The 144,179-nt window shown below is 39.2% G+C and overlaps 2 protein-coding genes across 3 annotated transcripts; both read left to right on the top strand.

Annotated features, from left to right (window-relative positions):
* Positions 1 to 9,172: 9,172 nt before the first annotated feature.
* On the top strand, positions 9,173 to 36,926 carry LOC113012993 (uncharacterized). Its single transcript, XM_026153483.1, has 18 exons — positions 9,173 to 9,251; positions 9,849 to 9,953; positions 11,940 to 12,044; positions 12,642 to 12,746; positions 14,740 to 14,844; positions 15,442 to 15,546; positions 16,144 to 16,248; positions 23,534 to 23,617; positions 24,307 to 24,323; positions 26,186 to 26,785; positions 26,917 to 27,639; positions 28,002 to 28,595; positions 28,712 to 29,443; positions 29,666 to 31,889; positions 33,198 to 33,374; positions 35,543 to 35,719; positions 35,986 to 36,032; positions 36,247 to 36,926. The coding sequence occupies exons 1-18, from the start codon at positions 9,196 to 9,198 to the stop codon at positions 36,768 to 36,770; spliced, it is 6,585 nt and encodes a 2,194-aa protein (XP_026009268.1). The 5' UTR covers positions 9,173 to 9,195; the 3' UTR covers positions 36,771 to 36,926.
* Positions 36,927 to 78,851: 41,925 nt separating this feature from the next.
* Positions 78,852 to 141,246, top strand: sema3bl (sema domain, immunoglobulin domain (Ig), short basic domain, secreted, (semaphorin) 3bl). 2 transcript variants are annotated; one of them, XM_026153636.1, is made up of 16 exons: positions 78,852 to 79,220; positions 99,688 to 99,848; positions 105,326 to 105,388; positions 112,047 to 112,166; positions 120,905 to 120,995; positions 122,985 to 123,101; positions 123,289 to 123,431; positions 125,089 to 125,203; positions 125,333 to 125,402; positions 125,525 to 125,669; positions 131,704 to 131,935; positions 132,070 to 132,161; positions 135,800 to 135,841; positions 135,954 to 136,179; positions 138,393 to 138,520; positions 139,880 to 141,246. In XM_026153636.1, the coding sequence occupies exons 1-16, from the start codon at positions 79,112 to 79,114 to the stop codon at positions 140,390 to 140,392; spliced, it is 2,367 nt and encodes a 788-aa protein (XP_026009421.1). In that variant the 5' UTR covers positions 78,852 to 79,111; the 3' UTR covers positions 140,393 to 141,246. The 2 variants fall into 2 exon arrangements, with proteins under 2 accessions (XP_026009421.1, XP_026009420.1); XM_026153635.1 differs by having other exon boundaries at positions 138,390 to 138,520.
* Positions 141,247 to 144,179: the final 2,933 nt, after the last annotated feature.

Genomic DNA, 144,179 nt, shown 5'->3' with positions numbered 1-144,179 from the left:
TCCCTCCAACTCTTCCATAGACTCTAATGTTAAAATGGCTCAGAAGGTTTGTTTGAAAATCAGAAGAGCATGGTGTCTTTCCACTGTCACCACGTCCATATAATAAACTCCACAGGCATGAAAACTGAGAATTAGGTAGACTAGACATTGCTGTCGCTCACGGTGAAAGAATTTTGTCAATACGACTTTTACTTTTCATTTGGGAACGATTTGTTTCGGCCTGACTTTTCTGTTCATTTTAAGCAGCAAAAGTGAGGCGCATGTCTGTGTACGTGTGTATGGAGCCATTGGGTGCGGTCACTATAGCAACCAGGCTCACACCTGCCTGCTTAACGAGCTCTGCCTGCCACTCTGCCAAGATTCATCTTAAACACTTCTCTTTCAACTGCTGCTGTGTCCACAGTGTTACAGCCATCATTTTACCCTCAAACGTCGCCATCGTTGTTCTCTTTCCAACATCTTGTCTTTCAAAGCTCAGAGCATTTAAACTTTTTAAACTGTGTGGATCCAAGTGGAGGGATCACATTTTAGTCATTCAGTGATTCAAAGAATATGACCTTTTAATATTCTTTCAGATGTTTTCTGACTCTAAATGTTCTTTTCTCATTTCTTAGGGTTTTCTAATTTACATTTAAAACATTTTCAGCTTTTTTCCAACTTCTTCTTCTGTGTAACCTTCAGCTTTTAGCAGTTCAGCACTTTTGTTTTCAGGTTAAATTCGGTTTTTTTTTTTTTTTATCTCATTCAATATTTTTAACTCAAAATTCAGCAATTAATTCATTTCAGTGCATACATTCAGATTCAAGCATTCACACTGCAGTTTCTTCAGAAAATGCACTTTCTAGTTATATTTTATTTTTCCGTACGTTTTTTGAAAGCCTACTCCTTCAAAACCGTTCAACTTAGAAAAACCATTCAAACACCGTTAGATTCCTATTCTTTTGGACAACATTGCTTCTATTTTTCTCATTTTTAACATTTATATTTTTAATTTTATTCAACTTTTTTCAACAAAAATTTATAATGTATTTCAATGGGGAGACCCTTCAAATTCTCATTCAACTTACTCATTTTTAAACTCTTACTACTTCCACATACGTTGACATAGAGCCACCATTCAAACTTTAAAACGAAGACAAGACATTCAACTATTCAACTTGTATTTATCTTTTCAATATCTATTATACTTTTTCTTCAGTTCCAGTTTAAGTTTCATGATGTTTTTTCACCCGTTTCAGAGTTTATAATGGGTGTGTATGGGACGGAATGTTGGGGCTAGAGTGAGGCAGCTCAACTGCTAGAGTGAGAGGAGCAAAAAAATTAATCTTAAAATCTTTTTTAAAACTGCTGCTGTGTCCGCAGCGTTTGCTCTACAGGTATGATTTTACCCTCAAAACGTAGCCATCGCTGTCCTCTTTCATCCAATGTGTTTACTATTGTCCTAGGTGTTATGGTTCTTTCATAAATGTCACCAATGCACAGCCTCCTCCCTCCAACTCTTCCATAGACTCTAATGTTAAAATGGCTCAGAAGGTTCGTTTGAAAATCAGAAGAGCATGGTGTCTTTCCACTGTCACCACGTCCATATAATAAGCTCCACAGACATGAAAACTGAGAATTAGGTAGACTAGACATTGCTGTCGCTCACGGTGAAAGAATTTTGTCAATACGACTTTTACTTTTCATTTGGGAACGATTTGTTTCGGCCTGACTTTTCTGTTCATTTTAAGCAGCAAAAGTGAGGCGCATGTCTGTGTACGTGTGTATGGAGCCATTGGGTGCGGTCACTATAGCAACCAGGCTCACACCTGCCTGCTTAACGAGCTCTCTCTGCCACTCTGCCAAGATTCATCTTAAACACTTCTCTTTCAACTGCTGCTGTGTCCACAGTGTTAAAGCCATCATTTTACCCTCAAAACGTCGCCATCATTGTTCTCTTCCCAACACTGTTTTTGAAAGCTCAGACTTTTACATTTTTTAAACTGTGTGGATCCAAGCAGAGGGATCACATTTTAGTCATTCAGTGATTCAAAGAATATGACCTTTTAATATTCATTCAGATGTTTTCTGACTCTAAATGTTCTTTTCTCATTTCTTAGGGTTTTCTCATTTACAATTAAAACATTTTCAGCTTTTTTCCAACTTCTTCTTCTGTGTAACCTTCAGCTTTTAGCAGTTCAGCACCTTTGTTTTCAGGTTAAATTTGGTTTTTTTTGTTTGTTTTTTTAAAATTTCATTTAATATTTTTAACTCAAAATTCAGCAATTAATTCATTTCAGTGCATACATTCAGATTCAAGCATTCACACTGCAGTTTCTTCAGAAAATGCACTTTCTAGTTAGTGTGAATGCTTGAAAAGCATTCACAGTATTGTTATTCTAATCTTTATTATTAGTGTGAATGCTTGAAAAGCATTCACAGTATTGTTCTTCTAATCTTTATTATTATATTTTATTATTATTATCTATTCCGTACGTTTTTTGAAAGCCAACTCCTTCAAAACCGTTCAACTTAGAAAAACCATTCAAACACCGTTAGATTCCTATTCTTTTGGACAACATTGCTTCTATTTTTCTCATTTTTAACATTTATATTTTTAATTTTATTCAACTTTTTTCAACAAAAATTTCCCATGTATTTCAATGGGGAGACCCTTCAAATTCTCATTCAACTTCATCCTCTTTAAACTGTATCTACTTCCACATACATTGACATAGAGCCACCATTCAAACTTTAAAACGAAGACAAGACATTCAACTATTCAACTTGTATTTATCTTTTCAATATCTATTATACTTTTTCTTCAGTTCCAGTTTAAGTTTCATGATGTTTTTTCACCCGTTTCAGAGTTTATAATGGGTGTGTATGGGACGGAATGTTGGGGCTAGAGTGAGGCAGCTCAACTGCTAGAGTGAGAGGAGCAAAAAAATTAATCTTAAAATCTTTTTTAAAACTGCTGCTGTGTCCGCAGCGTTTGCTCTACAGGTATGATTTTACCCTCAAAACGTAGCCATGGCTGTCCTCTTTCATCCAATGTGTTTACTATTGTACTAGGTGTTATGGTTCTTTCATAAATGTCACCAATGCACAGCCTCCTCCCTCCAACTCTTCCATAGACTCTAATGTTAAAATGGCTCAGAAGGTTCGTTTGAAAATCAGAAGAGCATGGTGTCTTTCCACTGTCACCACGTCCATATAATAAACTCCACAGGCATGAAAACTGAGAATTCAGTAGACTAGACATTGCTGTCGCTCACGGTGAAAGAATTTTGTCAATACGACTTTTACTTTTCATTTGGGAACGATTTGTTTCGGCCTGACTTTTCTGTTCATTTTAAGCAGCAAAAGTGAGGCGCATGTCTGTGTACGTGTGTATGGAGCCATTGGGTGCGGTCACTATAGCAACCAGGCTCACACCTGCCTGCTTAACGAGCTCTGCCTGCCACTGTACCAAGATTCATCTTAAGCACTTCTCTTTCAACTGCTGCTGTGTCCACAGTGTTACAGCCATCATTTTACCCTCAAATTGTCGCCATTATTGTTCTCTTTCCAACACCGTGTCTTTCAAAGCTCAGGCATTTAAACTTTTTAAACCGTGTGGATCAAAGTGGAGGGATCACATTTGAGTCATTCAGTGATTCAGAGAATATGACCTTTTAATATTCATTCAGATGTTTTCTGACTCTAAATGTTCTTTTCTCATTTCTTAGGGTTTTCTAATTTACATTTAAAGCATTTTCAGCTTTTTTCCAACTTCTTCTTCTGTGTAACCTTCAGCTTTTAGCAGTTCAGCACCTTTGTTTTCAGGTTAAATTTGATTTTTTGATTTTTTTTTTAATTTCATTCAATATTTTTAACTCAAAATTCAGCAATTAATTCATTTCAGTGCATACATTCAGATTCAAGCATTCACACTGCAGTTTCTTCAGAAAATGCACTTTCTAGTTATTATTATTATATTTTATCTATTCCGTACGTTTTTTGTAATCCTACTCCTTCAAAACCGTTCAACTTAGAAAAACCATTCAAACACCGTTAGATTCCTATTCTTTTGGACAACACTGCTTCTATTTTTCATATTTTTAACATTTATATTTTTAATTTTATTCAACTTTATTCAACAAAAATTTATAATGTATTTCAATGGGGAGACCCTTCAAATCCTCATTCAACTTACTCATTTTTAAACTCTTACTACTTCCACATACATTGACATAGAGCCACCATTCAAACTTTAAAACGAAGACAAGACATTCAACTATTCAACTTGTATTTATCTTTTCAATATCTATTATACTTTTTCTTCAGTTCCAGTTTAAGTTTCATGATGTTTTTTCACCCGTTTCAGAGTTTATAATGGGTGTGTATGGGACGGAATGTTGGGGCTAGAGTGAGGCAGCTCAACTGCTAGAGTGAGAGGAGCAAAAAAATTAATCTTAAAATCTTTTTTAAAACTGCTGCTGTGTCCGCAGCGTTTGCTCTACAGGTATGATTTTACCCTCAAAACGTAGCCATGGCTGTCCTCTTTCATCCAATGTGTTTACTATTGTCCTAGGTGTTATGGTTCTTTCATAAATGTCACCAATGCACAGCCTCCTCCCTCCAACTCTTCCATAGACTCTAATGTTAAAATGGCTCAGAAGGTTCGTTTGAAAATCAGAAGAGCATGGTGTCTTTCCACTGTCACCACGTCCATATAATAAGCTCCACAGGCATGAAAACTGAGAATTAGGTAGACTAGACATTGCTGTCGCTCACGGTGAAAGAATTTTGTCAATACGACTTTTACTTTTCATTTGGGAGCGATTTGTTTCGGCCTGACTTTTCTGTTCATTTTAAGCAGCAAAAGTGAGGCGCATGTCTGTGTACGTGTGTATGGAGCCATTGGGTGCGGTCACTATAGCAACCAGGCTCACACCTGCCTGCTTAACGAGCTCTGCCTGCCACTCGACCAAGATTCATCTTAAGCACTTCTCTTTCAACTGCTGCTGTGTCCACAGTGTTACAGCCATCATTTTACCCTCAAATTGTCGCCATTATTGTTCTCTTTCCAACACCGTATCTTTGAAAGCTCAGGCATTTAAACTTTTTAAACTGTGTGGATCAAAGTGGAGGGATCACATTTTAGTCATTCAGTGATTCAAAGAATATGACCTTTTAATATTCATTCAGATGTTTTCTGACTCTAAATGTTCTTTTCTCATTTCTTAGGGTTTTCTAATTTACATTTAAAACATTTTCAGTTTTTTTCCAACTTCTTCTTCTGTGTAACCTTCAGCTTTTAGCAGTTCAGCACCTTTGTTTTCAGGTTAAATTCGGGGTTTTTTTTTGTTTTGTTTTTTATCTCATTCAAAATTTTTAACTCAAAATTCAGCAATTAATTCATTTCAGTCCATACATTCAGATTCAAGCATTCACACTGCAGTTTCTTCAGAAAATGCACTTTCTAGTTATTATTATTATCTATTCCGTACGTTTTTTGAAAGCCTACTCCTTCAAAACCGTTCAACTTAGAAAAACCATTCAAACACCATTAGATTCCTATTCTTTTGGACAACATTGCTTCTATTTTTTCTCATTTTTAACATTTATATTTTTAATTTTATTCAACTTTTTTCAACAAAAATTTATAATGTATTTCAATGGGGAGACCCTTCAAATTCTCATTCAACTTCCTCCTCTTTAAACTGTATCTACTTCCACATACATTGACATAGAGCCACCATTCAAACTTTAAAACGAAGACAAGACATTCAACTATTCAACTTGTATTTATCTTTTCAATATCTATTATACTTTTTCTTCAGTTCCAGTTTAAGTTTCATGATGTTTTTTCACCCGTTTCAGAGTTTATAATGGGTGTGTATGGGACGGAATGTTGGGGCTAGAGTGAGGCAGCTCAACTGCTAGAGTGAGAGGAGCAAAAAAATTAATCTTAAAATCTTTTTTAAAACTGCTGCTGTGTCCACAGCGTTTGCTCTACAGGTATGATTTTACCCTCAAAACGTAGCCATGGCTGTCCTCTTTCATCCAATGTGTTTACTATTGTCCTAGGTGTTATGGTTCTTTCATAAATGTCACCAATGCACAGCCTCCTCCCTCCAACTCTTCCATAGACTCTAATGTTAAAACGGCTCAGAAGGTTGGTTTGAAAATCAGAAGAGCATGGTGTTTTTACACTGTCACCACGTCCATATAATAAACTCCACAGGCATGAAAACTGAGAATTAGGTAGACTAGACATTGCTGCCGCTCACGGTGAAAGAATTTCGTCAATACGACCTATACTTTTCATTTGGGAGCGATTTGTTTCGGCCTGACTTTTCTGTTCATTTTAAGCAGCAAAAGTGAGGCGCATGTCTGTGTACGTGTGTATGGAACCATTGGGTGCAGTCACTATAGCAACCAGGCTCACACCTGCCTGCTTAACGAGCTCTGCCTGCCACTGTACCAAGATTCATCTTAAGCACTTCTCTTTCAACTGCTGCTGTGTCCACAGTGTCACAGCCATCATTTTACCCTCAAATTGTCGCCATTATTGTTCTCTTTCCAACACCGTATCTTTCAAAGCTCAGGCATTTAAACTTTTTAAACTGTGTGGATCAAAGTGGAGGGATCACATTTGAGTCATTCAGTGATTCAAAGAATATGACCTTTTAATATTCTTTCAGATGTTTTCTGACTCTAAATGTTCTTTTCTCATTTCTTAGGTTTTTCTAATTTACAATTAAAACATTTTCAGCTTTTTTCCAACTTCTTCTTCTGTGTAACCTTCAGCTTTTAGCAGTTCAGCACTTTTGTTTTCAGGTTAAATTCGGGTTTTTTTTTTTTTTTATCTCATTCAAAATTTTTAACTTAAATTCAGTAATTATTTCATTTCAATGCATACATTCAGATTCAAGCATTCACACTGCAGTTTCTTCAGAAAATGCACTTTCTAGTTGTTATTATTATGAGTTCACAGAAGGGTAAGGTTGTTTTTCCACAGGATTCTATATAACCACATTTTTTTCTTTTTGCAACTAGAGGTGTTACCATAATTTTTAGTTTTCATATTGGTTTTTAGTAGAACCAATATCCACATTTTATATATGGTGGATTCCTGTGGTGGATTCCTATGGCAGGCCCTTTTACAATATAAAATATTTGTTACTTAAATCTGGTGAACCAGGACCACAATTTCCCATGGAAACCTGAGCCTTTGTAGATTATTCATGTAGGTTTGATTATTTCTCATAGTTGTGTCTGATAGTAGTGCAAACTGAAGGCTGGCTGGATACAGTAACGTTTTACTATTTTCTCTTGAAATACACAATGATATTACAGCCACATGGGTAGCTGGTTAGCATTCGAACTTGGTTAGATATCTCAGATATTTCAGGTAAAAAAAAAACCTCACATATTGCACCTTAAAGTTTTGTTCTAATGAAAGTTTGTGATGTGTTAAAGCGCACCTGAGAACCAAAGACCAGATTCCTCTGCAAAAAATAATGTTTCCATGAAAAGTGACACGTCCAAGGAGGAACCTCCAAGCTTTGACAATGGAGTACAGAGGTAAGGCATGAAATGCTCTTTCTCAACAGCCTGTCACTGTCAGTTCATATGGAGTATTTAGGATTGTAGCTTTTTGGGAGATAATGTAAAACTGAATAATGATGTCCAGAAACGGTGTTGCTCAGGTTAAATGTTGAGCATTGTGGTCATTGCCTAAGCATTTTAAAATCAGAAGGAGCAAGTAAGATCTGGATCTTACTAGGAAGACAAGGAACCATCCACATTCATGTAGCAGTGACTTCTGTCACAAGTAGGGATGGGAATTGATAAGATCTTCACGATTCCAATTCCATTTTCGATTCTGTTTAACAACTCGATTCCTTATTGATTCCCCAATCGATTCTTATTTTTAAGAAAGGAGAACAGACAGGTGTTAGCTTAGAACTTTGTTTTATATCTTCTCTTTGAACAAGATAGAAATTTGGGAGTAAGGTGGCCTTACAAACCCAACAGTGAGATTTTAAGAGTTCCATAGCTTACGGCTCTTCGATGGGGTGTCACAGGGTCCCCAGAGAAAAAAAATTGTAAATGTAAAATATTAATAAAATAAATATTCTTCTGTAGCAATAACAAAGTATAACATAAATTATTCTGTAGCAATTACACAAGAATATCCAGTAATGTCCCTGCCTACAATTAAACACATTCACTTACCGAAAATCGGGGGCATCTGCTGTGGCAAATAGATGCAAGCCTTTTACCACAAACTTAGTCACTGCTCGGTGACATTCGTCTATCGTGGCCTTTTCTTGTTTGTTTGTTTGTTTGTTTTGTTTTTGCTTTGTTTTATTATTTGCTTCGAGCCCTGTGTACAGGAGCTGCATGCAAAAAGATCTTTTGTTAAAAGGGTTGGCGTAATAAGCAAATGCTTCAGCCAATACCTTTTGATTAGCCTTGTCTCATGCTTTCTTGCTTTGTGGTAGATCTTTGTTCTGTCTTCACTGAGATATTTGAATGCTAATCAATAAAATCAAATCAAATCAATCAAAGGAGATGCTACCAGTAGACTGGAACGAGAACTGCCAGACTCTTTCTCTCTCATCATGGTCACCTAAATGCAGCGCACAGTAATGGCAGATTTGTTATAAGGCAGATCGCGCTAAGATAATATGCACTGTTAGTTGATTATTTACCTGCCGTATTAACAGGAGAGGACAGATGGTTTGAAAGAGGCATGAATTAAAAGGAAAAAAAAAACCCATTCCCAACAGCACATTGCTGTTAAAGTATGTATATTGATATTTTAGATTTTAGCTTTCTGGATAAGCATAATACTGTTGTCAGCACAAATTAAGTGTAGCTGAATAGAAACATCTGTAAATGTGTTGCTAACCTGTGATTCTATGACAACAGTGAGCATTCTCAAAGCTGCACTCTGTAGTCTTGAGGAGTTGTTTCTGAAGAAGAACATGGAGGACAGGATAGGTGTATAAAGTGTGTATGTGTGTGTATGTGTGAGGTTTTAATGCCATATAATTATCAACCTAGAAATTTAATAAGGAAATGTTGCTCCAAAGAATAAAAACAAAAAATCTCACACATTGCACTTTTAAACACTGTCTAATGAAGACATTTTCTAAATTGTGTTAAAGATCACATAAGGGCCGAAGACCAGTGTCTCCTGCAGAGAGTTATGTTTCCATGAAAAGTGACATGTCCAAAGGGGAGCCACTAAACTTCAGTGATGAAGTGCTGAGGTAAGATATTTGGGAAATAATTTTAATGACTTTTTTTCACCAGTACATCATGTAATATTATTATCAGCACAAAGCAAGTGTAGTTTAAATGTTATGTGTGGATCTTTGTAGCTAAGCTGTGAGTCTGTGGAAGCACAGATACAGCAGTCTCTCTGTGTAGTCAGCAGGAGTTACCCAATTTACTGTGTAGTGAAAGAAAGGAGAGAACGTGAATCATGTTCATAAGCGGCTATTACATCAAATTGTATCAGTTATCCAGAAGATTGTCATTCAGTGTTGATTGTTTTTCTGCAATAAGGGTATCTGGACATGTAATATGTTGAAGGTAGAGTGGACACTACATCAGTTATAAGTCAGGTTTTGAACTGAACAGTGATCTTAATGGGACAGAGGTAGCTGGTTAGCATGGTGAGTTCAGTATTGTGTTCAGCAAAGCACAGTAAGTATAATTCTGTGACATAACATTAAAATTGTTACTGCTGGTCGTCAGATTCTGTTGAGAATTGAAATGACTTTTTGAATCAGTTAAACAGAAAATCTCACACATTGCACTTTTAAGCGTTATCTAATGAAGACATTTTCTAAATTGTGTTAAAGACCACGTGAGGGCCGAAGACCAGTGTCTCCTGCAGAGAGTTATGTTTCCATGAAAAGTGACATGTCCAAAGGGGAGCCACTAAACTTCAGTGATGAAGTGCCGAGGTAAGATATTGTGGGTGTTGGGGGAGCAGCTAGTTCTCTCCCATCATGCCTTGGGACATGTGCTGCTGTTAGATGTTCTTGTTTTTTGTTTATGGTTACGTTACTTTTAACTGTTATCTTGAATGTTGTGTTTATACTGTGATTCAAAGTCACTGACAGTTATCGTTTTATAGAAAGAATGCAGTACCATAAGTGAGTTTGTTATGCTGTTATTGACCCTTGAAACACATGACAGCACAAGCAAGTAGTTAATAAAAAGCTCCCCCTACCAGCTTGGGGTTAAGCAGCAAGTTTCAACTTTTTATAGAGCTTCTCTGCCAAAATTTCTTTGCATGTCACAATATTTTGGTACACCAGTACATTATGTAATATTATTATCAGCACAAAGAAAGTGTAGTTTAAATGTGGTCTGTGGATCTTTGTAGCTTAGCTGTGAGTCTGTGGAAGCACAGATACAGCAGACTAGTGATGTGTCGGTTGCGAACAAAACGGCTCTTAGAGCCGGGTCTTTTTGACGTGAAGGATGCTCCTTATCACGAACCGTGGGATTTTCTTTTTCTTTCTCTCACCCTCTCTCTCGCACTTCCCCCCCCCCCCCCCCCTTCACTCCGCACATGATCCTTGTGCTTGGCTGGGAAGAGGGGGGAGGGGCGGTAGTTACACTCGCAGTAGCACAGGAACAGAGTGGGAGAGAGAGAGAGAGAAAGAGAGCCAGGGACAACAACGTCACATTAGAAAGGTATAGTAATCATCCACAACTATTTTCAGTTGCAGATGATAAAGGATTCAGAAAGTTTAATCATGCAGGCCCATATGACAGAGAATGTGCACCTTCTTTTTGTTTTCATATTTTAATTTATATTTAATTGTGTTGTGGTTTGCAGTGTTTTGTGTTGTTTCACTTTAAATTTGTTTAAAAGGAAAAAGTTGAAAATTTAAATAGTTAAAAGTTGAAATGTGAATAGTTGTTTTTTATATTATATGATTTATTTATTACATTTTATGTGGAGTGAATAAATAAAAGTATATTTACGGTGGCCCCTAGAGACAAAGCACATACAAACTTCAAAACACGTAAAAACTCCAAAACATGTACAAAACACAACAGAAGTGCTCCAGGATGCTAGGTGCAGTGTTGAGTTTTTGTTACCTAGTGGCTACACAAGCCAGCAAGTATCAACGACCAGATTTGGTGTGTGGTAGTAACAGGTAAATGAAGATTTTTTTTAAATTATTTGAATATATATGAGTGCTTGTGTATAAATACACAAACAATACACATATGCTTTCAATTGTGTAATTTAAGTGATCTAGGTAGCTCTGTTTTGGAAGTTCAGTTAACACTAGAAATGTGTTTTGGAGTTTGTACGTGCTTTGTCTCTAGTGGCCACTGCATATATTTATATATAAACATATATAAATAAAATCACTTTTTTTTTTAAATTAGTGATTCCTTTTGTGCATAATTTTATATTGTTGTTAATAATAAATTAATTAAAGCAACAAAACAACCTGAAGAGACGGCTCTTTTTAGTGAGCCAAACCGAAAGAGCCGGTTCTCTAAAAAGAGCCGGAAATCCCATCACTAATGCTGAGGCCTGATCATAAGATCAAATTGTGTCAGTTGTCATGAGGACTGTCATTCAGTGTTAATTATTTTTCTGCTATAGGAGTATCTGGACATGGAAGATGTTGAGGGTAGTGTGAACACTACATCAGTTATCATTCAGGTCTTGAAATGAATAGTGATATTAATGGGGCTGGGGCAACTGGTTAGCATGCTCAGCATGCTAACCAGTTGCATGCTGAGTTAACCAGCATCATGTTCAGCAAAAAACAGTAAATATAATTCTGTGACCTAACATTAAAATTGTTGCAGCTGGTTGTAATGAATCAGTTAAATCGTCGAATCAGTTAAACAGAAAATCTCACACATTGCACTTTTAAACACTGTCTAATGAAGACATTTTCTAAATTGTGTTAAAGATCACATAAGGGCCGAAGACCAGTGTCTCCTGCAGAGAGTTATGTTTCCATGAAAAGTGACATGTCCAAAGGGGAGCCGCTAAACTTCAGTGATGAAGTGCTGAGGTAAGATATTTGGGAAATAATTTTAATGACTTTTTTTCACCAGTACATCATGTAATATTATTATCAGCACAAAGCAAGTGTAGTTTAAATGTTATGTGTGGATCTTTGTAGCTAAGCTGTGAGTCTGTGGAAGCACAGATACAGCAGTCTCTCTGTGTAGTCAGCAGGAGTTACCCAATTTACTGTGTAGTGAAAGAAAGGAGAGAACGTGAATCATGTTCATAAGCGGCTATTACATCAAATTGCATCAGTTATCCAGAAGATTGTCATTCAGTGTTGATTGTTTTTCTGCAATAAGGGTATCTGGACATGTAATATGTTGAAGGTAGAGTGGACACTACATCAGTTATAAGTCAGGTTTTGAACTGAACAGTGATCTTAATGGGACAGAGGTAGCTGGTTAGCATGGTGAGTTCAGTATTGCGTTCAGCAAAGCATAGTAAGTATAATTCTGTGACATAACATTAAAATTGTTACTGCTGGTCGTCAGATTCTGTTGAGAATTGAAATGACTTTTTGAATCAGTTAAACAGAAAATCTCACACATTGCACTTTTAAGCGTTATCTAATGAAGACATTTTCTAAACTGTGTTAAAGACCACATGAGGGCCGAAGACCAGTGTCTCCTGCAGAGAGTTATGTTTCCATGAAAAGTGACATGTCCAAAGGGGAGCCACTAAACTTCAGTGATGAAGTGCCGAGGTAAGATATTGTGGGTGTTGGGGGAGCAGCTAGTTCTCTCCCATCATGCCTTGGGACATGTGCTGCTGTTAGATGTTCTTGTTTTTTGTTTATGGTTACATTACTTTTAACTGTTATCTTGAATGTTGTGTTTATACTGTGATTCAAAGTCACTGACAGTTATCGTTTTATAGAAAGAATGCAGTACCATAAGTGAGTTTGTTATGCTGTTATTGACCCTTGAAACACATGATAGCACAAGCAAGTAGTTAATAAAAAGCTCCCCCTACCAGCTTGGGGTTAAGCAGCAAGTTTCAACTTTTTATAGAGCTTCTCTGCCAAGATTTCTTTGCATGTCACAATATTTTGGTACACCAGTACATTATGTAATATTATTATCAGCACAAAGAAAGTGTAGTTTAAATGTGGTCTGTGGATCTTTGTAGCTTAGCTGTGAGTCTGTGGAAGCACAGATACAGCAGACTAGTGATGTGTCGGTTGCGAACAAAACGGCTCTTAGAGCCGGGTCTTTTTGACGTGAAGGATGCTCCTTATCACGAACCGTGGGGTTTTCTTTTTCTTTCTCTCACCCTCTCTCTCGCACTTCCCCCCCCCCCCCCCCCCCCCCCTTCACTCCGCACATGATCCTTGTGCTTGCGCTGGGAAGAGGGGGGAGGGGCGGTAGTTACACTCGCAGTAGCACAGGAACAGAGCGGGAGGGAGAGAGAGAGAAAGAGAGCCAGGGACAACAACGTCACATTAGAAAGGTATAGTAATCATCCACAACTATTTTCAGTTGCAGATGATAAAGGATTCAGAAAGTTTAATCATGCAGGCCCATATGACAGAGAATGTGCACCTTCTTTTTGTTTTCATATTTTAATTTATATTTAATTGTGTTGTGGTTTGCAGTGTTTTGTGTTGTTTCACTTTAAATTTGTTTAAAAGGAAAAAGTTGAAAATTTAAATAGTTAAAAGTTGAAATGTGAATAGTTGGTTTTTGTATTATCTGATTTATTTATTACATTTTATGTGGAGTGAATAAATAAAAGTATATTTACGGTGGCCCCTAGAGACAAAGCACATACAAACTTCAAAACACGTAAAAACTCCAAAACATGTACAAAACACAACAGAAGTGCTCCAGGATGCTAGGTGCAGTGTTGAGTTTTTGTTACCTAGTGGCTACACAAGCCAGCAAGTATCAACGACCAGATTTGGTGTGTGGTAGTAACAGGTAAATGAAGAATTTTTTTTAATTATTTGAATATATATGAGTGCTTGTGTATAAATACACAAACAATACACATATGCTTTCAATTGTGTAATTTAAGTGATCTAGGTAGCTCTGTTTTGGAAGTTCAGTTAACGCTAGAAATGTGTTTTGGAGTTTGTACGTGCTTTGTCTCTAGTGGCCACTGCATATATTTATATATAAACATATATAAATAAAATCACTTTTTTTTTTTAATTAGTGATTCCTTTTGTGCATAATTTTATATTGTTGTTAATAATAAATTAATTAAAGCAACAAAACAACCTGAAGAGACGGCTCTTTTTAGTGAGCCAAACCGAAAGAGCCGGTTCTCTAAAAAGAGCCGGAAATCCCATCACTAATGCTGAGGCCTGATCATAAGATCAAATTGTGTCAGTTGTCATGAGGACTGTCATTCAGTGTTAATTATTTTTCTGCTATAGGAGTATCTGGACATGGAAGATGTTGAGGGTAGTGTGAACACTACATCAGTTATCATTCAGGTCTTGAAATGAATAGTGATATTAATGGGGCTGGGGCAACTGCTTAGCATGCTCAGCATGCTAACCAGTTGCATGCTGAGTTAACCAGCATCATGTTCAGCAAAAAACAGTAAATATAATTCTGTGACCTAACATTAAAATTGTTGCAGCTGGTTGTAATGAATCAGTTAAATCGTCGAATCAGTTAAGCAGAAAATCTCACACATTGCACTTTTAAACACTGTCTAATGAAGACATTTTCTAAATTGTGTTAAAGATCACATAAGGGCCGAAGACCAGTGTCTCCTGCAGAGAGTTATGTTTCCATGAAAAGTGACATGTCCAAAGGGGAGCCACTAAACTTCAGTGATGAAGTGCTGAGGTAAGATATTTGGGAAATAATTTTAATGACTTTTTTTCACCAGTACATCATGTAATATTATTATCAGCACAAAGCAAGTGTAGTTTAAATGTTATGTGTGGATCTTTGTAGCTAAGCTGTGAGTCTGTGGAAGCACAGATACAGCAGTCTCTCTGTGTAGTCAGCAGGAGTTACCCAATTTACTGTGTAGTGAAAGAAAGGAGAGAACGTGAATCATGTTCATAAGCGGCTATTACATCAAATTGCATCAGTTATCCAGAAGATTGTCATTCAGTGTTGATTGTTTTTCTGCAATAAGGGTATCTGGACATGTAATGTGTTGAAGGTAGAGTGGACACTACATCAGTTATAAGTCAGGTTTTGAACTGAACAGTGATCTTAATGGGACAGAGGTAGCTGGTTAGCATGGTGAGTTCAGTATTGAGTTCAGCAAAGCATAGTAAGTATAATTCTGTGGCATAACATTAAAATTGTTACTGCTGGTCGTCAGATTCTGTTGAGAATTGAAATGACTTTTTGAATCAGTTAAACAGAAAATCTCACACATTGCACTTTTAAGCGTTATCTAATGAAGACATTTTCTAAACTGTGTTAAAGACCACGTGAGGGCCGAAGACCAGTGTCTCCTGCAGAGAGTTATGTTTCCATGAAAAGTGACATGTCCAAAGGGGAGCCACTAAACTTCAGTGATGAAGTGTCGAGGTAAGATATTTGGGAAATAATTTTAATGACTTTTTTTCACCAGTACATCATGTAATATTATTATCAGCACAAAGCAAGTGTAGTTTAAATGTTATGTGTGGATCTTTGTAGCTAAGCTGTGAGTCTGTGGAAGCACAGATACAGCAGTCTCTCTGTGTAGTCAGCAGGAGTTACCCAATTTACTGTGTAGTGAAAGAAAGGAGAGAACGTGAATCATGTTCATAAGCGGCTATTACATCAAATTGCATCAGTTATCCAGAAGATTGTCATTCAGTGTTGATTGTTTTTCTGCAATAAGGGTATCTGGACATGTAATGTGTTGAAGGTAGAGTGGACACTACATCAGTTATAAGTCAGGTTTTGAACTGAACAGTGATCTTAATGGGACAGAGGTAGCTGATTAGCATGGTGAGTTCAGTATTGCGTTCAGCAAAGCACAGTAAGTATAATTCTGTGACATAACATTAAAATTGTTACTGCTGGTCGTCAGATTCTGTTGAGAATTGAAATGACTTTTTGAATCAGTTAAACAGAAAATCTCACACATTGCACTTTTAAGCGTTATCTAATGAAGACATTTTCTAAACTGTGTTAAAGACCACGTGAGGGCCGAAGACCAGTGTCTCCTGCAGAGAGTTATGTTTCCATGAAAAGTGACATGTCCAAAGGGGAGCCACTAAACTTCAGTGATGAAGTGTCGAGGTAAGATATTTTGGAAGTAATTTTAATGACATTTTTTCGTTAGTAAATCATGTAATATTATTATCAGCACATTGCTGTTAATTGATATATCTTTACATATTTTGGATTGTAGCTCATGGAATAGGCATCAAAGCAGGCTGCCAGCATAAAATAAGTGTAGCTGAATAGGATGGGAATGTGGACAAATGACAAATGTGTTGCTTACCTGTTTCTATGACAACAGTGATCAGTGATATAGCATTCTCAAAGCTGCACTGTGTCTGCAGGATTAGTTCCTGAAGAAGAACATAGAGAATAGGATCGATGTTTGAAAGCTTATTAGTGTGTATGTGTGTGTGTGTGTGTGTGTGTGGAAATTGAGCCTTTGTAGAATATTTAACAAATGATCATGCAGGTCTGATGATTTTTATGCTCTAGCTGTGTCTGGTAATAAGGGATGGGAATTGAATTTAACAATTCCGATTCTATTATCGATATCACTTATCGATTCGAGAACTTGTTGATTCCTTTATCGATTCTCATTAGGTCCACTTTGAGAGTAACTACCCTGTCTAAGCAGCATATCAAAGACATTACATTCATGCAGTAATGTGCTTAACACATTTACTAAACCAGCAAATAAGTGGAAGGTGTATGCTACAACTACCCTAATCTTACATTACTAGAAAATGTCGTTTGGAAGAATTAAAACAAAAAATCTTACATATTTCACTTTTAAGCTGTGTCTAATTAAATTATTGCTTGGTCTGTCTTGAAGTTCACTTGAGCTGCAAAGACCAGAGCCTCCTGCAAAGAGTTATGTTTCCATGAAACGTGACATGTCCAAAGGGGAACCTCCTATTTCCTGCTCTTGCTCTTGATGAAGGCGGTCGCACTTTTCTCCTCTCCTCCTCTCCCTTAGCTTCCCTGCTTAGCCTCTTATGTCCTTGTCTAGTCTTGTGTTTTTTGTATTACTTTCCCCTGGAACATTCTCTCACAGTCCGTTCTCTAAAATTATGGATTGGATCAACTGGTCCCTAAATGCAATTGACACCCCTTTCTCAACGAGAAGTTTGGGCTTGGGTGAGCCTGAGTGCTGAAGATATCTACCTATTCGGAACCATGATAACTGGGTTCTTGCTGATCGGAGCTGGCTTGGCCCTGACTTATCGAAGAATTAAGAAAGCGGAACCGGCTGTTCAAACCCCCACAAGGCTGCCCGCTGGGACTGAAATGATGGGAGAGGCGTGAGTTTCTCAAAATGGGCTCATTGAGTGCAGCACAGATAAGATCTTGGAGAAGCTACGGCTGCTGTGAATACTCAGAATAAGATCTCTGACTGCAGACTGGATACATCTCGGAAGGGCTAGCTCGGAATAACATCTCTGGGCGCAAATTGGATGACATCTCGGGGAGGCACACTGCCGGGAGTTCTCAGAAATCGGCTCCTTGAGCACAAGAAATGACAACATCACAGAACGCAAGTATGGCGAAGCTCGCGGCTCTCCAACGGGAGATCGAGAGACCAGTGTTTGACTGTAGAACTGCTTTGAAATTCATATGAGCTGTTCGCACTAAAGCAAAAACCACCATCACTTCATGCGGATACCCCTTTGGCGCCAGCTGCGGTCTCAAGGCTGGAGCTGAACAACAACGCCCTGATAACGACTGTGTTTAGTCTGTTCCTTCCCATTCCATGCAGGGCCACCTGGGTTGGCTGGAAGACTGTTTACTTAGCCTAGCAGGGTGAAGGACACTGTCTCAGCTGAACTCTGGACACGCACACACCTGTTAATATGGCAGGTGACTAATACATATACATATACATATACATATACATATACATATGTATATGTATATATAAATTCCCCGCTCGCCCCTGTAGGCGGTTTATCCTTCAAGCTGGGGTCCTCTACCAGAGGCCTGGGAGCTTGAGGGTCCTGCGCAGTATCCTAGCTGTTCCTAGGACTGCGCTCTTCTGGACAGAGATCTCCGATGTTGTTCCCGGAATCTGCTGGAGCCACTCGCCTAGCTTGGGAGTCACTGCACCTAGTGCTCCGATTACCACTGGGACCACCGTCACCTTCACCCTCCACATCTTCTCGAGCTCTTCTCTGAGCCCTTGGTATTTCTCGAGCTTCTCGTGTTCCTTCTTCCTGATGTTTCTGTCATTTGGAACCGCTACATCGATCACTACGGCTGTCTTCTTCTGTTTGTCTACCACCACTATGTCCAGTTGGTTAGCCACCACCATTTTGTCCGTCTGTATCTGGAAGTCCCACAGGATCTTAGCTCGGTCATTCTCCATCACTCCCATTTTGACCTCGGGACTTCGTCACAGATGTTTCTGTATACTATGCCGGCCACTTGGTTATGGCGTTCCATGTATGCCCTGCCTGCTAGCATCTTGCACCCTGCTGTTATGTGCTGGATTGTCTCTGGGGCATCTTTACACAGCCTGCACCTGGGGTCTTGCCTGGTGTGATAGACCCCAGCCTCTATGGATCTTGTACTCAGAGCTTGTTCTTGTGCTGCCATAATTAGTGCCTCTGTGCTGTCTTTCAGTCCAGCTTTGTCCAGCCACTGGTAGGATTTCACTGAGCACGCTCTCAGTTGGGGCCATCTTCGTGATGTATTCGTGGATGTTTGTTGTCTCATCCTGGACTGTGGTGCTGACACTCACCAGTCCCCGGCCTGCTTCCTTCCGCTTAGCGTACAACCTCAGGATGCTGGACTTGGGGTGAAACCCTACATGCATGGGAAGGAGCTTTCTTGTCTTTATGTCAGTGGCTTCTATCTCCTCCTTTGGCCAACTTATTATACCAGCTGGGTACCTGATCACGGGCAGGGCGTAGGTGTTGATGGCCCGGATCTTGTTCTTATCGTTCAGCTGACTCCTCAGGACTTTCCTGACCCTCTGCAGGTACTTGGTGGTTGCAGCTTTCCTAGTGGCCTCTTCATGTTTCCCATTCGCCTGCGGGATCCCCAGGTACTTGTAACTGTCCTCTATGTCTGCAATGTTGCCTTCTGGTAGTTCAATCCCCTCAGTTCTGACTACCTTCCCTCTCTTTTGTTATCATCCGATTACACTTCTCTACTCCGAATGACATCCCGATGTCATTGCTGTATATCCTGGCAGTGTGCATCAGTGAATTGATGTCTCATTGATTGATGTCTCCTGCTAATCTGACTGCCTGAGAGACTCCTGCTGACGCATATGACAAAACAGGGAAACTGAGTTTTCCGCGCTAACCTGTTATTTCCCAGACATCAGCCAACTAACTGGGAGATATGCTCATTTGGGGAGCTTGTTCTAAGAAGGCAACACCAGAACATACCTCTGCTGTAGTAGGTGAGACAAAAGGAGGACAGACTTAGACCATTGCATATCACTCTGAAATTTGGCTATTAATTTAAAAAGCCATAGTTCCTTATTAAAGATGATAGCGGCTACTGCTTAAATGGTGAAAGAGGTACAAATCATACTTTTGTACTTAGATTATCAATACTTAATCCAGAAATACCTGGAAGAGATGAACAAATAAACTATCCTCATTAGTGATTTGACCCATAATACATTTAATAAAATGTATCTTGGTATGTATTGGTATATCTGCTTGGTGTATAGTATACATAATTTCCCTAGGGATGAATAAAGTATGCTGATTCAGATTATTATAAATGTAGTTTATAAAATTAATAGTTTCTTACACAAGTAACTTAGACACTAAACTTCAACACCTCTATTGATCATATATGGAGATGATGTCCACAGCATCCAGATGACCAGGTTTCATGTGCCACAGGAGAACCCTTCTTAAATAAGCTGCTTTTAGTTTTATAGTAAAGATGTTGAGGTGCTGCCTGACTTAGTGATTAGACTTAGGACCATCTTAGTATTAGCCTTGACTGATAATGCGGAGGTGAAAAAGGAATAATGTCCCTCTATCCAGTAAGAAACTGCTTGTTATTAGGTTGGTGCTGGCACTGTGGGTAGTAGAGGTAATAATCTGTGACCCAAGGTGTGTGTGTTTTTGTGTGTCTGTGTGTGTTGCAATGTGGTTTAGATTAGTTCGACTTCCTTTATTTTCTATAAATATCTGATATATATAGATGGATTGGAATTCCATTATCAATATCACTTCGATTCTCACTGAGTTAGGAAAGAAAATATAGCACAAATGGGTTTTTACAATCAACAGGACCTGGAGGAGTTTTATGTTACTTGGGACATTTAAGACAGAAGACACTGTCCTGTAAGCTCCTCCTCCTCCTCCTTGTAGTTCACTAAATTGAACTACATAAAAACTGTTTTTGTACTGTGATGGGCTCTGAAACTCTTTAAAAAAACGATTCATCTGCAGGTGATCAGTTAGCATTTTTTTCAAGAACTTTTGAGATAAACGGTTGGAGATTTTAAGTAACATTTGTAATGTTGGACCCAAGAAACACTAGCCGGAGCGACTTTGACAATAGCAGAACTTTTATTAAACACTGTGGGTTTGTACAGGGACACAGACACTCCCGCTCTCTCTCTCTCTGCTGTCACGTCCGCTCTCCTCCTCCGACTGTCACTGCCAACATATAAAGAGACACAATCACTGTCAGATCCCAGCACACCTGTTCACCCCGCCCCTGCGCCGCCCCGGGAGCTCACTGCAGCTCCTCTGCAGCTGGCCAGAGACCACACCCACGCCACACATTTTAACTACTGCCAGCTTGAAGGCCTATGGTATGTAGCAGATTAATATGTTAATCATATTTAAGATTGAAGCATTAATTAATGGTTGTAATTCTTTGAGCAATCTGGTAGGGATTGCTTCTGAAAGGCATGTTGATGGTTTGGAGAAGGTAATTATTAAAGTTAATTCAGAAAGCTCAATTGGAGAAAAAGTCTACATAAACAGCAATGGTATTGAAAGTAACAGTACATATTGTTATGTCTTTGAGATGGTTACAAGTATTTTTTTCTCTAACACTGTGCTTGACAGTTGGTATGATGTGTTCAGGTTGATGTGTTGTTTGGTTTTCTTCAAATGTGGTGTTACCCATCTACATTTGTCAGTTCAAAGGACATGGTCCTAGAAGTCTCGGTGTTCTGTTTGCAAAGAAGAGTTTTTCTCTTTCAGCCCTTCATAACAAACCATATCATTCACTCAAAATGTACTTTCGTGAACTTTAAGATTTAAAATGCTAATTGAGGCCTATAGAGTCTGAGTTTATTGCAGTTTTTCTGACCACTGCAGATCATGGCTGATACCTTTCCATCTTGGCATTGTATTAACAAACACCTGAATACTCCAGACCAGCAAACTGCAAAATTCTTTGCTTTTATAGAGGTGGTCACACTTCCTGATGATAGGATAATCAGGTGTAGTTGTGTAGCAGCACCTGGCTGTTATTTACTCTCTTGCTTGTCATGAAAGCAGTAAAGATTGTACTTAGTTTACAACTCTGTATTATCTATTTAATTGTAATATTTTCAGCACTTTCTTCAACACAATTTCTTTTCTTAAACAATTATGCACTGTCATTTATTCATCATCATCATCATGTCATTTATAACAGAGTTCAAGCATTGAGCTTGTCAGGCTCAATCTGAAAATTTAAAAAAATGTAACTATAGGTAGATAATAGGTAAGGTAGTATAGTGACATTTACCTTTATTTGTAGTTTATTCTTCAAGAGATTTGGGTAATAATTTCTTTGGTGCCTATATCAAAAGTTATTTTTATGGCATTATAGGGTAGAAAGCAAATTGGAGGATGTGCGTTAATACTTGAATTTCATAGTTCAACAATTTTTTTGAGAAATTGTTTTCTACTTTAATTATTAAATCCCAGTTCTTTGTATTCTTGAACGGCCAAGAAAGACACAGGGCTCAAAGTGGTCAAACTCAAAAAATTATCTTTAATTTTACATATCCCGGGATATGGAGACTAAGTGTCGCGTTTTGAGTTTTAGTTTATTTTGATGTTTATTGTTTATTTTTTAGTTCATTAGGTTATCTAAGCTCATTTGTTTATTTAGATTACCCTTGTGTCTTCTACCCCTGTGTTTTAGTCTCCTTTTGCCCTTTATGTGTTTCATGCTGTGTGTCTTATGTTGTCAAGGTTATATTGTCTTGTCTGTGTCTCATGTTTCCTGTTTTATTTTGAAGGTCTATGTCCTATGTCAGTGTAGTCAGCTTTGCTTCCTTTGTCTCGTTATGTCAGACCAGTGCCAGCTGTTTCCCCATGTGTTTCCACTTTCCCTAATCACCCTTGTGTGTATTTAGTCTGTGTGTTTCTGTTCATTCCTTGTCAGGTCGTCTGTTGTTCCACGTCATGTTTCCAGGATTTTCCATGTTTAGGTTTTTTGCAATGTTTAAGGTTTTGTTCCTTACCTTTTTGTGTTTAACATTTAGTTTTCCCAGTTTAGTTCTAGTTAGGTTCTTTCTTGTGTGCATCTGCCTTTTTTTTTTTTTTTTACCTTTTCATCAGCCATATTAAACGGCTCGCTTTTTGTTGATACACAAGTTTTGGTCCAAGTTCCTACGTGTCTGCATTTTGGGTCCGCTCTTCACAATACATACAGTCTGCCTGTGCCAGACTGTGACACTAAGCACACACAGAAACGCCTGCTCAAATCAGCTAGTCTCAAGCAGTAACAGGAAGCCAGGTTATTTATCTACTTGCTCTCTACGTCACACCACACTTTAAGTTTCAATTAGACACCCTACTTAGTTTCATTTTCTGGTTCTATGCTCTGCAAAAGCATGCAGTTTCCTGTCAGCCTGCGACCTAGTTTTACACTGAAGTCTGGGCCTCTCATAAAACAATCTAATCAGCATTAAGATTATATATTTATTCCTTAACAATACTTATCTTAATACACTGACACTAAAAGTTTGTTAGTAATTTAACTTGAAATTGTGCTAAATTCATAGACTCACCCAGTTAAGATATTTACCAAAATGTTACATTCAAAGTCCTCCTTAATGAACAACGATGTTCTAATATTTGTATAATTAGTTGTAAGTATTGATTTTAAAATGTGTTTGTATTTTATTCAACAGATTGTCATGCTGGTTTGATCATTTCTATTATGTAGCTGTGTCCGCTAGTGGTACAAACTGAAGGCTGGCTTGAATGCCATAGTGATTCACTTTTGCCTCTTGAAATACAGATTGACATTAGGGAAACATGGGCACCTGGTTAGCATGCTAACTTGAGTAGATATACGTTTCATGTTCTGAACAAAAGAATCTCACACATTGCACCATATTGTTTAGTCTGATGGAAGTATTTTGTGATCTGTGTTAAAGCAAACAAAAACCAGACTCTTCTGCCACAAAAAGCACAGAAAGAAACAGCGGTAACCCTCCAGACTCCAAGAATACAGCACCAAGGTAAGATTTTTATGAAATAATTTTACAGTTTCTGTTCTATCACCAATAACACCCAATTTAAAATCCCACTGATGTTAGTAAATATATTAAAAAAATCACAATTACACCCTTGGAATAGTGTTTTCTGACAGTTCAATGTCTGGTTATAAAAGTACAATATTTATGGTTTTAGCTTTTTGGAAGTGTTTAGGGAAGGAGGTTCTCACCCAAGATTTGACGTTATGGGGCCCATCTGTTTGATGTGGTGCAGTTGTCCTATTCCCTAAGAAAAATTTAATGTTCAAATTAACATACTATTGAATTTATAGACTGATCATTTCTTTACTTTTAGGCAAACTTACAAAATCAGTGAGGGTTCAAACAAAGTGTTCCCTTACTTTAGAATAGAGGATACTGGACAGTAATCTACATAAAACTTCAGAGGTAAATAAAAGATGAGATATTTACAAATGTTTAGCATTTAACTTAACCTTAAATCTGAACAGCAATATTATAAGTTTGATTTAATTGTAAAAGAATAAAAGGAAATGGAGATAATATGAGAAAATGCCAAAGTGAAGCGTCAGTGATACACTTAACCAGAATGAAGATAATGATATCACAGTTTATTTATCCTGCTGTGCTGACAAATAAAATATTAATTAAAAATGTCTTCTCTCTTGATGCTCAACCACATGATGTGACCACAGCAGTGCTACCAAAACAGGTGGGTAGTAACTAATTACATTTACCCCTTTACATTCACTTGAGTAACTTTTTGGAAAAGAATACTCTTAGGAGTAAAAAAAAAGGGGGAAAAAGTTTACTAGTTTTACTACACTGTACTTTGAGTAATATTATTATGGAGTATTGTTACTCTTACTTGAGAAAATGTCTGGCTGCTTTACTCAGTGTGTATATATACATATGTATATATGTAAATGTATATGTATATGTATATATAAATTCCCCGCTCGCCCCTGTAGGCGGTTTATCCTTCAAGCTGGGGTCCTCTACAAGAGGCCTGGGAGCTTGAGGGTCCTGCGCAGTATCCTAGCTGTTCCCAGGACTGCGCTCTTCTGGACAGAGATCTCCGATGTTGTTCCCGGGATCTGCTGGAGCCACTCGCCTAGCTTGGGAGTCACTGCACCAAGTGCTCCGATTACCACTGGGACCACCGTCACCTTCACCCTCCGTATCTTCTCGAGCTCTTCTCTGAGCCCTTGGTATTTCTCGAGCTTCTCGTGTTCCTTCTTCCTGATGTTTCTGTCATTCGGAACCGCTACATCGATCACTACAGCTGTCTTCTCATGTTTGTCTACCACCACTATGTCCGGTTGGTAGGCCACCACCATTTTGTCCGTCTGTATCTGGAAGTCCCACAGGATCTTAGCTCGGTCATTCTCCACCACCCTTGGGGGCATCTCCCATTTTGACCTCGGAACTTCCAGGTTATACTCGGCACAGATGTTCCTGTACACTATGCCGGCCACTTGGTTATGGCGTTCCATGTATGCCTTTGCTGCTAGCATCTTGCACCCTGCTGTTATGTGCTGGATTGTCTCTGGGGCATCTTTACACAGCCTGCACCTGGGGTCTTGCCTGTCTTTCAGTCCAGCTTTGTCCAGCCACTGGTAGGATTTCTAGATATCAGCCACCTTCACTATTTGCCGGTGGTACATACCGTGCAGGGGCCTGTCCTTCCATGATGGTTCCTCGTCTTCCTCCTCTTTCTTGGGTTTCTGCTGCCTGAGGTATTCACTGAGCACGCTGTCAGTTGGGGCCATCTTCGTGATGTATTCGTGGATGTTTGTTGTCTCATCCTGGACTGTGGTGCTGACACTCACCAGTCCCCGGCCCCCTTCCTTCCGCTTAGCGTACAACCTCAGGATGCTGGACTTGGGGTGAAACCCTCCATGCATGGTAAGGAGCTTTCTTGTCTTTATGTCAGTGGCTTCTATCTCCTCCTTTGGCCAGCCTATTACCCCAGCAGGGTACCTGATCACGGGCAGGGCGTAGGTGTTGATGGCCCGGATCTTGTTCTTATCGTTCAGCTGACTCCTCAGGACTTTCCTGACCCTCTGCAGGTACTTGGTGGTTGCAGCTTTCCTAGTGGCCTCTTCATGTTTCCCATTCGCCTGCGGGATCCCCAGGTACTTGTAACTGTCCTCTATGTCTGCAATGTTGCCTTCTGGTAGTTCGATCCCCTCAGTTCTGACTACCTTCCCTCCCTTTGTTACCATCCGACTAAACTTCTCCAGTAGCTGGATAGCGTAGTGGTTAGACTACATGCCTTTGGAGCAGAGAATCGCAAGTTCGATTCCTGCTAGGGGGGTCTGTATCCACTAAGGGTTTTAAGGCCACACCCCCTATGCTAAGCGAGGCGAGAAGTGGGCTACTGGAACAAGAAGGTATCTCGGGCTACAAGTTTCTTTCTTCCAAGAAGGTGTTACATCAAAGAATGACATGCAGTTGTATTGTTTTTTTTTGTTTTTTACAGCAGTCATATTGCTACTATTAGTAAATTGCTGTAATTGGTGAATACTATGTTGTTTATATGATTTTTTTTGCTCTATCTTTTTGCTTTAGAGAAAGATGCTGTAAAAATGAAGCAAATTTTGAAGAAGTCATTAAATGAAAAGTATAAAGAACAGATTAAGGAAGAAATCGACACAGAACTCTGTGTACAAAAGGAAGAAAAAAAAGTGCCACCCGACTACAAAGATATGTTTAACGTGCGAACAGTGCTAACAACAGGAATAGCTGGTGTTGGTAAAACATTTCAATCAAGGATGTTCATGCTTAACTGGGCAAAAGAGAAGACCAACAGAAACATAGACTTTATAGTTTCATTCCAGTTCAGTGAGCTGAATGAAAGAGACCAAGTTCAGAGTATGGAAGAACTGCTGAATGATTACTTCAGTGATATTAAACAACAAGGAGATCTCTCCTACGACAAGTTTAAAATACTTTTTATTCTGGATGGCATGGAAGAATGTACATTTCCTCTGAATTTCAAAAACAACAAGATACTGACTGACATGAAGGCACAGGCCACAATGGATGAACTGCTAACAAACCTAATCAAAGGGACTCTGCTTCCTTCTGCTCATCTCTGGATCATCTCTCGACCCTCAGGAGTTGATAAGATTCCATCTGATTATATCCAGAAAGTTACAAAATGTCAAGGTACTGAACAAAATTAAGCTTTAATAACAGCACACTGGTTTGTTTACTTAAACAGACTTAAAAAAAGATACTTTTAATAACGATTAACATCATTCATGGTACATATCTTTTATTTTGTTCTGTCTTTTCAGAGACCTCAAAGAGATGGACAAAACTGGTGACACATCTGCGCGTCAGACTTCCTAAAGAAAACCCTCTGACTGAAAACAAAAATCATCCTAACCAGAACACCACAGAACACATCATGAGAGAAGACAGTACTGCAGAGGGCACTGATGAACAGAAAAAGAAACAGACTGTGGTGAAAGTGAAGACAACATCTGATATCTTTAAAGACACGAATGGGAAAAAAATCAGAACTGTGCTGACTGTTGGAGAGGCTGATATTGGAAAATCCTTCCACGTACAGAAATATATAAAAGAGTGGGCAGAAAATACAAACCCTTCAGGTTTTACTGGGTTTTTAACATCTATGTTTGGTAAAGGAAAAGAAAAACAACTAGGAATATTTCCACTCAAAGTCTCTGAACTTAATGAGATGAAAGCTAACAAAATTAGCTTAGTGGGTCTTCTCAACCATTGCTTGAAGGAAACCAAAGACTTTGTCATCACTGAGTTTTCAAACTTCCCAGTTTGTTTCGTCTTGGATGGACTTGACAAATTTCAGCTTCCACTTGACTTTGACACAAACACCTTGTCTGATATCAGTGAGCCAGCCTCAGTGGACGTGCTGTTGACCAACCTCATCAAAGGGAACCTGCTTCCTTCAGCTCTGTTGTGGATAACGTCCCGACCTTCAGCTTTTAATCAGCTAAATGTTGAAAAACGTGTTGACAGGGTGACAGAAATACGAGGTAAGATAATTATTACAGAGACTATACCTTAAAATTAAATGCAACCAAGGGTCTTTATAGTATAATATCATCCAAAAGTCTTGAGTTACCACCCATTTCTAATTCTTTATACATTTCTAGGAAAATGGGAAATAGATGCAGTGATTAATTGAAACATGTACAAACTACATATTTTTTCTTAATCCAACATATTACTACAAGATTCCCGCCTCAGTGAAGGAGTCACACTAAAGAAGAATGAGATGTTATTGTATTTATTTACAACAGCCATATAACTGCTATTATGACTTTTGATTAAATTGTTGCAATTGCTGAATACTGCATTGTTCATACGAATTTTTGGCTCTATCTTTTTGCTTTAGTGAAAAATGCAGGAGAAATTCTGAAGTCTGCAATTTGCAAAAAGTATAAAAGCCAGAGAGAGGAAGAGATCGACACAGAACTCCGTGTACAAAAGGAAGAAAAAGAAGTGCCACCCGACTACAAAGATATGTTTAATGTGCGAACAGTGCTAACAAAAGGAATGGCTGGTGTTGGTAAAACATTTCAAACAAAGATGTTCATGATTAAGTGGGCAAAAGAGAAGACCCACAAAAACATAGACATTATAGTTTCATTCCAGTTCAGTGAGCTGAATGAAAGACAACACAAAGTTCAGAGTATGGAAGAACTGCTGAATGATTACTTCAGCGATATTAAACAACAAGGAGATCTCTCCTACGACAAGTTTAAAATACTTTTTATTCTGGATGGCCTGGAAGAATGCACATTTCCCCTTAATTTTATAACTAACAAGGACCTGAGTGTCATGAATATAAGGGCCACAATGGATGAGCTGCTAACAAACTTAATCAAAGGGACTTTGCTTCCTTCTGCTCATCTCTGGATTATCTCTCGACCCTCAGGAGTTGTTAAGATTCCATCTGATTATATCCAGAAAGTTACAAAATGTCAAGGTACTGAACAAAATTAAGCTTTAAAAGACAACACACTGCTTTCCACATTTAAACACAATTAAAAATAATTTTAATAATTGATGTTGTTCATGGTATGTTTATCTTTTTTTTTTCAGAGACGTCAAAGCGATGGACGAAGGTGGTGACACACATGCGTGAAAGACTTTGTACAGAAATCACTCTGATTGAAGACACCAATCATCCTAACCAGAAAACCACAGAACACATCATGAGAGAAGACAGCACTGCAGAGGTCACCGATGAACAGAAAAAGAAACAGACTGTGGTAAAGGTGGAGGCAACATCTGATATCTTTAAAGATAAGAATGGGGAAAAAATCAGAACTGTGCTGACTCTTGGAGAGGCTGATGTTGGAAAATCTTTCCACGTACAGAAATTCATAAAACAGTGGGCGGAAAAGAAAAACCCTTCATTTTTCACTTGGGTTGCAGACAGAACAAAAGCTTTTTTTGGTATAGGTGAAGAAAATGAACTAGGAATATTTCCACTCGAAGTCTCTGAACTTAATAAGATGAAAGATAAAAATAGCTTAGTGGGTCTTCTCAACCATTGCTTGAAGGAAACCAAAGACTTTGTAATCACTGAGTTTTCAAACTTCCCAGTTTGTTTTGTCTTGGATGGACTTGACAAATTTCAGCTTCCACTTGACTTTGACACAAACACCACCTTGTCTGATATCAGTGAGCCAGCCTCAGTGGATGTGCTGTTGACCAACCTCATTAAAGGGAACCTGCTTCCTTCGGCTCTAGTGTGGATAACGTCCCGACCTTCAGCTTTTAAACAGCTGAATGTTGAAAAATGTGTTGATAGGGTGACAGAAATACGAGGTAAGATTATCATGCAATTAGATATCATTGTGCATCTTTGTAGAACATATGTCAGACAAAAAAAAGAGTCAAAATACTAAAAAAAAAAAAAACTTTCAGAAAAGACAAATGTAGTAAATATTATAACTAATATGACTAATAACAAATTTTTTATTGCTGAAAACAAGACAAATGTGCACAATGTATACTTGTGTAATTTCTGTTTCTAATGTTTTCTTACAGAGAAGCCTGATATCACAAGCCAACGCAAACTCAAGTCTCAACTGAAGGAGCAGTTTACTCGTGTGTCTGAGGGCATCGACAGGCAAAAAACCTCTGCTGTCCTGAATGAGATCTACACAGAGCTCTACATCATAGAGGGACAGAGTGGAGAAGTCAATGAGCAGCAGGAGACCAGACAGGTTCAAAATGCAAAGTTCAAACCAGTTAAACAAGAAACAGCAATTAAATATAATGAGATCTTCACATCTGGTGAAAATAAACATATTAAAACTGTGATGACAATTGGAGTGGCAGGCATAGGAAAAACTATCGCATCAATGAAGTACATGCTGGACTGGGCTGAGGGTAACGCAGTTCAAAACATTTATTTCATGTTTCCACTTCCTTTCCGAGAGCTTAATTTGAGAAGAGAGGAACAACTCAGTTTTGAAAACCTTCTTCATCAGTTCTTTCCAGCTATGAAGACCTCAGAAATAACTGACTATGACAAGTATGAAATTCTGGTTGTTCTGGATGGCTTTGATGAATGTCGCCTTGATCTTAACTTCAGTGAAAGTAATAAATGCACCGATGTGAGAGAGCCAACATCAGTCAATATTCTGCTGACCAACCTCATCCAAGGAAATCTGCTTCCTAAAGCTCAAATCTGGATCACCTCCCGTCCTGCAGCGTCGAACCGTATTCCTGCTGATAAAGTTGACCGGGTCACAGAGGTGCGAGGATTCAATGATGAGCAAAAAGAAGAGTACTTCAGGAAGAGGTTTAAGGACAAGGATAAGGATAAGGATAAGGACAAGGACAAGGACAAGGATGAGGACAAGGATGAGGAAAAAGATGAGGACGAGGACAAGGACAAGGATAAGGACAAGGAAAAGGATGAGGACAAGGACGAGGACAAGGACGAGGACAAGGACAAGGATGAGGACAAGGATGAGGAAAAAGATGAGGACAAGGATGAGGACAAGGATAAGGAAGAGGACAAGGATGAGGACAAGGACGAGGACAAGGACGAGGACAAGGACGAGGACAAGGACGAGGACAAGGACAAGGATGAGGACAAGGATGAGGAAAAAGATGAGGACAAGGACGAGGACAAGGATAAGGAAGAGGACAAGGATGAGGACAAGGACGAGGACAAGGACGAGGACAAGGACGAGGACAAGGACAAGGATAAGGACAAGGACAAGGACAAGGATAAGGCTTTGGCTGAAAAAATCCTCACCCATGTGAAGAAATCAAGGAGCATTTATATCATGTGTCACATACCAGTTTTCTGTTGGATCACTGCAAAGGTCCTGGAGGAATATGTGACCAAGAACCAAGATGATGAAATGCCCAAGACTCTAACTGACATGTACACATACTTTCTTTTGATTGAGTGCAGACAGGCTAACAGAAAGTATAATGAAGATAAGACAAGTGAAAGTTGTGAGATAGATAAATTCTGGAATGAAAGAAACAAGGAAACCATTATATCTTTAGGCAAACTAGCTTTTGAGGAGCTTGTTAAAGGAAACTTTCTCTTTGATGAAGAAAACCTGAAAGAGTGTGGTACTGACATCACAAAAGCTGCTGTTTTTTCTGGGATATTGACTCAGATCGAGAGAGAAGGTCCTTCAATGTACCCACAGAAACTGTTTTGCTTTGTTCATTTGAGCATTCAGGAGTTCCTGGCAGCTTTCTATGTGTTTTACGTCTTCAGTAACAAAAGTGAAAATCTGCTTACCCCACCTCCTTCAGTGGTTTCAGATTTGCCTGCATCCAACTTCTACAAGAAGGCAGTGGACAAAGCTTTAGATAGTAAACATGGAGACTGGGATCTGTTTCTCCGCTTCCTGCTCGGCCTCTCACTGGAGACCAATCAGAAACATCTGAAAGAGCTGCTGATAGACGACAAAAAAAATAACAATGTGACCAACAAGGAGACAGCTGAGCACATCAAAAAGAAGATCAACGAAGACATCAGTGATGCAGATAAAAACCTCAACCTTTTTTACTGTTTGAATGAGCTTAATGATCACTCTCTTGTTAAAGACATCAAAGAGCAACTGCGATCAGGAAAACAGAATTTTGAAGATTACTCTGCTGGTCAGTGGTCTGCTCTGACGTTTGTGCTGTTGACGTCAGACGAGAAACTCGATGTGTTTGATCTGAAAAAGTATCGGAAATCAGAGAAAGTTCTTCTGGGAATGTTGCCAGTGGTCAAAGTCTCAAAAACTACCTTGTAAGTACTTTTGAATAATTACTTTTGTAATTCAGTGTACACAAAGTTTAACTATCTAAACAGCTTTCACAGAGAAGGAGAACTCCAGTGAGTTTAGTGGGAGATTCAGTCAATTCAGTGTCATTTATCAAGTTTGAATTTCAAACTTTCTGCTTTAACCTTCTAGGACCTGGCGTCCACATATGTGGACATCACATTTTGGGTAGTCTAGACCAAAATACCTAAATTTACTCTACAAGGGCCTGATATCCACTTACAATGACATTATACTGCTACTGTTCTATCAAAATCTAAAACGAATGTCCTCATATGTTGATCTCATTTTTCTCAGAAACAAAAATTAGGTAAAAATAAAAATCTGGTAATTCTTTGTTTTTACATTCATCAGGTCCCACTCAGCCCAAATAGCAAAGAAAAATTAAAAATGCATGCCATGAAAGAGTTCGGGTCTTAGGAGGTTAATTCAGAGGGTTTAAGAACAACTTGACATTCACTATTCAGTAGTTACAGATAACTTTGTGGAAAGTCACCTATTTTCAGTAATTGGATAATTGACTGACAAGCAGTTTCATGGTCAGGTGAGTCATGTTCCCTTGTTACTTCATAACAGTGGAAATGTGCCACTGGCATTTATTGATGATGTGGGCAGGGATAGCTCAGTAGGTAGAGTGGTCGCCAAAGGTCGGGGGTTCGAATCCACTGAAGGGCTACCCTGAGGTAGCCTACCTCTGAGCAAGGTACCATCCCTACACACTGCTCCCTGGTGCGCCTGCTTACTGGGTGCCCACTGCTTCACTGAGTGAATGGGTCAAATGCAGAGAGAGCAATTTCCCCACGGGGATCAATAAAGTATACATTATTATTATTATTATTATTATTATTATGTGATTGCTGATGTAAGTCACAGGATGAATTCGGAAGTTTGCAGCCAAACACTGGAAAACTGATCAGACGGTGTTTCCGACGGTGAGTCCTGACATGCTAGATTTTTTTTAAGGCAAATAAATGGGATATTTGTGATATTAATTCAAAGCCTCTGAAAATGGCGAACTATGTTTAAAAGTGTCTGTAATTTCTAAAGTAAATGAAAAATTTTTGTAGATCTCCTTGAATCTAAGTGGAAACCCTCATCGTCTTAATTGTTCTATTTAAATTCCAATGTGGTGGTGCACAGAGGTAGAGCTATAAAAATTATGTTCTGTCCAACAACTAATTTATATAACTGTATACACTGGTCTTTTAGTTACTTGAACATACTAGTGCAAAGTAACAGTTCATAGCACTTTGCTGTATGTCTCATTTTCACAGGCTGACTTGGTGTGAGCTCTCTGAAAAAGCCTGCAGTGGTCTGACATCCTCAGTCCTAAGCTCTGCATTCTCAAACCTTTTGGAGCTGAACTTTAGCCATAATGATTTGCTTGATGTGGGTGTGCAGCATCTTGCAGAAGGCCTGAAGAGTTCACACTGCAAACTGGAGATTCTGAAGTAAGTGTGCATAAATCAGACTGCCAAAGAGGGTTTTGTTGTCTTTTCTTGTTAGAAAGTTAAAAGGTTTCCATATGGTACAAAGTATAACAGACTGTTAGGTTGCTGAGACGCTAGACTGTTTTTAGCCACATATGAATTTTATTAGAGACAAATATTTTTTTACACTTTAGTCAAAGTGTGCAGAAAAGCTGTACCTCAACAACATGATTGCTTTCCAGTACCATTATATCCTAAGCCCAGACTAAAGGGGGATGAAGGGGGGTTTCTGAATATAGAAACCAATTAAATGGTCTACCTGGCCTCATACTTTATGTAAATAGGACATGACATTTCTGTGAAAATTTTGTCAAGTTTACCTAAGCAGGGTAATCACAGCATTCAAATGTTTTATGTAAATACAGTGGGGCAAAAAAGTATTTAGTCAGCCACCGATTGTGCAAGTTCCCCCACTTAAAATGATGACAGAGGTCAGTAATTTGCACCAGAGGTACACTTCAACTGTGAGAGACAGAATGTGGAAAAAAAATCCATGAATCCACATGGTAGGATTTGTAAAGAATTTATTCGTAAATTAGGGTGGAAAATAAGTATTTGGTCACCTCAAACAAGGAAAATCTCTGGCTCTCACAGACCTGTAACGTCTTCTGTAAGAAGCTTTTCTGTCCCCCACTCGTTACCTGTATGAATGGCACCTGTTTGAACTCATCATCTGTATAAAAGACACCTGTCCACAGCCTCAAACAGTCAGACTCCAAACTCCGCCATGGCCAAGACCAAAGAGCTTTCGAAGGACACCAGGAAAAGTATTGTAGACCTGCACCAGACTGGGAAGAGTGAATCTACAATAGGCAAGCAGCTTGGTGTGAAAAAATCAACTGTGGGAGCAATCATCAGAAAATGGAAGACATACAAGACCACTGATAATCTCCCTCGATCTGGGGCTCCACGCAAGATCTCATCCCGTGGGGTCAAAATGATCATGAGAACGGTGAGCAAAGATCCCAGAACCACACGGGGGGACCTGGTGAATGACCTGCAGAGAGCTGGGACCAAAGTAACAAAGGTCACCATCAGTAACACACTACAACGGCAGGGAATCAAATCCCGCAGTGCCAGACGTGTTCCGCTGCTGAAGCCAGTGCATGTCCAGGCCCGTCTGAAGTTTGCCAGAGAGCACATGGATGATACAGCAGAGGATTGGGAGAATGTCATGTGGTCAGATGAAACCAAAGTAGAACTTTTTGGTATAAACTCAACTCGTCGTGTTTGGAGGAAGAAGAATACTGAGTTGCATCCCAAGAACACCATACCTACTGTGAAGCATGGGGGTGGAAACATCATGCTATGGGGCTGTTTTTCTGCCAAGGGGACAGGACGACTGATCCGTGTTAAGGACAGAATGAATGGGGCCATGTATCGTGAGATTTTGAGCCAAAACCTCCTTCCATCAGTGAGAACTTTGAAGATGAAACGAGGCTGGGTCTTCCAACATGACAATGATCCAAAACACACCGCCCGGGCAACAAAGGAGTGGCTCCGTAAGAAGCATTTGAAAGTCCTGGAGTGGCCTAGCCAGTCTCCAGGCCTCAACCCCATAGAAAATCTGTGGCGGGAGTTGAAAGTCCGTGTTGCTCGGCGACAGCCCCAAAACATCACTGCTCTCGAGAAGATCTGCATGGAGGAATGGGCCAAAATACCAGCTACTGTGTGTGCAAACCTGGTAAAGACCTATAGTAAACGTTTGACCTCTGTAATTGCCAACAAAGGTTATGTTACAAAGTATTGAGTTGTATTTTTGTTATTGACCAAATACTTATTTTCCACCCTGATTTACGAATAAATTCTTTACAAATCCTACCATGTGGATTCATGGATTTTTTTTTCACATTCTGTCTCTCACAGTTGAAGTGTACCTCTGGTGCAAATTACTGACCTCTGTCATCATTTTAGGTGGGGGAACTTGCACAATCGGTGGCTGACTAAATACTTTTTTGCCCCACTGTACATTCACTGCAGCAACTTGATGTTAAAGAGAAGGTGATATGATCATCTTATTAAAGACATTAATGTGTCATGTGTTTATTGAATCGTTTTTTGAGTGTTTCAAACCTTTATCAAAAAGTCAGAAAGACCATCAAAATAATTTATCTCTGTGTGTTCTGCAGATTGTCTGGTTGTCAGGTAACAGAGACAGGCTGCTCTTTCTTGGCCTCATCTCTCAGATCGAATGCAGCCTCCCTCCTGAAACATCTGGATCTGAGTTATAATCACCCAGGAGACCTTGGGACCAGAGAACTCACTGATATAAAGGGAGATCCAGATATGAAGCTGAAGACACTGCTGTAAGTTATAAATATAATTGTTAATATAGTATATAGAAATAAAAGGCATTTATTTCTAATAATATAGAAGGATCTTTTTCTGAGCCTACGTCAACTTTAAAGCAAAATTATAACAGAACCTGAAATAAAAAGTCAATGTTTCATTTATAACATAAATTAAATTTGAAGTCATATTTTTTCCACTCTGTTTGAAAATTATTGCTGCACTACTTCCTCACCCTACCTTACTATACCTAATACTATATATAAAATAAAATCTTGTACAGTTTGGACCATGGTGGAGAGCATCGGTTAAAGCCGGGGATAAAGAAGTGTAAGTTGGTCTCTGATCTTCAGTGTTTTGTCAAGTAGTCACCAAGTTAAAGCTCCAGTTGCTCATTTTTGAAATCAAAATCACTAATTATAATTTGCTATACCTGCTAATGTTGTTTTGATTTGTTGTTTTGCTTGTATTTTTTTTTATGTATTTATATTTTGTGGTCTCTCCAGTACACAAAGATATCAAATTCTTGCGTTGTCTTTCTCAGATGGTGTAGAACTGAAGTTTGATGAAACTACGGCAAGCAAAAGGCTTGTCCTAGAAGGAGACAGAAAAGTAAAAACTGTAAAGAAGGTAGAGGAGAAACCTGCACGACCTGAAAATGAAGACAGGTTCAAGAGGTCTCAGGTGTTTTGCGTCGAGGGACTGAAAGGTCTCTGCTACTGGGAAGTGGAATGGAGTGGGACGGTCTGCATTGCTGCAGCATACAAAAGAGTGGGTAGAAATTGGGATAGTAGTGGTGGCCTTGGATGCAATGAGATGTCCTGGGCTCTGTCCTGCTCTAGGACTAAATGCACTGCCTTGCATGGGAAGACATCAACACAGCTGGAATTACCTTCCAGTAAAAAAATAGCAGTGTTCTTGGATTGGGAAGGTGGAATTCTGAGTTATTACAGTGTTTCATCAGAAAAGCTGAGCCTCATACACACCTTCCATGCAAAATTCACAAAGCCGCTCTTCCCAGCGTTCTGGTTTAAAACAGGCTCTGTGACCTTATGTGACATTAATTAAATCACTGTGGTTGAAACAGGTTTGATAAACTGATCACCACAGATGTTCTTCGTATTTCATTCAATTAACATTTCAGTTCCTTAACATGTAAAATTACTTTGCTGTTTTTCTCTTTTAGATGTGACTTGTTTATAAATAGTAAACAATAAAGAAAAAAGAACAATGTAAAAAGAAAACTAAGCTTTTGTAATATCATAAAGTTACATTTGCCCAACATCCAGAGGTCCTTAAAACGCACTAACCCATGGCAGTTGTAGATCTGCTATGATACAGGCAGCTCTGTATGTCAAGATAAGGGACAGTCGCTGATTTCACTCATTTCTTTCTAAAACTTGTTTGTTTCCTTGTTTAATCACTTATATTTTTCTAAGTGTAAGATATCCTGATAACGATGATGAATATTACGAGTTTCAATTATGTTTTTTTTTTACTTCAGTTCTGCCTTGTTCTTGTTTTCATTACTTTAATTTTATATTTTGTAAATGACAATAAAGCAGAACATGTACAAGAAAGAATACATAACTGTATCCCTGTCAAATAATACTTACATGTCCTCTTGAACATTAACATTTTTCTTTCAGACATTATTGTCAGTATCATCAGCAGTGAAGACTGATGGTCATATATAACTGTACATACAGAAACCTGATTTTTTGATATACATAGATATAAAAAAAAATAAATCCGCTGATTAAAGTCAGACTGTGCTTGAGAAATTGATAAAAAAAATAATTTAGTTTTACCAACTTTGAAAGCGTGCGCGCGAGAGAGAAAAAGGCTTCACTAGTAAAAATTTATGGAGAGTTGAACCCAAAGTCAAATAAATGTATGCCAAAAAATATCAAAATGTCACACCTCACAGACTTTGATTTGTTAAGGACAAATTACTCACATTTGACTTTGGCTCACATCACAGGATTAGGTTTTTATCAGGTGTGTTTCTTAACTGATACATCTGGAAACTTGAACACAAAAACACTTCTGAATGTCACCCGATGAGTATTGTGGTTGGACTGTATCTACTGCCTTAGTCTTTATCTTCCTAATTATGTGTCAGTTGATCGCTTGTCCAGGTGGTAATTCCTACATCCACGTCTGTCTTTGTCTCTGTCCAAATTTCTTTTTTCATTCACTCTTTCTAACATAATTTCAGTCAAACGGCTGTCAGACACAATTTATTTCCCTTCCCTTCCATCTGGATCCTGATCAAACTTTACTGTGTTACACTGTGAAGAAGCCTGGTTGACTATAGGAATAATTAGGGGAGTAATGGCAGCTGCAGTTTTCAGTCTTGGTATCCAGGTCTCAAACACATGCACAATCATAGACATTTACAGTACAATAATGTGATGTTAAAACAGCCCATTTCCCCTGACACATACAGTTATATTCATGGCAGTTGAGTCTGTTGGGAGTGATTATTTCCATCGGTGTCCACCAGACTGTAAGAAGAGAAGAGAAAAACTGAAATAAAGACCTTTTGCATTTACAGTAAGGTAAGCTTAGCAGCTTCCATGTCCAAAATTGTCTAAACCTTCTTAATGTTAAATTTGACTACTTTATTTCATTCTTTCCTCCTTAATCTTTGCTTAAAGTCACAGAGCATAACCAATGATTTATATCCTTTTTAGTTTGTGACCAGTTTGAGCCTTTCTGGTTAATCAAAGAGTAAAGAAACAATATTTCAAATATTCTAAAAATCACTGTTAAAGCTAAACATCCTTACAGTGGGGACAGTTTGCATACTACTCAAGACACAGCTTGTTTACTTAAAATTGGCACAGGCCATTGTGCATTTTAACATTATATTATTGTATGCATCCATCTTTTTTTGTTTGTTTTTTTGTTTTGTTTTGTTTTTTTTGTTTTACCAAAATTCGCATCGAAGCTGACATGTTTGGGCATTTTAATGTAGGAGGCAATGAATTACACACATAATATAGGAGTGGATGGTGGCTAGAATGAAAGCAGTTACAAAGGAAGGGATGGAAGTAGAAGAGAAAGGAAGCATCTGGGACAATGTGGCAACGAGCGAACCGAAGGCCCTTTTGCACCACAATCCAATTCATTGTTTCCATAAACCTATTTTTTGACTGAGTCTGTGAAGAGCCTTAAAGAAAATCACAATAAAAAATTTAGTTCCAGTTCTCACGTCACGGGCCTTATAAAAGCAACAGACCTGTTTGATTTGCTTAGGATCTCTCCTGTTTCTGCTTCTTTCACTCCATACTATTGATCTGCTGCAGCTAATTGACAACACATTTAGGGCCCCTCACGCTCTTTCTGTCTCACTCTGCATCAGTCTCTTAAGATTTGTTTTGATTAGAGAGCTGCCTGAGCACGCTTTGAGTTGAATGAATGAATGGTTTGTGTGGGTTTACAACAGACTTTGTGAGAAATGTGTGGACGTCTCTGCTTTTGAACTGGAAAATGTACATTCCTTTTGCAATGATCAAAAAACCTTTTAAAACCCCACAGGCCCTGTTAAATGATTATGTTGACCTTTTTAATAGTGTATGCGCATCTACTGACTAATACAACATTTAATTAATTTTGGCTGATTTCCAGAAGTAAAGGTTTTTAAACTCATAAGGCAATGGATAATCTAGTCATGGCAGCAATAATGAGTTGTGTTGTTGAGGATACATGGAACTTTTGCTTTGGTAAAACTGTTGTTTTTGCTGCTTCTAACCTTTGTTAGCTGCTGTTAGCTGGATGTTGGTAGCTGCTGTTATTGAAACATTCTTTGAAGTGTTTGGACTGTGATGATTAGTGAATAAACTCTCATATGGTGTGAGACTGTAATTAAACTATATCAGAGAGAAAAAGAGATTTGTAGGATACTCAAGCCTAACATTAGCTAACATGTTAGCTTAAAACAGCTGTTGTTGTTTAGCTGTCAGCTGTCTGGAGACAGGAGGGTTGCATTTCTAATCCAATGCATTCCAACCACTGTGCTGCGGCACATATAGGTGTGCCGTGAGAAATGATCAGTTGTCCCGTGGAAGATTATCTGGTTCCACCTGGTACTCTAAGCAATCAGCGTGAGTAACAGGCAGAAAATTACATTCTCTTTCACTAGAGGGCAGTACTACCTGCTCTAATTAAATTGGTTGCAAACTGCCAGTAAAACAGAAGAAATTACATAATAGTCATGCTGTGAGTGAGACAATGCAGCACGTAATAACAATAGATAAATATTTGAAAGGAAAAAGTAGTCAATCTGACCTGGGTCCTGACCTTTTTATCATGAGGCTGATGGTGCAGATACAAACTGAAATACCCCCCAAGAAGCCTTCTCTGCCTAGCCACATGCATAAAACACAATTAGTCAGAAAAGGGATATCTTTCCCAGGACACTGTATTTAAATATGATGGGGAATATAGTGGCTTCCAAAAACTGAACCTATGTATTTTTAGTGGATTAATTTGTTAATTCAAAATTTGTTTGAAGATCTGAAACTTCTATGTGACAAAAATGTAAGAAAAGAAGTCAGGAAGAGGAAAAGGACTTTTTCACAGTACTCTCTGTGTTTCTGCAGACTGCAGCAGCCCACCTCTGCCCTCCACAGATGAGCCACAACCACACCCTGGTCTATGGAGTTTATGAGAGGCATCTGCCACTTCCAGTTCCTCATTTATCAATGAGCAGGTTTACTGTTGTGAAGGGAAACTTTTTAACCCAGACCACTATATTATCCTAAATTTAACCAATTAGACTGTGATAACTAAAATGAATCAAGAAATATCCACTGCATAAAAATACCAGGAAGTGAAAGTAAAAAGCAAGTTAATAAAAGCAAACTAGAAGTGAAAAGGACCAAAGTGCAGAACACAATCCTTGTCTTACTTTGTTGGGATCCTACAGCAATTTTGTGGAAGAGAAAGAACTGAGAAGAAGACAGATTTGGAAAGTGAAGCAGGTTGTGAGTGAAAAAGTGGTGTCGTGGCCAAAAAGCTCCTGCTTTGTTAATGCACTGTGTGCAGGCGTGTTGGCACTCACAGCATTTTAGGTCATTTCTGACTGAAAGTTCTCACAGATTACATCTCCACTGACAGTCTGACCCTGGAGAACAACTCATGATGTGAATGTTAAAACAAGGAACACATCCTGGTTCCACTCCTGACCTGATGTGCCGGGAAACTCTGAAGAAGTTTGTGAGAACTTGCTAACAAACTAATTTTAGCACATTAGCTAGGAAAGCCTTGATGTTGACAACCTCAGTTTAATAAAACAGGCAAGTTGAACAGGGTGTTCCTCAACCACTTCCAATGTGAAGAATTAATTTTTCATTAATACTTCTACTCCTCCTGTCGATATTGACCACATTACCATGGTGTACATTGCTCAATTAAAGAGCTAAATGTAAAATTTTATGCTGCTTTTATTAAAAGAATCTTACTAAAAAATACTCATATTTTTACAACTAGTGCGTTTATGTGTAAGTTGAATCTTGCTGATTTAGTTGATTTAAAGAACGCAAAGCTGAATTGTTTTGCACATCTTTGGGTTACTTATTAATTATTTCACATTTATATACTTACCTATTACTTACATGTATTTTGTTGTCTGTGAAGGTTCTCAGTCATCCAGGTCATCGTAGTCTAAGGAGCTTGGAAAGAAAAGCGTCTGGACTTCTTTGAGTTGCTTGAAGACGTTTCACCTCTCATCCGAGAAGCTTCTTCAGTTCTAAGGGTCAAATGGTGGAGAGTCCCAGATTTAAACCCAGTGGGAGTTTCCCCCCAAAGAGGGACAAAGGACCCCCTGATGATCCTCTACCTAATCACATGAGCCAAGATGTGTAAGCGGGTGTGGGTCACAATCAGCCAGGGTTTCGGGTAAGCTCATTGTGAAACCTGGCCCCACCCCATCATGTGATTTCCTGAGGTCAGATGGCCCAGGATGTGAGTGGGCGTTAAGGCGTCTGGGAAGGGATCTCAAAACTGGATTATAGATGGCAGACAGTTGGTGTCGTAAACCACCGCCTCTGTTCAAAGATGGTCGCTCACAGTGGACGTAAACTGTGAGCAACCATCTGTCCTTAGACTACCTATTTTGTTATTAAACATGCAAGCTATATGTGTTTGAAACATATAAGGAAACAAACCATACAGGAAAATATTCAAATGACTTTTTATACCCACTACAGTAGGAACTTTTTTTCCCCTAAAATACTTAAATTGCTGGTTGAACCTCAAATCCTTATCTTAACCACTTCTGCTATTAAGGGTCTTTAAATCAAAACAATGCCATAATTTCAAGACCTCTTGAAACAACATAGAACCTCTAAAGCTGCCGTCTTAACAACGATTACAGATGAAAACCTGTCTGTGGTAAGTCAGACAGAAAGTTTTAGTTTAATTCATGTTACATTTATATTTGAATGATTGAATGATTCTGATTAAACTGCCACAAGTAATGCTAGCTCATACATGGCAATCGTTAACGTGCGATTAGATGAGTTGACCTATATGGCTTCATCAAAGCAAAAACAGCAACAATACTGCTACTAATATTAATAATAATAATAATATGTCTTTCTGAGGATGTCATTGAGTGTAAACTTTCCCAGTAATAATGTTTCAATGTTTCCTATTATACCTTCAAAATGAACATTATTTGTTCTTAACCATAAAACCATCTCCATACCATGCTAAATGTTACTTAAAATATCCTCATTTTTCCAGATTTTCTGCATTTCATTCACTGCTCTCTGATATAGGCTCATAAATCTGTGTGGGGAGCTGTGATTTACTATCTTTCACAGTCTATTCATGATTTCACTCTTCTTCAGCCAGCGCCAAATATTTCAACTTGAACATCTCTCTCAACATTAACCTGGTCATTCATTCAGAACAATGATTTGTGAGTCTAGTCAGTGTGGTCTCTGTCTGTAAGTGTCTCTCTTTAACAAGCTTGTTGGTTCATTGCTATAAAACCTGTTCACGGGGTCAGCTATGTCAGGCGTGCTGGATTTAAAACCAGAGCCACGTTAGAACTAAAAAGGAGCCGTGAAGGCTGGTGAGTTAGTATGCTGCACTTAAGTGAGCAGAATTCAAGTATTTCAACTCTGACATAATGTGAATGAATGGAAATAAGCCCTTTCACCACTCTTCCCTACCGACACATCATGCCTCTGCCCTGTAGCTTGTAAGGACAAAGTAAATTAGACTCTGATTGGTGCAGATTTGTAGGTATCACATGTTTGTGTATTAGTGTGTTTCTGTGTGAATAAATTACCTTTAGGCTCCAAAGTTTTTATGTTAATTAATACTTTGCTAAACACAATGTGTTGAACGTTTGTACATGTATTTGTGTATGCGTGTGTGAGTGTGTGGAAGCACATGTGTGTGTGTGTTTCTTCCAGCTGCCATTTAATCCATCCATCAGGTCAGGTTGCGCATCCACTGTGCTTCCCGCATTCCTCCACCTTCCCAGGGCCCTGTGGACCCAGGGTGCAGGGCTGCAGGGTGTTTCCATGGTGCTGGGGTGATAGGGTCACCCCCTTTGCTACATCAATGATTGAATGAGAACTGAAGGGCTGAGATAGAGAGTTGTCCAGAGGCAGAGAAGACGAACGTCGATGTCTTAAAGTTGCAATCATCATGGCTAACCCAGGTCTTAAATTTGTTCTACTAAAACTAGTGTCTTTCCAGCAAGGACTGACAAAAAATGTTTACTTCCAAAACTCAAATGGATTACAATACATAATAACATGAATCTGAAGAAATCTCTGTTTGTTCAAGCCTAAAATTAACATTGGATTGCTGTGATCTGTGAGCCCTCAGTCAGTATGAACCATAAAATGTACAAAGCATTTAAAAAACAAAAAGGTCACATTGGCATACATAGTTTTTTCTCTGATTCTGCCTGTTGTTACTTCATCCAGATATCTATTGCATATGGCCAAGATATATTACTGACATACGGACCCATATGAATGTCTCTTGGGGAGACGTAGCGTGCAGTCTTGGCAACGACAGGAAACTCTGGAAAGTCCATATTGTAAAGTTATGTTACCATCATTACATGCTACATGTTTTTTCTAAACACACTTGTAAAGTCAAAACACAAATGATTTAGCCGTCATTATGATGTCATAGATAAAACCATATGTGAATACTGACTCATATTTTCATTTAGTGTTTTTAGAGTGGACAGGCCTTGAAAAGCTGTCAAGGTTAATAATGATGTGGTACCCTTGAACTTCTAAAAAAGCTTTGTACTGTCCTTTTGTATCAGCAGAAGAAGCACGAACAAAGTTGACTGGTTGCAGTGGATAAATAGTCCTGTCATAGTGTTTTTAAGTAGATCTGTTGACCATTTTTCTGCATGTATGACATATATATGTCTGCTTCAACTGCTGAATTATTGTTCGTATAAGTTTTGTTTGCCCACCAGGTAAGAAGCAACAAATCCTTAGGCTTAAGCTTGAAAATTATAGCTTATCTGCCCAAGACTCTATATGTCTCTTTAAACTGTGATCTACTATGGTTGAGTGTGACTCGAACCAAACCCAAGTTCCAAAGCAAACTGAAGACATGGACAGGGCAAACCTAAACAGCAAACCCGAAGCAGGTGGAGGATAGTTCGAAGGAGTTTTAATAATCCTACTAATGCTTTTCAATCCGTTGAGCTTATTTGTGTTAGCATTTGGTTGAAACATGAGTTGGGACCACAGAAAATATCATACCAGACCAAAATTAATTTGGATGGAGACGTAAATATATCCACCACGTGTATGGGGTATTGACGTGATGCTCTGATGTTGGAGTCTCACTGCGTGGATTCAGTCTCAGTAATCTGTCTCATCTCCCCATCGTGGGACATGATATGTACTTATTTACATAACATGGCCACATATTGAAGAGTCAAGAGCAGAACATGTGTGTATGTGTTTCCCTCAGGTAGTGTACATTTAAATATTAAAGACAATTATTGTCTGTCTGTTTCTCTCTCTCTCTCGTACACACCCACACACACTAAGCCTAAACCTGGCCCTTTCTCTAACCTTAAACCTAAAGTTGTATGATTTACGTTATGGGGACTTACTCTTTGTCCCATAAGGGAGGTGGATGCTCACAATGTGACTATGTAAACAGATGAATGTCTCCACAACACAAGTAATATAATCATTGGAACATACGCACACATATATGCACACAAGGGTGGTGTTGATTACTCATGTCTAAACACAGCATGTTTGATGAGGGTCGCCTCCGGCCTGCAGGTAAAGAGTAACTAACTGGTTCCAGATTGTGTGTGTGTGTTTCTGCTTTACTGGCATACAAATTGTCAAATTTGTAACTGAAGTTAGTTAAAAGTTAGGTTCACGTTAACTTTAACAACATCTGATAGCTTTACTTTTTCCTGCTCATAACTTGGAGTTTCCCTTTTTCTTTTCCTTTCCTTTGCTTGTAGAAAAGTTTTGTTTTGCTCCCACCCCCTGCTGACCACAGCTACATTATCTTAATTTGCAGCCAGTAAGCTAATTTTACTCACATAATGAAATAGGAAAACCCTGTGTTAATATCATGCCATGAGCTACAGCGTGCCATAGATCTGAATTCAAAATGTGTCTCTTAAGGAATCATATTTGACTTGACCCAGACTTAAAACTGACCTACGTTCCTTCTGTTAAACTGTGACCTTCATGCCTGTGGATACACACGTGTCAAAACAACATTTATCACCTCTGGAACGGCCGCTATTCCCCGAGCACTCTCCTCATTTCTTTTCATCCCTCCCTGCTCCCTTCATCTGTTTTCTCTTTCCTTGTAGTTTCTATTATCCCTACACTCCCTCTTTTGTCTTTCCCCCCCATGATCTACTTCATTTTTCCCCTGATTACAACAGCAAACATTTAAATTTTTTTCTAAATATATTTTTGCATGTATTTATTTAACCTCCTAAGACCCAAACTCTTCCACGACATGCATTTTTAATTTCTCTTTGATATTTGGGCATTTATGGGCCCGATGAATATAAAAACAAAGAATTACCATATTTTTTTTAACCTTATTTTTGTTTTTAAGAAAAATGAGAGCCACAAATGAGGATATTCATTTAAAATTTTGATAGAACAGTAGCAGTATAATGTGCTTGTAAGTGGATATCAGGCCCATGTAGAGCAAAATTGAGTATCTTGGTCTAAATAACCCAAAATGTGATGTCCACATATGTGGACGCCAGGTCCTAGGAGGTTAAGAAAAATGCATATTTTTTAATATCTTGTTTGCTGTACATATAGACTCTTGACTGATTTCCAGGGGTTTCTCCACATAATCTACAGGTTGTCTGGAATAATGTGTCTTAATGCATTAGCAGCATACCCAACAATGATGGATTATTGCAGCTATTACTGGTTTCATATCATGTGATTGTGTTTAAAATCCAACTTTCTGCTTTTTCTTTTTATACATAAAGAAAAAGAAAACGTATCTCTCTCTCTCTCTCTCTCTCTCTCTCTCTCTTTATATATATATATATATATATATTTGTAAATAAGTTAGTAGCACGCTGGCCTCTCATGCCTTCAAGGTTCTCCACGTCTTTGTTAACCAGGTTGTTCCGTTTTCATCTCTTTTCATTACTTTTATTTCTCATGTACTGCTTCCTCTTGAGTTTCTTATTACACTCCCTCCCTTCTTCGTCTCATCTGCAGGGGAAAGATGAATGATGGTGCGATAAATCAGGAGAGTGAAGCGTTGTCAAAGAACAATGATGAGGGTCAGCGCTTTGGGTACCCTGCTATGTATGGTTCCCACTGGGAAATCCAGATTCAGTATAATATTGCTGGTACTCTGTCTCAGTATCTTTATCTCTCTTTCTCCCTTACTTAGTTTCTTTCTTTTCACCCTTTGTGCAATTTTTCTATCTTGCAGTTAATTCTAAATGTTTGGTGCAAAGTTAGAGACATGACATCTGCAGCGTCAGCTGAAGACCATTTTCTTGGAAGTGCATAGTTTGATTAAATTACAAAGAGTTTGCTCAGGCTCACTTTGCGAAAGTAAAGTCTGCTGGGCAAGGCCAAAATCAACACCAACTCATGGTAAGAGCCACATTTTAAGAGTGAGACATACTGCAAAGGCAAAGAAAAAAATTGTCTTTAGGAGGAATGGGTGAATATATTACTCGCACTGGTGTGACATTTCAGCATCATTCATAAATACTATAAATACTCATTTAGTTTGTATTTAAATAGTATAAACTCCACATTTGTAACAGGACCTTCCTTTAAAGATACTATAAGGAAACGAAAACATGAGGAATTTTGGACTGGATTTATGACACAGCTTAATTAAAGTTTGCATGACAGAACGTTTGTATGTCCAGCCCCTTAAAATCCAACATGTAGGAGTAGAAATGAGGGCAAATTAACGTAATGAACCAGAGTACCAAATATAATTCCAAATAATTTGATAAGTGAAACAGATTGAAATTGAAAACCACAAAATGTCTTTAAGAAAAAGAAAAAAGAGGCAGCAGCAGGTTTCATACGGTTCTTTGCCTCTCGGGGAGTAAATCAGCTAAACTAATCACTGATTCAGGACCAAAATCCCAACACAGGATTTTAAACCCTTTGCAAATCCCCCCAAGGACTGACCAGCATACTGAGAGAAACATTATCATGTTTCTGAATATGTGATTAATGTTCAAACATACACTCTAAATAACTCCATTCACTGTCCAACATACCTTCAGGCCTAATGCAGCAGTGGGTGCTGTTGATGGTTCATTTGTAAGTTCGAGTATGTGTCTGGAGTGTATTGTAAGTGCCTCGGGGTACAGGAGGTACAGGAGAAAGCGAGGTATTTTCATGTATGTCTAAAGGGAGAGAAAACATAGAGGCTGATTCTTCTGTGCTGGACATTGATGGAAAGATCACAAAGAATAGCGTTTCTGTTTTTGTGTAAATTCCGAACCCCAACCGAGTCTACCGGGCTTATAAAAAGAACTGTGGGACTATCCTGCTACTCTCATACATAAACACTTGGGGTGGTTTCTGCCCTATTGCAGTGTTCTGTGTATATAAATGTTGGTAAGACCTTAAAGGCAAATACCAGCTGAACTTTGAGAGCCACATACCAGCTTTGAAATTTGTTATTCCTAGGTCTTTGTAACAAACCCTTTCAGCCTGGAAAGGGTAGGACTCTTCCAAAGCCACAAGAGCAAAAGGACAGGGGGGTGAAATGCATAACCTGGAGCTGCTCTGTTGATCCCAAATTGGAGACTGTATGTGTGGGAAATGCTTCTTCAGATTCCACTGGCTACAGCTGTCTAAAGTGAGAGGGTGTTTCTCAGAGACGTCAGTTCACTCACTAAGACTACACGATTTATTGGTGCACATTAAGAAAAGAGCTATTAACAGGCTGTAGTTATTTTGTCAAATATGTGGAAATAAATCTACAGCATTCATCAAATCCACTATAACTTAAAAAATGCTTTCGTTTCATTTATTAATTCAAAATCGAAATATAAATTTTACTCATAGCACCACACTTGGAGGCACTTATCTAACGCCAACAGCTCTTCTAGTGCCCACTGTTGCTTTGTATTTCTGTGTATTTGAACTATTCATTTTTGGAATTTCTTCAAAGCTTATGGCCTCAACCAAACAGGCCTGAAGACTGGTTGGTGACCCTGTGAAAACCACCAGTTGCTAGAGGTTGCTAGCTGCTGCTGAATGAAGTCAGTCACAAGGAGGGTTAGAGGGAGCTAGCAGCAGTTTGCCAGTTCCCTGTGAAGCCTTAATACCTGTGAAACCTTAGGCCTGATTCTGTGAGTGGGACCTAAAGTTTCAAAGTACCAAAGATAAATGAGATAATTTGAACTATTCTAGTCATTCATCCTCTGGTCTTTTGAGAATCAACAAGAAAGACAGATTTATATTTTAGATTGAAAGAACCCATTTAGGTCGATGCAGCTGCAGCTGTGAAGACAGAGTGAGAATATGTTCTTTTCTGTGATGGCCCATTCTGCATGCACATAATCCTTGTTTCACAATGAAGAATCGTATCTATATAATTACTGTTTTTAGTGTTTGCTATTGCATAGTCCCTGTATATTTGTACATTCCCTACTGAAGACTTCCATGTATATCAGGATTTTATTTTATTTTATTTTATTTTGAATATTTGTTAATTTATTTTCATACAAAAGCTAATGGAACAAAATAAAAACAGAAACATTTTCATTGTGAAATCCCCAAAACAAAATACAAGTTGTTGGATTTTGTTGTAACTTGCTTTTCCTGCCTATACTTATGCCCGGTCCATCAACAATGTGAAAGCAGTTTTTCGGTGGATTTTCCCTTTAAAGTTCAACCATGGGAAACCGTACTGTGACAACAGACTTCCTGCTGAGCGGACCAAATCACAGAGCTCTGTTCCAACTACACTGTGTGTCTTAGTATGTGGAGCAGCCTGTGTGTGCCTCTCTGTGTGAATGTGCATTGAGTCCATGCACACGCAAGCACACAAGCATGCACGCATGCACACACAAACTTATATGTATGTGACTCTGGTCTGGATCATTTTTAACATGCATTCCTGCTATGATCTGTGTATCAGCTGCAGGTTCCTACAAGAATTCAGGATGAGAATCAGTTTGGACTGGATCAAGTGAGGCTACTGTGACATTTAATCTTCATAATACACAGTGGATCTGTCAGTGTGTGTGTGTGTGTGCATGTGTGTGTGTGCTTGGACTTGACGGATTGCCTCTTTGGGAGAGAGATTTGTCACTCAGCAGGGGCGAGCATGGTTAGAACACACATTAAACAAAGACGGTTCTTAAGGGGATGAGAAAATGAGAGGAACGGAAAGTGTGTGTGCTGCGGGTTACGGATGGCACCCTCTCTGTGGATGAGGGCATCTATGTGTAACATGGCATAACAGATTAAATGAAATTAGTGCCTGACTGTGAGAATAATGTTCAAATAATATGTGAATGAGTTTCTGTGTCACTTATAAAGTTAGGTAGCTGAGGTGTAAATCCACATACATCATGCAAACACTGATTTGTCACAGACAGAGATGGGCAGTAACGCGTTACTGTAATCCGATTACTTTTTTCAAGTAACCAGTAAAGTAAGGGATTACTATTGCAAAAACGGTAATTAGATTACCGTTACTTTCCCGTAGGAACGCTGCGTTACTGCGTTACTAAAAACGTGATTTATTTTGCGAGAATGTCTCATGACAGTGATGTAAGCAAGTGCAACGTTCGTGACAACAGCTGTGTGCAGATCAACAGTGGATCATATATCGAGTGTGGGAGAGAGTATGAGCGTGCAGCGTTTAAAGCGTGGAAGTACTGACCTTACTTTAAGTTTGATTACATAAAAAGTGACAAAAACATTAGCGTCCGTTAGCATTGTGCGTGGGAAGAAAACTTCTTTTTACAGCGAAAAAAACCCCTAAACTTCCAAGCAAGCACCGAGTGCGCAACGACGTAATGGGAAACTCACAGAGAAATTCGCGGATTCTTCCACTGACCGCAGCGGCACACCTGCACCAGGGTAACCCTCCGCCTACCCTACTCCTGCTTTACAGGTGAAAATAGAGCAAAAGGACCCTAGTCTTTGACTTTATTTATTTTCTGCTGTGTTTTACTTGCATCTATTTGAAAGAGTGAGTGTAAACACACACAAATTTTTTTTTTTTTTATGTGCTGGAATGTGCAGAAAATAGGTTTAAATATTAAACAAATTTCTTCCAGTCAGAGAATGTTGCATATAATTACATTTTTGCTTGATGCATAAAGTTAAAAGATTAAAACTAATAAAACAAGTTTTAAAAAAGGAGACTTTTCCATTTGATTACATTTTGTATGATGGATTATGTAGAAAAAGTAGAATTTGGCTGAAAGATCTATCGCACTATCACCTATTCAGGTTGTAAATTGTGTTTTTAAAAAGTAACTAAGTAACTAAGTTACTAAGTAATTAATTACTTTTGAAAATAAGTAATCAAAGTACTGATTACTTTTTTGGGGAAGTAATCAGTAATTAGTTACTGATTACTTTTTTCAAGTAACTTGACCAACACTGGTCACAGATAACACAAATTGGTAAAACTGTATAAATAAGGGCCACACTAAAGTCTTTATTCATCATTTTTAACTCTGAAGGGTAGGACCTTTACAAACGGAAATTTATTAATTCCATATTGAGTCCATACACTGATTAGAAAAGTGTTCACAAGGCTCATAGATCAAACAAGCCAAGGCTAATTTTTAAAGAGGTTTCTATAGAATCAGTCTCCTCAGATGAGTTTACCACCTAGTGGCTATTATAATGAATATAGATTTAAGCACTTCAGAAAAGGGATGAATGGACCCTGGACTGCCTTCAGATGTAAGCCAGGGCCTTAATGTAGGCTGCCTCTGGTTGTGAGAGAAGCCAGAGTGTAGATCAGACACAAATAGAAAAGCCCTGTTTTGTCCTCAGCTGCAAAAGGCTTGTACAAAATGTAATGACACTATTTAAGAGGAAGGATGTGAGGCACATAGGTAATCCTAAACCTTTTTAAAATAAACACAGGGCAGTTTGAAACGCAAGAGCCATCCTAAACAACATGCTAAATATCCCTGAAATTCTCTGTTTTTCTGTTAGTTTTGTAGGATTGCATTTGTAGTGGCGTGTCTGATTATCCTTCCTCTAAAGGTGGGGATTACCCTCAATGACCTCACAGTAAAGACACAACCATTAGGGACAACAAACACACATTGCTGTGGGGATGGTTCCAGGAGGTTTAATTCAACCTGTCGTTTGACTGCGAGGTCACTCCAGTGGTATAAACACCTTTAAATCATCAGATGATCTCATCAGAACACACACATGGAAAATACAGTACACTCAACTCAGGCACAGCTGCCCAGCTCTACATAAATGGAACTCTAAGCAATCATGGACAAAGACAACATGCTAAAACAAAGCTAGTAATGAAGAATGATATTAAATTGAGTCTATGCTGAACCCAGAAAAGTTGGCTCCTCCAGCAGGGAACAAAATGAGAGATAAGCGGCTATGTTTGTAGCTACACTTCTAACCGTATGTGTTTCTATATCAGAATTGCAATGACAACTGCTGTAGTTTCTCATTGGGCTACTTTTTAGCTTTGTGTTTATCCCTAAACACTAAAAGAAAGATCCTAATGATGACACACACCAGGTAATGATTTGAGTCACTCTGTGGGATCTCTTATTTTGTTAAATGGTAGTTATAAACCAAATATATATCAAATACAAAAAAAATAAAATGGGGATGTCTTATTTTTAAGAGATTGATGTCAGAATTCTGAGATTCTTACTTTAATCTAAGAATTCTGAGAAGAAAGTACAAATTCTGAGATTAAGACTGAGATTAATTCTGATTTAAAAAAAAGTTTGAATTCTGAGATTAAAGTCAGAATTTTGATTTCAATCTCAGAATTCCAAGAAAAAAATTGAGAATCCAGAGATTAAAGTCAGAATTCTGAAGGAGAAGAATTCAGAGAAAAAAAGTGAAAATCCTGAGTTTAAAGGTAGAATTCTGATTTTTAAAAACATTTGAATTCTGAGATAAGTCAGAATTCTTTAATCTCAGAATTCTGAGAATAAGATCAGAATTCTGAGAAAAAAGTCACAATTCTGACTATTATCTCAGAATTCTGTAGAATCCTAAGATCAAAGTCAGAGTTCTGAGAAGAAAAGTAGAATTCTGAGGTCAAAATTCTGATTAAAAAAAGTTTGAATTCTGAGAAAAAAGTCAGAATTCTGATCTTAAATCCAGAATTCGGAGAAAAGAAGTCAGAATCCTGAGGTTAAAGTCTGAATTCTGAGAAAAATTGAATTCTGAGAAAAAAAGTTTGAATTCTGACATAAAAATCAGAAGTCAGAATCCTGGGATTAAAGTCAGAATTCCAAGAACAAAAAATTCTGAGAAAAAAGTGAAAAAAAAAGACGTCCCCAATTTTTTTCCCAGTGCCCCAATCCTCTTCCATAGAACACTAAGCACCACAGTACACAGAAAAGATATTCAGTTTTTGCTGCTTCGTGGTATCCAGTGTGTGTGTGTGTGTGTGTGTGTGTGTGTGTGTGTGTGTGTGCTCATTGTTATGATTTTAATTTATAACTTCACTTTCACCTCCCCACCCTCTAATACTGTTTTAAATCCCTTTATGCACTTTCTTTGTTTCATTTCATTCATTTTTTCATTCATTTTTCTGTTTTTAAAAAAAATAGTTTTCAATAGGGACATAATTCTGAATGTTCTGGAAAGAGCAGTGAATGTTTACAACATATGGAAACACAACATGGAGTCATGGTTTGCATTTAAAATACTCAGCTGATCCATATGAGTAGAGCTTTGTTTAATAGGTTTTACTGTGTTTGATAAATGCTCATTTTTATTATTACTCCAGAGAAATACAGATACGTTTTTATTCATGACTTTCTGACGTGAACAAAATTAGGCAAGAGTCAAAAGCCTCTCATGTCAATAATCAGTGTTCAAAACTTCAATGATGTCTCACAACTGCTCCATTGAGAAATAAAAAAACAGACTTTTCTTTTCTCATGCAAATTGTGTCTATTAATTCATACGTGTGTGTGCAGCTGGTTGAGCGAAAAGCAGGAAGGATTTTCGAAGACAAAAGGGAGTCAGCTAAGAGGACCACAGATGAAAACAACGGGGAGAGGATAAGATGAGGAGGGGTGCAATGAAAGAAAGGGAGAAAGAGAAAGGGAGGCAAAGGATCGAGAAAAGTGGGACGCTTTCCTGGAGGCCCCATATCATGAGATTCTCATTATTTACCTCCATGGATACCAGCAACCAAACCCGACCCCCCAAATTCTTTTTACCATTTATGTCATTCTATCTTTTCTTATTCTTACATCTTTAAGCTTCCCTCGACACTCTCACTCTCCTTTGAACCCTGTTTCCTTTCATCATTTACCCTCTTTTTATAACTGTTCCAATTACATGTGTCCCATATCACACTGAATGGTAATGGCTGGGATGTGTTTAGCTTCGATAACACACCAAAAAATATTTGCAGCAGAAGTATATAAATACGTGTTTTTTGGTATACACCCTGCTGTATTACTGAATTGCAGCACTTGCAGAGTTAAAATCACTACTGATTGGGTAAATCTTAAGTACTTCAAAGCCCATTGCACCTCGTTGTACACTAAAGGGAACATCAAGCCAACAGACATATTTATTACATCAAGAGGAAATAATTTACACTAAACTTCTCCTTATTCTAAATAAGGATAGGATCAGTCTCAAACTCTGAGACAAGAAGTATTTTCCTAATTGTCCTAGCTGTTCATTTAAGATAAAAGTCTGCATTCTTTTTAATGGTTAGCAGGTGGTGACTGTAAGAAGAAAGAAGTTAGACTGTAAATCAATCTCTCATTAAATGACCCTACGCTGGTCACTTGCTGTATGACCTCAGCAGAGACTTTCGTGATAAGTTTATGGTGTCAGTTGATAGTTTAAAATCTCACTGAATACAACTTGATGTTGATTTTGTAAATTATGTGTAAAAAGATGTTGAAGCATTTGTGCTTCTGGAAATGTCTACTTGTGACTGGCAAGTCACTACTGCAGAGGTCAAAGGACTTAGTTCATGCTTCAAAATGTCAATGCCCATCTCTTATATACAGTCTATGGAACTAGCTAGGCTAACACGTCCTTCCTGAGTTTTTTTAAAATCAAGTTGCCAGGAAGCAAGTGGACAATCCAGGAAGTTTCTGTTTACAGCCAAGAAATATCAGATTTTAATCAGTGTGTGTGTGTGTGTGTGTGTGTGTGTGTGTGTGTGTGTGTGTGTGTGTTTTAAGTGATTAAATATTTATGTTGGTTTTCTCAGCATTCTGATTTATATTTGTGATCTTTATTTTCATACAGAGAAACAGAGTATGGTTCTCATTGTGCACAGCTCAAGCAGCCAAACTTCAATCTGCTATTTTGTCTGAGAGATATTTCAGGTCATGGAAGAGATCAAGAGCCAACAGTGACTTCATAGAGCATGTGATAGGTTACAAGACTTTGCATTAAGGGAAAGGCAAACAGAAAATGTCAACATGTATTTTTTATAGCTTTATAACTCACTACCAAATTGTTTGTGAGATTAGACCACCCACAGGCTACCACAAGGGTGCAATGTGATTATAATTCAGAAGCTAAATGGACAGTTTTTGTTAGCAAACCCTAACCCATCGGGCAGATTGTTTTCCTCCTCCTGACCATTGTTCAGTTTTCAAGGCAGAAAGGTAATCCTTTTAAATTTCAAAGGTATCCTTTTTCTTTCTTCGGGGTTTAAAACTGATAATCCTTTAAAAGTGGACCAGCTCTTGTTCTCTTTTCCCATTTTAAGAAGAAATTGTAATCTGCTTTTAGTTTGGCCCCGGATTTTCTTCCAACAGAAATCAGAGGATCTGCAAGAGGATCTCGATGATGGAGTGACGGCACAAGCGGAAGAATTAAATGTCCGCTTAAAAGAGAACAAAGTTATAAGGAGAAAGATAAAGTGAAAAATACAAACATGCCAAAAGAGAGAGGGAGATGGTGGGAATGATTTTACTGAAATATTGCATGAAAACAATAGAAAGGAATAATGTGGGATCGACTGGAAACAATAAGAGGTGTAAAAGAATGAGAACGTAAATAAGAGGAAAAGCTGCGGGATGGAAAGAGGCAAAATAAAACAAGCGAACATTTGTGAACTGACATAACAAACCACACAGGATATTGAGTTGGTGGTCAGCCTGAGAAGAATGATTTTTATGGAGTGGTGAAGAAGCTGAACATGGCGTGCACACACACATGCACGCACACATATATTAGGAAACCAAATCTCCCAGTAGGAGCCAGTGTGGTTTTAACCTCTGACCCTGCGACCTCGTCTTAGTTACAACGCAGACAGCTTAGCCGCTGTGAAACCATCAGATACTTGTGGTAAAGTTGTAGCTGGGGAGTGATTATATGTTGTTAAGCCATCTCACCTGAATGAAGTGCAGTTAAAAGGCTTCGTCGTTTATGCAGTGAATTGCAGAGGTTGCCATTTTTCTTCTTGTAAATAATTAAGCGTTCTGGAGGCAATCTGCCATTTCAGCATGCAGATCTATGTATTGTTACACAGCCACAAACTGTGCAGGTACTTAATCGTGTTGGCCATTATTTCATATTTTTAAATAAAGTGTCTGTATTGTAGGGCAAGAATATAAAAATTGCCCCACAAGTAACATTTTTAAGCAGATGTAGCATCCTCAGTTTGCAATGGATATAAAACACAGTCTGTCTTAATTTCATTTGAAACTTTCTTTCATTTTCCCTTTGCACGCATTGCTGCAGTGCTTTTGAGATTAGATAGACACGTGGATGAGTAATTGAGCAAAATTTCCAAGCTCATCTAAAGATTTTCTTCTTTTCTTCACATGGATTCCTTCTGATGGCAGAGCAAACACAGGGGTTAAAGGTAGAGCAGAGTGGTTTCAGTAAATCTCTGGAGAACAACCCCCTCAGCTCTAATGCTAACTTTCTCGATTCCTCATTTCTTTTTTTCTCCATGTGTCCTTTTTGAATTTAAGCCTTTCACCTTTCAGTGACCTGTTCAATGACACTGCACTGGGCAGCACCAGGGCAGGGCAGACGTATTGACTGAAGCTTGGTTTGCTTTGTGTGTGCATGCATGCATAACAGCTGAATGTTCCGCAGATCCACTGCTACGTCACTAAACCATCTCTGAATGTGTCCCATCTCCTGTTCTTTAGCTCATTTCAGACATGGAACCTTTAAAAATGCTGCATTTAGCAGGCAGTTGTGTTTTTTAAGGAAAAAAGAAGCTTTAGCAAACACGAGAAAGAGCACCTGCTCAGCAGTTACCAACTAACTTTTAGCAGTTAAATGGCACAATATCTTCCCTCTGGAATAGAGGGACTGAAGCAGAGCTACAAGTGAGGGAAAGGTGAATCATCAGTAATGAAAGGATTACAAACATGACTTTCAATTAATGCTAATGTTACTTTGTGGCTCCAAATTCTTCCAGTTATTCTGGGGTGGCAAAAAAAATCCTACCTGCATTGTGACCACAGGAAATGCATTTTTGAATGAATGAAGCTCTGCATTAATGAGCTGAAACCAGCGTCCCCAGGAGGTGATTGAGGTGGACCCTTTAGGTCATTTGTTCAAGCAGCTTGTTATAAACCATTGTTGGGTTCAGTCTGACAGTGCTCATTAAGGACTGTGGTCAGTATAGCTTTATTTAGGCAGAGGAAACCAATTGAGAGTGAAGCTTTTATTTACAACAGTTCCCTTTGATTACACAGTTTGAAAGATATGAAGGAAGCAAGGAAAGAATTGAGGTCTTAATAAGTCTGAATAAGCAGGCGATCTGTTTGTGGCTTATCCAAATGCAGGATTTTACCTTATGAGACTGGACAATCAAGCTTCATTTGAACTGAGTGTGGATAATCACACCAAGTTAATTTTGTGCCTAGAGGACAAAAATAGTTGATAGGGTCATATCAACTATTTAGGGTCATATCAGAGCATACAGGGGCAAACAACCATGATCATTTGGGCTGCCAACTGCAAAGCCATAAACCTGCCTGTGGTTAGTTTAAATGGTGACAGATGTGGCGCAGTAAGCAGAGTTAATAACCATAATAATATGGTTGGATAAAAACATTTAATATCTAATCAGATTAAAATCAGATTTTTAAATGTAAAAGTTTATTCTTGACGTTGTCTTTACTTTTTCTGTCTCTGAGCCAAACCACATCTTGAAAAACGGTCACTTCAGGCTGCACTGCACAGTTTTTTCCAGCATACTCAGTCCTCAGTAGTTCCACCCAAATATGGAAGTAAAAAAGAAAAAAGAGAGACAGAGACAGAAATTCTGTGTGGGGTGAGTGTAGGTATGTGAAGGATTAGTGGCTGTGGCCATGGCTAATCTGCAAGTCCCCAGGGAGTCCCCACCACTGGACTAAGTTTGTGGAATGAATTGTGTGTGTGTGAGTGAGTGTGTGTGTGTCAGACCTGCCACTGTGCACACCAAGCTGCCTCCCTGTCTGCTCCATTGACTTGTGATTAAGACTTATCACATCAGGAAGTAACACTCTGCATGTGTGTCTTGATGTCTACGTATTTGTGTGGCTCTGTATCTGTCTGTGCTTAGCAACAGGCATCCTTTTGCTCTTTGAAGCTTTTGGCCAAATCAAATTTATTTGAATCTGTCTGCTGAATGGTGCAGTTTCTTTCATTTGCTGTTTCATGTGCGGTGCGTGGAAATGTCCCTCTGCAGAGCTGCTCATGCCTCTGCCAAAACAGAATGAAAGAGAAAAACCTTTCATTCAGCGCAAATAGTGAAAAGGCAGGTTTTGCTGTTATAGCTTATTCAAAGCATCTTTATTTAGCAGGAGCCACAATATTCTTCGTGCCAATTAACATATACACAAGCACAGTTTTTAAAGACTTGCATTCAAAGCTGGGAAATAATATACTGAAATAAATTCAGTCTGACACTCTCGTGCATCTGGCATGAGTGATTTGGTGTCCCACTTTACATGGAGCTTCAAAAAATATATTTCCTTTTTCCTAATCCATCATAACGAGATAATATCAGACATTTTTAATTGGATCTGTTTCTCAGGAGTCAACACTGAGAGGCCTTTCATTCAGTATTGGCAAAGAAAGCAGAAAAGGCTCAAGTGAGAGCAAACGCTGCACATGAACGCTTTTTCACGTTTTTCCACCTCCCAGTGAAAAATACAAGTCATCACAAAGGGCGGTGCCATAAAGTGACACAGATCATGTGAATCTCATAAGAAACATGCTGCTGACAAAGACCCGTTAAGTGATGGATGCACCGGTACTAAAACTCAAAGGTGATTCCCTGAGAGCAAAGCAGCTGGAATCACGCAACAGTTGTAGCAACACCTCAAACAGTTTACATAAAAGACAATAGGAGCAGATGAGTATAAGCAGACTGTCAAATAAGACCATAGGAATAAAATTTATACTTATCAAAGGAGTTTAGATTTCACTCAAATAAAATATGTCCTTTCATGCTAAATGTGTGACTTGCATGCTTGTTAGATTTATCAAAATGTCAGACTACTTTCAGACTACTCAGAATGAAGAGTCAAACACATGTTTCCACACAAACAAATCCTTTGCCCCACATTTAGTTTTTTGGGCTCGCATCATCTACTGATCCATGATGGTTACTGCCAAGAAAACACTTTATTCTTTGGCATTTTCAAAAGGAAACTGCCAACACAAGACCAAGGACAGTCTGATTCATGGCCAAACAAGAGGAATGGCGTATAATCTATGAACACTGGGGAGCCTTGCATCAAATGACTGTGCACTGCAAGTGTCAGTGAAGGATAAGTTTCATGCAAATACAGAATTTGTTGCTTTTTTTTTTTTTTTTGGAATTTCTATCTTTTTCCTTACAGTAGCAGTGAGAAGCTGAACCATCAATCAGGCTGATGAATGAATAAAGCTCTATTCATTTCTTGAGGATTGGTATTTTCTAATAATACGGCATATCTTCAAAATTATACTGCGTTTAAAAATATATATAAAACAATTAGTGACTTACAATCAAAGACTGATTGATAACAAAGATAACAAAGAAAGGTAAACTCTGAAATCACCCTGCCCATGTTACCCAAACACATCTGCTTCTGTGTGCAGAGATTGTACAGACCTTTGGGGGTTCCTCAGGGCTGCTGGTGGGAAGGTTAAACACTTTGTCTGTGTATTTGTGTGTGCAGGATCGTGTTTGTGTGTGTATGGTTTAACTTTGGGGAGTCATTTCAGCAGTCAAATCAAGGATTACGACAAGGCGCCGCATGGAAATAGGAAATTAGCCTGAGGGCTAAAGAGGGGTTTGAATGTGTGTGTGTGAGTGTGAGTGTGTGCATGTTTTTGTGTGGCTCAAGACCTGCATTGCTCATTTTGTGGGGACCTTAATATGCTCACACATTGTGGGTATGTGTCAGGGGCTTAAAGCAAGTTCCCACAGCATAAATGATTAAATATTAAGGTGGAGACTTTGTTTAAGGTTAGAGTAAGGTTATGTCAGTGGTTATGGTTAGGGTTGTAGTTAGGCAAGCAGTTTTTGTTACGTGTAGAGTAAGGCTCAGTGAAATGTAATGTCATGTCCTCATACATATATAGATAAAGAAGTACAAAGACAAACTGGTCTTTATGCACGATTGCATATGCATATGTTAAATACGCATCTGAGAGCATCAACAGAAACCAAAATTTTGTTGCGTCTTGAAAATTAAAATTATTTCATGCAATTTTTTTGTTGCTATTTGTCTTTGTTGCAGAGAACATTGTGTATATGTAACCCATCACATGTCGATGAAACAGAGGACTGAGTTCCAGACACTTGACCTCACTGGTGACTATTTACAGTCTGAGTTTATTATTCGTTCTGCATCAAAACAGAACTGCTGTCAGTTTCACAGCTGTGTGCACCACCTAATTCATCTTTTTCTGTTTGTGTCTGAATTTTGTTTTGCAGCTGTTTGCATCTTGCTGTTGTCGTTACGAATGGCCTGCTATTGTTGTATTCTGTGTGGACCTTTGACTTTTTTTAATATGACTGCATGTACATGTACAGCACTTTGGTAGCGGAAGCTGTGTTTAAATGTACTTTAAATACATTTTACCTAGTTACTTACTAAATCTACATTTCTTACAGTGTTATGAGACTATGCGATTATATTAGTCATATAGTATTTTGAATGATTAATCATATCTGACTCTATTGGTTTTTAATGAGTCTTATGTCATTGTTTAGCTGTACTGTCCAAAACCTCTCATGTTTATGCAAATAGGGATGGAATTTTTATTCTTTGGCTCATTTTCAAGGAACAGACAAACAGTTAGTTGATTTGCCTGTTTATATAGTGTAACATTTAGCAGCTGGAGAGTCAGAAACTCCCCTATGACAAAGGAGTTGTTGCACATCAAAAACAGGAACAGAAATATAATTAATAGAAATAAAATGCTAAACTTATATTTAAAAAGTTAACAGTATCTTATTGGTTAGTTGATAGGTGCCTAATAAAGTATGTACTAAGGTGTGCACTGAAGCGTAACCTGGCACGCACCTCCTAAGAAATGGAGCAACAGGTCGACGCAGCCCACAACTGTTGTGATTGGCCTGTTCACTTTTTGAATTTATCACTGAGGAAATAACAATCATCACCTCAGTATAAAGAATAATAATCATAGCATCGATATAAGGACTCACAAATGTCAGCAAAATTCCTGGAGTGAGACTGCTGAAAGTATGGAAATGGACATGAGGGAATGAACAAAGGAGTGGAAAAAATTAGAGGGACAAACTGACCATAACAAAGAGCGGACCAAGGAGGGAAAAAGTCCCAGCATTTTATTTTATTTTTGACATTTTTTTGGCACTGCATATGAAGCACCAGGACACGTCCACATGGTAATTAACACTTAATGTACCAGGACAAGCATAAATGTGAGCAGTGACGTCACCCATTTACATTGGAGCCCTGCAGAAATCTAAATTTTGCCTCAGGGGAAATTATATTGTATATTTGCATCAAACCTTTAAACACATTTCACTGCAGAAGTTTCAAAACATTTTCCCACTTTAATTAGAAAAGGCATATAGATGAAGTCAGAGTGTGACTCAATCTATGTCAGATTAAAAGGTTTGTTAATTTGACACAACAAGTCTCATCAAATAATGTACCCTCTGTCCCACCATGGTATTTATGTGTGTTCAAAACATCTATTTCTGCTTTGATTAAAGTTTATTAGGATTTAATGTTGAGTATTGTTGTGAGGTTTACACTGTCTGATTTAAATTAATGTTTTTGGAAGGATTCTGCTTCCCAGTTATAAACATTTGTTAGAAAAAGTAATCAAAAAATGATCCAATGTGATTACTTACATTACTTTGATGCTGTCATTAAAGCACTTAACGTTACCTAATTTTAGAACAGTAACTAGTAATAAACTATTATATTTCAGAAGTAATCTTCCAACACTTATAAAAACCAGATACCTGGCTGCAAAATAGTCTGCAAACAATGCAGCGTTTATGAAAATATTTTCAATAACATTGGCTGAAGTGATGCTCCAAACGAACATAAAACCACTAAATGTAAATCATTAATGCAGTCTGGCTGCACGTAAACACAATTTGTAGCAAACCTGGTTTCCATGGTGGGTGTCATGTGCACAGGGAGAGACATTTGTATTTGATGTGCATTTCATGTTTGTACATGTGGAAATAAAATATATGCCAGATGAGTTCAGCTCCGCAACCCCTTCATCCCATGACCTTCTAGGGGGGATTAAAGAGGTTTCATTCACAAGAGAAAAACATTAAGACTCTGGGCTCTGAGTTATGTTTGCCACACTTTAAAAGCCAGACTTAAAGGTAAGGTAGGTGGGAGGGGGGCTGCGAGGGATTAAAGGGGTAGTCTGTACTTCATCAGTGGTGGCAGAATCAGAAGAAGAGTCGAGGCCGCAGAAAAACAAACCCATATTTATAAAGTTAAAGCCTGCTATTAAAAGCACATTTATGTTTATGTGGTTAAAGCCATCAACATTAAATATAAGAGAGGAGCTTATTTTGTTTAAACCAGTTACTAAAACACATTTTCCTGTGTTTATGGTGGTTTAAAACCATCAACTGAGGTTTTAAAGACACTCTCTATCAGATCCTGCCGTCAAAAGGACAAGTGCTTCGCATTCGTGGTCCAGCTTGTCTTTTTTCTCACTGGTTTCTATGTCAGCTATGGCATGTTTAGTTGGGGGTAGGATTAGGCATGAGTATCAGAGGTGTAGCTCATGATGAGCGGTTTGAGATGAAATTAGAGACCCAAGGATGAGATGGATTGGACATATGCAGAGGAGGGATAGTGGATATACTGGACAAAGGATCTTAAAGACGGAGGTGCCCAGGAGGCGGAAAAGAGGATGACCACAGAGGCAACTGATGGATGTAGTGAAGGAGGACATGCAGAGATGGTGTGACAGAAGAGAGTGGCAGAGATAGAGAGAGATGGAGGCAGCTGAGGATAACAGCTGAAGAAGAAGAATCCAATTTCTAATTTTACTATTAACATAGGAAGGACAATTAAATCAAACTGAAAGAGGTAGTAAAAATGAGAGTCATTGACACTGGAAATCTTCATAGATATGTCCACATTGTTTTTTTCAAATTACTGATTTATTTATAACTTTAGAGTTTCCAGCTGAAAGATGATATATTTATTTTGCTCACAAAGTCTCACAGAAAGTAACTTTCTGTGAGACTTTGTGTTAGCAAATGAAGTCTGCCACTTCTGAAGTGCCTCTCAGCAGAATCTTGTTTGCACTGGAAATCTGAAAGGTGAATGAAATTATTGGATAAAAGTGGACAAAATAAAAAGATCAATAACCATCCAGGACCAAAGTCAGAAGTTTTGAATTATATGTGTTCTTTCTACACAGTCACGCTCACACTTTTTGAAATTTTAATTTTCTTTTCTTTTTTTTTCCTTTTTGGCAACGCAAACCAAATTTTTGGCATTAAAAGAATCCGCAAGCCAAAGAGAGCAGTCAGTTCCACTTCCACAGCAGCAATGCCACCAGTACTCTGTGTGTCTTGGAACGAAGGGGAAATATCACACTTCATGCAGCTGCATGTATGCATTTCAACCCCATCCTTTACTGTTCATTTGATGTATTTCCATTTTATTAACTTTCCCCTTTTCCTCCAGTCAGTTCTCCTCATAAATACTTCTGCTCTTCTATCCTGTTTTGCATGTTTGCATTTCATATTTCACATAATTCCTGTTCTCTCAAATCCTTTCTTTCACTTTCAGTCTTTTTTCTGCACCATTCATCTCGCTGCTCCCCTTCACATGAAGCCATAAACCTTGTGACCCTCATTTCTCAGGTGTAGCGTGAGGTGCAGTAAAATTTGTAGAGTGCCTTTGTGGGAGTGTGAGCAACACAAAGAGAGTGATGTGGGGATATGTAAAGGTAATTGGACTGGACACTGACTGTAAATCACAGAAGGTTTATGTTCTCTTAAAGGGAGTGTATTTCTGTTTTACCAGCTCACATATAGAGCAGAGTTCCTATGAGTCAAACACATGCAAGCACACACACACACATGCAAACATGCACACACACACACACACACACACACACACACACACACACACACACACACACACACACACACACACACATGCAAGCACACACACACATGCAAGCACACACACACACATGCAAACATGCACACACACACACACACACACACACACACACACACACACACACACACACACACACACACACACACACACACACACACACACAAAACCTGAAGGTAACTCGGGTTTTCTTAACCTATGCCTAACCTAACTGTATCCTTTACACATTAATTGTATGGCTGGTTGAACCCAGAGAAATAAATGAGCAATGAAGGAAGTGAAAAAAATCAATGTGTGTTGTCATGTGGATGACAAAAACATACATTTATATAAAGAACATTTTTAGTATTAAATGAAACAATAAAGACAAGCCCATCACAAAATAACAAGAAAGATATATCTCCTCGTATGCATTTACATGATTTCTCCTTACACACTCACACACCAGCACCGTAAAGTGAAGCTGTTTAGCAGCAGCAAAAAAAAAAAAAAAAAAAAAAATGAATTGAAGCAGCTTTTTTATAGACACTCCTGTGGACAAGTGCAGATTGATGTGTTCTGTAAACGTTCCTTATGTGTATAGTGTTATAAAGCAAATCTGTGTTTGCATGTGTGTTTTTGTGTTGCCATCAGAGCTTGAGGAGGGAGGGGGATTCACTGAGAAAGACTAATAAGAGAAGAAAAAAGGAAAGTGGAGAGATAAAAGAGAGAGGAGATGAAAAGTGGGACAGACAGACAGAGGAAGGAAGGAAGCACTGAAGACATCAGACACTGAATGAGCGTGTGATGAAAGCAGAGCAGGGAAGTTGGAGATTAATAGGGTCATAAGGAGGCTGCCAGTGACAAAGACCAAAAGAGAAATAACTTTAGCAAATTAAAAAGAGACAGCAAGAGAAAAAAGATCAACTTTAGACCTCTGTACCAACAAATTAGAGTACAGAAAGCTTGACATAAAAGTGCTGAGAGAAGAAGAAAATGGTAAAGGTTTAAGTGTAAAATATAATATTTGAGAATAATAAAGTTTGTCAGCCTCTGTACCACGCCATAGCATCAGTTAACATTTCAAAAGTCATGGATAAATTCTGCTTTATTTCAACCACATATTATTTCCTGTTATTTTGGCAGTTGTGCCTTGAACAGTCATGCTAACTTTGGACTCTATCCTTTTCGTGCAGACTTCAGACATACACAGAATAACACAAAAAAGTGTGTGAACAGTTTATATTTGCATTTTTTTTTCAAGTCCAGCCAATGGTAAACATGGGAATGAATCACCTGGAATGGCCACTTGGTTAATTACATTCAGGATTCATCTGGCAAAAAGGTCCCTGCTAATCACCTTCATCTTCATCTATGCTTGTCAGTTTGCTGCAGTTTGATGTATTACACAGATTTTCTGTTAAAGTCAACCATGTGAAACCTCACTTTACTTCGATCGCTCGGTGTATTTATTCAAACCAGAGTGCACAGCACGGTTAATTAAAGCGGAGATGTGAGGATGGAGGCAGCTAGGCAACAGAAAGGCAGCATAGCTGAAACTGATGTCCCTGTGTTTAATGCACCGCTGTGCTGACTGAGGAGGAACTCTTTTGATGCACAGAGTGAGACCTGTTGATGTCAGACCTTGAAAAATTGTGATGTATTTATTGAGCTCTTTAACTGCAACTAAAAAGTTTATGACTTTGATACACATCGATCTTCTGTGGGTGGTGTTTCACCTCTGAAAACTGACAGGAGGGAAAGACCAAGACTAGCTGTACTGTGCAGTCCCTTTAATTCTATGGTAAAGCTATTACAATGATTAAAAAAATAATTAAATGTGCTGAGTTCACTTGTAATTTGAGCGCAAACGTTTGCTAAATAGAAGATCTGGAGGGATTGTATTGTACTGTAACTTTATTTTGAACATGTTAAAATAGTTTAACAACAACAGAGAAAAAAAGAGAAACAAACAAAGGAAAACAAAGAAATAATAATTATAAATTACTTGCATGTTCAAAAAGGAGTAGGAAGAAGGATAAACTTATTTATTCACACCCCCTTTCTACTATTTAGTAACTAACATGATAACCCCAGTAATACAAGCACCCATACGCATCCCTAGTGTGAAAGTAGTGGGTGAGAGAACACCCGATCAAAGCCCTGCCTCCTCCCTGTACTTTGCAAAAACCATATTTTTGAACCGCTATTTAAACTGAGTCATGCTGAGACATTGATTCAGTTCTTCACTTAGTCTATCCCACAGCTTCACTCCACACACAGAGATGTAAAAGCTTTTTAGTGTTGTACGGATTCAGGGATGTTTTAAATTTAATTCCCTTCTCAAATTTTATCGCTGTTCACTTTTAGCAATATTGTAAGGAAGTAGATTGTTTATTGCTTTATACATAATTTGCGCAGTGAGAAAATGGACCAGATCAGTGAATTTTAGTGTAGTATTCTATTTTAAGAATAGTGGATTTGTATGATCTCTGTAACCAGTTTTATGGATTATCCTCTTTGTAATGTGAAGAGGAAAAGAAAGCTGGAATACTAAAAATATTACAACATATTACAAAAATCAATCTTTTTTTAAAACTTTTTTGGATCCACCTGCAGTACTGAAGTGACCCACCAGGGGCAGTGAAAACGCTTGAAAATTTGGGAAACACCTCATTGGTCGATATGGATTTCAGCCATCCAGGTACAAAGAAAGCAATGCAAATGAAATGTAATGCTGAAATACTAAAATATAATTAAACCAGTGTCTACAGAGACGGGGAGAGAGTGAAAAGTAAAAATGACTTCACAGGACACACAACTATTTTTTCGTTTCTGTGATATTTGATCCAAATTTTGTTGAAAAGTTTGATGAATAATAAATTGTCCAAGTTTTTCATCACTACCTCATAATAGAGGTAGCAAAACAAATAAATAACTAAATGTTTTTGACTTTGTTTGCTTCTATGGTCATTCAGTTCCTGGTCGTCATTTCATTGACTGGATGTGTTTACACCTTCAGTGTAGGTGTCACAAGCAACAAAAATCCTTATATTGTAGTATGCCTTAATACAGATCAAGCAGATATTGTTTTGACATTAATTGTTAGCTTTAATTGTTTTAATGTAAACTAACAAGATCACTGAAACAGTATATCAGCAGTCATAGAGTGAAAGCAGCATATTTTAAAAATGCTTAGACTGCTTAGATATGATGACAATTAAACCAAGAGGATGTAAGCCCAAGTTATCCTAAAATGGCCACTATGCAGTAAATGAGAGGTCTTGTGTTTACCCAGTTACAGTTTTACTTGGTGCCTAATAGCAAGGTACTACTTATCCAATTGAGTGCTTTATATATACCTCTTAGGGCAAAGGAACACTGTTGGTTTGTTTATTTGGGTGTGTTAGTAAATGTAAAACGATGGAGCTGATAGCAGACGAGCTGCAGATTTCTCAAAGGACTTTTACAAGAACATGAAAGTCTGAAAAACAGAGTTTTTTTTATGTTCTCTTTGGCCTGTGTTTAACTTGACCTTCCCTAATCCATCACTGTCAAACAGATGCATGAATACACTGTGGCGATCAAAGCCAGCCTCTGGGAAAGGTCACACTAGGTTTATCCAATACTTGCGCTGCAGAGGAAATAAATTATACTGCCAGTTTTTATTCATTATGACTATAAACACATCTTCTGCCATTATTGTGAATCTCTGTGCCGAAAAGTGCCAAAATACACAACAAAATTTGTCCAAATTTGTCCAAAAAGGAAGGCTTTGATTTGAGTTCCAGTGAGCTAAGCTTTGTGAGCTGTGAGCTGTCCATTTTAGTTTTTAGTTAAACTGTGATCTGCCAGCCAGAAACCACTGGGGGCTTTAATCGGGCTCCACTGGGCACGCTCTGAATCAGCGGCTGGCTCGGTCCGGTCTGTCAACAGGGAAAGGCGGAGTTGGCTTTTAAGATGAATATAAAGACTGAGCTGCACGACTGAGCATCAGCGAAGCAGAAAGACTCTTAGGTATATGTTTAAAACTGAAAAAGAAAAAAGTCAGAGGAGGGTGAGAAAGTGAAACATTTTTTTTTCTAAACACTGTCTAATTATTTTCTGGATCCAAAATAAAAATATACAAAGTAGAGGACAAGCATTTATGCTACTGTTTCATTCATTCTCAGCAATGAAGATAGATGAAAACAATGAAAACGAGAAATTTCTGAGGGCACAAGGTGACTAAATGACCCTTTTCATAAACTCTACTTTGGTAAAAAAGAGAAAAACTAATACATAGTTTTAAGAAAAGTGCATGAAAATATATCTTTAAATTATGTTAGCTATTGAATAGCTATTTATTACAATTAGCTCTGGTATTTATGGGTTTAACAGCAAAATCTTAAAGTATAAATGAAAAGAACAAATCTTTCTATTTGTCTCTTAAACTGGGAAGTTTTGATCAAGACTTAAATGCTATTAGACATCAAATTATAGTATTTAGTACCCAGCTGTGTAATTATTCACACATGTAATTGATGTTTTCCTATCCTGCACACTGGACACAGTTTGTTATAATGAAAATTTGCTGAAGCACATTTTCACTTGTATTTATACAAAGAGAAATACCTGTTCTGTCAATGAGATCCAAACTGGAACAAAGAGACAGAGAGTCACACACATGAACTCACATAAACTCTCTCTCCCTCTCTCTCTCTCTCACACACACACACACACACACACACACACACACACACACACACACACACACACACACACACACACACACACACACACACACACACCTCTTCCTCACACCTCAGCTGAAGCACTAGTTAAGCTGTTTTACAGGCTTGGTGATTATTTTGATAAGCCTTAATGATGATGGATTGACTGAGATTTAATGTAAAGGGATTTAATGTCTCATAAATTTTAAGGTGGCACCTTGTTTTTCCTTGTTTCAGAGGTTTGAAAACCATTACGCAGCGAGGGTTACAGAACATAAAACAGCCCACCTTTATGGCCTGGAGTGAGACGGCAGCAGGAGCGGGGCTGCTGTTTATCATCTCCAAGAAAAATGATATATTTGAAAAGAAATGCTCAAAATTTGGCTTACGATTTTCATTTAATCGAAAGTGATAGTTTGTTCTAAATCAAATGTTTTCCTTTGCCAGTACCCTCCACAAGTTTGATTAAGTTGGCCGGCAACCTCTGGCTCTGTGCTGCTTCCAGAGCGTGTGCTCACTGACTGAAGGTTAAAATTTGGAAAATATGATAAGTAAGCTGAAAAAATATTATTCCAGTAAGGCAGCAGTTGACTGGAAAAGCTGTTAGCTTTGGAAATATGACAGGCAGAAACACATCAAAGGTTGGAAAGTGTCATCAGCATCCATTAACAACTGTGCAAGGAAATCACACAACACAACATCTAACCGCTTCAAATTGAAATGTCATACTGTTTTTGACACTGACAGCTGTGGTCGGATGTTAACAAGCATACTGACAGTGGTCAAGTATGCGTGTTATTGAACAAATCCTGCACATTTCCCCCAAATCACTTATCCAAATTAACACTGATGAAGAAAAAAATAATAAAAGTAAATCTTTACTGGCAATAATTTAACCAACTGATGTCATGGAAAAAAGAACTGTTTACAGGAGCCAGTCTGGTTTTCCTGAAACAAGATTTTAAAACACATAACATAGTGAACACATACACTTTAGATCATGTGATGAGCTTCTTTAATGTCAATTATTCTCTAACCTCTGCAGCTATCACAATTACATGCTTTGTCATAAAACATAAAAAATTCCAAGCCAGTTTCAAATTCAAGAATTCCAGTCAGTGAAACCTTCCTGACTTTTCAGAAATGTCCTCATTCTAGAAACCTTAACATTCAATAACAAACAAACAACACAGCGTAACCCTGAATCTTTCTTTTTTATTTTAATACATCTAAATATCATCCCCCAGCACATCTCTCAGCACTCAATATGGCACCCTCACCCTCACACCCAAACACACACTCCTCCTCCACTCTGACAGTGATGATGGATGCTGTTAAGGATGAGCGGAATCAATAAATAAACATCTGTGAATGCGGATCAGTGGGTCAAAAGGTTACAAGCCACGGCCAATGTCTGTCTGTGTGTGTGTTTGTGTGTTCATGACACCACCATGCTAATCTTGGTTATCGTGAGCTTCAGTGCAGGGTCTTGACCTTGGCATGCTGTGGTAACCACACAATAGTCATCACTCTGTCCCCACAGAGTGGTTGCACATCACCACATTGTTTGATTTAATTTAATGGTGATTTTTTTGATGACGGACAGGAAAAAAATGTGCACTGAAATTGTCTCAAAGATGTCAAGAAATAATCTTATAAATAAACAATGTAAAACATTTTCCTTAAAAAACTGTCTCCACTCTGTGAGTTGTGAGGCTGGAGAAGCACTGATAAGAAAACAATAATACTACTAAAGCTCTATGAATTAAATAAAAAAAGAAGAATGAATTAAAACCATATTATTTTCCTCACTCATAGTTAATATATGGTCTCTCTATCTACATCGCAGAACAAGATAAATGGCGGGCTGCAGTCATTATTTTCCTACAGTGCTTATCAGATACTGTCATGCATAATGCATGCCTGGTATCTGCAGGAGATACTTTTGAATACATGTGTATTAAGGAATGTGAGCTACAGGAAAACTTGTTCCAACACACTATTAAATATAATTTATGCTAGTATTTCTTTTGATAAGAAAGTCAGTGGTAGTTTGTCTCCTTGCAGGCTGTTTTATGCACTCACCTGGAAACTGGCTGAGGGTTCCCCGAGGGAGGGAAAAAAGGAGCAGAGGGGTGGATGATTCAGATGAGGGGGATGAGGGTGACGACAGGAAAGTTGCTCAATTGGGATTTCACCCAGGATAAAACTATCTCTGGGTCTGTTTACTCTGTGCTTACAAGGGCCAATTTTTCCTCACAGAGACGCTAAGTGAGGATTTTTTTTAGTATGCTATCACTTCTTTAAGCCAAGTCGAGTCACTTTTACTTATTTAGCCCATTTAAAACAAGAGGAGCTAACCCTAAGTGCTTTGCAGGCAGGCATATTTGCATTCCAGGTCCAAAAACCTACTTAGAAAACATAAAACCCGCACACAACAAATAACATGATAAAAATGTTTTTCTTTTTTTATCCAGGTAAAAGTCTCATTGAGATTAATCTGTCCAAGAGGGCAGCAGAAATGAGAACAAATACAACATGTAACAGTATAACAAGTAAACAAGCAACTGATATTGAATACAGACATGTGAATACAGACATGTAAATCACATGTAATAACAGATCATGATGAGCAATCACCATGATCTGTTATTATATATATATATATATATATATATATATATATATATATATATATATATATATATATATATATATATATATGTTTACAGCCTGGGATTTTTCAGACATTTATTCTCAGACTTAATAACATCCCAGCTGCAGCAATCATTACGCACATCTGTGACATCTGTATGAAAATGATCTCACTCACACCCGGGCTCTTCTAGAAAAAATATATATGACATGGAAACGATGCAATTAAAGTGTTTCATGTTTTGCGTGATTTTTTTTTAATTAATTTATTTTTTTAGCACGACATCCAAAGCAGCAAAACACTGAATGCAACCACACTGAATGGAGAAAAATGTGGATAAGATCATTATAGTCACTAAAACTGTCGTTAACTGACATACGTTTCAAACAAAAAGTATCTTCTGAAAGGACTTGAAGGCAAAATAACTGATAACAGACGCGGCGGCATTTTCCAATATGTTTAATTATATGTGAGAAAACACTCCCTGGGCATATGAAAAGTTTAAATATCATTATAGCAGGAAACTTTTGACTTTTCCACGCTGCAGTAAAGTGAAATTATCCACATTTTGTGCAGGACAAGGAGCTTTAAATGAGTTCCTCATGCAGTTCCACTGCTTTTTTTTTTTTTAAAAAAAACCCCTTTTTTTCTGCATAATGGAAGTCCCCATGTGGTCTCCCCAGTATGTCAGCTGTGTTTTATCCTGGTCTGGGAGTGTTTAGTGTCCAGTGGTCAGTGGCAGGGTCACAGCTTAATCAGGACAGGCAGGAGCTCTCCCTCTGCGTGTGTGTGTGTCAGTTCACTGCTGAGGTCAGGCTCTAATCAGTCTAAATTGAGACTGGGGGCACATATAGGTCCTAAAGGTGCCCCGCATGGTCTCTGTGTGTGTGCAGACAGTTCCCAAATGTCACTCTTTTATTAACAGCCCATATGTGCAGAAGGCCCGCTCTTCTGTTGCTGTGTAGCTGTGTGTATTTAAAGGTGGATGAAAAAGTACAACGAGAGAAAAGATTTGAGAGAAAACTAAAACAGAATCATTGTTGGCTCGTTAGCCTTCTAATTGAAACTACGCCTAAATAGCCGTCCAGTCTGCTGGCTTGCTGAAGGAGCGCAGATGTTCATGATTATATCTTCTGCCCTGTGATTTGAGCCAGATGAAATTAGCAAAGCAGAACACAAGCAAACAATGCTGCAAATTGTCGTCTCTGATGCCGAGTCCATGGCATCCAGGGAAAAACTATGAGCAGCATTACTCTTTTCATATCTTGATCAGTCACAATATTTAAACCACCGGCCAAATATTGCCTAGATAACTGATGTTCCTCAGCAACTCCCGTCATTTCATCTGCTGCCTTTATCCACTCAGGACGGCTTTGTGTCAAACAATGTTACACTGAAAAAAAGACCATGTTGGACTTGCTTAATTCAATAGTGGACATTGGTTGCACACAATTGTTTTGCTTTGGCAGAAACTTAAAAAACTTAGTTAACTCAACACAACTTAATTATATTCAGTAAACCTGTTCATTTAGTGTTGATATAACATGATTGAAACATGTTTAGATAAAGTAAGTTGAGCTCTTGGAATATTTTAATCATTCACCATTTTAGCATTTTATTCCAACACTATTCAGTAACGTTTACCCTGATACTACTTGATCACTAAAATACTACATGTTGTCTTCATATTACATAATGTTCAACGAAGTCTAGAGTCTGGTTAACATAAAAATTGAATGGATTTACAACAACTACCATCCTACATGATACAATCTGGTAAGTGTGGTTAGTTGCTGGACTCTTGAAATTCAAAAGATTACATGAGATTTCAAACTGCAGAAAAATCACTGGAGTTATAAGAGGCAGACAGCTACACACACACCACGTGTATGCTATCGCTATTTATTGTGTGTCTAATCTTTACCTGTCAACGACAAAAACGTACAGGAAATTCTGCATCAAGTCTCGAAATCATGGCTTTCCTACTTTTGTTAAAGTCATGTAGTTATTTGAGTTAGGTTACTTGGTGATTCCAAATTGCCCATGAACGTGAGTGCAAATGGTTGTTTGTCTCTGTGTGATAGACTGGTGAGCTGTCCAGGGTGTACCCTTAAACTATCACTTCTGGGTCATGCCCCAGCTCCCCTGCAACCCGGATAAAGATAGTTATACCGAAAAAAGTAGAGGTGACTGCTCGCCTTGACCGAGATGGATGCCTTCCTCAAACCATGATCCAAAGCGCGTGAGATGAAATCACGTGTTTTATCGTGAGATTTAACATTGCTATATTATTGACTTACTTCACTTGAACATGATATGAATAATTTCATTTACCCTCTCTGTATATCATGTAGTTTCTACACTATATAGTTACACTTAACTTTAAAGCATGAGGCAATTGTGTTGAATACATAAACACATGCAACATGCTTACATAATCCCAAGAGATGGACGATTCCTTTTTTTCAGTGTAGGATGTTCGACAGCATGCACATGAATGCCAGGACCCAACCTTTGATTTTAGTGAGATGATGTTACATACACTTGGTATTCTGTACACTGGCTGGGAAAGCCACATAATATAGCATTAGATGAAAATATTGCTTTTTAAAAAGTAAATTAATAAACACTCCAACAAACTTAAGAAACATAAACAAATACAGCCATAGCCAAAGAAAGCCACAAAATAATGACAGAGAGCTGTATTTTGAAGAATGTGGCGAAACATTTCAGGGCTGTGTGGAAACGCTGCGCTCCCCCTTCTCACAGATGCTGCAGCTGTTGGGAGTATTTTTCTCAATGGATTTCTTTCTCTCAGTCTCGTGGAAAGCCCTCAGTGTTTGATTGCTGTTAATTCTTGTGCTTGCTCACAGGTTGGTTTTTGTTTGTCTAAAGTGAAAGGTGAGTAAGAGTAACATGTGCTTAATAATGTTGGCTTGTGCTGATCTTTCCTTCCTGCTTCCCCTGTGGAAAAGTGGGGAAAAAAAGAAGTAACATGCTGTAGCCTGTTACAAAACAGACTTCCAAATTTGGTCAAACTGACTCACTCATATTCGTCTCTCATTTCAGTTTTCCCACAATTACTATTTACACTCATATCAGCAGCTCTTCATGTTAAGGTTTGCCAATTTTAGGTCATTTCCATTTTGTATAATGTATTATGTGCCAAAATAAACTGCTCACTCTTTTATATTTAAAGTTTTCTTGAGCTTGTACCACTGAGTGGTACATGCTGCTCCAAGTAAATAGATACAGCAAAATCTTAGGTTTGTATGAATTTTAAAAGTTTGGTATGAACACCTTGAATCTTTATCACAGCCTGAACTCTGTTCGGCAAGCTTTGTTATAATTTCTTTAAGTAGTCTTCAGGAATTGTTCTCCAGGCTTCTCGAAGCACATTCAAAGTTAATCTTTGGATGTTGGCTGTCTTCTGTTCCTTTCTCTGTCAGGATGATCCCTTCAATAATATTGAAATTAAAAATTTGGATTTATAAGATCTGCTGGCACTGATTTTCAGTCGATTTGGGATACCTCAGTCTTTTCTCCCTGGTGATCTTTCCGTAAGAATGGTTTTTGTTACAACCCCATGCCACACACAAAAAACGACTTCTTACTGTAGCTTTGTGCGTGTGTGTGTGTCTCTGTGTGTTTGTAGATTTAGTTAAAGAAATTTGAACAAATGTTGTGCTTTTGTAATAGGCTGTTAGCTACAAGTGCTTGTTTTTACAGACAACACACACAACGCCAGTTCATTCTTTGACTTAGGTGCCATTTCTTAAGCTTGAATGATTCTTAGGTCATTAAGTGGCTTAACAAACAAGAAAACATTCCTCTGAAAATGGTCAGGTACAAGGACTGGACTGAAAATGAGTGAAGAATCAGTCAATATCCAAAGAAAAAGTTCCTTCAGAAATCCTGGAGAACTGTTTCTCAAGACCACTTTAAACATAACGAGGAAGTTTGTCTCATTGGAAGTAAAATATAAAGTAATGAGGATAATGAGGGATGGATCAAGTCTTTTGAGCAGTACGTAATCATAGCTTCTAACACTTGCTTCATCACAGCAGTAGCAATAAAGTCTTAAATGTGTTTTAACCTCCACATACGTTGTGTACTATATAGTATATATTTTTTTAAACAAAATGCAGCAGCACAATGCTGTAACATCACCTCACAACAAAACAGGCCTTTTTACCTGCATGTATTTTCCTCCAGGGTCTCTGTTTTCCTCCCACAGTGCAGAAACATATGTGTGAATAGGTTAAATGAAAAATAGCTGTAGGTGTGACTGACACATTGATGAGGTGATTGAAGTGCTGTGCGAATGGTTGAATGTGGTGTACTGTACAGCACTTTAAGTGGCCGGTGCGACTGGAAAGGTCCAGTTTAAATGATATTTCATTTCAGTGTGTCATACTTTTTGACAGTGCTGTGTTCACTGTCCTTGGACTGCACAGTACCTCTGAGCTTCCCATTCTATACATTTGACATAGACTACAATTGACTGGTCATGGATATCAACACTCTCTCCCTCTGCTCCTGTCACTACTGATCACTGCTTTCTTAACATCTCCACTCACTGTGCCTTTCCTAAACCATATTGTTCATCACTTTGCCTCGATAAACGTGAGCTCCGTTCTTTGTATTTCTTTTTCACCACAAAAGATGAAACATTTACGAACCCCGTGGCATAAAAACAAAAACACCAGCTGTCTCTTTGCCTTGTGCCTCCAACTTCTCCATCCACTCTCTCTGCCCAACCTCCCACATTGTGAATTCATGAACTTCTGCTCTGCCATTCCTAATCACCACTCAAGGAGCAGCAGTGTGATTTGTCAGTGCGACGCAATGTCAGGATGATAGTAAATGGTCTCGGGTTTCATCTGTACTGACAGCACGAAGAGCATAATGTAGCCCCCCGGAGGATTTTGTGAGGTGCAAAGAAAGTCTTTCACTCATACAGTAGGAATGGCGCACCTTTCAGAATGAATTATGTTGTTAAAGAGTTTTGGTGAGACTGAGAACCAAGGAGATCCATTGTGAGATTTTTGTAAAGAGAATGTTTGAAAACCACACCAGTGTCGTCTGTGATTGGTAATGACACTGAGGAATTCACGGGCAGCGTTAGAGAAAAGACAAGTAAAGCAGAGCAAAGGAAATTGATTTAGTTTAATCATTTCAGCTCCTTGTAGTCCTCTCTGCCATTTCTGCTCTCAGGTCGTTCCCACTCCTTCTGACAAAAACGGAGAACACTCATTCACCAGGATGGAAAGAGGGCTGCTGCTGCTGCTTTTACAAATTAATTAATTCAGCTCTTAAACACTCGCCCCGCTTGTGGCCTCTTGTGTTACTTTCCCACGTCTGTTTGTCCTTCTGAAAGAAACTACATTTGAGGACCTTTGTCCAATCACGAGCCCCCGAGGACTTCTGTTGAGCACTTCAACAAAACTGCCAGTCACAATGACTTCAATCACAATCGGTCACCAATTTGTAAAATCTGTTTGTAAATTTTAATTGTCCTTCTCATTAGCAATTTTGTAAACCTAAGAAATGCATTCGTGTAATCTTTGTCAGCTTGCTTTCATTGTCATGTGAATCGTTTGTCTGCACAGTTAGTTAGCAGTGCCTCGTTGTTACACCAAAAAAATCTTCTCTGCATACAATTCAAGCAATCCTTTGTTTTAAGTTAGAATAAGTCAATTAAGTTTACACTGTTATTGTTTTGACTGATGCATTTTATTAAAGAGTGCCTAAAAAAAGCAATATCTGCTCCAGTTAATGATTAATACATGAAAACATCATAAATGCAACAAACTTTTGAACTTCAAGGTTGAACTGATCATCTTTGGATTAACGTGAATAAACTTTATATGTTAGGATTTCTGAACCATGTTTTAAATGCAATCTGATTTCGGCCACCTTTTAATCATTAAAACAGAGAACACAGCCTCAAACTGACGTCATATTAATGGTGGCTGAAAGCAGAAAACAAACACAGCATCATCCTTGGCAGCTTCTACTGACTTACTTCAACATAGATCATCATGTGCAAGTTGCATTTCTGCATGTATACCATTATACCTGATTTTTTTTCTCTTTGATTTAAATACATCTGTTATATTGTTTAAAGGTACAAACATGAGAATGCACAGATACTGTTGCAGCATTTCTGGCAACAGAAAACCAAAGAATGTCAAATGGAAAAAATCCCTCCAAACATGTTTGTGTACTAAAAGATACCGAAAAGTGCCCAAAGAGAAGGAGAAGTAGAAACATCTTTTTTCCATCAGTGAACATCAGTATTTACTCGAAATATGACCTCAATTTCACGAAGCACGATACCGCTAGAATAAGATGGAGGCTACCCCTTGTCAGCCTTATGGTCTCATTTATCTGCCGTCATTTTGCAAGTTATTTTGATAATTTGCCCAGTGATAGATTAATGTTTGTGTTACTTCACGAGAGACTTTTAAAGCAATGGTAATTACCGTGCATGTTTCTGTTCTTTGCAGTACAGACTGATTGAATAATAGTTCTGGACAGTGTGCAGTACACAGTTAGGTATCTCTCCAGTTCTTGAAAGATATTGCATTGTGGTTTTAAGTGCACTTTCAGCATATATTCAAAAATAAGACAGTAGGTGTTGTTTGGAAAGTTTAAAAACCTCCCAAGTACTAAAAAGGAACAAACAATTAATTTTAAAGACATATGAATATTTGTGGGCTCCACAGTGATGTTGACAAGAGCTAAGCGGTGGCTCAGTTTTATGAGCACACAGTGTGTGGGACTCTTTCCATGCTGCAAACAAGCATTTCCAAAAGACCCGGGGTTGCAGTAACACAGACACCTTGAATGGCTCTTTCTCACTCTGCCGTGACCTCTGTGTTCACTTGAAAGTTTGCTTGTGAATAGATGCACATAGGAGGAGGGGGTGTTTGAACTCCACAACTTAATTAAAATCATCACAATGGTGCTTAAGAGGTTAAAACAGAGAACTTGCTTAAAAGTGTTGTGGAGGAAAGAAATGTAGAAGGGGAGATCTTTTTGATTCATTCATAGTTCATAAATTTGTGGGTCTTTTGACATCTTCAGTCCCTTGAAAGAGGGAGGGAGGGAGCTTTTTATTTTTGTGAAAGGAATGTTCTGGGGTTTATCAGGAGTTTGCCTTGAGCACATCAGCATACAGTCCAGCTTGTGAGTCCTTAGTTTTTGCTACACGCTGCAGTAACCTTTCTGTGTTTGTTATGTGCTGCAATTGAGAAATATTTACAGAATGTGGGTGGAATTAAAGTGGGGGTTAAGATTTTATTGTTGTCTCCAGAAGTTTTACTCAGCTGTGTGTTCAAGCTGTTAGAGTGCCATCACTAGCAGATGATGATAAATTTGTACTATAAGTCATCTTCCAGGTGCGTCTGTTTGGAGAGTGCTCTGTTATGCGTAAAGAAGGGGAAGGTCACTTCTCGCTACTACAGCTCTCCCTCTCTCCCTTCTGTTGAGGCGTGGTATTTCTCTCTCCGTGGCTGTAACAGACTTCTGCGGGGCAGCTGTTGGAAGTGAACTGCTGAAGCTGAGTCAGTAAATCTTCTCACCAGCCCAGGCTCAGTCACTAAGCTGGTGTGTCAGAGAGCCATTTACGTGCTGGGGGGGAATTACACTTCCAAGTCAAATGCTGGCATCGTGAGAAGAAGGATCCGTCGGATTTTCCCCTTTTAAATTCTGTGGGAATATTGTGTTTGACAGCTCCTGTGTACAGCTTCAGCTTAAGGCTGGAGGACATCTCCTCGGGATGATGAAGATATTTTCACCTTGCTCTATCATGATTATTGTTGCGCTACTTGTCGCCACCGTCTCTGCCACCAAATTAAACGTGCCACGGCTGAGACTGTCCCACAAAGGTAATCTATCTATCTATCTATCTATGGGCAAAAGCTCTCCATCACTATTTTATGCGCTTGGTTTTTTCCTGTTGTTTGTTTTTTTCGGGAGAAAAGTCTTGGTTGTGAAATATTTATCTGATACTTGGAGACGCTCCAATAACCGCTTCTTGTATTTTGCGCATTTTCTCCTCAAACCACTTATCGTCTCCGTGGTGGTCTGAGCTGGAAGAGCTAAATTGCTTTTTTTTTTTTGGGCTACTGTTTCAGGGAGTTAATGCGCTTTAGGAGACGCACATGTATGCATTTGCTGGTTCGCAGGTTGAAACAGCTCGCAGTACAAGCCGGGTGCGCAGCAAGAGGAGAGAATTTGGCTGAGGCTCGTCTTTCTGCGGTCAGACACACCGCGGCGATCGTCTCACTATAAAAGTTTATTAGGGAGGGCAACTGCGACGGAATAGGTACCTAAAACGAGGATGTTTGATAATTAACATTTTTGCTGCTAAATTGTTATAAGCACTGGAGAATTTAGCAAGACTTGGTCTTTTTTGTTGTTTGTTTCGTTTTTACTGCAGTCGTCCTCACAGGTGGATTTTGTGCGTCATTGTGTGCAAGCTGTTTCGCTGCCGTAATCACAATTCTCCAACATATGACTGTACTAATTGCTTGCTTGATGATAGATATTTTTACTTGTTTACCAAATATTTTTCCTTAGCATTGCCATATCTTTTGGCTTGTTCCCACACATGATCTCTTCCTTTCCTGGCTCTAATCTAAGCCCGGTTGTTGTCTATGACTCACCCAAGTTTAATGATAATGAGGCAGTAAAGTGTATGAGTGGTTAGGTGATGCTTGACTGGGTTTTTGCCAAACTATTGTCATTGTTTCGTTTCACTCAGGCTTGAATGATTCTGTAATCATCATCAGCGATAGATATCACACAGGATTTCCTTCTGTTCATTTTTTCAGGGGAAAAGTCACCAACTGAGCTTGCTTGTCTTCCTGTTGCCTGGACTGAAAATAAATACAAGTGGAAGAAAGAGAGCGAGAGAGGCTCATAGAAAATAGGGAGAGAAAATGGAAGTGGTTTTTAATATTGAGGTTAAAGGGCAACAAGAGGAGCAGAAGTTAATAAATGGCATGAAAATCTGAATTTGTTTAGCATTTTAGGAGAAGAGGCAGGGAGGAGATACTTCTGTTACGGCGCAAATAAAGTCAGGCCCCAGGCAAACACTAGAAATGGAAAAAGCTCACGATTGTGACTCACTGTATTTGCTCATGCAAAGCCTAGTTTGCAAATCCCATATTTTCACTTTGGTGGTGCAATAAGCAGATCCATATTGAGCCATTTTTCTTCATAGCTTGCCATCGAAAGACACTCACTTCTCATTTTATGAGCATCACATGGAGTGTGGAGAGGTCTCTGCTTACGAGATTAACATTATGGAGCTTCTTGCTTCCTTTCATCATGACCTCAGATTTGACCCATCACTTTACCCTATTTTACATAATTTCCCCATTGATTCAAGTCTCTCCCCTCCTCATCTGTTTTTTACAAGCAAATCTCTCATAACCTCTACATGTGTCTCATCATTTCACTCTTTAGTCTAATCTCTCCCCTGCCTCACATCTATCCTTCCCCTCTATATTGCTCTCTTGTGCTCTATCAGCTGCATATGCCACTGCAACCCCCAAAAGCCCAGAGGGTGTTTGTATTCCCAGGAGGATGTAGAGGTAATTTAGCAACAGGAAAAGCTGTCATTATCTCATTTCAATCACTTAGTTAGTAGAAGTTCAAGCAGGAAGAAGGCCATTTTTACCTCATAGGAACCATTAAAGTACTTGGATCCCTCTTGTCTTCTTAGTTTTTTTTCAAATACCATAGTTTGAAAAATGTATTCAAAGGTTTGTTGAATTTAACAATTCAGTTAAATTAATGATAAAACATCTTTTCTACATAACACATGGCTATAGCGTCAATAGCATTTTAATGACTGTTGCAAAGTGCGCCCAGTTTCAAATGTTTTCATTAGCACATGCAAATCTTTCATTAATTTTCCTTTTTCATTTGAATGGCCTTGTGACTTGTTTCATTATAAAAACTATATTTTAAGAATTTATTGTAGTTTATATTTTCTGAAAACGTGATTGTGCAAAAGTAAAAATGTGTGTGTTCATGTATCTGTGAGCTGACGCTGCAGCGTTGAGGTCTGTAATGTGTGATGTGTTGGCTGGGCTCCCTGCCCTCCCAGCAAAGCATCTATACAAATCTCCCATCAAGCTTCTTTCTCTTTCTGTCTGTGTATGTCTTTCATTTGTTCTCCTCTCCCTTCAGCTGGCCCGATTCTTTTATTCGTTCGAATTCTCTGGGTCTTGTGTGCTCACACACTATCCCACACTGACTTTAGACACACACACACCGTGTCTAACACAATATTCACTTTGTCTGGCGTAAGGCAGGGGGTGCACTTGAAAACACAAACGTTCACATCAGCGTCCCATTCTGATCAGATTGCATTAGCTCTCTGTGTGAAGGGTCCTGTTTGTTTTTGCTTACAGCCTGTGAATTAATGAGTTTGTTTTCCTAGTTGGCTTTGCCTGGATGCTTACATGCAGACTGGTGTTAGTTGTTCTTAGGTGGAGGAGTGTAATCTGTCATCAAGTCAGATGGAGATGGTCCGAACAGATGGAATGTAAACCGTCTCCCATCCTTTCATCTTTTGGGTCTTTTCCCTCTGGTCTGCATCAGTTTCTCCCACCCTCCTCATTTATTGTAGTCTTCCCTAATGCCTTTGTCACATTCAGCTGAAGTGCTCCCAGTCCTCTGACTGGATTGAAAGTCCAGCAAAGAAAAAAAGCTAAACAAAGGAATGAGACTGGAGGGTTTAGTACACAAGCCAATGAGCTTTTTTTTTTTTTTTTTTTTTACCTTTTTTTCTTTCTTTTTTTTTTAACTACAATGTATATATGTTTGCACTAGGCAGTCAAGAATATTTTAGAGGTTTTTTTGTGCTTTAGTAATAGCTGACATGTGTTTAAATCTAAAATGCCTGTGTAAAATGCTAACGTACAGTCAAGAGAGCCTTTAGCCTGCAGGCTCAATAGCAAATATTTAAAGTTTACCGTACATGAACAATAGTCCAGATAGCTTAATAAAACTGGAAAAAATGCAGGAATGGCAAGAAACAGACTTTAAATAGGGTTCTGATCCAAGTGAAAGTAGTGATCCTTTATTGATTTCAGCTGTACAATACACCTTAGTTAGAAAAAGATGCATCTAAAGAAGCATTTCAAAAGCTCTCTAAGCTTTTGGGTCAAAATCAAAGTGCTGCGTTGTTTTTTTAAGCCTTGTATGTGAGTTTTTGTCCAAGAATGATCCACTGGATCTTATTATGCATGTGTTTATGTGTTGCAATTACTTTTTTATAGTGGCAGCATTATACCAGTGATATTTAAATGGATCATATGAGGGTCCACAACTTCTACTTTCCATTCCAATCATGGAACATTTAAGTATGGAGGGTATGATTATTGTCCTTGTGCTAACAAAATGCTAAGAAACATCTAAGTGAGTATCAGGTATTGTAAACATGCATAGACGAGGTCATTTAGAGGTTTAAATTTAAAGATGAACTTTGAACTGCTGCTGTTTCACAGTTCACAGCTGTCCTGTGGTGCACCAACTGGAGCGCATCACCCCTTGTTTACCCACATCTGCAAACCTTTCAACACAGAAGGAGGCAAATCCTACATTTACTGAGATCTGCTGCTGCATATGGGATGATGTTCATGCAAAGTTTTATTTGGATTGGCACACAGATTAATGAGGAGATAGGGTACAAACAGACACATAAATACGCTACCGTACAGTCATTATAGTAAGGAAAAAAGAAGAACATGTGAAAATGACTCAGTTCTGTTGAATGTATTGCAGCCTCATAGATTGCAGTCTCTAACTTGTGAATGATGCAGTGCAGGACTGTTCTTTTCACTCTGATGTGTGTCTGCTTCTCTCTATCAGCCCATCAAAGCAGCTGCACCATCACTTGCTAGGCCAACAAACCATGTGCGTAATTTCCTCAGACACACAGCCTTCATAACTGCAGGATGTGGCAGACAGCAGAGTTTTAATTTAACAACTTGATAGAAGAAGCTGTAAAAGTCACCTATGTATAGAATTCTGAAACCAGGATTCAGGCAAGAGTTCGGTACACAGCAGGAAAATTCAAGGACTTTTCTTTGAGTTTCTCTTTTTGCCTTGTTACTTTGAAACAGTGGTGTTTAGTGTCTTAATGAAAAGTTGAAATGGACAAGCTCATGTGCTACTAATCACGAGTGCTGAAAGTCAAAGTCAGCCTCTGTTTCTGTTGTTGCTGAGATAAATTCAACCTGGTTTCTTCAACATTGAGTGAGTTCACTGTACTCAATTGACTTCCAAAGTAACCAGAGCTCAATCCAGCTACATCTTTGGGATGTAGTGGCCAGTAAATCTGAAGCTACTGTGTGACGCTATCCTATAATTATTCAGTAAAGTCTCTCAGAAATGTTTCCAGCACTTTGTTAAATCTGTGCGAATGAAGAATTAACGCAGTTCTGAAGTCAACAGCAGGTACAACTGGGTATTGGCAAGGTGTACCTAATGAACTGCCCAGTTACTATAAGCAGTAAACTGTTCCTAACCCTGCAATTACCAAAAAAAGCACACAGCACATTAAACACCCTATCAAAACAGCATGTAACTGTTGTCCATGTTTGTTCAAATGGGTCAGAGTGGGCTGTTCATGTTATCCCACAGACAGCCTCCAGCAATCAAAAAGCAAATGTTGTTTTAAAACATTGTTTTGGTATATGTAACCGAAAGCTAAGCTTTCACATTTGTTAGTCGTGATATAAGCTTATCAACTAAAACAAGGTACTTACAGCTTAAATCATAAGAGTGATGTAGAAGTTGCCTCAAAGATTTACACGTCTGACACTGTGAAATTATTTGCAAATGTGATTGGTTGAAGGGTGTGGATTAACATTTAAGCACAAATGCATGTATGCAAAGCTGAGCTTTCAGAACATAGTGAACACATTGCCTGCACATGTCACTGTAGTTCAAAACTGTATGCATGTTTTGATAATATATAATTACTGTAAATCTAGTCATGGTGGAAATGTGTGTTTGTGTTTTAAACTCACAGGTGCTTTATATAAAATATAAAAGAGGCACAATAGTACTTTGTCCCATTCGGGAATATCAGCCATAATTGTTTTTGAGGCTACAGAGACATAATGAGACCTTTCCTGTCTGGTATGTAGACCTGCTGACAGAAGAAACACATTGCATGTTTCTAACACCACAGGCATGATATGAGGGGTGAAGAGTGTCTGAGAGATAAATACAAAGCACTAATGTGTGAGTGTGCGTGTTTTATGTGTGTATGAAGTGTGTAATGTGCACGCGTGCGTAGCCTTGTCCTTGCTAAATACATAGATGTACTGCTTTTAAAAGTAAACATCTGCATGTACTGAACTACTAGACTATGTGTGCGTGTGCAGAGTTAACTGTATGAGAGTGTCTCAATCAGAGAGCTAATGCATCTGATGTCCACATTTGTGTCTCTCAAAGTGTCACTTGTGTGGCCTCGTGTGACAAGCCTCAGACGGTGACCAGCCAAAATCACTGACAAGACACAGATGGAGAAATTAGTGACGAGGGAAATAAGAATTGACAGTAAATGTGTGAGACATGTGTTGATATCAACGCAGAGCCAGGTTTCAGAGCGCAGATGCGAGGATGGAAAAATAGTGTATGCGTGAGAGGAAAGGATCAAGAAAAAAATGGCACAGTATAAGACAAGAAAGATAAAGACACCAGGAGGAGGAGGCTATGTCTATGATGTGCATCTGTGTTGGTCCAACACATTCCTGACACTTAGTCAGAAACCCCTCCTCATCACATTTCCAATAAACTTAGAATCTTATAAATGCATCATCATTTCAGAAGTCCACCACAATTTTGCTGACAAAGAAGAATAAACAACCAACAAACATCCACATTAACAGGTATACAGAGTGACGAGGGACATAATCACGCAATTAAGCAATCTTGTTGCAGACTGATATGTTGGCAGGTTTACTGTAGGCACCAAAACGTCTTGGTAAAATTTTAGGGGAAAATGCTTTGGGTTAAAATATATCCCTTTATATCACTGACCAGACTTTAGTAGCACGTTTCTCCTATTTGCAATACGTGCTATACCTTTATCAACATAAGGGAGCATTTTTATTTCAGTGATTTCGTGCCAGACAGTGTAAGTGTTAATTTTGTCAATTTGTCATTTCACTGAATTTGCTTACAATTAGGAAAATATGAAGAATAGCTGATATGAAGTAAGACATCCTTATTCTGTCAAATGTTCAACCATCACTTTTCTGCGAGTCTCTGAAAGATGACAGCAATAATAAAGTTATTTTAGGTTTACATAGCTGTAGCATATTTTAAGATATACTCATGGCAGTTCTGTGGATAAGCACCTACTCATTATCCTTAGGAGATAAATATAACCCCCCAGCATAGCACTTAAAGTTCAAGGCTGTACTGATAAACCAGAGTTGGATTTAAATGGCTTAATGCTGGTGCAAAACATGTTCAGATAAACACTGCATTGATGCCCTAAAAGGTCAGTGCGCTCAGGCCTTACAAGGCTCGACTGTCTAAAGCTGAACTCTGAATTAACACATGCGCCCCCAGTAATCAGTGAGGTGAATGATGAACTGAAGAGGGGGAATGCTCATGAAAGCAAAGAAACATCAATGAAATTTTAAGATCAGAGACGGAAAAGGAGAGAGGTAATCAATGAAAGATTTGTGAATGTTGAGAGAAAACCAATGAGGGATTTTTGATAGAGAGACTGTAAAAGAAAGCGAAAAAAGGATGGTGAATTGGGGTGAGTTGGGGGGGCATTTTACAAGATGGAAATGCCAGAGGAGGGTAGATAAAAAGAGGTCATGGTAGTAGAGAGAGATAAATGGATGATAAAAGACGGAGAGGGGCTAGGAGAATGAAACGGAAAGGAAACGACAGGAGGTTGAAAGGGTTGAGAGAGAAAAATGAGAGCGGTGTAAGCATGACAGATAGAAGGATAAAGAGAAGACAGGAGCTAACCTGACGACTGAAAGACACTGGTCCCTTTGAGAAGCAAAGGTTGAGGGTTCAAGTCCCAACAATGTGGCTTTGACTATCTGTCATGTAGATTACTAAGTATGCCACTTACACACAGGAATTACAGGGTGTGTGTGTGTGCGCTGGTGAGTCTTGTGCATATAGTGGGAGTATCCTGTATCCCTGTCTTTTGTGAAGCCTTTCTGGCTGCCCACAATTGTTTGACTAACACGTTAAGAAGAGTTGTGTGTGTGTAAATGGCTGTATGTGTGAGTGTGCATGTGTGCTAAGAGGCTAGCCAAAACCAATCTCAGTGTCCTCAGTGCTGGGTTTATGTTGTCTTGAGCGAGGGGGACTCAAGTCCTGACAAACTATTTATCTAGTCTTTCCACACTCTGCCACACCCAAAAGACACACAGCCGCCCCCCTCCATGGTTTTCACAATAGGTCTTCTCTACTCTGAATCTAGTTTGGGTCTTGTTTCCTGATAACAATCAGACTTAGAAGTAAGGAGGAAGTTTTCTGAAAGCTTTTTAGGAAGTCTCTTACATTTTCACGCTTGTTTGCCAAATTAGCACTTAGCATCATAGACAGCTTCTTGAAGACAGCATCAGTGGAGCTGCAGATCATGTTATCTACACTAAAGTGAAAAGAAAAATGGTAAAACTATGACCAAAAAAGTGTCATAAAACATCCAAGTCCAGGCTCTCAAGGTAGGCTTGGAAAAGTAGTCAAAGGAAAGTTAGAAGACATTGAAAATACACTACACCCTTCTTGGTAAATGGTCTGTATTTGTATAGTGCTTTTCTAGTCCCTAAGGACCCCAAAGCGCTTTACACATCCAGTCATCCACCCATTCACACGCTGGTGATGGCAAGCTACATTGTAGCCACAGCCACCCTGGGGCGCACTGACAGAGGCGAGGCTGGCGGAGGCGAGGCTGCCGGACACTGGCACCACCGGGCCCTCTGCCCACCACCAGTAGGGGGTGAAGTGTCTTGCCCAAGGACACAACGACCGAGACTGTCCGAGCCGGGGCTCGAACCGGCAACCTTCCGATTACAAGGCAAACTCCCAACTCTTGAGCCATGATCTCTCTGTGAGCCACGATCGCTTCAGTATGTTGAGACTCTACAACCTTTCTAATGACCAACAGGGGGCAGCATGTCTGGTTGCAAGAAATAGACTGCGTAGAAACCTATGAGAAAATTACCCTACATCTTATGTGATTTATGACCTCGTTAAACATTTTCTTAACTATTTTATCATCAAAGGTGTTAGTTTTTTGTCTTTTTTAAGGCAACATGATGAAATTATGATGCCATTTAGGACCTTGTGATTGTCAAGTTGCTATTATATGAGGATGAGATTGATGTGGAGACTGATATTGGCACACACAGAGATGTGATGTGATTTGAACATAAAACTATGCTGGTAAAAGTCATTCCAGTTGGTTTGTTACCGTCACTTTAATAAAATGGTGATTTCACCAAGCCGCATGCATGAGCAAGCGAGACTCTTTTGGAACCTGTAACCTGAACTGAAATCAGTGAACAAGATGCTGTAATCACAAGAAGTCCATGGTCAGCCTAGGTAAAAAATAATAATAATTGTGTTATGGCCAACAAAGAAATATAGGTTTAAAATGAAAGTCCACATATTTTACACGATCGTCTGTACTGTTAGTTCACCCAAAGTTTTTAAAAGCTTTACATAAATCACACAGAAAACTTTGTACTCACTTGGACTAATGTTGAACTTGGCCTCCTCCAGCATGTCATCATCTGCCAAGAGCATGCAGGGCTGTGGTGCTGAAATGACAGATGCCTTGCCAGTGTTTTTCATACAAAGTCCTGCTGTTCCAGCTTGAGGAACAAACATCATTCAGCCACTCATTTTCTTGATCTGAGACAGATAAATGAATTTATCATTGCTTATGTATTCTTTCTCTGGAGACATAAAGGGAGTAGTAAGCATTTCAGATAGAAATGTGGTACAGCTGAGTCTTCCAGCAGAAATGAAGCAAACAAAAAAGGACACAAAAACCCTTTAAGAGACAAAGAGGGTTCCTCTTGCCCACTCACGTCATTGTAGTGTGCTACCATTCAGTGTTTTGGCTCCAAGCCAAAGTGAAATGGCAGATAAACAGGTCAGAGCCCTCTCTAATGCTGGGCGAGGGGCATTACAAGCCACATGTAGGGAGATGCTTCACCCCTGCCACCGAAACAAACAAACTCAAGCTTGTAGCAGTCAATTAGTTCCACAAGAGCTGCTGACAAGAAGAACACAGCACAAAGGACTCCACTGTGGACTGATGGATCTATTAAACAGCGACTGCAAACATACAAACATGGCCGTTAACTTATACCAGAGGAAGGCTCTATGCGTGAATGCATCTTTGTGTTTGCTACTGTGACAGCCAAACGTGTATTGCAACCAGCTGTCCGATTTTAAGCGTTCTGTCTTTAATTGAATCCTGATTCGTTTTGCTACAACAGAACAAATCAATCAGTTTGTTGTTTTTGTTTTTTTTATTACATTTCAAAACTGAATTTGAAATATTTTGTATGTTTTAGAAATGATCTGCAGCGCAGCGACATCGTTCATCTTCATTAGCGCAGCAGCAGATTACAGCAGAGCTACTTCAGTAGTCCTAAAATCATTTAATCAGTGGATTTGATTTAGGAATGAGGAATTAAATGCATATTTGTCTTCATTTTGTTGCATTTAGATAAAGCGTGGGTGAGGCCAGCTGTAATCTGGTTGAATTGTTTTTGCAAAAACAAGTGACATCACAGAATTTCATACAGATTTGGAGGCATCGAGGGAGCAATGGCTGGGAGCAAAACTGTAAATTAAAAAGCTGAGTCTGAGGAGAAAATCTAGAAAGATGCAGCATTGTTTTTTTCTCTCTCACACAGTTAAGTGTGATGTAGGACTGATGAAGTGATATTAAATAAGAGCCTGACAGGAAAAGACAGAAGGATTTCTGAAACAATGGGAGAAAGAGCGAGATTAAGAGAGGTTAGAAGCAAGGATGATGAAAAGAATGGAGGAAAGCTGAGGCCAGGAGATATGGAGTTTATGAGGGATCAGTTTGGATGAAAGACATAAAGAGTAAAGTGTGTGGTAAAATTGATTAATGGAGTTAGAGTGGATTAAAAACGGGAGTAGGAAGAAAAGGTGAAAGAGGACAAAATAGAAAGCTGGATAAAAAGAAAGCATCTGGCTGTCAGAGAGGATGAAAGATAAGGAGAGAAAGAGAGGAGGTAGAGATGATGAAATAAGGGAAGAGGGGGGTGACCTGATGGGAATTGAGGGTGATGAGGTAACACCCTACGCTGTGTTTTGATTGGACCAAGAGGGAAGATCGAATAACAGGAATACTGACAAGCATCCTGAGACGACTTAGGGAGAAGATGCTTTGACTACTTGTGCGTGCGTACGTGTGTGTGCGTACGTGTGTGTGCGTACGTGTGTGTGCGTGCGTGCGTGCATGTGTGTGTGTGCGTGCGTGCACGCGTGTGTCAGAATTTTGTGACAGAAGGAAGATTCAGGAAGTAAGAAAATAAAGAAACTGAAAATCCCACGTAAGATTGTGCTCCCTTTCTGAAATTCATCTCAGTTTTTATCACATGTCATAAAGGACTGGCTGCATTAAAATGTGAGCTGTGAGGGTAGAATGACATCTGCAGTGAGGAGCAGTAACAGGTTGGCAGGAAATCCCAGGATTTATTTTGTCATGAGTTATCTGCAGGATAAATCCTGGGGAAATGTAATGTGGGAATTAATAGCTGCAAATTAATACTTTCAAAATAATTGCGTAAAATTTTTTTAAATAGATCGCACATGGGTGATATGTGCAAGCTGCATGAAAAAATTACATATTTAGTTAGATTTCTTCTCCAGTTTCAGCAAAATGAGTAGAACCCCCCCCCCCCCCCCCCCCCCCCCCCCCCAAATAATTATCTTACAGGACACAATTTACATACATGAGTATAGAAAAGTGTTTTTTGTGTGAGAATGTGACAGAGGCTACAATCACAGCTGTTATTAAAAAAGATCTTAATATCAGATTGCAGTATTTGTGAACTGAAATTCAGTGCTATGCTCAGTTTTGTTCTTGAGGATACATTTTTTTTATAACTCATTTATAGAAAACAGATAATCTGTAGAATGGGAAGAGGTTGATTACCTCACTAAAAAAAGAATAACTTTCAGCAAAGGTCTGAAAGTTATTCTTTACTCTGAGTAAAACTCACATTTAGTTTGGTTGTTAGCACAAACAGACTAACATGGATCCTTTCAAACAATGTGAAGATGAAGATTTGAAGCTTGTGTTTACCATTTTAATCTGTTTATTGTGTCAGTTTGCTAATAGGCTTTAGATAAATGGGTTATATTTTAGGAAGTGTTATAGACTGTATATAATAGATGGACATCACTGACCTACAAAAAGTGCGGCAAACGAAGAGACATATTCCTTCTAATGACCAGCAGAGAGTGACTCTTGGTTTTAGTCTTCTTTTTTCTGAATGCTTTGAGTAATTTTGCAGTTCAACTCGGTTCAGTTTTATTTATATAGTACCGAATCACAACAAAAGTTGCCTTAAGTTGCTTCATAAGTTTTTTGAGACAAATTTTTGAAAGAAATGTTCAGATTATCAATAAATGCGAGGCAATCTGAGCTGAAAGTGATAGAAAAGTGAAAGAAAAAGTGAGAGAAAAAGGAAAGGTGAAACTCTGTGGAACAGTATACCTAATTCAAGCATGCCATAATGTAAACAAATCAACCCAGAGAAAAGTAAAGTCTGTGATGAAGCGTCAAATGCAATAGGTAAGTAGTTAACAGTAAATGTAGCAGAATTACATTGTGCATTTTTTTTTCTTTGCATATGCTGTCAAGAAGGAAATAAAAAAAGCGAGGACATAAGTCAGGAAGAGGTTCTTAATTCTGAGGAATTTTCCAGCTCTTGTAAAAATGAGGAGGAAAAATGTAAAGGATGAGAGGGAATCTGATATCCTTGAGAGGAGGATGAAGCCCAGGAGGAGTGGGTGAGGTGAGAGAAGGAGAAGCATTGTGAGATGACTTTTTGTGCACGCAGCGGATTCCAGAGATATTTGGCACTCTGCAATAATATACAGCCAAGATCTAATGATACCCTGGGAAGTCTGTCAGCAGTGTAATGAGCCTCTGTTTGTGGATGTGGGTGTGTGCGTTTTTTGGTATCAGAGCTCGTGAAAATAAAACATCAAAGAGCAATATTTAGAGAAAGCGTCTGACAGTAAGTTTTGTCATCTCAGATGTGCACAGATGTGGTTTGAACAAGGATAGTTTGACCTTATTGGTTCATTATGGCATGCATGTGTGCCCTACTAGCGCGTATTTTGTAGCTCAGGGGGTCTAATAGGCATCAGATGTGTTCTTTTCTCCTGCCGAGCCAACAATAACACTGATACTATCAGACATGTATGCATGTGCATACATATATATATATATATATTAGGGGTGCAACGATACACAAAATTCACGGTTCGGTTCGATACTTTGGTGTCACGGTTCGATATTTTTTCGATACAAAAAAAATGTTCATGCATTTTTTATTTGTCATTTATTAAAATTATAAATATATATTTTAACTCAAAAGTACAGTTTTTAAATTTAACCCTAACCCTTGTGCGTGTTTTTTATTTTGACAGCGAATGTGCACCTGCGGACCACTTATGTGCAGCCCTGGTTATTTAGCTCATCATATTGCAGCCACAGAAATTCTTTTGTCCATGAAACCTTAAAGCTGCACTTTCTTTTTGCCTTATAGTCTGATTTATCATAACTTCTCCGTTTTGTGGTAAGCTTTTCTTTGGCTGTCACTTCTTCACCCCGACCTGTCTTATTTGGCTCAGCAGAACTGAAATGCTTTTACACACACACTCACATAAGCTCAGCGATTCTCTGCGCGATCAACCTCTCACATGTTTAAGCTTGCTGCGGGAGATTTCACTTGTCATGTTTGCATAGTAAGCTAACGATTAATAAGACGAGGTCAGAGGAATTGGTGCACAAATTATCATCACTCACAGATCAGTACTGTCGCTCTCTATACACAGTTTGCACGATTGCAAAGTGAAAGCAAAAAAACAAGCGCAAATTCAAACGCGACTTCAATATGTCACATATTGACAGTGGCTCACCGATGCCAATGACATAATTACCCAGCTACATTTCTGAAAGAATGCAAAAGCATTGACATATATTTTTCCTACAATAGCCCGACGGGCAGGGAAGAGATAGATTTTGGTACCCCGACTGAAAAAATCGCTAGCTCCGGGACGTCGGGCTAGCGATATTGCAAGCCCTGTATCTGATTGAGGAATCACTCATCTTTGGAAAAGAGAGTTTATTACAGAGAAATGGCTCTTTCCAAAATAAAAGCTATACTATCCGCTTCTTCTGGGCTATATTCTCAGCAGCATAAGGAGAATCATGTGCTAACAGCTGTCTAAATGACTCGGCTAAAGTTAGTAGCATGCTTGCTTTTTTTTGTCTGCTTCCACTTGTCTTTGCACTAGGATGATGTCGGCGTAAATGTGCAGTCATATTCGTTGTGTTCCCACTAGTGCTTTCAGGTTAATCTCGTTGAAATGACCTTAACGCCACAACACGGCAAATCTCCGTTAACGAGCTACCGCCGATCACTCCGTGCATGGGGCTAGACGGCCAACACGTTAACGAGCTAACTGCGCTAACACACTAGTTCACACCAATGTAATTGAGCATTGCATGGCACATCCAACATACTGTTTTACTTTAGTCCATGACTCGCTTACCTTCAGGGTCATACGTCACATGAAAACCAAAATAATTCCAAACGCCAGATCTGAATGAGGTTCAATTTTCCTGTTACAAGGAGAGCTTAACTTCTGCCTCGCTAGCTTGCCCTGCGCTCTTCCTTCTGACGATGCTGTCTGTGTTGAGCGCTCAGTGGATCTGCGCTGGACAGTGCAGCCTAGGCGGAGTAGTCGAACACAGATTCACTGAGCGCTCAACACAGACAGCATCGTCAGAAGGAAAATTGATAAAATAAATTACAAATGTTGTATTGTTCGATACATATGCGTACCGAACCGAAAGCACTGTATCGAACGGTTCAATATCGATACGAATATCGTTGCACCCCTAATATATATATATATATATTAGGGGTGCAACGATACACAAAATTCACGGTTCGGTTCGGTTCGATACTTTGGTGTCACGGTTCGATATTCTTTCGATACAAAAAAAATGTTCGTGCCTTTTTAATTTGTCATTTATTAAAATTATAAATATATATTTTAACTCAAAAGTACAGTTTTTAAATTTAACCCTAACCCTTGTGCGTGTTTTTTATTTTGACAGCGAATACGCACCTGCGGACCACTTATGTGCAGCCCTGGTTATTTAGCTCGTCATATTGCAGCCACAGAAATTCTTTTGTCCATGAAACCATAAAGCTGCACTTTCTTTTTGCCTTATAGTCTGATTTGTCATAACTTCTCCATTTTGTGGTAAGCTTTTCTTTGGCTGTCACTTCTTCACCCTGACCTGTCTTATTTGGCTCAGCAGAACTAAAATATATATCTGTCTGTGAAGGTTCTCAGTCATCCAGGTCATCGTAGTCAAATATATATCCTGCTGCTTTTACACACGCACTCACATAAGCTCAGCGATTCTCTGCGCGATCAACCTCTCACATGTTTAAGCTGCGGGAGATTTCACTTGTCATGTTTGCATAGTAAGCTAACAATTAATAAGACGATGTCAGAGGAATTGGTGCACAAATTATCATCACTCACAGATCAGTGCTGTCGCTCTCTATACACAGTTCACGCGATTGCAAAGTGAAAGCAAAAAAACAAGCGCAAATTCAAACGCGATTTCAATATGTCACATATTGACAGTGGCTCACCGATGCCAATGACATAATTACCCAGCTACATTTCCGAAAGAATGCAAAAGCATTGACATATATTTTTCCTTCCTACAAAAGCCCGACGGGCAGGGCAGAGATAGATTTTGGTACCCCGACTGAAAAAATCGCTAGCTCCGGGACGTCGGGCTAGCGATATTGCGAGCCCTGTATCTGATTGAGGAATCACTCATCTTTGGAAAAGAGAGTTTATTACAGAGAAATGTCTCTTTCCAAAATAAAAGCTATACTATCCGCTTCTTCTGGGCTATATTCTCAGCAGCATATTAAACAGCTGTCTAAATGACTCGGCTAAAGTTAGTAGCATGCTTGCTTGGTTTTTTTCTGCTTCCACTTGTCTTTGCACTAGGATGATGTCGGCGTAAATGTGCAGTCATATTCGTTGTGTTCCCACTAGTGCTTTCAGGTTAATCTCGTTGAAATGACCTTAACGCCACAACACGGCAAATCTCCGTTAACGAGCTACCGCCGATCGCCCCGTGCATGGGGCTAGACGGCCAACACGTTAACGAGCTAACTGCGCTAACACACTAGTTCCCACCCATGTAATTGAGCATTGCATGGCACATCCAACATACTGTTTTACTTTAGTCCATGACTCGCTTACCTTCAGGGTCATACGTCACATGAAAACCAAAATAATTCCAAACGCCAGATCTGAATGAGGGTGGGGGAGGTCCATGTTGTAAGGAGAGCTTAACTTCTGTCTCGCTAGCTTGCCCTGCGCTCCTCCTTCTGACGATGCTGTCTGTGTTGAGCGCTCAGTGAATCTGCGTTCGACTACTCCGCCTAGGCTGCACTGTCGACCCTAGGCGGAGCAGTCGAACGCAGATTCACTGAGCGCTCAACACAGACAGCATCGTCAGAAGGAAAGTTGATAAAATAAATTACAAATTTTGTATTGTTCGATACATATGCGTACCGAACCGAAAGCACTGTATCGAACGGTTCAATATCGATACGAATATTGTATATATATATATATATATATATATATATATATATATATATATATATATATATATATATATATATATATATATATATATATCGTAACATAGCTTGTACCTATACTTTGCTTGTGCCCAATTTGTATATTATATTTTCTTCACTTTGTTATCTAACCCACTTTTTCTTTTGTTTCCGATAGTCCATTAATAAAATTCTCAGTTCAAACCAGCTTCTTACATTTATTCTTCATCACTAAATGGAGCCATGAAAATGACAGCAGCAGACTGGCGGACAGTGCAGACAGAAGTGTGTGTTGCTGGCAATAAAACACTGACTCTTAGGTTTACCATTGAGATTTTGTGTTAATAATCCCTCCTAAATATTGCGACTTTGCATAGACACTCCTTAAATATGGTGTGTGTGATAATAAGTTGTACAGGTACTCATTGAAAAAAGGCATATTTGCTGCACATGAAAGCTTCTTTTCATTGTTATTCACTTGTTTGGCAATATTTTAAAATTTTAAGCAAACTTTGTGGCACCAGACATCAGTGACCCACACAGCAACATACAGTGCTGCACAGAAGTCTTAAGACACCGCTCAAGATCACAGCTCACTCATTTTCAGTCTCATCATTAACTTGCCTATTTTCAGAGAAACATTTCTGGTTTGTAAAGCCATTTAGCACTTACTTTTGAATCATTAAAGCATACAACCCATGGGATGTACCCTCCGTGTTGTGTGTTGTGTCTGCACATAAGAGACAAGTTAGCAAAGAACAAATTTTAAATTGTATCTTTAGACCCTTTGCTTTTACTAGCCTGCCACATCACTATCACAAATTCTGTTCCCTTTTCATCATTAAAATTAATGAAACATGACAAAGATAACAGAGTTGGACAGGCGTAAAACAGTATTTTTGCACCAACAAGCTGATTCCCAAAGATTTCATGGCTCTTTTGGCATATCTCAGTGTGGTTTCCTTAAACAAAGGGGACAAAAGAAGAAGTTCCAGACCTAAAAGTTCAAATATAGCAGAAGAGCAGTATGTGAAAGTGACATCTTAAGACTTTTGCACAATACTGCATGTACTCCTAATCCACAATTACCGAATTTTAGTGTCTTTTTTTAACCTTAAAAGAAAAATTGCTTAATAGTGTGTCATTAATCTCCCCAACTTTTTTAACTTCTTGGTTTCATTCATTTCATTTGATTGTCCAGGTCCAGTTACTTTTTGTGTTTCAGCCTTTCAACCTCAGTCTGACCGCAAAATCCGACCACTGCTCTGAGGGAGTCTGCAAGTTGGCAGCATTATTAGTGGTCTAGTCATAGTCCATCCATCCATTCTCCAGCGTGTATTGGACATGAAGTAGGATCCAATCTGGACACACAATTTTCACTTCTACATGTAATTTAGAGCCCCCAGATAGCCAAACGTGCATGCCTTTGGACATCAGAGAGACACCCACGCAGGTAATGCAAACTCCACACGGAGAGGCCATACTGCTTAACATGATGGAAAAAACAGTTGCAGATAAGTTTTCTCAGCAGAACATGTGATACCTCCTAGTTAAGAACCAAATTAAAATCTATTCAGGCAGTGGTGGTACCCTCAATTTTACCTCACTTCTCCTCCTTTTCATGCTCTTTCCTTCACTGCACAGGCTCCTGGATCAAAGAGTAGTATGCAAAACAGGAGCAGTGAATGAGATTGCAAAGTCCACACGTCTGACGTGTAGATTTGACAAACACCAGGGCATGCCTTAGACCGATTGTGCAGAAGAGTGAAATGTAAACAAATCAATAATAAATTATTGCAAACACATCTTTGCAGCGGGTGAGACTGCGTGAGGGTTGACACAGTGAAACCAGATGCTCATTCGCGTGTCGCTTTGCTTTGGCACATCTGCTGTTTGTCAGTGCAGCACTGGCTGACTGCTTTTAGGGAAATAATGCACATTGAAGACAGATGTTTCACTATGGATGCTGTCATGAATTTGTGGATGTATATATAGACTGCGCAAAAAGATGGATAAAAAGAAGAGAGACAAGGAATAAAGATCAAGTAGCAAAAGGGACAGGAAGACAGAAAGAAACAAGAGATGAAACTTAAGACTCTATTATTCAAAAATGACTTCAAGTAAGGACATTAAAGATGGATAGACAGAAGAGACTGAGTGTGGTGGAGACGCAGAAGAGGTGAGGTGAAGCTGGATAGAGAGCAGGGAAGAGAGAGGGGGAGAGGTTGGTGAGAGGTGAGACACTGGCGTGATTTCCACACTGAGGTGATGAGCTGCTAGAGTGATAACAAGCTACAGATGGAAGCTGTCAGCTCACCTTTCCTCTCTGTTTGGGTGTGCTTGCTGGTGTCTCTGTGTATGTGCGCTCTGGTATTTATGTCGCTGCATTTTTGCTTTGGTTTGAGGAAGATTTGTGTATACAATCGAGTAATTTATGAGAAACAACGGGAGGGAGAAAGGCTGCTTTCAGTCTGAGTGGGTTTGTGTGCATGTAGGTGGAAACAGAATGAATCCGATTGTGCTGTGGAAAACAAATGGCTCAGAACTGCACGCACTTCATATTGAGAAAGAAGAAAAAAGAAGAGTTTGGATTTAATGATGCAAAACATGTCGGACTTTTGAGAAAACACAAGACTGATAAATGCTATTCTCTGTCTATAAGAGATAGTAATGTTGTCAGCAGCCAGGCTATAAATTAATTCTGCCCCTGATTAGAAAATACACAATTTTATAACATAAAGCCTTACATAAATTCTTTAATTATAAAGTCCAGTTCAAGTGCAGCAGCCACGTGGCTCTGGGGTTATGCTTGTTAAGAAGCTTAACAGCTTCATCTCTGAGTTGAAGCTGTCCCTGGAAATGCTTGGTTTGTGAAAATAAGCAAAGCAACAGTGCGGAGGATCTCTGTGTGGCAGATGTAAAAGTTGCAGAGGGTGGAAGAGACTGCTGAGCTTCAGCTACTGTCGGTTATCTTTCCTTCTGTCTCTCCAGCATATTTTTTTCAGCCCTGCCAGTTTCAAGAAATCAATCAGTCGTACTGCTCTCTTTGTCTGTCTGCCTTCTAATTATTTTCAGACTCTTACCAGTTGCTGAACTCTTCAATGTCTGCATTCCTTCTCTTACCAATTATTTCTTTCTTTCTCTAACTTTGTCTAACTTCCTCTCTCCCTAACTTATATTGCTATTGCTTGGCAATTTTCTCATTAATCAGCCAAACTTTTGGCTGTTCAGCAAAGACACAGGATGAAATGAATGTCAATATCAGTGGAAACCTCTTTGGAAGGCCTTTATGAGAGTGTGAGCTAAAACAAATAAATGGTGGATAAGTGATGAAATAATACCTGAGAAAGTAAAGCATACTTGCAGCACTGCTGAAAAGTGTTCATGCTTATGTATGTGGAAAAATGCTGATTTCTTATAAAAACAGCTCCATTGTGTGTACATGGCCCCAGTGATGGACAAGGTATCACTGGTACATAGGACCCTCCTGCCTCACTCAGTCAGTACTCACGCTGAGTGGCGAGTGACTTGGGCTCCCCCTCTCACTCTCTGTGTTTGTGCATGCTAGTCAGTGTGTATTGTGCTGAGTGAAAATGAGGAGAGAAATAACCGATGTGACAGATGAGTGATGAGAGACAAACGAAAAGTCGATTCAGCCCGAGCTGACTCCTCCGCTGAGAGTCTGACATACCAGCGACGTGTTCACACACACACACACACACACACACACACACACACACATTTCTCTCCTCATTTTCATACCTAGACAGAAAGAAAGTAAGGTGGCGGGCGATAAAGATGAACAGAAACAAAGAAAAAGTGGGAAAAAATAAGACGTGTTTGGGTGAGAGAGTAGAAGATGTCAAAGTTGTCAGAGACTTCCAGGCAGTTGGGTTTTGTGTTTGGTTTTTGTGGCGTATACGTGCATCAATATGCAGTGTATGTGTGTGTGAAGAGAAGACACCCTGTGTCTAGCTGAACTCGAGTTCACCTCAGTCTGCATCTAGCCTGCAGAGTTATTGCAAGAACCTCTTTGAAGCTGCTGCCAAATCGCTCCATATTCGTTACCATGGTACTTTTACTTTTAGTATCATGAATTTCTGCAGTACTGCATCATGTTAATATTTAACATTTCCTCTTATTGTTTTAGTGCTGTGTTTTAACTACAAGAACTACTTCAGTGAAGTAATTTGATTTCAGTGAAATGAATTGACACTAAAGTTTTGAATCCCATACAAAATACAGCAAATATAATGCAAAAAGTGCATTTTTTCAGAATGCACAATAGCAGGGCCGTGACAATAGCGCACCCAAAAATATTACAGCCTTTGTTCTATTTTTTAGTCTGCACTCCTCCATGTTTTCTGCTGTCACTAATGCCTTGCTCTCTTTGCAGACCTGCTGTCCACCAACAGGTCATCCATCTTCAGCGGTCACCATGGCCACCTCTCTGTTACCGCTGTCTTCCTGGATGAATACCGTGACCGTTTATTCCTGGGCGGGAAAGACGTCCTGTACTCTCTCACGCTGGGACCTGTTAGCAGTGAATCGAAAGAGGTAAAAATGATGTGTTTTATATATTTTTTCTGAGTATGCAGAGCTCTGCTTCGATGATTGATGCACAGTAAAAGTTTTTTTTACTGCACAGTCTACATTTGTCATTTTATTTTGATTTAGGTTGTGGACACTGTGCTTCAAGTGGTTTCACCCTGTAGAAAGATGATTTATGACTTGAAGAGACAGATGGAGGATTTAACATTTTATCAGAATTCCTTCCTTGTAGAACATCTGTTTAAGTGTTCTGTTACAAATCAGCTACAAATATGGCAACAGACATTTCATTTAATATTACTGGTATTGCATCAAACTGAAAAGTCTTCCTCCCATCACCCTCAACTCAGTGAGCCTGATTCCACTGGAGTTTTCTTCCTGTTAAAAGGGAGTTCTTTCTTCCCACTGTTGCTAAAGTGCTTATAGGGAGTCATATGATTATTGGGGTTTTCGCTGTTTTCTTTACTTTTACATTACCTTTTGCACTTCTTGTGTTATAAACAGGTATCCTCTAAACTACACTTCATTTCTACCCTTCCCAGTAAAGGAACACCTGTAAAAATGCAGCTACCCATAAATCAAACATCGTATTTCTGTCTGCTTTGCTTTTAATTTCAGCACCGGTTTGTCATTAAGGTTTGTTAAACACTGTAACAGCAAAGAGAATTGAAAGGTAAATTATAAACCAGGAACCTCACTGCAGATTTATCACAGACTGAGAGTCTGACCAAAACAAAAAGAAGAGATGTTCTATTGCCTTTATCATAATTAAAATTGAAAATTTATCTTTTTTTATATTAAAAGAAAGTATCTAATTCACAGTCTAGATTAAGTTGAGAACAATCACTGATTAGTTTAAGTCAAAAAGACTGAATATGTTAAAAATTATTGAAAAAAAATGCATTTCATACTAGAGTGTAATCTAGGTTTTATTAGTATTTATGCTCTGGAACAATAAATCCATATGGGGTTTTGCTGTGATTTGTTATTATACCTTTCAGCTGCATCCTATAAGGTTTCAGACAGTTTTTATTAGAAGAATTTGTCATCAGGGAAATGTGTGAGTTTAGGTTCAAACAGGATATAATTTCATCTAACTGTGTTACTTTGGAGCAAGAATGTACTGCAAATTTGCATCAATATTTAAATTTCCACTAGGATGTCCAGTTTACTCTGTGTTCCATTAAACTGGTTTCTAGTACATAGTGAACAAAAACAACCCTTTCAAACCAAAGTCCCCGGTGTGCTACAGCACTTAGCTAAGAACAGCGGTGCGTGTACATGGGTCAGAGAGACTTATGACATGAAGTGAATGGGTGAATGGGGAATTTAAGTACGCAGGAAGCCAGATGTCGCTCACCGTATCTACCTCTTAATTTTCCATCCCTCTCTCGCATTCTCTCACAGCTCTCTGTCTTGGCTCGTGATCACACACGGTGTTTGCCGACAAAGTGCGCTGTGAGCGGTGTGAGGTTTAACAACCATGTTTCTAAAGGAGCCGGCCATTGTGAGTTCAGTAAAAGAAATTTTTACAAGATTAAGGACATCTGCCAAATCATCCATAAACCAGCACTCGAAGAAAGAAATTTTGTTTAACTTCAACTTTAGTTTGTCCTCACATGAGGGAGCATCGCTAAGAGAAAGTATGCCTAACTCCAGAAGCACAGCATGTCCCACAGCTTATCCCTTTTTACAACATGATTTTACATCATGCTGTAAAATCACATCCTTCTTAGTTTAGCTAGTCAGTTTAATATGCACCCCTTTCTCATTTAACCTGCCAAATGTTTCCCTCAGCATGCATGAGTGTGCAAAGATCTTCCCAAATATGGTGAAAAAATCCAAAAGTTACAATTAAAAGTTTGGTCTGAATAGTGATCTTACAAATTTTACTTAAATGTGAGAAGAACTCAGTCAACTGCTCCAACAACGAGATTCAAAGAGAGCTATTAGCTGAAACTTGCCGTCTTTCAGCACAGTGTACAGTATTTTCTTAAATCTAAAGTATCCTGGACAAGTGGAGGACCAAAAAAGATCTACAGCAGATGAACGGTATGAAAGTCACGCCCTTAACAAAAAGGGAAAAAAATACCTCCAAGGACCTGAAACAGAATATGGGAGCTATGTCTGGCCCATCTGGTGGTCCATCTACTGTTTACTTAAGCTTCATCAGACATGGTCTCAGTGGAAGGGTGGCTGTCAAGAAGTCATTCTTAAGGAAGGGAAACTGGGAGAAAAGGCTGAGGTATGCCAAACTACACAACAGGCAGATTGAAAATCAGTGCCAACAGGTCTTATAGAGCGATGAATCCAAATTTGAACGTTTTCGTTCAAGTCATCCTCAGTCGGAGGTCAGGAAAGAGGTACAACAGTAAGTGTCTATAACCATCTGTAAAACACTGTGAAGGCTCTGGCATGGTTTGGGGCTCCATTTCAGTGATTTTGGAGATCTTATCAAAATTGATGGAAATATTAAAACAGAAAAGTAGCATCAGAGTTTGATCCACCATGCAAAACCATTGGGAAACACATTGCCAATGCAGTAAAAGCATACCTGGATAGAAAAACACACAGTGGAACACTACCAGTTAAGGGCCTCCCCAGAGCCCGGACCTCAACAGTGTTGAAGCAGTGTGGGATCATCTTGACAAAGAACAGAACAAAAAGCAGAAACATCCAAAGAAGAGCTTTGAAACTATTCATGAAGACTACCTAAAGAAATTACAAGGAAGACTTTTTCATAGTACTGCATATTGTAGCTTTTCAACTTAATCTTTGCCCATAAAAGTCTACAGTATATATCTGTTATATAATCCCAGTTTGGTGCCCTCTATAAATCTGACCAGCAGTGCAGTAATGCAGGGTGATTTAATTCTAAACTCAAGGCTTTAGTCGAATAAAAATCAGATGGCATTAACTCGGTCCATGTTGCATGTGTCAGCCCAGAACTGGCTCCACTACGGTTTGAATCACATCAGGAAAGTGGAAAAATTTCCGTAATGATAATTACCAAGGGAAAACTAAAACAAATAATGATTTAGCACATCTAAATGTTTCACGTGATCGAATAAATATTCCACTTGCTCCATGCGAAAAGATAAACACGTTTGATTGGTATTTGATATCCCGTCTTTGAAAAATGTATATGAAATCTTCACTCTTGCTTTTCTGGCTTGAAAATGTGGCTGGCTGTCAAAAACATTGTTTTTCAGCAAGTTTAGACAACTGGTTTACTTTGCAGAGTTTTTGGTTACACACTACAGTGTATATTGTGTGTTTCCTTGGAGATTGTGGAGATGGCATCTAACCCAAAGAGTGATCTCTTTGGCCCGAAAAGAGCACAGCGTAAAACGTGATGTGTTGATAAAAGTGGTGGTTGTGTTGACATTTAAATCAGTATTTAAATCTTCTTAGAGAGACGATTTAAATACTGAGCAGGTTTTAAAGGACGTAATGTTTTCTTTTAGTATTTAAATCAAGTTTCCATTTACATCTTGCCTTGGCTCTGTGTTGCTATGCAGAGATGTCAGATTATTTTGTGCATAAATGCAAAAAAAAGCTACATACAGCACATAAAACGTGTTGTGTTTGATGAATAAAACAATAAAATGCATACATCTGGCATTTATGGTCTCAAAATTAAGGAGCACTTTAAGACCCTCTTGACTGTGTATATATTAAAAAATGTTGAAACAGACCATAATCAAGCCAAACTTTAGCCTGATCCACAGAATACATTGTTTCCAGTTGATTTCTACCATTGCAAGCCAGCTTGTGGAGTTGTAAATGACAAATGAATCAGCAATAGTGTCCATTTCATACTAAGATTTGTCTCCAATACATTTTTGATTAGGAAGCTGGAAAAGAATTGGATGAAGCGTGTCACCACTCACACGGCTGTGGTGAGAATTCATGTTTCTGCTCAACTAAACAGTTTCCATCTACGTTCAGCTGCAGTGTACACACTGGCTGGATTTGTTTAAACTAAATGAAGCACACTATTTCGGAACAGCTCCAGGAGGTAGTTGGGATGGACGGCTAGTTTACAAAGCGCTAAACCTTCATCTAGGAGACCAAAAGGCTTTCTTTATGGATCCCAGTGCTAAACAATGTGCATCAATTTAGTTTTTCATTATGATAAACATCCATCAACATAATGCTCTTTGATAACAGTGACTTTCGCAGTGGCACTCAGTGCATGTGCACATGCTGTTCATCCACGCGCTGAGCGCAATCAGACATGGTGAAGCAAGTCGGGACCATTTGTTTTCCCCTCCGGTTGCTAACATCCCGCTAAGGCAGTTTCCTGTTAGATCAGACAAAGACTTATTGTCTCAGAGAAACTCGTGGTAGTACACAAACACTATGACTTTACACACCCCACTTAAGCTCAGCTCAAACCGACTTGGGCTTTTCTCTTCAGTGGCAGTGTGAAAACTAGCCCCATTGTTTAAAGTCCAAATTTTACCTCATGCTTCTCTGAGATTCACCTCATTGGATTATCCAATTTGCAGACTGAGAGGAAGACTCTGGGAGTTTCCTAATCTATGCTGTGAGAACTTGTGTTTTATTATAGCTCCAGATGGTGTTGAAATGATACTCTTAAGGTGGCTGAACACTTTTCTCCCTGCTTATCTATAGCCAGAAATCTAATTTCCTGTCTTGGCACAGAAAAAGAAAGTCTTGAAATCTTTCAGACATCTGTGTAGTATGTTAGTGTAGCCTATGTACAGTACATGCAAGATTTGCTCTTCGGACCAAGCGAATGGAAAATTTCAACCAAAAGACTTATATTGTGGTCTAAAGATTGTTCAGCGCTGTGGAAGTAGAGGAGAGGGACAATGACACACAGAGCATTACATCATTCATCAGAAGCATTTCTTTCCACAAGCCTTTGGCCTTGCATCGTCACTAAGAAGACATTGCTGTTGATCATTATAAATGCGTTTGTTTTACTGTGAGGGCCTCAAAAGGACCTTCTTTCACTGTCATATCAAAAACTTGGGGAAAATTCAAACCAAATCATCTGCGTGGCTTGAAAGAAAAACTTTATATAGCTCAGTTTTTGATGTTTTTAATTTATTTCTTGTGATAGTTATGATTCAGTGTGTGGCTCTGGCTTCTGGTGTTGGAGTGGAAAGTACATTTTTGCCTTGTCACACACAGGGTTTCAGCTTTACAAGCCAAAAGTTAACGCCTAACATCTTTGGCTGCCCACTGGAAAGCCTTGTTTCATCATTTGTGGATGAGCTGTTCTCCTCAATTTGCTTCTAACTGCTACAAAAGTTGAATTTTTGAGGAAGATAATTTGCATTTAACGACTCAATGACTGATATTTCTGTTCTATCCCACCAAAGTCGCTCCAAGAAAAAATGACATTTGGCAGTATGGCTGAGTAAGGCGGTTCTTTGCATTACAGTATTTGATAGTTATGAGGTCATTAATCATCAAACTAATTTTTCTGTGTCCCCGTTTTCTCATAGATCTTCTGGCCTCCATTACCTGGCAACAGAGAAGACTGCATTCAGACAGGGAAGGACCCACAGGTAGCTTTTTAACATTGTTAATATCTGCTTGTTTTAACATGGCTATTTTAATTTTCATTGCAATATGGTGATTTAATGGCAAACTTATTTTTTGTCAAAATGAGCGCTTCAAAAGGCACGACTACATCCAGTGTTTTTTCTGTCTCCTTTGTTTCCACTTTTGTTCTTCAAATGGACACTTGGGGGCGTCTCTGTTGCCTGGCTGGCTTTAAATGGGTGTTGTCAGTTTGGCTACGTCCATCAGCGTGGTTCAAACATACCCAAAGAGCTAGAGTTTAGAGCATTCATGGTCTTGACACTTTCATGCCCAGTCCTGCCTCACCTTCCCTTTAATTCCTCTCACGTTTCCATTCTTCAGGGATTACCTGACCTGTGCACGTCTTCCAAGCTGCTGGTTATTCCCTATAAAGTTTTGATGTCCACCTTTAGAGTCTTATCCTTGTTTCCAGAAACTTGGACTCTGACTGTGCATTGCTGCCAAAAATCTCATCAGAACCTCTCCATAAATGTGCCTGAGTTGGCTCATGGTGCTCAGAAGCTCTTTATTCAATAAACTGCCTCCACTATGACAGAGGGATGGCTCTCTCCAGCTTCCCAAGTTTGACTTTAGGCTCCAAATGATTCTGAAGGCTCACGATCCAAATCCTGCATTCAGAGTTCAGTTGGGTTTACATTTTGTTTAGTTTAAAACAAGATTTTATTAGGTTTGAAAACTAGGATGCAAAATATTTACAATGCTTTTCATTAACAGCAGTCCTCAAATGGTGTGTTATGAAGGGAGGAGCAGAGCGTTCCTCTAGGGCTACTAAGTGTGCAGTAAATGGGATAACTTGACAGTTTGGTGCCATGTTGTGTTGTGCTGACACTGCAGTTTCCTGCCTTAAGGCAAGTCATATTTTGCCTTAAAAGATAGTAAACTATTAAAAGTAAGCATTTTAATGAGTTAGGAACCAAACAAGTTTCTCTGTATTGAAGTCTACATCAGAGGGAAGTTGAGGGAAAAGATTTTTGTTGTTCATTAGAGCTCTTAATAAAGACTTCAGTGAAGGATGCCAGGGAAGTAGGAATATAGAGAGGTAGGAGGAGAAGGAGGAGGGAAAAACATAGTGATTTACTATCTGGGTGCTGACACAGAAGCCTAAAGCTGGAAGGACATTTCTCATCCACATATATGTGTTTAAACCTATAGTCAACTACCTACAGTCAAGGAAATGTAGCACTCGGGTTTAACATTGGGTTTAAAAATGAAAACATATCAGTATGTTATTAATATTAGGAAAATGTCCATTATGAAATCTATTTATTTTGAAAATGATCCTAAACTAAAGCATTATTGCATAAATATAAACATGAAATATGTGACTGAATGTAACACATCTTTAATAAGAAGAGTCAATACATTTTAACATAGAAAAATGGGATCTCCACAGTCCACAGACATGCAGTTCAAAGGGTTAGATTAGCTGGTGATTTTAGATTGTTCACATTGTGACTGTGAGTGTGAACAGTTGTCTGTCTCTCCGTGTTTCTGCTCAACTAAACATTTGATTTTTTTAAATTGAAAGGAAGGAAGTCATAAGTTACGATGATAGAAGTCATAAACTGGTTTCAGAGCTGATCCTGGCAAAGTTTATTGGATTTAAAAATCTGACTGGCAGCAGGACACATGAGCTGCTAACAATCATCTTTAAATACAAAAGAAAAATGATGACAGAGGAAATTAACAATAATATATCAAACTGAATTTGATTGAAATAAAGAAAAGATTATTTCAAGCAAGAAAGCTTATTATCCAAATGGCATCATGTCATAAGTTCTAAGCAACTTTAGATCAACTCAGTGCTTTTTTGGAAGGAAGGATGTAAGGAAGTAGGAAAGAAAGGACTGGAGGAAGGAAGGAGGCAAGTTTATTAGAGTGTGGTTGATTTAATGAGACATCGTTGCATTTGGTTCCAGTTGGAGAAGCAAATGGTACTGTTGGTTAACACACACACTCAGACACACACAAACACACGCCAAAATGAACACATAGTGTAAGAGTTATAAAAGCACAGCAATTTTTGTACCCTTTTGTGCTTATGGCAAGGAGTTTGACAGCCCCTCCATCTGGAAGTGGTTAGATATTATGTGTGTGTCTGTAAGTATGTGTAGTCTCTGTGTTTGAAGTGGCAGGTGTGTCATGGGTGTCTTATATCACCTTTATTAGGTGTTTCCTCTACAGGCCGCTCATACGGTGCTGGATGTGTGTGCGCTACTGTACTCTCTTTAGTGGAGAAGTGATGTCACGATCCATTATTACACAGGTCTGAAAACCAGCTGTGTGAAACTTTACCTTACTGGTACCAAAGGAGCCGTATTGATTGTGTGTTTCCCTACACGGGAAATAAATTGAGATATTTGACAGTTTTTGTTAAACTGCACCGCCACCTTTATGCATTCCTTCACATATCTCCTTTACTGTGTGTTTCTGGGCTTTTTTTGGTGTCAAATGAGATGGATTACTGCGGCGTCCTATATAATCTACAAAGCAAAAGACATACACACTGAACACACACACACACAGGCGCATGTGTTACAACTTATACGGTTATTGTCAGAAAGCGATAAAGGTTGAAAGGTGAAAGGTCTTTGGACTTTAGTGTGTGGCTGTTTGGTGATTTAGGGAGAAAGGTCCAATCACACTGAGGAAAATCAGGTTAAAAATACAGTTCATAATTTATAGAGAATGTATTTTAATCTTTGGAATAATCCTTGTTACACAAAGTAAAAAAAGCAATGAAATGCAGTTTTCCTTCTCAGCACATTGCAGTAGAATGAATATCTTCAGCATCCACATCCTGACATCATGACACTGAAACTCGGTGGAAATAAATAAATGTGTTTATCTTATCTCCTTAATGAAAGTCTGTCTCCATACTGTTCTACTGACACGTGCCTACCACCTAAAACATGTTGTTACTGATAGTGTTTCCTCCCAGAATCACAACCTCATGGCCTTCACCACCATTAATCACAGCTCACACAAATAAATACCAGGCAGAAGGGAAGGGAGGCGGACAGCAGCTTCTGCTAAACATGTAGTGTCTTGTTTTAAATTTTCCTCCATTTGCTGCTGGGTTGATGATCAAATCAATTCATCGCTGCCAGGAATTGTCACAGTGTTGTTCCTATGGTGCACAAACAAAGCTTTCCAGGGATTAAATCACTGAGATCAAGAACACGGGTGTTAGGATTGCAAAGTTGACATCTGAGCGTGCATATTTGAAGCATGAATTCTTTATGTAGGCTCCAAAAATCAATTGTGCACTCACTGCTCTGCTTTTTTTCTTTAATGGCAGCCCTGATAGTGTCAGTATTCCAACATTTCTTGTAGAAAGACCTGATTATGTCAAGATCCCAAGCATAAAGAATTCTGGGTTTTAAAAAATAAATAAACGTTTGATAAATAATGCGCTCAGACTCCCAAGCTATGATAACATCAAAGCCTTTGGCCTCCAGATTGGAGCTTCTGCAAAAGCTCCTCTCGATTGCGTTTCATTGTTTGTGTTAATATAAATCTCAATAAGATGCACCAAATGTCTGTAACTGTTCAGAATGACTTTTAAGTTCTCCAAGAAGCCACAAAGGTCTCCACACAGGAGTTTCGTGTCTTGACTGAGTGCTTTCATTGCTCAATCGAGAAAAGTCGTTTCTTTGAGGATCAAACAGCAACTGAGACCAAAGACTTGAACACACCATTCAGCTGTCCAGCTTTGAACTGCCTGCACAGTGTTTTTGTGTGTCTGTATTTATGTAGGAGGTCCTGTTCACTGTAGCGTTATACATGCGCATATTTGTGTGCATGTGTGTGCGTGCGTGTGCGTGTGTACAAATGTGTTGGTCCTCACTTCCTGTTAGTATTACAGAATAACAGATTTCTTTCTGTTGAACATTGGCTGTTTATACTGGAAACTGCTCTCCATGTTCAAACCTGCCTCTCCCTACCCGGGTCAGTCATCCTCAAACATATTTGGCTGCTGCTGGAGCTTTCTCTGTGGTTTGCTCCATGTTAGCTGTAGCTTTGTGTTCCAAGGACACGGGTAATTAATGGACCAGTGACCGCAAAATTAAATTTCTCCAATCAGCATCTCACTGGTGCCTCAAACTTTCAAGCAGTCCTCCTCAAATGTGATCCCCTCTTCCAAAATGAGGTATTATTGGCAAAAAAATAACCCTGGACGACCACACAGTGCATAACTGACCTTCCAGGATTAAACATAATAGCAAAGTACATGCCACAATAAGCCCAGGAGATACATTTCTGATTGCAATTCTATCTTTTAGTTAGTTTAAACATAGTTGGTCTCCATTCACCTTTCTTTGTTTCTTCAACTTCTGTTTTTTTACTTCAAATTGACTGAAAAATATGTTAAATATAGCAAAATATGTTAAATATAGTATATTGTGCACACTACAAGTAGGAAGGTAGATGTCAAATAAAACTAAGAAAAGGTTTCTCTTTCCAGTAGCACCCTGCAAATGTTTCACTGTCACTTTGAAATCTTGTACTATTAATGAAAGTAAACTGCTTTACTCCTGTATGATCCAAATTAATAACCTTATTCAGTGGGAAAAGAGGTTTAGTGCTGCAAATTGCAAAGCTCTGCCAGAGATTTGGCAGGGATCTTATTTGCCTATGTTAATGATACTTTTGTCTCAGAGCAAAAGATTAAAAGGTCACTGTCTAAAATGCTGTACATTCTTCTTTCCAAATACCAGGTTACACAAATGTGGTTTCTGTGGGTAATTTCAGATCTTTAAGTGTGGAAGCACTGTTGCTGAGAACACATTTTGGAGGGCGGCAACCTTCTCTTGTTAATTAAAGGTTAATACGAGCACATTACATGCTTTTGTTTTCACCATCTTGCCCTAACCATGACTTTTTATGTGGTAAATTTCAGCCCTGGCCGTTGTTACGACTACTCCCCGAGATCTCCCAGTGAGACAAAACCAGATTTAGTAATCAAACATCTTCATTTTCTGTTAAACACCACTCCCTTTATTGCCACTTAATCCCAGTAAGCCCACACAGAACTGTGAAACCAAACGTCCCAGAGTGGGAGAGACATATTTCCTCTTTTCAACATTTCAATTCGCTCTTTTCTCAGGGCCACACAGATCTTCAGATGACTGCCCGAGTACAAGCACAGAAACGCAGGAGGGGAAGGTTTCTACTCATTTCCAATAGGCTACGTGGGCTGTGCTGTTTGTCTTCTTACAACCACAAAATTAAATTTACGTCTTAATTTTGTCCCTTTAGAAGACGATTCCAACAGGCTGGAGATAAATTATAAGCAAGTAAAACAACACTAATTTAGGATAAATAACTGAGGGGACGCGGTGTCCGAAAACCTTTAAAAGCTATGCCAAACTGGCTCAATGATATCCCATCATCCTCACTGGAAACAGAATGTTTGAAATCTAGACGCTTGTACATCGAAAAACCAGTAGTACATTTAGATTTGCTGAAAACATTTTTAATATAAATGCGTTTTCTGTTTTTCACTTGCCTGGTTTTGTTTGAAACACAGAAATTATCCAGTGGAGGAGAGTAATATAATGATGTAAACTGTTTCTCTTATTGCAGTGACATGGTTTACATCAGGTCTGCAACGAAGCACTCGGGGAAACGATCAGAGGCGGTTTCAGGTCCAACTGCAGCATCGAGAGGGACAGGGGCCAAATGCACAGCATGGCAGATTTACTCGACACATGCACTTGTAAAAACACAAAGACTAGCAAATGCACACATGTGGAGATCAAGATGGCACACGCAGATAGACACACAACACACAAAAACCTTCACCAACACTCTAGTATCTAACTCTCAGTCAAGCACGCTTATGCAGACACAGACACACACACACACACACTTTAGGCACTGATTGTGCAGATGACTTTGACCTGCGAGTGATCGCTGCCCGATCCTTTCTTTCCTCAGGCTGACACCCGTTTTGTCTGCTGCTTTGTTACACAAAGGAAAGAGGAAGTAGTCATGCCCTCTGCTTCCTCTGCAACTCTGTGTATCATAAAAAGGTCTTAATACTCATTTCCTTAGTCACTACTTCTATTGTTCCTGTCATGTGTCACCAATCTCTGTTTTTAGGACCTTTAACTTGAATTTCTTCTGAATTTCCTTCAGTTACAGACTGCCTGATAAAGCAGGAGCAGCTTCTAGTCTTCCTTTCCGATTTGATCTCTTCCTGATTCTATATTTTTTCTCTTCTCTTTCTTGTTGCTGTTGTCAAAAGTTGAATTTAGATTTATTGCTGAACTCTTCATCTTATCCTCTACATAACCGCAAACGTTTTATACCAAACCACCAGAATTATCTACCACATTTTAACACGGGCTCCCAGGATTTTCTTGGGTTTCATGAGTTCCTTTGACCTGAATATGATGAATTTCCTTCTTTATCATCGCTTTGGCGAACATCCAAAAATCACAGATACCACTCCTGGATGGAGGCTATCACATTTCATCTTTCTCAGGGCTCAGGACAACATTTGGTATCAATAAGCTTGTTGGTTTCTCTTTGGTACCCTCAGCTTGTCTGCAGTTTGTTAACATATTTGAAATACAGATTTTTAACCTGACTGTGTGTTTGTGTGCTTTGCAGACAGAGTGTGCCAACTTTGTTCGCCTGCTGCAGCCCTACAATCGTACGCACCTCCTGGCTTGTGGCACTGGTGCCTTCCAGCCCATGTGTGCCTTCATCTATGTCGGGCACAGAGGAGAGGTAAGAAGGGTTTAAGATGGGCTGCGGGTGGTGGTGGTGGTGGCTGTGGGCTGCTACTGCTTCTTATAGAACTCTGGACATCTGCAGATTGTCTTGGGCAGCTGATTATCTGACTGCATCCACCATTCAGCAGAAAATAGAAAAACATGCACTGACTATCAGTTACCTAAATACAGCCACAAACCCCTCAAAACACAGACATGCAAACACATATATCAGCTGGGGTTGCTGATGAAAGCTCTGTGGTGTGCAGCTGTCACGGTTGTGGGAAACTCCTATTTTAGTGTGAACTGCACTCACTCTGCATTTTTGGGAACTGTAAATTATACATGCTTTTTATGCACTGTGTAGTTATTAGCAGTTTGAGCTGCAACTTTAGAAACTCTGAATATATATTTCACATCACAATTTAATAAGAGCCTGACTTCTCACCTCCACATAACTGACCAATCACAGCACTGAATGCTGTAACGCACTCTGGCAGGTTACGCTGAGAACTTTTATTGCTTCTCTCTCTTTTTAAAATACACATACAAAAACACTTTACTGATCGCTAATTTGTTTATATGCACATGCAGCGGGCATGGATCAATATATTTCATTACACTGACCTACATTTCAGCTCTACTTTTTACGTTTTCTTTGACGTCCACTAAAAGTCTTCTGCCTGGGGTGCATACGTAGCTGTTGCAATGAAATGTAAAGCCTCAGTGGACGAGTCTGTGGCCACACAAAAATTGGCAGGCATGTGGAGGTCCACCAACCATTTTGCGCACCGTGTGATGATGAAATTTATATCATTTGGACCCAAGAAGACCCCAGCAGACTCACAAGTACAGAAAGTATAATCAAGGCTTAAGTCGGACATATAAAGATACAATTGGCCTGAATTTTCCTGGAAATGACTGTCGATGATGTATATTTTGAGACTGCTGAAAGACAGTAATATACAATCAAACCACCAAGCTAAATAGTAAGAGAGTTCAAAAAGATGGGTGTTACTTTCTGCACACTTTTCCATTGGTCATCAAACATATTGTCCAGTGACTCTTAAAATGTTCATTTGAAATTAATTTGTCAATACTAAGTAAATGAACACTGACTAAAGGCCAGTTAATCAAAAATTTACAGTTGACATGATAATGAAAGGTAGGTGGCCTTACTACTTCTCAGTAGAAAAGCATGGCACCATACAAAAGAAATAGTGTATATGTATGAGATGATACAAGGAACGACTGGGTGGCCTCAAAGCTGTGGAGGAAATCAGTCTAATGGAGCAAATGGGGTTGGTGCCAATGTGGCTTTTCAGAAAAACACAGTTCAGACTGACTGGGGTCTGTGCACAGATCCCTGAGGTTCAATGTTAATTCTCTACAGGCAGCTCTACCATGAGTTTTTCTGCAGGCCACTCAGCCGCAGCATTAAACCCTCTATACATCTTTTCAAATGCACAGGCTGGCTCTCAGATGCTCAGCTGAGTGGAAACCTCTGCAGACTCTCAGACTTGGAGCCACTTAAAGGACAAGAATGTATGAATGGAGCTATTAAGACAGACTCTCTTTAACGGCACTTGAACAGATCCTTGCCCAGTGTGCTGCCCTGTAGGGCCCAGCAGGAGAGGGTCAGTCTTTAGGGAAGGGGGGAGGTGGATGTTGGCAAAGCGCTCTGTTAGGGAAATGAGACAGTGGGATGGGAGAGTGCCAACCTTGTAGAATGTGTGTTGATTTGTGTGTGTGGCTTGTGTGTGCATATAAAGCACAGGAAGTGCATTTTTCCTTTTCTGTTATGGATTTAGGTGCTTGACACAGCGTGTGTTCTCCTTAGCGGTGTCATTTTCTTCCTCCCCCCTGATCTGTCATCCCGAGTGTGGTTTTTGAACTCTGGGTTTTATGGCACATCATGGAAAATGGAATACATATTTCTCTGTTCATGTTAAATAATTTAGCTCAGAGACAATATACTGTGGTCTGCGTGGCTCAAAACTGGGGAAACAAACACTGGAGATAGAAACAGTTCAGCAGAATCCTTGTTAAGGGTTGCGATGCATTTGGGAGCAGAGCAGAAATGTAGGCCACATGTTTTAAACTGCAGCCTCCTGGGAAGTGCAGGAGTTTCTGCCCCCAGTGCAACTAAGCAACACACTTGAACTCAGCACTTCTTAGTAAGCGGTTATGGGTTTTTTTTCCTGCAGGAATGATTCAGATAGCCAGTTACGAAACTACAGGGACTGTAGGTGTCATTTTTTTTGTTAAAGTGCATTGAATCATCTGTTGCTATCCAGTTTAAGATGATGAAGGTGGTGCACCTGTCTTTGCAATCATTGCTCCTTCTGTTTTATTTGCCCCACGGGATGCACTTTGTGATAGGATAGTTGTGTTTGCACACGTATGTGTGTCTGCCCAGGTGTGTATTTAATGAGCGGAACAGCCTGCAACAGTCGTATGGATGTCAAAAAACAAATCACTTCTTCTCTCCTAAAATATATCATGACGCCAGCTGCTCTCCAGCTTGCGTGTCTGTCTAAAACCACCACTCAGACTACAAGTGTTTCCTGTCAGGTAGTCAGCGAGTCCGGCTGAATGGACAGCACCAAAGAGAGCCTGTCCATTTATATAACCAATTGTAAACTGGTGGAGAAAACACACCCATTTGAGTGCTTGACCTCTCCCAGGAACTGAGGCGGCAGGCTCTCAGTTCCTGGACTCTGGGTGGGATGACCTTTGACCTCATAGGTGTTTCATCTCAGTTAGGGGGCACATACATACTCTTTCTATCGCTCCAGTGGCACCCCATTCTCTCCCCCTTCTCTTTTTCTTGGTGCCACTTTGTTGCCTGACTGTCAACAATGTTTTACGCAAAAATTTCAACATGTTGTGAGAAAATATTTGATTCATTTTACAACAGCTGGCTCTCAGTGGAATAAAATGCACTGTCAGACAGTGTTTTGACTAAATCTATTAGTATTGGACATGCTGTTATTGCCTTTTGGTGTTAGCCAAGCCCAACTGTATTTCATACTTTTATTCAAAGATGAAAACAAAGAATTGGATTTGGAAACATTCTGGTCAACGATCCCACCAGTGTAACCTCATGATTGGCCGTGTCAGTAATGTTCATATTTCTTGGAGGTCAGGCGTGTCTTAGACAACATTTAAAAACCACTAAAAGCATTTTTAATGCTCATGTGCAATGAGATTAAGTTTCATCGGGCCATTCAAGAAGAACTCGTGTGTCGCGTTCCTTGCTTCAGAAAAATGACCCATGATTTAGTGAATTATCATCAGTTAAGAGCATCATAATCCCCATTAAATGAACCTCTGATTTTTGTCTCAGGTCTGTGTGTCTTTGTCTCCCCCTTCTCTCTCTCCCTTACTCCCCCACACTTAAAGACTAACATAAACTGAAGTCCCCCCCGGTGAGTGACACAGCTTGCCTGGGCAGCGTCATAGATGTGAAAATAAACCAACATGTTACAGTGACGACATAAAGATACAAGACCACACACACACACAGACACGGGCACACACTTATACGCACACATAGAAGCCATCAAAACAAATAACACCAGCTAAAACATAAATATGTGGACAGGGAGACAGAAACACAAGCAAACATTCAAACATAAAAAAGTTCAACGTATATGTGCAGATACAGGGAGTTAAAGCAAGCTTCATTGATCCTGAAGGTCCATTTTTCAGTTAAAGCTGACTTTTACTTAAGATTTGTGTTTTGTGGAGCTTAAAAAAATAAACTTGCTTAGTAAGGAATTTGCTAAATCATTTCCGCTCGCCATCATGGCCTAAAAAGAGTTATTTTTCATGTCCGTTGGGAAAAATAGTAAATGCCTGTCAGTGTAACAGCACTGCAAGTGAACTAAAAAGCTTGAAAGCATGATGAAAAATTGATTCCTTGTAAATCACCTGTTCTAGTCTTCTCATGTGTGTTGCCTTTGGATCAGACTCTTCACTAGAGCTCTTTAAGTGAAAGCTAAATTTACTGCCTGTGCTTTTTCTGCTCATTTTGCCCCATTTGTCTCATTTTAATTGGTAGTTTACATCAACTTTAACTGTAATAATTGCTATAATTGTAGGCAATAGCTCTCGTTCCGTCTATCCTTGTGTCTTTATTTTTTTTTTGCTTTATCTTCCCCGCTTGTCTTCTAATCTCCCTCCATTCTCAGACTGTTTCTCTTTGGCTGACGAATATTCAGTAATTTTCAAAAGCAAATAAAACCAGAAAAGATAAATTCGAAAACAGAAGAGGAATGAAAGGCAACAAAAGATGAAATGGGAGAGTGTGATTCCCATGCTTACTTCCCCCAGAGGGAGAGTTGAATAGTGAGAGAGGAAGCCCAGTCATTATTTGACTGGACAGAGGGGACATAGCCAAGTACAACATGGTGTCACATGAGGTCTCCTAGTTGTCCAAGATGTTTGAAGCGAGACCAAACACTTTTAGACGTTAAGTGTTTTATACAGCTCCGTGTCGCAAAATTTTATCTGATGTTAAATAATAAACCCCGGACAAGTCAAATAAACTTGATGATTCAATGTCCAGGACAGATGATTTTATGTTTTAATGTGGCGTCACTTCTTCAAAACATTTATAACAATCAAGGACAAAATGGGATTTTTTTTTCCTTTGTTTATCTTAATGGGACAGATGATCTAATTCAAACTGAAAGTCAAATTTTTGTTCCTGTCTGTTATTTTTGCATGCAGCCTATTATTTTATTCTTAGGATTAGGATCAGAATGAAAAATCCCAAAGAGACACTATCCATTCATTTAACTGGTGGAGAAAACACACCCATTTGTGTCGTCAACCTGACAAAGAAAGGATTGTAAAAATATGGGAGGTTGAAGGCGTTCAGTCTGAAATGTCTTGTAAAAGTTAAATGATAAGTAACAGTGTAGATGCAGTCACCAACCTAGAAGTTGAATCAAAATTAAAATCCTCCAAAAGGTTTCAACAGCACACAAACACCGTGAACAGGTCCAGTTTAATCACTTTAAGTAGTGTTGAAGCCTGTGAGATGCTAATTGAGACACTTGTCAATGATTGCATCACAGAAAAATGTCACCCATTTCAGAGTCATTACAAAGGCAGAAACTCTCATAACCACTGAAGCCACAGAACAGAAGGAGCTAAGCGACCTGTGTATGCACTGGAAGATACAGAGATCTATACTATATGAAGAAATGACCAAATCCAGTAGTACAGACCTTTTGTTTACGGCAGGCTGTAACGATCCTTTTTAATGCTGAAAGTTGGACATCTTAACATGTGAGTTTATGGGGGTTTTGGAGCCAGCCTCAAATGGCAAGTAGAGGAACTGCGCTTATTTCAACACTTCATTTTTCAGCTTCAGACGTTGCCCCTTGGTTGTAACCAGTAGTTGGTTTCACATTCCCAACAATAAGAGCAATAGAGTTGTTTTTACTAGACAAGTCGGGCCCTATATTTATGAATGCAACCTTGTCATTCATTGAATTCTGGTTTACTGTAGTTGCTGTCAGCAATGAAAACGCACATATCCATATTACTGCTAACATTACTCACAAAATATTAGCCCCCTAAGTGGTCAAACCACCAAAACAGCTGGAACAGAAAACACCTGGATATACTGCTAATAGCAAAGTTGTGTTCACTGTCTTGTGAATCTCAGCACCTCATTTATAAGAAGGTGGGTCAGTCTTTAACATTGAATCTGCAGTCTCTCTTTTAGTCCGCTGATTAAGGGTGAACATTGTTTTCAGTATTAGTTTTAATTTAAAGGTTAAATAATCCGCTGGATGGAGGTTAATGAATAAACTAAATAAATGAAGTTTTCCGCATGTTAAATTACACAAATGGAAGTGTGTGCCTGTGTCAGTAGTCACTTGTCTTGCTGGTCTTGTAGCGGGGGTCCGATGTGTTTTGCTTGGCACAGCTGTGTGTAAAGTGGCCTGGATGTTTCTCTCTCCCTGTATCACGGCACTTCTGTGTATTTGTTTTGGCAAAGTATGGGCAAAGTGACTCTGACAGTCTAATCAGCTGAACAGGCAGCTGCGCCATTCCTTTGGATCACAATGAGATAACACAGACGCACACATGCAAACACCCCGAAAGCCGCACCGACTCGTATTTGCTGCACAAGTGCACAGCGGAAAGACTGCATATAGAAATGCAAAACACACACGCACACTCAAACACACACACACACACACACATATGTGCACACATGTGAGTGAAGAGGTGCCGAAAGGATAAGGATGACTAATGAATGAGCTAAACGACCTGTGCATGCATGAGAGGAGACGAAGAGCAGAAAGCAGCTGGAAATGAGAAAAAATGCAACACAGAAAGAGTCAAAGTGGTGGAGGAAAGGGTTTACTGTATGACATAATGAACTAATTAAACAATACATTTACACAAAAGGTTCTGCTCTTTTGCTATAAAGTTATTGACATATGAAAGTTTTTGAATAAAAATTGTCACGGTGTGGATAAAATCTGGTCAAAATGACAAATGAAGCCCTCATAAATCCCGCTTGTGTACTGGAAGAATTAAAGAGTTCTATTCTCATACAGGGCAAGACATGAATCAGATTACTTTTAACTTCTCCTCGTAATCTAAAAAACTGATGAAGTGTGAATTCTGTGCATATGCCTGCCCTTCAACACCTTTAAAAGTCATTCAAACCAAAAATCTACATGTAGATTAAATGAAAAAGTTTGTGCATTAAATTTGAAGTGTGAAGAAATTTGACGTGTCCGTGATATTTGGCACTTATTACTGCCCGGGTGACACACTGTGTGTGGGCGTATTTGCTGTCCACTGTGTTTCTTACAGTATTTTTATCAAGCCTACTTCAATGTCATCATCTCCCCTGTGATCTCTGCTCAGTCAAGGCCTCGCCCACCTTGTAACAATGCTCCATTGTTTATTACAGGAACAAAGACTGAGACGGACAAAGTTCACTGTAAGGACACTTAAATCAGTAACATGCACTTGCATTAAACCAGAGGTCCTACTGCTGCTCTTGTCACCTTCTATTCCCCTTTTTTTTCCTGGAAGTTGACTGCATTTGGAATTGATCACATGCAGGCGTCTCTGGCAAACACAGACTGGTACACTGGTGTCACTGAAGTGGAAATTCAAAGACAGAAAAACACAAGGCCTTTTGTCCACAATGACCCTTTTTTAAGTGGACACATCACACAATCCAAAGATACAGTATGGCCAGTATTTGTCAGGTGAACTTTACAAAAGGGTAAAGGACAAAGAAGCCTTCTGTGTGAGGCTTTTTTAATTGCTTCCTTACTCCGCTCTGCCAGAGTAAGAAAAGTAGAATTTAAATGCAGTTTCACGTAAAATGGACGTCAGCGGGGAATGTGAATTTATGTTAACTTGGCAGGCAAGAACTGGATTATAAAACCTAAAATATATTCTTCACCTGGACGCACTGAAGGACGAACCTGTAAAATCATGTCTCCATCCATTTCTATTCAGCATACTCAAATTATACTGCCAGGTTGGGGGGGGGGGAATCACTTTACCTGTGTTTAGCTTTAATTTTGACAAAAGCACAGAAAGGTAAGTGACAGCTATGTAAGTGTGGCTCATTTTCAGCATGTCATGAAACCCCCAAAATCCCATCAAACCCCAGGTCATTTGCATCAAATGTGCTCCATCAGATACCTTGGGGTGTTGTCACGGTGCACACACGATGCTTTGCTTCTGCCTTTTTGGAGACAGGCTTTGATTTTGACTGAATTAACAGACTTTTTAGCCAAACAAAACAAAGGTAAGCAGTAAATCTGTAGTGGGTCAGATAACAACTTGATTTCATCACAAAGTTCAGCCATTGTCCCAACATGCAATATAGAGTGATGTCACATTCATACTTCCTACATTTTTCCAGCACAGACTGTTTTTGGAGTGAGCGAAGGAGCTGATGTGGCTGCAGACTCTTGTCGCCTTGTTTCAGACTATTGTGGGTGGTGCTGAAAACAGCAGTTGCTGTGCAGCAAGATATGCTGCTGTTATGAAAATAAATGAAATAGGAAAGGTTTGAATGAACATGGTGTACGGTTCAGTCTATCATCTGGCCACAGACTCAAAAAACTGTTTATATTTACATGTCATGAATTTGGCTGTATATTTTTGCTTGTTTTTTCCCTGCAGAGTATGTGTTGATTGAGATTTATGATCTCAGGATTGAAGCACTTTTTTTTTATTGTTGACAAAGTTTGTATTTTAAGTCGATTTAATAAGTGTTTTACGGACTCCCCCCCCCCCCCCCCCACACACACACACACACACACACACACACACACACACTTATTACCCTCCTGGCTCTTCGAAATCCACAGCTCTAAGGAATAATCTGCACTGGGAACAGGGTGGGAAATTTCTCTGAACCCTGGCAACTGCTCTGATCCTGCATTTCCTCTTATCTCAGACAGCGCCGTCAGTCTCAGACAGTCGCCGGGTTCGCTGAAAGGACAAATAAATGTAACACCCGGTGAAACTAAAACCAGCCCATGGTCTCTTTTATTTGTGTCGACAATGGAACAGAGGGGAAGAACAATGGCCTTTCAGTTATTAAAAAATTAACCCTTTATACAAGATCCAATTTGCTCTGCTATGGAGACATACCTGCTGAGCTTTTCCTCAGAATCAGAAAAAATAAACACTGATACATTATATCAGCTATACTTAAGGAATTAAACACTGAGTGTCTTCCTTCCCCAGCACGTGTTCACAATGGACCCTCTAAATGTGGAAAATGGAAGAGGAAGAGTTCCACATGACCCCAGCTTCCCCTTCGCCAGCACCTTCAGTGGTATGTCCCGTATTGTTTGGCCTACATTTCTAAACAGCTTCCTGAGTGGTTTATGAAGCCATATGGCGAGGGCACCCGTTTAAGATTCATTAGATGTTTTGTCGTACAGCAATAACGCTGACATATTCCAAACATTTAAAACACAGACTGCTCTGGCACGTGTCAATTCCCCTTTTCCTTTTCCTGTTTACTGTCTGCCTCTCTGCTGTCAGAGTAAAGGTAAACATGCCAAAAAAGAGAGAGTAGGTTAAAGACCCAGTAGGGGGTGTTCTAGCCGTCATCATTTTCCGTCAAAGGGGTTGCACAACAAAATATCAATTTCATAAGCCTCTGTGGCACAGCTGTTAATTCATTTGCCGCATCTGACTATTTAACCCCCCACCCCCCGGACAAGGTTGAAAAGTTCTGGGTGTTTCTCTCTAAATGTCACGAGGTATTTACTGGGGCTTGTGAAATAACGCTGATTTATGCCAATGACACACAATCCCAGGATCCACTAAGGGTGGAAATATATATAGTGTGTGTGTGCACGTATACATCCCTTTCTGGCTCCACAGCTGGGCGCTTTCAGCATCAGAATTCATCCCTCAGTGCACTGTAATTGGCAGGAAGACCGCAAATTAGAGCCAAATAGTAGTTTGGACATCTGCAGTGATACTGCAGCGGTCACATGCATACAGAAAAAGAGACACAAAAGCATTTGTCATAGAAATAGTAACAGATAAAGACGAAAGCATACTGTACATGCTGGTAGAGGCTCATAATTTGTTAAAGGTTTAGGATTCATCATCAATTTGAATGGTAAAATCTAAAAAATGCAGTCAGCAAATCTCCAGCTCCACTCTGGGTCAGCAAGGATGTGTTTGATGACAGACTGAATTCAGACTCTTGTTACGGGACTGAATTTGACTTTCAGTTTGTCTGCTGGCCTCAGTGATCATTAGTGGTCAAAACCACAAGGTTTTGTTATGCATGTTTTCTTCTTCGCCTTAAAGCTTCTTCTTTTGTGTCCCTAAAGCCATAACCAAATACTGAAAGAAAGAAACAACAAATACACATACAGAGCTTCGACCGACACTCTGCAGCCCTGGATGAGAAAGATAAAGAGAAACAGAGACGCTGAGAATGAAACAATAAAAACCTGATGAAAATCCTCTTCATCAGTTATCAACTCAATGATCTCTCCTCCTCAGTTTTAGGATCTTTTCCCAACATGCGCAAACCTCAATTCCCCACGACCTGTCAGCAAGCATTATGTTGTCCGTGCGTTTATATTTGCACGTTTAATTATGTCTTACCACATAGGTTTGACTGCATGGGTGTCTCGCTGTACGGTAAAGAAGTATCTGTGCATTTCTAATACCATTATCATGGCCAAATAAAATAAGAAGAATTAATTTTCACTTTCCACAAGGTCACATGAGAACAGTCTGTCACCAGATTGAGTTTCTACACCAGCTGGGAAAAATTAAAAACAGTTGTGTTTTTGAAAACAACCCAGCTTCACTATGAAAAACTCACTCTTATAATTCTTCATTATGTGATAGTTGCAGTGGGTTGTTTTATAGGCATTTGGGGTCGCTGTCTTGTCTTGTGACCGATAACCTCCAACAGCTGAGGATTTCCCAAAATATATTGTGAAAAATGTGCTGGAAGAGGGATTTTGTTATTTATCTCCATTTGCAAGAATTTTCAGAGTGGCTGAAAGTTAAAGTTGGTCCACTACTGATGGTCTCAGTGGAGGATGCTTAAGTTTCAAATTACACTCCCTGTGTGTTCTGTGTTGGGTTTGTTCATTTTCTTCTTTCCTGTCCTGCATCTATGTTCTTCATTTAACTAAACCTCAAACTCACCCATTATTTTTGGCTGCCTTTCCTTTTTTATTTACTAATTACCCTCTTTTTACATTCTTGCAACCATTTTCTGTAAACTCTCCTCTTCTCATCATCTTTTTCCCCCTTCTTTTAAACATTTCCTGTCTCTCTGTAGGTGGGGAGCTGTATACAGGACTGACAGCAGATTTCCTGGGAAGAGACTCTGTGATATTCAGAAGTATGGGTGGTCGCTCCACAATGAGGACAGAGACTGACCAGAAACTCCTTCATGGTAATGTTTCACTCTTTCCCGAGCGTTTCTACAATACAAGACAATGTTAAGTCAACAAGAAGTACAAACAAACAACAGCAAGTCTGTTAGAAATATGCAAAATTTTACTATAAAGATGCTGAAATAAAGATCAAAGTGATTTACTCATACTCCCACATGCGACTCTTTTCCATCTTCAACCTTGCAGATCCCAAGTTCATTGCAGCCCACCTCATCCCGGATAATGATGACAGAGACAATGATAAGGTGTATTTCTTCTTCACTGAGAAGGCCACAGAGGCTGGAGAAACAGAGGGGGCCATACACACACGAGTTGGACGAGTGTGTGCGGTAAGATGCTCCATAATGCTTTTTATATTTGATGTAAATCTTTCCTTTAAGGTTTAGAATTTAAATTGTAAAAGCCACATCAATTGAGCTCGTTGTGCACAGACCCAGGCTTTTCACTATGTGTGTGTTTATTATTAATCTCTGTCTCTCTTCCACGGTGGGTTTTTGCCCTATCTTCCTCCCCTCACCCTTAACCGGTTGTGGCAGATGGCCGCCACACCTTCAGCCTGGCTTTGCTGGAGGTTTCTTCCTGCTAACAGGGAGTTTTTCCTTCCCACTGTCATCAAGTGCTTGCTCATAGCGGGGACATTTAAATGTTGGGGTTTTCTATTGGTTATTATTGTACGGCCTTTACCTTAAAATATAAAGTGCTTTGTTGATGATATTTTAAGATATCTACAACTACACAAGAAACTGCATTATTAGAGGATTGAGCATTGATAAAATACATATAGCATCATGCATGTCACATCATAATGCCACAGAAAGACAGAGAAACAAAGTTTCATTAACTCAGGAGATCCACAAAAACTGATACTTACATATGCTGAAACACTGAAAGATGGTTTGTTGATAGCTGTGGATGAGAGAAGCCAGATGTTCAGGTGAGCTAGACATGCACTTCCTCGAGGCCATTCAAATATCCTGTCCCCGGAATGAGACATCTGTAGGGATATTTCACTTGAAGATGAGATTGCAAAGGAGCACCAGATGAGTCACGAAAGGTCTCATATTTTGAGTCATTGATAAGCTACAGAAACACTGAGCTAGATACTGTACAGCAAAAAGTTTGACTCAAGGGACTTTCTGAGTGTATGGCCACATACAGATGTCTGCAGAATTAATTTTCCAGGACAGAAGGTAATGGTTTTATGGGTTTATCCTCCTATTATGTCAGTCATAAACTACCTTGTGGAAAAGACAAATTTCTTTTGGGGCGATCAAATATTTACTTTCCCCAAGGTTGATCGTGAAATTTAGAAGTATATGAAATGTTTCTCCTTCCAAAATGCACACAGCTGTCAGATTTCCCAACAATGATCTCCATCTGCCCTACACGCTCCGTAACATTCTTTCACGCAATGATTTGCCTTATAAACCCATGTCTGTACTGTAACAGCACACGCAAATACAGGCATGCATAAAATATTACACACAAATACACACAAGCACAAAAACACACACACAGCTGCTGGGGTTTCCATTGATTTTGATAGACTGTGTCAGTAAAGTTTGGATAAACCACTCAGGCAAAAACCCACTTAAACTTTCACCATCTAACTTTCTTTCTCCTTGTGTTCACCTTTTTCCATCTTTATTTTTTTCTTCCTCATACAAGTAGTATTTCCTTGTCAGGCCTCCAATTCTTTCCAAGACAAATGTCATCCACACTCCTATACTGATTTTTGCCAAAAAGCTTTTTACCAAAGCTGATCACCATTATACGCATTCACACATACACATAAACTGAAGAACTATGAGTAGATCTCTTGCTTGAAAATCCTTATTCGACGCTGAAGCTGAAACTCAGCACTTTCATCATCTTTCACTTCACATCCAGTGAGGTGGTGTAAAGAGCCAAAACAATGAATGATTTGTGTTTGGAAATAAATACGCAGCTGTGCTTTATAGATTGATTTTCTGTATCTTGAGCCAGAATGATATCGGCGGTCAAAGAGTGCTGGTCAATAAGTGGAGCACCTTTATCAAAGCCAGACTTGTCTGTTCTGTACCAGGACCTCATGGAATCGATACTCACTTCAACCAACTTGGTGAGACACATTAAAGCACACACGCACACATAAGAATTTTCATATGATCCTGCACTTGGTTACAGTGTATCATATCTGCACATATTTATACTCCCACGCACACACTGACACTGTCTTTTGATAAAACAGAGGATGTTTTCCTGATGAGGACCAAGGATGAAAGGAACCCAGATGTCTATGCAATTTTTAGCACCATCAGGTAAACACGCATAGAGCTCAGCTTTAAAAATAATGTGCACTCAACATCTGTACGACTCAGTAACATGATTTTTGGATATGTTATATCCCAACACTGTACATTTTACATTCTCTTCTTTACAGTAATGTATTCCAGGGCTTTGCTGTGTGTGTTTACCGCATGACTGATATCAGAGAAGTTTTCAACGGACCTTTTGCACATAAAGAAGGTCCTGACTACCAATGGGGTGCTTATGAAGGCAGGGTTCCTTATCCAAGACCAGGCGTGGTGAGTGATTGCAATCCAAATGTATCATTTTTAACTTTTTTTTTTTTTTTTTTTTTTTTTTTTTTGCCTGTCCCGTTTGGCTCTTTTGCCATCAGAATTGTTGTCTAAAGGCAAAGAAAGATGCCCACCGGATTTACTTTACCAAATTGACCATCCCAGCCTTGCCGTAATGGTCCATTTGATTCACCTTTTATTGTTCATTTTATTTTCATTTACTGAATACGGGACATTTTTAACTTTAAAGTTACTTGAGCATTGTTGCTGCCCAGCATTAACCATCCCAGTGACCCTGCTGTGCTTCCCAAAAACATAATACATGTTATTGATGCCAACATTATGAGCAAACACTCATAACTTCTAATGAAATTCAGAATCTGTCTCTATAATCTGCATAACTAGTGTTGGCAAACCAACTGCAAAGACTTTCTGAATGCAGACACCTCACTTAATTGTTATTGTCAGGTGTGCTTAGGTCTTCATTTTGGTTTTTTTTTTAGAATCACCCATTCTTAATGTTGTTATTCACACTGAGTGCATAATTTCAATGGCCGAATTTGCGAACCAAGAAAGATTTTTCTGATTTTTCATATCCAAATAAACAGATCAGACAACTCAGACCACTGCATTTGGCAGCAAGCTATTAAATATACAAATATTAAAATCATAGTATTTTACCCCATCCAGGTCAATTAGTTTGGGTCAAATGAGTCAATGACTCCTCTGCCTCCTCAGATGACATCCCATCTCTGCCAGCAACAGTTCAAACTGCCCCAATAACACTTCAGTCGTGATACACCTTCAACTCTGAGATCAAACCTTAAAATTTCCCCTGTTGCTGACTTCTTGTGAGAATTGGATGAAGCCATGAATGGATTAACGTACATCCATTCATGGCTTATATATATATATATATATATATATATATATATATATATATATATGTATATGTATATATATATATATATATATATATATATATATATATATATATATATATATATATATGTTAGAGATGGCACGATACCACTTTTTTATGTCCGATACCGATACCGATATCATAAATTTGGATATCTGCCGATACCGATATGAATCCGATATAGTGTTTTTTAATCAACAAAACTGTTTTTTAAAATATCTTGCTGCATTTTGCAAGTCTGCAAGTTCATACTCAAGTTTAAAACAACAACTACACTAAAGCTATTCTGTTATACCTGTATACAAAAAAAAATTTCATAGTTCAGCAATACTGATCAATCTAATAAACTTAGACCTACACCATCCTCCCTATTCTGGTATTTTAAAGAGTACTTAGCGTAAATATTAAGCAACCTAACTAATAGGGTTCCAACTCCCAGCAACAACAAAATTAAATAAATAAAAAATAGGGAACCACCCCTCACGTGCCACCTCATGATGCTTAATCGACGTAATCAACCTTAATTTGATGCAGTGTGAAAAAAAATGCACAGAAATCAATTATTTTTCAAGAAATATTAAATAGATTCAACATCTTTCTTCAACAAAATTGCAGACTGCACAGATGGTACCTTCCCAAAGTAAAAAGTACTATAGCTTACTAGGGTATATATATTAGACTTAATAGTCACTATGTACAGTAATTGACTTCTATTCATTTTACATCAAATTAAAACTTTGGGTGTCAGATAATTATTTATTAAAAGCTAGACATTTTAAATGAGAATAAGAAAGAAAAGTATGTCTTTGTGCCCCCTTTTCCCAGTTAATGCCCTATCGGCCCCCCTGGCTAAACTTTGCTAGATCCGCCCCTGCACAGTTACCAGCCGTCAGCTACGTAGAAAAAGATCCTGGTGTAGAAATTAATATTAAATAAATTCTAACAACAGCTTATCAAGCTTAAACGTGCTGCTGTTGTTCAGCCGCTGGTTTGCTCTTTCTGGTGCAAAGTGGGCCAAAAACAAACAAGAGTCACGGACTCACGACAGAAAAGCCGATCAGCTGATTTAAGCAGTTTCACGATTGAAGTAGCAGCCGGAGAGCGAGAGGCAGTCGCTTGTTAAGCTTAACGTGGGAATGCTTTACAAACATTCAGAGATGGACTTACACACTTGCTTTACTTCTCTCGGGGATAATTTTGTCGGAGATGAAATGCCAGGTTGCTAGCGAAGCTCCACATGCTATCCAGACCACTGACAGGTCCTGCATGCCACAGCCGCTCTATCACGTGATGCATACGTTCTGAGGTGAGTTACGGCGTGTTGCAAGTTTTGTGAGGTGCTTTCGTGATATTTAATGGATCGGATTACATTTTTTATTTTTCTCCGATATCCGATCCAGTAATTTAGGTCAGTATCGGACCGATACCGATACGTAATATCGGATCGGTCCATCTCTAATATATGTATATATATATGTATATATATGTATATGTATATGTATATATATGTATATGTATACATATATATATATAAACTTTACTAGTAATAGTAAAACTTGACTGTTGGTTAACTGACTTAACTGAAGCTTACTCATAACATTTGCAATTTACCTCCCGTACAGTAGCTGAAACATATCTGATTGTGGTTTGACACTTTAATTTTTTCTTTCATTACTTATTTAGCAAAAAAAAAAGAAAAAGGACTGCAATGGTGTGTATATATGTAATAACAGTTGCTCGGCTCCTGTGTGTACTGAATCCGAGGGGAAAGAGGAGCTATCACAACATTAAGAATGGGGTGTAGAAAGTTTCCGTGTCAGTAAACTAAACTACTGTATACGGCGGTGCAGCTGTGATGACTGTACGCAGTGCAGACCCTTCTTCTGGTTAACATCCTGACACTCAGCAGAGCTCTGTCAAGTTCTCCCAGCCACATCGCTGTAACTCAGTGTTGTTATACACACAAACACATGTGTAGGCAGCATCATTACCATAGCGAATGGGAGAGTATGGAGGCAGGAGGAAAATGAATTATGTGAGAACAGAGCAGACACCTCTGTGGTTTCTCCGCACTGGCTCTTTGATTAACAGGAATGTCTTGGCCTTAATCTGCGAGTAAGAGAAGGAAAAAGGAAATAGAGAAGGAGAAAGAAAATGGTGATGGCTCAGGGCAGACCGGAGGAGGCACAGATGGTGGGAAGAGTGAGGTTGCTTTTTTTTTCTGGCTTGATATTTGGCTGCAGTTAAAATTGTTACCCTCTCCTCTTAAACTCAGTTACAATAACCTACATTGTTCTTTTTCACTTGCACCGACAGAACATTAAAGTCCTTTTTATTTCCATGGATTTTTCATTGAAACAGATTTAAGCCTCGTCCTACCCATCATCGTCTCTTAAGTCACCTGTCAAAACATAAAAGAATGGAAAATGGAAGTTAATTTCAGATTTAGTTGATTTATCTGCTCAAGATATTTATCTTGGATTGAGATGTTCCTGTGTTTAAACTTCACCAGAATTGTTTCCAGCAGACCAAATGACGGGGGGATCTTTTTTATTACAGTTTTGCTAAAGCTGTAGAGGTAATCCTACCAAGGCACAGATATGGAATTTGATAGATTTATTAACCTTATGTTTTCTGAAATTGTTTTTTTTTTTTTTTGCCATCTTTACTGAAATTTTCATCACGAAAGCCTCAGATTTGATCTTGAACTTGATCTTAATTCTTAATCTTTACAGAACAGTGAAGTCAGATGGGATGAACCATACTTTTTGGCATTAAAGTTATATTTGTAATGCTTTAAATCAGCCCATATCTGCCCACACCAACCTATCTAGTATGAAGTATTGTTTTTGTTTTTCTTTTACCTTCGAGGTCAAAAAGGGGTGAAAATGCAGGTGATTCATTAGGATTTAAACTTACAAAACATATGCTTGACACGTGAACATATACAGTAATAGTATAAATTAATAGGTGCCTGTCAAACATACATCATTTCCTTCTCATTATTTATTGTTGGGCTTTAAATGGAGACATAAGGCAGTTCAGCTGCAGCAGCAAAGTTTAGATAGGTCGAATATTAACTTGGGAACTTTTTCAGTTTAGGTTTTACTTGAAGTGCAAACAGATGAATGGAGACACATTAGTGAAGTTTCCTCTGCTGCACAAGCATTTAATGTTCAACGTGTAAGCTGAGCAGGTCGAAAACAGATGCATTTTAAGTACACTTATTTCTGTTCAGAAACCATGTTCAGGGTTACGTGTGAGGTCAATTTTACTGTACACAAATACCACCAGTTGATTTTGCTCCATATTTGAAATTGTGCTTGGAAGGTATGCTAGAACAATTTACAACAATGTCATGCATTCATATTTAAAACTGTATGATAAACATTTGAAGTTAGTGAGTTATTATTATTCTCTTTGAAGGGTTTAGCTTATACATTCCACATCTTCTGGAATAAATTATAACCAGTGTGATTTGGAAAGCATACTCAGAAAAATTATGCATCGATAGTTTGTGCATATTTGAGGGTAACCTCCCTGCACAGCTCAAATCCCCCCTCTGAAACTGGATCTATGCCATTCCAGAGCTATTGTGTGGATCAGTTACTGTTGTGATAAGCAGTAGTAATTAAATTCCCTCCATATGGAAGTGCAGTCTGGAAAGACAATTACACGCAATACAATATAACAATACCATACCTTCCATTATAATGTGATCAAATACGAAACTGGACTCTCATGAATCTGTTACGTTTAAGTTCATTAATCTCTATTTAATTTCTCTCCATTTCTCAACCTCAGTTTAAGATTTTTTGGCAAAACCGTTACTACTGCAACCTTTTTTGTTCTTTAAATGTCAAACTTGTCGTCAGCATAGAGAAGCCAAACTTCAAATAATCAGAGAATCTGATAGTCTATAGTCTTTATTCTGTGACGTAAAAAGCATTGAGGATACTGGTATCTCTACACATGTTTGTGTCATAATACCTCCAATTACCCTGAAACAAATGAAACTCAACTCAACCAGAAATGAAAACTCAACTGAATTGAGCAATCTGAACTGATGAAAAAACTGGTTGCAGCACTTGCACTTCAATAAAGTAACACTATTGAAACGAGCCAGTAAGTACTCTTTTGTTGTCTTTGGTGACCATTTGTATATTAAATCCAGACTGCAGTCTTGTGAACCTCTTTTCTTTATCTTGAAAGTAAAGACCTCTGTAAAGAAGAGGTCAAGCCGTACTTGCTTATTGTTGAAGTACTTGAACTTAATAAGAGCCACAGCAGGTTGCGTCATCCTTTAACTGTGACAGGAACGCCATCAAAGCTTAAGAGAAAACTAAACGAACTGACAGACTGAAGAAGGTAAATCAGCTTTGGAAGCGCAGAAAAAGCCGTTGCTTTTCAGTGGTTTTGACCACCAGCAGAGATGGAGGGGTCAAGTATTTGATGACTGGCATTTTCTCACCCATAAATCTAATGTAAAAGAGTTGCAATGAAGATTAATGAAACTGTCAGTGTGTGTCACAAAACCTTAAGCTGCTTCATGGAGAGCTGCAGATCTAAATCAAATAAACAAACCCAGAGACCATATAGGTCATATAAATGCTTTCATTTGGACTGTTTTCAGCACTATTAATTTTTTACAGAATCTCCTAGCACATTAATTTTCTCACTGTTACACTGACACAAATGACTAGATTTTTTTCTTTGTTTTTTGGCAAAAAAACTGCTACTACGCACATAAAGCTGCAACAGTGGTTCTGAACTTTCATCCAAAGTTTTCAGGCACAATAAAACTCTTAATGAGGGCTTTCTGAGAAGTTTTCTACACAATAATTAGCCCACAGTTGTTACCGAAAGCACACCCCCTGTATGCAAGAAAATGCTGGGAATTTAGAGTCATCGTGGAAAAGGCGAGAATTTAAATTTCTTCCTTCTGTCGTGATTCTGTTTGCCTGTCCATGTCTCCTTCCACTTTCTTCACTGCAAATGTGCCATCAGTTAGCCAAACAACAATTTTCTCTATGGACTGAATTTCAGCTATCGTCATTAGTTTTTCTCTCTTTTCCTTTGTTTCTCTATGTCTTTCTTATTTGCCTCATATCTCTCCAGTGCCCGAGTAAAATCATCAACCAACCTGGCAGGGAGTTTGGCAGCACAAAGGACTTCCCCGATTCAGTCCTGCAGTTTGCCCGCAGCCACCCGTTGATGTGGCGGCCGGTGTATCCAGCCCTTCGTCGCCCTGTGCTTGTAAAGGCCAACATTCCTTATAAGCTGAAACAAATAGTGGTGGATCGTGTTGAGGCGGAGGATGGGCAGTATGATGTTATGTTTATTGGCACAGGTAGGTGCATTTTTATTCCATAACTTTTAGGCATCCAGGTCCATTATAGCCATCCAAGCACAGTCACTGAATTATTGGAGCAGACAACACTATGTCTGTTCTGTAGCCCTTTAATTTTTCTGCTTCTCTTTCAGATATTGGCACAGTGTTGAAGGTCATTGCACTAAACAATGGAAACAGTCTAGAGACAGAGGAAGTCACACTAGAGGAGCTACAAGTCTTTAAAGTAAGGCTTATTCCATTGAGTCGGTTAAATATACACTCTGTGATAATGTACTGTAGGATTCATCCATATTCCAGAAACGTGTTATCATCAAGGTTCAAGGTTCAAGGGTTCAAGGTTCTTTATTATTTGTCACATGCATAGTTATACAAGTATAACACACAGTGAAATGTAGCCTGACACGCTCCTCGACATGTGCAAAAATTGGGGGGGGGGGGGGGGGGGGTGTAGAGGAAGAACATTATATATATATATATATATATATATATATATATATATATATACACACACATAGTATATACACTGGGTGAATGTGCAGTAGTAGCAGCAAGCAGGTGAATTCTGTACATTAATATGAATAGATATCTGACTATTTTACAGGATAGACAATATAAACATATTTAAAATTAAAGGAATTGAAATGTACATTGTGCCTTGGTTTAGTGTCTGGAAGAGTCCTGACTCAGTCAATTATAGATGATGTGAGAGGGCGGGTGTGTGTGTTTAGGGCACGGATGGCTTGGGGATAGAAGCTCCTCTTGAGTCTCTCTGTCCTTGCCCGGAAGATGCGGAACCTTCTACCAGCTTGCAGAAGTTGGAACAGTTTGTTGCCAGGATGGGACGGGTCCTTCAGTATCTGCACTGCTCTAGTCCGGCATCTCCTGGTGTAGGTGTCCTGAAGTGGGGGGAGAGCAATCCTGCAGCAGCGTTCTGCTGTACGGATCACTCTCTGGAGACCTTTTTGGTCCTTCACACAGCTGTTCCCGAACCACGATGTCATGTTCTGTGTGAGGATGCTCTCCACAGCGCCTGTATAGAAAATCCTGAGGATCTTTGGAGAGACCCTGAACTTCCTCAGTTGTCGTAGGTGATACAGGTGCTGCCTAGCCTTTTTGGTCTGGACCTGAATGTGGGCAGCCCATGTCAGGTCTGAGGAGATGTGGACACCAAGATACTTGAAGGACTGCACCCTCTCCACTGGAGCTCCATTGATGATAATGGGCTTGTAGTCTCTGTGCTGACCCCTTCTGAAGTCCACCACCAGCTCCTTGGTCTTGCTGACGTTCAGCTGGAGGTGGTTGTCCTGGCACCACAATGCCAGATTCTTCACTTCATCCATGTAGGCCGCCTCATCGTTGTTGGAGATGGCACCCAACACCACTGTGTCGTCAGCAAACTTCACAATGGTGTTGGAGCCATGGGTGGCCACACAGTCTGAAGTGTAGAGGGAGTAGAGCAGTGGCGAGAGGACACATCCCTGAGGTGCTCCTGTGTTGATGGTGATGCTGTTGGAGAAGCACCTGCCCACCCTCACCACCTGAGTTCTGCCAGTGAGGAAGTCCAACACCCATGCACACAGACGGCTGTTAAGTCCCAGATCCCTCAGCTTTGTGAACAGTCTGCAGGGCACTATTGTGTTAAACGCTGAACTGTAATCAACAAACAGCATTCGCACATAGTTACCCTGTTTCTTGTCCACGTGGCTGAGAGTGGTGTGTAGGACGTGGGCGATGGCATCCTCTGTGGATCTGTTGGATCTGTAGGCGAACTGCAGCGGATCTGTGGTGTCTGGGATGGAGGAGGAGATGATGTTCTTCAGCAGCCTCTCAAACACCTTCATTACTACCGAGGTCAGTGCAACTGGCCGGTAATCGTTCAGGGATGAGGGTTTGCTGTTCTTGGGCACAGGGATGATGGTGGATCTTTTGAAGCATGTGGGGACCACAGACTTCGCCAGGGACTCGTTGAAGATGTAAGTGAACACACCTGCTAGCTGGTCAGCACAGCAGCGCAGCAGACGGCCGGTGATGCCGTCTGGCCCCGCCGCTTTCCTTGTGTTCACTCTCCTCAGTGCCGCTCGGACGTCATGCTCCGCGATGCTGGTCACCGGTCTCTCGCTGATGACGTCACTGTCCTCGGTAGTCAGGCGGTAGATAGCATTAGCCGCCTGGCTAACCTCGAAACGGGCGTAGAACCGATTCAGCTCGTTGGTGAATGCAGAATCGGCGTTGATCGGCGCAGTGTCCCTGGCTTTGTAGTCCGTAATGGTGCGTAGTCCGTGCCACATACTCCGTGTGTCGCCCTGGTGGAAGCGGGACTCCACACGTTCCCGGTACCTGCGTTTGGCGCGCGCCGCACGCCGTATGAGGCCGCTTTGTAGGCGCTCATATCGCCAGTGGCGAGACCCGCGTTGTAGGAGGCGGTCCTGGCGTTTACTGCAGTGCGGATCGATCTGTCCATCCACGGTTTCTGGTTTGGGAATGTGGTGACTCTCGCAGTGGGGATAATCTCCTCCGCTAGCATATTGACGAAGCATACTGCTACTTCCGTAAACTCGTTGATGTCGACTGCGCATGCTCTGAACATGTCCCAGTCTACGTCGTTGAGTGCGTCCTGTAGCGTAGCTTCTGATTGGGCAGTCCACCGTTTTACTTCCTTCGTGGTCACGTCTTCCCTCCGTATGCTTTGTTTATACTGGGGAATGAGGAAGATGGCGTTGTGGTCAGACTTCCCAAAAGCCGGGTGTGAGACAGCTTTGTAGCCCTGCTTGTATGGCGTGTAGCAGTGATCCAAACTCCGATCCCCTCTCGTTGGACACGAGACATGCTGGTAAAAGTTTGGCATGACTTGTCTGAGGTTCGCTTTGTTAAAGTCTCCTGCTACAATGAGGGCTGCGCCCGGGTCCTTGTTTTGAAGCGAGCTCAGCACATCATGTAATTCGGACAAAGCCATACCTGTGTCCGCTTGGGGTGGGATGTAGACCGCCGTGGCGATGACTGAGGTGAACTCACGGGGCAGATAGAAAGGGCGGCACTTAATGCTCAGGAACTCCAGATGTGGCGAGCAGCCGCTGGAGAGAGTAGAAATGCTCCTGGCATCACACCACTTTCTGTTTACCATGAAACATACTCCTCCACCTTTGGTTTTGTTCGACTCTGCCGTTCTGTCCGCGCGGAGCACAAAGAATGAATCCGACGGAGTTACGGCCTGGTTCGGCACGGTGGGGGTCAGCCATGTCTCCGTGAAGCACAGAATGTTGCAGTCCCTCATGTCACGTTGGAAGGTGACCCTTGCTCTTAGGTCATCGAGCTTGTTCTCCATGGATTGTACATTGGCCAGTAGGATACTGGGCAGTGGTGCGCGATGCGCCTGCTGTCTCAGTCTGTTCCTAATACCAGCGTGTTTTCCCCGGCGCTTCTTTGTTCTGCGCCTCGGATGAGCGGCCCGTCCTTTGTTGTTCTCCGCGCCGCGTAGAATCTCTGGCGGCCAGGAAGGGTCAGGTTTAAAAGTGTCCAAGATTAGATGTGCAACCTTGGCACCGATGTTTACAAGTGATCCGCTGTCGTATACTATAAGACTAGAGGATTTTGGGATGTAAACCAGAGCAAAAAATAAGTAAAAAACAAGAAAAGTGGATAGTCGGAGCGGAGCGGTCAGGAAGGCGTCTGGACGTGGCCGCGCCATCTTGTCAGCATCTCGTTTACTTTATCTTTTAAGATTTATTTGCAGATGATAGTATGCAAGAATTGTGCAAAAAGCTGGTTCATAAATTGTAAAATCTATGATTCTGCTCTTCTATTTCAACCCTTCTTTAAGCCTCTAAGTGCAACAACAGAAGTTAATTATTTTCAACATTGCAGGTACCAACTCCAATTACGTCACTGGATATATCTGTGAAAAGGGTGAGTTAATCCAACTGTAGCTGCTACTTTCAGTGCCTGCTTCTGTCAGTTGACATGCAGTGTTGTCTACATGATGCCTTACTTCCTTTTTTCTCCTCATAATTTCAAACAGCAAGCCTTGTATGCAAGCTCTCCACTAGGTGTGGCGCAGGTGAAGCTCCATCGCTGTGAAACTTACGGGAAAGCCTGTGCTGAATGCTGTCTTGCCAGAGACCCTTACTGTGCATGGGATGGATCGTCCTGTACGCGATTCATTCCCAACAGCAAACGACGCTACCGCAGACAGGACATCAGACATGGAAACCCTGCACTGCAGTGTGTGGATCAGAATCTCAGTGGTAAGCTTGGCTGTAACTCTGCCCCTTTCTTTGTTTCTTCTTTGTTGATTATGTGGGACTGGCCACAGTGACTTCTTGAAGTAACCACTGTAAGGCTTTTCTCTGAAAGTCAAACAATTGAATCATCTGTCACATACCCCTTCATTGACTGGGCTTCACTGAATCAAGTAGTCTTTGTTTTTGTCATCTAGTGTGCATTACAATCACTGGATAAACAAAAGCTTACTAAATTGATATTTTCATATTCTAGTAGGGCTAGCTGTCATGATTAAAAAAGGAACCCACATGACATCATGGACTAGTGGTTAACCAATCCATCATGGGAGAGCTGAAACCTGAGACGGAGTGGTTTTTAAACTATGTTAGCTACAACCGCGTCTTAACGAAGTGTAAGGTATGGCAATATTTCAGACTTTTGTAGGACAACCCAGAAAAACATTGAAGTTGCTGATCATTCCACATCAAAGTGGCAATCAGCTGAAAAATGCATGACCTCTTTTCACTGATTTTAAGAGATTTAGGAGTAGACAGGAAGGACACCAGTGAGATGTCAGTCTCCTGTATACTGCACATCTCTTTAGAAATCAAAGGCCGGCTTCTTTTAGTTTGAAAGAATAAATGAACGTGGCTGTGCCTGTCTGGGTCAGATTATGTTTGTGAGACTTCTTCCACAGGATGACAACCATAGCGATTACAGTAGGAGATCATTAAAACAGTGATTGAAGACCGCAGCTCAACCAAAATGATTCTTGGTCCAATGAATTTGATCTCATTGCCTTTGAAATGGTTGCTTTACCATGTCAGTGACCAGTCAGTTGCCATCTTCAAAGGAACTTTGGTGTAGCAATAAAATGAAAAGCTATCAGAGTCAGTCATCAAGCTGTTTGCATTAGTTGAAATGGTTAAATTGTCAGTTACATGTACTCTGATTAAATCTTGTTACCCTGCATAGAAATCAACATTAACTAGTCACATGCAGAGTCCAACCAGGAGCTGACAGATGTGAAACAAACATTTTATCTGTTTTCAAATGGAAAATTGGAAACTTTGCTTTTAACTTTATAAGAATATAACCAGATAACAACTAGCTGAATCGAGTCGCCTACTGCAAAACAAATGAGTGGAGTCAGGTGAGTCAGTCTGCATCCCAGTGCAGACAGACTCACACTGGTTGCAACTTGCTGGCAATCTGTCTGTGTTTATAAATTGGACTGCAGTTATTTAAGAGTCCAGCCAGTCTAAGCTGGACTGTGATTGTTTGAAGACAGGTCCCACCAGGTAACCTGTACAATCAGCTTGTAAATTAAAGTGGTCATCTCAACTATTTGCAGTTGGTCTCTGACTACAAAAATACTATACTATCTCAGGGTAAGCTGTCCTATTTTTACTCATGTGACTGAGACATATTTGCCAAGTATATGAGACAAAGGTTTTACAATATGTTAGTGCATGCAGAAAACAACCTAGGATTCATTTAAAACTAGTTCTCATAGTGTAAGCTTTGGGATTTGTGAAGTAGAAATATCAGCTAACATACTGAGTTCTTGGCAGAAAATGGCTGAGTTGATACTGGAGATCAGGGTGAGAAAATGTGAAGACAGACAAGAAAAAGGAATTACATCATTGAGAATTGGGATAGAAAGAGTGTGTTTTCTTACCTAAGGGCACACAATGTAAGGGAGTGCACAGATGAAAGATGCCTCCCTAACACCCACCTGGTGAACCAAAGTTTCTTTGTGCCCAAGTGTGAGGTTGTTTACATAAGTACTCAAGGGGCAGACGTCTTCAGATTCCATCTCTTCATTGTTTATGTGTAGTCACATGACAAACTCTTGACTAAGTCAGTCAGAGTTTTATTTTATTCACTATATTGTCTGTGACTACACACCTAATATTCAGGTCTTTATATTTATTTTTATATTCATTCTGTTAATGCTGTACAGTAGAAGGTGTCCTTGTGGAGAATGTAACCCGGATATAGGTAGTGGTACTTCCCTTCAAAGGTCTGGGCTCACATTGTCAGATAATGGTGAAGAGCTCAGTCATTCAGGAGGGAATGAATGTAGAGTCACTGTCCCCTGCCACAAAAGAAACCAGCTGAGATGATTAGACCCAGGACAGACTGAAGATGTTGGATGGATGGACGGATGGATGGTTGGATAGATTTCATTCTTTAATAAACTATTTGTCACTCTCTGTTTTAAAAAAAGAAGACCTTGATGTAACAGAAGACAGAGTGGTCTTTGGTACTGAGAACAACAGCACCTTCCTAGAGTGTGTTCCTCGCTCCCCACAAGCAACTGTCACCTGGCTGGTCCAACGTGATGACCACAAGGAAGAGGTAAGATTCCCAGTGAACAACATTCAGGTTAGAATCAACACAATAAAAGGCCTGTCGATGTCACTGCATCCAAAATAGGATGAAGGTGGGAAGGTTTTGGCAAACAGTCAAGGGGTGGTATAAAACTTCTGGCAAAGAATGTTCTGAGTAATTGCCTTTAAAAGTTAGACTTGAGTGTGAGTTTGGCACGTGGTTGATACAGTTGACAACCATTTGACATGTGGTTGAAATTAAGCAGCTGCATTTCAAAGCAAAATGCCCAATCATTCTCTCTCTCTTCCATAAACTGTGAATTCTCTGCAAAACTTGACCATATGCCACTGAAAGTGTCACTCACTGTCTGCTGGTCACTGAGACTTAAATACAGTCTTTTTTTCTTTTCTTTTTAAGTCAGAAAATTATGTTGCTCTGTATGCCCAAACCCACAGTAATCATTCAACTGTTTGAGGTCATGCTCCTCCAAGCTAAACTGAGTGTCGTGGTCAGCCATGCAAGTATTAAAGCATTACCACCCTTCTCCATTTCCCTGCAAATAAACATCTGGCTGCCACTCTATCTGACAAGGCTGCCATGTTTTTGTTGGCATCAAAGGATGGTTGAAAGATAGGATCTGACGGGGGAGTTGGGAGGTAGATGGAGGAAAATATAGAAATGAATAGGGTTGGCAGAGAGACTTTGGGTGGCAGTATGGAAAGATTAGAGAATGTGAGGAAAGAAAACGGAAGAAAAATAAAAAATAAAAACAGTGACTGATCCCATGATATATTTTTGATGTTGCAAACCAAGTTGAGAAAACAATACAAACAGTTCTCCCTTTCTCTTTTCTCATAATGTGAAGTGAAGACTGAAAGCTTTCTTGTCCCGATTTCTTTGTACTGTGTTTACACATTGTTGGGCAGTCTTCAGTGTTTAGTTCTTTAAAGAACAATGCCTCTGTGGTATTTGCGCTGAGAAACATGTGCTATTTAAGGTCAAATCCTGGTCAGAACTCCTTTAGGGACAGAAATCCTAAAACTTTAAACAGAAATCAAGAATTAACCAACCAACCAACAAATCTCTCTATATATAGCAATAAATTAAAAAGATAAATGTTAGGTTAAGGGTCTGATTGCAGTTATATATAAAGTGCCAGTTAACTTTTTCATGCTTTTTTGATTAGCACATGTAGCTCTTTGCATTAGTCAGTGGAGATTTAACCAAATCTGTGAAAAGTTATTTCCATCACGTTGCATCATTATGACTTGACAAATTGAAGCAAACTTCAAGTGAAAAGCAGTGATGGTTGAATTGACTTAGTGAGGTCATTAATATGTTGTTGTATCAAATATCAGACACATATTTTCTATCTGCCACACTTAGGTGAAGCTAGATGATCGTGTGATGTCCACGGATCAGGGTCTCCTGTTTCGTAACCTTTTCCACCAAGATGAAGGCGTCTACATCTGCCGCTCTCGAGAGCACAGCTTCACGCAGACTTTGGCCCGCATCACCCTCGAAGTCCTCCAAGGGGAGACCGTGGATGAGCTCATGTCGCGTGGACACACAGGAAACTCTGACTCAATCAAAGACCGGTCTACAGGGACTTTCAGAGCCTGGATGCCTTGCAGCGCGTACAGCAGGGGCGGTTCATCAAGCCAAATCGGCCAGTCGCGCATATGGTTCAAGGATATCATGCAGCTCATCGGGCCGTCGAATCTGCTGCACGTGGAGGAGTACTGCGAGAGGATGTGGTGCAATGACAAGCTGAGGAGGAAACACAAAAGCATGATAGAGAAGTACCGCCAAGCACAGGAGAGCGCCAGGAAGGCTCGTAGCAAGAGCTCTGGTGAGCGCAACAGGACGCCGCGGGATCTAAGGGCGTGGGAGGAGTGACAAAAAGAAGGCGAGGAGTGGAATATGAGAGCAAAAATGAAAGTGGGAAAAAAGACAAATGTTAGTTCAGGACAAGATAAATAGATAGGCATAAAGACCAGCCTAATAGTTTTTTGTAAAACCATGGTAGATCAAAGCAGCGTGTCTCTTTTGCTCATTTTAACAAAATGAATTTTAGTGTGTAAAGAAAATTAGTGTATAAAGAATCTGAAAAAATGACAGTCATGTTGGATGGAAGCACAACTTGAGCTGAAAAACTGCATGTGAAAGTGTATGGGAAGTTTGGGGTATTATGAGGTTAGTGCATAACTCGTGTGTTTCTGGCTGTCACCCGAAAATAGACCGAAGTGTTCACCTGTCTGGAGGGATGGCACAAAAAGAGACTCCAACTGAACTAAACAGGTTGTTGCTAATCCTGATGTTGACTGTAGTTTAAAAAAAGAGATCAGAGACAATTTTTCAACTACACTCTGAGGATGCTTTTTAAAATCCCAGTCACTGAGGAGTTGTCTGCCTTCCCCACCTTTGTTCTTTCGTATTTCTAGTGTCACTGAAATGGCAGGAAATGTTTTGATTTAATCAACTTCTGTCTTCACTGAGAAAACCTGCAAAACTTCTCATTCTCTGATTTAAGTGACATACACGTACCTGCAGGGTGATTTTAGTTACAGCTGGTTTCCTGCTTTTCAGCCTCATTGACTCTTCAATGGTGGTTTGTGATTACTTGTATGTAATTGTTAATTTTCTTTTGCAAAGAGCACACACACACTCATGTCTGGTTTGCTATCCTCGTGGGGACATCCCATTGACATAATGCTTTCCCTAGCCCCTTACCCTAACCCTAACCATCAAAAAGGAATGCCTAACCCTGATCCTTACCCTAAACCTAACCATAACCTAATTGTAACCCTGACACTAAAACCACATTTTGAGTGTGAAAATTGCTTTCAACCCCAAGGGGACCTGGATTTTGGTCCCCACGGTGCAGAAAGTCCCCACCAGTATAATAAATATCAGATTTTGGTCCCCACCAGGATACACACACACACACACACACACACACACACACACACACACACACACACACACACACTTACTTTTTTTTTTTTGCAAGAATTTCATACGATGCAGTTCACTGGATTCATTTCCTTCTTGTTTTACATTTAATGACCTGTGTCTCTTACCTTGCTTGTTATTACATATTCATGTGTGACTTCAGCTCATAAATGACTTTGCAGTATATTTGCAGAAGGAAAGTGCAACTTGTAAACATGTTTAGGCAATTGCTGTATCTGATCTTGGTCTGTCTGGCTCCATTTGTGCCAAGTCTTACATTAATGGAAGTCTCACTCAAACGGCTAAATGCATAAGCTCAAACCAGAAGCTACCATAAGACGACTGTTGATGGTTCAGCAGATTAAAGGCACATGGCTTTATGTTTATTCCACTGGGTTGAACTTTCCATTAAACAAAATGGTGGTTTATTTTTCATGATTTTGGTTACATGCCATAACACCTCTTAGAAAGAACCTGCATGATACTTGTCTCTGATATTTAGCTCTGTGAACTTTATACGTCTCTGTGCACTAAGTGCTCTCACTAAAGCTCCTTTTTAGTCCTTTCCATCAAGCTAAAGTCACTGGCACATGTCAGCATCGTGTCTGAATGAGGACCCTGATTTATTTTGCCATACAAATAACAATTATTTTAATAACCTCTTAATTTATGCATTTATTGTGTCTGTACAAAATGACTCAGCATTATGCTTTCAATTTGTCTGTGTGACAATCTCATAAACATCTTTAAATAGCTTCTTTTTTTCTTTTCAAGTGCTGGTTAAAAGGAGCTATTCAAGTCAAAATTACGTAACTTGACCTCTCTGTGGGGGATCCTGCCTCACACTTAAGCTAATTTTCCCACAGTTTCTCTGTGTGCTGAAGCTCTCCGCTGATAATGGAGGGAACGATAGAAAGGGGTCAAGTGTATTGGCTGGCTCCTCTAGTTTTCTGCAGTGTAAACACTAGTTTTAAGAGTAGCTTTGTCGTTAAAATATGACTTATGAATGCTGAGAAAAAATTCTTTTCTAAAATCGAGGGTGGAAAAGAGAAAATATGGTTGACATCATGGAACAGAGCACATATCTCAAGACAGAAGGGATTGACACTGAACAAACATAGTCTGGAAATAAGTGAATTTCACACTCACGTTTATCCTCCCTGTGTTGGTGTAGCAGTAATGACGAGATCTCAATCTCCATCTGCCCCAGGTCCTCCTAAGGCTTCGCTTTGCTTTTGGTTTCTAACCATTGAGTGTTGTCTGAAAAACTACAAATACCGAATAAGGTGAAATATAAGCATTATATATTTGGGTAAAAAACATAATTTCTGTTAGGATTATCAAAGTATTGCGATTCTGATTCTGATAAAATATTCATGAACAAAATGTAAAAATCCCTCATAACAAGACAAAATCTGTTTGTTGAACTTGGGTGAGACATGAGTGTTGGGATAACTTCTCTGTTAACACCAGCCTCATATTTATTCAGACTATTATCTAGAGACACCAGTTATATTCCTCAAGGCCAGTGATCTCTTCAACATAAACACTGTTTTTGGACTGGTAAAGAACTGTATAAAAAGACCAGGTAATCAAGTACGCTTAGCAAAAGGCAATTCTTCACAAACACAGGGAGCGTGTGCTATACGTATAACGACAACAATGTACTTATTCTTATAGTCCTTCCAGTATTTACAGTTAAATGGGAAGCTCTGTGGTCTGTGTCGATGGCTTTTCAAAACAGAAAGGAAATGACAGAAGTGACAAAAGCAGAAAAAAGAGTCAGGGTGTTGTTAATTAAAGAGGTACTATAAGCATCTTATGAAGGCTGTATTTGGAATTCCTAAAGATCCTAACCCATAATATTATTTTTTTAATACATCATTGTATAATATTTCTAAAATGTGATCCCCCCGAACTCCAACCCCAGTTTTGCAGCAAATGATCATTTTTAATCCATCGAAGTTTATTTTCTTAGTTTGAGAGTATGAGAAAGCCTATTAAATGACACCTATTACTTGTGTTTTCTCTATAAACTCTTCTTCTACTGCACTGTTAGGATGGAAGAGGGTTTTTTTTCTCAAAGCTTCCTATTTTAGTGTGAACTTTTTTCCTTTTCTTGCCGTGGTGTCTTTTGTTTGAGCTTCTGCTTATCTAAGTAAGGCATGAATTACTACCACTGCGACATTTTAAAATGTTTTTAAGGTGTAGTTGATTTGTAATCGTGATTGTAAACATAGTAAAATTGTACAAACATGCAAATTTCCATCTAACAGTAACTGTCAGGAAGAGGAAATTGCCAAAAATAAATGCTAAAACTTGCTGTTACTTAACTTATATATTGAAATTTAACAAGTGTGGACTCCATATTTACAGACAAATGTGCCGTGACTGACTAAATGCAGTTATTTGTGCATGGTTCATAAACAATGTAAATCCATTCAGTGCTTTTCAGATTTGCACAAAGTGTGTTTTGTTATTGCATGTGATATTTTCTATTTTTATCTTCTTAGGATGATGTTCTTATGATGTTCACTTTCTATAGCTATCCCATGCTCTCGAGATCATTTCATTTTCATTTGATGGGGATTCACCAGTTAACATCATGATACTTGTGTTTTAAGACACCTTTTTCACAGTCTTCATTCTGACATGCAAATAGATGTAAGTGCAAAACTTTTCATCCCATTCTATGTATAGCACCATGACATATATAAATTGAAATGGGCTA

Source organism: Astatotilapia calliptera, chromosome 20 (assembly GCF_900246225.1).
Source record: "Astatotilapia calliptera chromosome 20, fAstCal1.2, whole genome shotgun sequence".
NCBI lineage: Eukaryota > Metazoa > Chordata > Actinopteri > Cichliformes > Cichlidae > Astatotilapia > Astatotilapia calliptera.
Note: the sequence above shows the minus strand (reverse complement) of the source record. Positions and strands in the feature narration are given on the sequence as shown.

What these genes read in the sequence shown, in the direction of transcription:
- LOC113012993 (XM_026153483.1), top strand. Translation starts at nt 9,196, where the DNA reads ATGAAAAGTGACATGTCCAAAGGGGAGCCACTAAACTTCAGTGATGAA. An exon ending in TAGGGTGACAGAAATACGAG is followed by an intron (nt 29,444 to 29,665) that starts GTAAGATTATCA and finishes GTTTTCTTACAG; the next exon opens with AGAAGCCTGATATCACAAGC. An exon ending in TGCAAACTGGAGATTCTGAA is followed by an intron (nt 33,375 to 35,542) that starts GTAAGTGTGCAT and finishes TGTGTTCTGCAG; the next exon opens with ATTGTCTGGTTGTCAGGTAA.
- sema3bl (XM_026153635.1), top strand. Translation starts at nt 79,112, where the DNA reads ATGATGAAGATATTTTCACCTTGCTCTATCATGATTATTGTTGCGCTA. An exon ending in TACTCACTTCAACCAACTTG is followed by an intron (nt 125,204 to 125,332) that starts GTGAGACACATT and finishes TTGATAAAACAG; the next exon opens with AGGATGTTTTCCTGATGAGG. An exon ending in GCAATTTTTAGCACCATCAG is followed by an intron (nt 125,403 to 125,524) that starts GTAAACACGCAT and finishes TCTTCTTTACAG; the next exon opens with TAATGTATTCCAGGGCTTTG.